At 50.0% G+C, this 121,896-nt stretch overlaps 2 protein-coding genes and 1 non-coding gene across 3 annotated transcripts; 2 read left to right on the top strand and 1 right to left on the bottom strand.

Annotated features, from left to right (window-relative positions):
• Window positions 1-43,422: 43,422 nt before the first annotated feature.
• On the top strand, window positions 43,423-70,703 carry TGM3 (transglutaminase 3; the record flags this gene model as incomplete). Its single annotated transcript, XM_040981263.1, has 12 exons — window positions 43,423-43,606; window positions 44,298-44,540; window positions 45,059-45,177; window positions 46,120-46,248; window positions 48,886-49,063; window positions 49,182-49,317; window positions 59,638-59,741; window positions 61,295-61,540; window positions 64,821-65,129; window positions 67,158-67,315; window positions 70,046-70,179; window positions 70,549-70,703. Coding segments are annotated over 12 exons (2,088 nt in total), but the record flags the coding sequence as incomplete, so codon positions are not given.
• A 636-nt stretch (window positions 70,704-71,339) lies between these two features.
• TGM6 (transglutaminase 6) lies at window positions 71,340-118,336 on the top strand. The gene is made up of 13 exons (XM_040981264.1): window positions 71,340-71,361; window positions 98,573-98,746; window positions 99,154-99,396; window positions 100,038-100,156; window positions 101,329-101,457; window positions 102,723-102,900; window positions 103,491-103,629; window positions 105,941-106,044; window positions 106,122-106,364; window positions 108,272-108,613; window positions 116,461-116,615; window positions 116,840-116,973; window positions 118,183-118,336. The coding sequence occupies exons 1-13, from the start codon at window positions 71,340-71,342 to the stop codon at window positions 118,334-118,336; spliced, it is 2,136 nt and encodes a 711-aa protein (XP_040837198.1).
• On the bottom strand, window positions 108,050-108,153 carry LOC121157530. The gene has a single exon (XR_005884052.1). It is a non-coding gene; the product is annotated as a U6 spliceosomal RNA (small nuclear RNA).
• Window positions 118,337-121,896: the final 3,560 nt, after the last annotated feature.

Raw genomic sequence — 121,896 nt, forward strand, 5'->3', positions numbered from 1 at the left:
AGCAAGGCAAGGTGGGCTTTTTACTTGGTAGGAGGAAGGCTTACACAGATTAGTTGCTCAGTAAGTATCTGAGTTGAATCTCATTCCCTCTCGAGAGAAAAAACCTCAGGAACTGTGTGTCCCAGGAAGCAAATGCCAGGTGTATTCATACTACTTTCACGGGTATATTTGTTTTGGAATAGTGGCGCCTGCCCTTCTGAGAGCAGGATCAGGGTCTCAGAGTGTTATAGATTGAGAAGGAAATCACAGGGATGAGTGTTTGAGAGAACGATCAGGCGCCCACATCCCACATCCATGGACCTAGGCGCTAGTCCTGATCTGCTCTCCACTGCCAGCTTCCTACTCATGCACACCCAGGGTAGCAGCAGGACCGAGTACCTGGGTCCCTGCCACCCATGTGGGAAACTCAGATTGGGTCCCCGGCTCCTGGCTGCGGCCTGGCTTGGTCCAGCTGTTGCAGACATTTGAGGAGTAAACTAGTGGATGGAAAAAACTTATGTCTCTCTGTCTCTTTCAAACAAATAGATATTTTTAAAAAGAAAAAAGGGAGGGAAAGAGGGAGGAGGAATGAAGGAAGGAAGGAAGCAAAAGAAAAGAAGGAAGGAAGGAGAGGAAGGAAAGAAGGAAGGAAGGAAAAAGAAAGAAAAAAGGAAAAAAAAAAAGACTCTGGAGGGAACTTTCCTTGGTAGGGTGCTCTGGAGCGCTGCAGCTGCTCAGCGGGCCTCAGCCGTGCCGCTCATGGCCACCTGCCCTGTTTCACATCTCTGTGTCACTGTGTGGTCTAGTACAGGCTCAAGGGCTGCGGTGAGGAGTAGGACTGCTGGTGATGTGAGCTTGGACCTGCTAATCTAAAATGACGGGTGAAGGTTGACCAGCAGACTAAGTTTGTCCAGGTATGGGGAAGCCAAAATCTTCCCCCAGCACTGCTTTTTCTTCCTGCTTGGTGCCTGAGGCCTCAGCTGCCGACAGCAGTGCATGGGTCACTGCAAGGGTGTACACATCTTTCTTTGGCTGTGCTCCCTCTCTGCTTCTCCACCCTGCTGACCTACAGGTGACTACCTTGTGGCAGACACGGGTGTGGGGGAAACTTGTTCTGTCATCACTCAGGCAGGGCCGAGGCTTGGAACAAGGAGGTACCTGGAGCTCCAGGGACTGCTGTGTGCCAAGATCAAGGCCTTGCCTGTGGCACTCCAATTAACAGAGAAAGAATTCCTTTGGACTTGAGGGTGAAGGTAGGACCTGCCACAGACTGAAAGGCCTGGGAGGAGATGCAGACTGTGTCCCTCCTAACCTGTGATTCTTAGAAAGGAGGGAGAAAGAGAAGAGCTCACAGACACAGACACCTCCCTTTTAATTTTTTTTTAAAGCTCATTAGTACCAACATTGCCAAATGAATGGAAAGACAATACAGGAACAAATAACTGATGAGATGCTAAACTTGAACTAGAACCCAGATAATGAGATATAAAAACCAGAAGCAAAAATAGGATGATGAGAAACAGATTATTGATCCCTGCCAGATGGCAGTCACTGGGCAGGGTTCGTGTGTGCTGCCCTCCTTCTCTCTGTGTAGCTATCTTATTTAAATCCATTTCACATCATTTTACAGGTTCAGTCCCTAGTTTTTTGGTGTGTTTTGTTTTGAACAAAGTGCCTACCATGTGGCCCAGTACAGTCCTTGGCCCTGGGAATCCAACAAAGATCAGGGTGGAGAAGGTAGCACTTGCCCTGTGACCTGTGGGACAGAGAAGACTCAGGTCCATGGGTGGTTTTATGCATTCTGTGGTTCTGATAGAAGAAGCTTAGATGGGAGGTCCGGGATGGGTTGGAGCTCTGATATGGGCAAGTCAGGGAGGATTACAGGATCTGGAGTGCCCAGAGCAGGTAATGTGAGAGTAGAGGTAGGTGGGCAGAAGCAAGGCCAATATGGGAGTGGAGGTGGGTACCTGGTGCCAGAAGGGCCTGCAAAGCCTTTGAATTTCACCCAAGGTAGAGATTTAGATTGGAGGTCATTGGAAGTGTCTGAGTGTGTGTGATAGTATCAGAAGTGTCGGTGTGGAGCATGCACTGGAAGGACAGTATTAGAAGCAGGGAGAGGAGCCAGGGAACTATGGCAGGAACCTAGAGCAACAAGGTTGCAGCCTGAGCTTGAATGGTGTCAGGCACATGCGGAGGGCTGGAGGAAGCCAGGAATTCAGCTTGGGGGTTAGAATAACTGGGATGTGACTGACAGCTATGAGGGATGGGGTTTAGAGGGACCAAGGGTAGCTCAGGCTGTGCCTGGACAGTGTCATTGTCAAAGTGCTGCATCTCATTTGTGTAGACAAGAGAGCTGACATGCACAGGAGTAACTCATCCAGGACCATAAACCTTCCTAATTCCTCTGACTTCAGGATTTTCCTGTTCATAATTGGACAACGGCCACAAACTACTTTGGCCAAAGAGCATGGCCATGCTCTCTGGAGCCGTGACCTTGCACAGCAATTGGTACAGATTAATTTTGAGCCTTAGCTATCCATTTGAAAGAGATACTAAGAACCCTCCCACCCAGTCCCCTGAAACCGAGGCCGGGGTGCTATCCCCAAGGGCAGCCTGGGCTCATGGACAAAGCACTCATAGGGTCAGGAAACTTGAGTTCAAGTTCTGATTCTGCCATGTCACCTTCTTGAGGCCCCAGTTTCCCAATCCATGAATGAAGAGGCAGAGCCAGATGGCCTCCAATGGTCATTGAAGCATCACTGTCTGAAGTTCTGTGTCTAAGAAGCAGGAAAAGGGCATGGACACAGGATGTTGCCCAACAGAGGCGTTCAAGGGGCTATTGGGTTCAGCATTTCTATTTACTTGTTTATTTCCATTTTATTTGAAAGGGAGGATAAGAGAGAGAAAAAAAAACAACAACACAGGGGAGAGATCAGGAGAGAAAGAGAGAGAGAGAATCTTCCATCCTCTAGTTTACTCCCCAACTGCCTTCAATAGGGCAGAACTGACTCCATCCTGGTCTCCCACTTAGGTGGCAGAGATCCAGCCCTTGAGCCATTGCCTGGTTGACACCTGACTTCTCCATTGACTCCCATATGTTTTAATAGCTAAGCAAACACTCAGCATCTTTAAGTGCTTTCTGAATTAAGATGGAGAACAGATGAATGAATAGGGTTCTCCTTGCCCACACACAGACTCAAGGGAGGGGTGGTTAGTCCCATGGCCCTCACCCACTCCCTGTTTAATCCCAGCTGCTGGCTATCACAACCCGGAAATGTTTGTGACAATCAGGTTGTTTCAGTCTGACCACACATAATTATAATCTTCACCGCTTAGCAAGCGTCCCCTGTGGCCACTCAGCTCTACCTTAGATGTCCCAGCAGACCACACGGTAGGGCCTCAGCACACGGTTCTCATGCCTTTTTCAGTTGGGTTTTAAACAGTGACCTACAGAGATGGTGGTGGGAACTTTACAAGAGCTCCCCAGGCTTGCCAGATAGTGCTAGAAGATTCTGACACAGTAGCTCCTAGGTCTTTAGTGTTCCCAGTGAATCAGACTAAAATGTGGAAATTTGTGAAGGAGGTAGCCTAATTCAGAATATTGCTCAGTAATTTGGCTTTTAGAAAAACTAAAAGTCCACTAAAACAGAGGTTGTTCCAATACAGTGAGAAAAATGACCTTTGTCCTTTCTCCCTTTTCAATTTATTTACTTATTTCGAAAGTTAAACTTGCAGAGAGAGAGAGAGAATCACCCATCTGCTGGTTCACTCCTCAAATGGATACAGTCAATGGTCAATGCCCAGCCTGCCCAAAGCTGGGAGCTCTGTCCAGAGGCTGAAGCATTTGAGCCATATTCTATTGCTTTCCCAGGGTATTAGCAAGGAGCTGGATCAGAAGTGGAGCAGTCAGAATGTAAACTGATGCCCATATGAGATGTTGGCTTAACATGTGGCAGCTTTACCCACTGTACCATGAAGTCAGTCCCATCGCCCATTTTAGATGGAAGAGAAAACCTCTGTTGGAATCTGGAGTCACAAGGATTTCCCAAGAACCTGTAGTCTTTCCAGTCTCTCAGCAGGTATTGTCTTTACTTTCCAGATCTGTCTTGTAAATTTGGTTCTTAGCAAATGGAGGCACACTGGGCTGTGTGTGCCCTTTCCACATTGATCCTACATTAAGCAGATTCAGGCCCTTCAGCAACCCATCAAAGCTGGGGGAGGCTGGCTCAGCCCTAGGCGACTGCACAGTGCAAGCCGCAGATGCAGAAGCTGCCAAGAAGGCCCAGGGAATCTCACAGAAAAGCCATCTTTTTTTTTGTTTGTTTGTTTTAAGATTTGTTTATTTTTATTGCAAAGTCAGATATGTACAGAGAAGAGGAGAGACAGAGAGGAAGGTCTTCCATTCGGTGATTAACTCCCCAAGTGACCGCAACAGCTGGTCCTGCACCGATCCAAGCCAGGAGGCAGGAACCTTCTCCAGGTCTCCCACATGGGTGCAGGGTCCCAAGGCTTTGGGCTGTACTTGACTGCTTTTCCAGGCCACAAGCAGAGAGCTGGATGGGAAGTGGAGCTGCCGGAATTAGAACTGGTGCCCATATGGGATCCTGGCACGTTCAAGACAAGGACTTTAGCCGCTAGGCCACAGCGCCAGGCCCGAAAAGCCGTCTTTGAACTTGGCTTTCAGCCACAGAAGAGGAAGAGAAGGTCAGCTGCCCTGTGAGGATATGGCTCTGCTTGGCTTTATAACCATCTTGCAACAAAATTAGAAACAGCAAAAATAGATCCTTTTAAAAATTATTTATTTGGAAGACAGAGAGAGTGTAAACACTCATCTCCTGATTCACTCTCCAAATGCCCACAGCATCTGGAGCGGGGCTGGAACAAAGCCAGGAACCAAGAGCTCAATGCAGGCTCCCTGTGTGGGCAGCAGGAATGCAGCCACCTGATCTGTCGCCTGCCACCTCCCATGGTCTGCCCTGACAGGAGTTTGGAATCAGAAGCCAGAGTGGGCAGCTGAACCCCACTGCTCAGATATGGAACAGGGGCATCTCAACTGCTAGGCTGAACATCCTCCCTGCATAAAAACACTTTAAAATGAACCACGGAAAAATCTCCTCAAGATATGTAGTTTGCAAAAGAAGTATAAAATGCCATTTGTAATAGATGTTGTTATTGTTTCTCTAAAAAATAGATATGTGATGTAAAATGTATAAAACAACTAAGAGGGTATTGTGAAAACTACTCACGGTGGTGATCTCTAGGGAGAGAAGCAAGATGCCTGGGTGCTGGGGTACGGGGGAGACTTTTATTTATCAACTCAAGTATAAATTATGTGGCACAATTTGCCTTCTTTAGTGTGCATTTCTGAAGGTTTTGACACGTGCATTCAGATCCCTCACCCCCCAAAATCTTCCCTCGTCGCTCTGTGTCCATTCCCTGTGGTACCCTCAGCCTCTGGCAGTCGCTGACTAGTCACTTACCAAATTCTCTATCCCCATGGCTTTTGCCTCTTCCGTTTAGTTTAGTTTCATGGAGTCCTACATGTGGCTTTTGAGTCTTTCACTATGTGATTTCTTTAGATGTCTTCAATTGTGTACCATATTTTTAGGAGAGAGCTTCAAAAAGTTTGTGGGAAAATGCAATGAAAAGAGTTGTGAATTTTCCATGATTTTATTTATTTATTTATTTTTATTGGAAAGGCAGATAGATCAGATTTACGAAGAGAAGGGGAAAGAGAAAGATCTTCTAAACCTCTGGCTCACTCCCCAAATGGTCACAGCAGCCGGAGCTGAGCCAATCCAAAACCAGGAGCCAAGAGCCTCTCCTGCATCTCCCATGTGAGTACAGGGTTCCAAGGTCTTGGACCATCCTCTACTGCTTTCCCAGGCCACAGCAGGGAGCCAAATGGGAAGTGGAGCAGTTGGGACACAAACCAGTGCCCATATGAGATTCCAGCACTTGCAAGGTCAAGATTTAGCCATTGGATCATCACATTGGGTCCTTCATAAACTTTTTAAAGCTCCCTTATATATTACCTATTTTAAAAATGATATAATTTTTAGAAAATTTAAAAAAGCATGCTTCTAAATGATCCTTGAGTTAGAGAGGACCCCAAGGAAATGATAATCCATTTAGAACTGGGCTATGATGAAGGCATCCATGAATTATCACTAGCAAAAGGAGTTTTTATGTTGTTATACACTGTCAAACTATCAAAAGCAGTGGATGCAACAAAAGTTATACTCCAAGGAAATGCATAGCTTTAAGGATGTTTGTTAGAAAGCAGAAAGCCCAGGGACAGTGCTGGCATTCCAGATGGGTGTCCATTTCGGTCCCAGCTACTCCACTTCCAATCCGCCTCCCTGATAACTGTCTAGTAAAGCAGCAAATGATGGTCTAAGTCCTTGGACTCCCACACCCTTGTAGGAAACCTGAAGGAAGCTCCTGGCTTTAAATTAGTTTAGTTCCAGCCACTGTGGCCGTGTGGGGAGTAGACCAGTGGATGGAACACCTCTCTGTGCATAACTCTGCCTTTCAGATAAATGAATAACTCTTTAGAAGCAAGCAAGCAGACAGCTCAGCCTCACAGTGCACTATAGGCCAGAGTTGGACTGTCCCCTTGGGCTGGGTGAGCTGACTGTCCCGTGTCAGTGTAGGATGTGGAGCCGTACCCTGTATTGTAGAGCAGGACGAGATCGAATCCAAAATCTGAAGGCTGCTGTTTACTGAGTGGGTGTTGCTTTCACCCCATGGCGCAGATCAAAACCTCCTGAGTCAGGGCTGTCTGCTGCCCCCATTTCTTTCTTGTTTATTGCTTTGTAATCTTTTCTTTTCCCCCATAGTTGATCTACACTACAGACAGATATTCTAAAAGGACAGCTTGGGTCACCAGGATCGGGCCAGGGAGAGCTCACATACTGGATTCTAGAATTTCCAGAAATCAAAACAAAGGCTTTCTTCTTATATATATAAAGAGAAAAGACCGTTTATTCAAAAGTAGCAATGGCAAAGAAAGAGAGAGAGAGAGAGAGAGAGAGAAATACCTTTCATTCATTGGGTCATTCTCCAAATACCTGCATCAGCTCGGAGCCTGAACTCTATCCAGATCTCTCCCACTGGGGTGCCAGGGATCCAAGCACCTAGACCATCCACAGCTGCTTTCCCAGGCGCATTAGCAGGAGGCTGGACAGGAAACAGAGCCACCAGAGCTGGGACCCACTCTGACAGGGGATACTGACATGGCCTACCTGCTGACCTTAGAGCAAATGCCTTTGTATTAGAAGACTAGGGTTTAAAACCAGATGTGCTACTTTCTGGCTGTGTGATCAGGAGCAAGGCTCTTAACCTCTGCGTTTAATGTCGTTTTGTGCCAAAGGGGAGTAGCACAATGCTCACATCACACTGCTGTTAGGAAAGGATTCTTATAAATGCAAAGAGATTTTTATAAATTACAAAGTGTCATTAAAATGTCAGTTATTATGGTAAATTATTCCCATTAAAACTTCATCACTGGAGATATGCTACAAAAATCCTCCTCCAGTATTACATACAGCTCTGGGCCTTGGCGGTTGGGGCTGAGGTGGTGGCGGTTTTGATGCGACATCTCCCTTCCTGCCATGGGTAACCATTCTCCCTCCACCAAATGCGCAGCATCTAAACAGATTCCCCAGCTTTTCAGGTGTGCGATCGAGGAGATAGCAAGTGAAACTCTAGAGGAACAATTGAGAGGGAGGAATAATTCTCCTTTGTTAAAAAAAGAAAAGAAAATGAGTTTTATTATTCTTACTTTTGTTTCCTATAATGTTGGATAGTCCCAAAAATAATTTTCTTAAAGATTTATTTATTTTTATTGGAAAGTCAGATATGCATAGAAGAGAGACAAAGAAGAAGATCTTCCATCCACTGAATCAGTCCCCAAGTGGCCACAATGGCTGGAGCTGGGCCGATCTGAAACCAGGAGCCTGGAACCTCCTCTGGGTCTCCCACATGGGTGGAGGGTCCTAGGATTTGGGCCATCCTCATTAGCTTTCCCAGGCCATAAACAGGGAACTGGATGAGAAGTGGGCTGCTGGGATTACAACTGGTGCCCATAAGGGATCTTGGCGGTTGCAAGGCCACTAGGTTACTGTACCAGTCCCCCCAAAGTAATTTTTTGTAAAAGATTAATGATCAATATGTAATTATTTTTCTAGAACTTCTATAGACTAGATTATCATGCTGTCCAATATCACAGCAAGCCACAAATGTAACTTGTTATTTGAATATAAAGGTTTCTGGCGGTCATATCACAAAAATAAGGAGAAACAAGTGTAATTAATCTTAGCAACACTTCATTTAGCCTGATATGTATAAATTACTACTATATCAACAGGTAATCAATGTAAAAATATATTTTCCCACAGGAAGCCTTCAGAATTTGAAACTGACATCATTCGTCTCAGTTTGGGTCTTACTTTTTTTTTAGACAATTCTTTTTTTTTCTTTTTTTCATTTGAAAGGCCGATCTTACAGAGAGAGGGATAGATATAGATAATCTTCCATCTGGTGATTCACTCCCCAAATGGCCACAACTGCCAGAGCTGAGCTGGCCTAAAGCTGGAAGCCAGGAGCTTCCTCTGGGTCTCCCATGTGGGTGCAGGGTCCCAAGGCCTTGGGCCATCCTCTGCTGCTTTTCCAGCTCATAAACAGGGAACTGGATCAGAAATGGAGCAGGTAGGACATGAACTAGTACTCATACAGGATGCCGATGCCACAGGGTAAAGGATTAGCCTACTATACCACAGCACCGCCCCATACCCCCAGACATATTTCAAGTGCTTCATAGACACACGTGGGTCATGATTGTCATATTGAACAGTTCAGGACTGGAACTCTGTAAGGCTTGAGGAAGTCAGCTCTTCTCTAGAGAGTAGAAAATGGGATAGGAATCTCAATAGCTTCTTGTCAAGGGAGATGGGAGGAGACAGCACCAGATTTGAGTTCATTCAGTCTCTCATTCATCAGTTAGTTACTGGACAACTACTGTGTGCCAAGCATTGCCACAGAGGCTCTGGCAGCGGCACACTCAGCAGCTCTGACCAAGTCCTTCCCTTCACAGGACTCAGACTCACTCCCGCTTCCAGCTTGCAGGGAAGTTGAGATACCAGTGGGAAGAGAAACTATGTTTGTACTAGTCAGGGGAAACCACCACTGGAAATCAGCAACTTACAGGTAGAGTCAGGCTGCTGGCCCCCATCACTTCCACTGAGTCCATGGCTGGAACACTCATAGTCTCTTTGTCACGAACATCAAAACCAGCTGTCCCTGTTGGACTTATTAGAGGAATTCATCACGCAAGCCTTTTCCATGGAAGTGGTTGTCAGACTGCTGGTATCACCCACAATCCACCCTTTTAGGGAGTGTCAAAGAAGACCTAATAAAACAAGTCACAAGTTCCAAATGTCTTCCGCGTACTAAGCAATCATCACCATCTGGGAACTGTCGCAAGGAGTGGTGCCCAGACCTAGCGCCGTCATCAGGCCAAGAAGCAAAGTCGCATTAATTTCCCAAGCTCTAGGCAATGGCCTAGGCTGACTTGTGTCGAAGCAAGTGTTGTACTGCTGGGAGAAAAGCAGCCAATAGCTGGCAGGCATCCTGGGCCTGGTTAATGCCAAATTTGTATTAACTATACTAGTGTGCCAGTATAGTGGCCTGTTTAATTTATTGATTTATTTGAAGATATGTGAGGAAGTCAGGGAATGCTAGGCCAGGACACACTATGCCAGCCCCTGGCAGAGGGGCTGTAGATTACCCAGGGGAGGCAGTCTGGGGACGTATTGGAGTAGAAATGGCTGAGGCCATGTTTGACATGGGCAGGGCCACTGCACTTGCAGGAAGGCTAAGACAGTGGTTTTGAGAGGGGAACCTGGAAGGCATGTCTGGGTTAGGTCAAGGCAACCACCTATGAGGGAGACCTCAGCTGGGCTCAGTAACACTGCCTGCTGCCTTTTGGCACATGCCAGAGCTGGGGATGGAGGGCATGCCTGGCTGAGTTAGACTGCAGTACCTGCCAGTTGCAGGTTGGAGTAGGGGGTGGGCCACATCAGGTTGGGCCACAGCCCACATTAGAAGGTAAGAGAACTGGATCTGGAGGCAGATTCTGTAGGGGACTGGTGGGCTAGCCTCTGTGGGACTGTAGCACCTGCTGGTTTATAGAGAGAGCTACCACAAAACTCATCTGACAGGAACCCACCTGACACTTGGTATCTTGGGCTGGGAAGAGGCCAGGAGGAGCCAGGCTGCAGCACCCACTGGCATATGCAAAGGCTGGGATTGAGGATGGACTGTGCCAAGCAAGGCCACTGTACCTGCCAGCATGCACGAGATCTGGGGTTAGGAGCAGACCTGGTAGCGGAATTTAGGGAATTACCCTACTATACCACAGCTCCCATTAGGGAGCTCAAGAGCCAGAGCTAAGGGTTGGCCTGGCCAGGCCAGGCAAGGCTGCTAAACTCATCAACATTTGTTTGGGCTAGGTCTGGAGACAGGTTGAGCTGGGCCATGCCACGTACCTGCTGACAGGTGTCAGGACTGGATATAAGTCATGTTAGGCTGGACTACAATACCCCCTGGCAAGAGCAAGGTCCAAAGCTAAGAACAGGCCTGAGAGGAGAGCTATGGGCATGCCCTTGCTGGGCTGTAGCTCCCGCTGGTGAGTAGGAGAGCCAGGGCTGTGGGGCAGGTTAGTGTTGGTCAAGGCAGCAGCATCTGTCTGCATACCTGTGGATCGTGTCTGAGGTGGGTTGGGCTGAACCAAGCTGCAGCACTCATGGGTATGCACAAGAGCTAGATGGAATACAAGATGAACCAGGCTAGACTGTAGCACCTGCCAGCACACGAAAAAACTGGGACTGGTGGTGGGCCTTGTGGAACTTACTAGAGGTTGCACAAACTAGACCACAGCACCCACTGGTGTGTATGAAGACTGGGCCTGTGGTAGGCTGGGCTGGACTATGACACAGCACCTGTCAGTTCCTATGAGAGATGGGACCAGGGGTGGAATTGAGCAGGTAGATGGCTGGTGCAGGTGACAGATCGAACCTGACCCTGCACTATCTGGCGGCCTCTGCAGTCCTCACCAGAACATTAAAGTGGCCCAATCCCTTTTGCATCTTAGTGCATCTTCTTGGAAGAGCAGATGTCTAAAGTGGAATGGAAGGTCCTGTGAGATGAAGAGAACTATAGTGCCAAAGACAAGCAGCCTCCTTCCCCTCGTCAGTGCACAGATCTCTCTCTGTGGTCAGGATAAGAAGGACAGGAAGGAGCTGGCATTAGGAAGTAATGTACCAAGCCTCCACCTGCCACACTGGCATCCTATTTGGGCATCACTGGTTGCTCTACTTCCTATCCAACTCCCTGCTTATTATGGCCTGGGAAAGCAGCAGAGGATGCCCAAGTCCTTGGGGTGCCTGAAGCCATATGGCAGACGCGAAGGAGCTCCTAACTCCTGACTTTGGATTGGCCCAGCTCCAGTGGTTGTGGCCATTTGGGGAATGAAGCAGTGAATGGAAAAATCTGTCTGTCTCTCTTTTTCTCAGTAACTCTGCCTTTCAGATAAAAATAAAATAAATATATAAAAAAGAAGGAAATGCATGTTCTTGTTTACTGTACGTATTTCCAGTGAGTGGGTTCTTGCCATTCACACAGAAGACCTGGATGAGTTTCTGGCTCCCAGCTTTGGTATAGCCTGACCATTTGGGGAATTGGGAAACTGAACCAGTAGATGAGAGAGCTTGCACTCTCTTCGTCTCTTCCTGCCTTTCAAGTAAATAAATTTTAAAAAGTTTCCACAGACATGGCTCAGTTCATGCCTTCAACAGCTCTCCATGGTGGAAAATAGTCTTGTAAAACTCTTGAACACAGGCATCCACATTTCCTAAGTTCAGTGTGGTCATGCTCCTATATAAATTTCCCTGGAGAGAGATCTGCTTTTTGAACCAGCATCATGAAATGTTACAGGAGAAGTAGTCATACTTCCCCTGCATAGGTTTCCATCAAATGAGGATTTAGGGGTATCTCAGGTCTCACCAATCATTCCTAATTACTTATACGGCTATAAATTAAATCATTATTCACTGTCTCTGGAAAAGTTGGAAAAATACCAAATTAGCATTCTGTTTTCCCAAATGGCTCGAGGCAGAGTGAAGACTGGCAATGAACAGTAGCCAAATATATAATTATCTCATCAAGAAATCAAAGCAGAAGGGTTAATCAGTGAACCACCCATCACAAGTCTTAAAACGATGCCAGCTTGGCAAAGAAAGTGAGAAATACACATGTATACTCCGAAGCCCCCTAGCAGCACCTGGGACTGCAATCCCTGGCTATGAGCCAACTGTCTCAGCAGAGAAAAGAGCTTATTCATCCTCCGGGGAATTCAAGATGGAAGAGAGACATCAAAATCTTAAGAAATGACTTCTGGGACTGGCATTATGGCATAGGAGGTAACATCACCAGCCTACAATGCCGGCATCCCACGTGGGTGCCAGTTTGAGTCCCGGATTCTCTCCTTCTGGTCCAACTCTCTACTAATGGCTTTGGAAAAGCAGCAGCAGATGTCCCAAGTATCTGGCCCATGCCATCCATGTGGGAGACCTAGAAGGGCCACTGGCTTTTGGCCCAGGTGAGTGTACCAGTAGATAGAAGAGTCTCCCTCGCTAACTCAACTTTCAAAATAAATACATAAATGAATTCTAATGACTCGTAAGGTGTTTGAAGGACTGAATGACAGTCAATGGTGAAGGGGATGGTGCTGTTTTGGTAACTGCAGAGCTGTTTGAAGATGTGGACCGAATATTTTCTCCCAGGATGGATGCAGCAAGCCCACTGAACAAACTGAAGGAAGAACAAGTTCCTCCCCCTACCTTGTAAAATATTTCTTTATTTATTTGAAGGGTGGAGTGACAAGAACGGGTAGGGAAGAGAGAAAGACAGACCTTTCACCCTCTGGTTTACTCCCCTCGCGGGCCAGGCTAAAGCAAAAAGCTAAGGCTCCATCCTGAATTCCCATGTGAATGGTAGAGACACAGGGACTTGGACAATCTGCTGCTGCTTCCCTGGGGGTGGTAGCAAGGAGCTGAATCAGAAGTGCAATAGCCAGAACTCAACCTAGCACTCCAATAAGGCTAGAGACGCTATAAGCAATGGCTTAATATCCCTGTGACACAATGCCTGCCTCACAAGCACCTTCTCATTATGAATTTTCCAGATGTCAAGTGTCCAAGTTGAAGGGGACCCTGACCTTGATCTCTCTGCAAACTATGTCCAAAACATTTCTGTCCTTGTCCTTGGGCCTCCCTATGTCCCTCAATGATAGAAAAACCCACCATCACCTTTATTCAAGTTCCAGAAAGCTTTGCCCTTGTGTGGAGTCCAAGACTGCCACCTAGAAACTCGTTGCTTGGAGCCTGCTCCAGCAAGTAGAGTCCTCTTTGTTGTGACAGTTCATCAGTCACTGGAGGCTACACTCATGGTGTACCTGCCTCTTACTCTTTCCAAAAAGCTCTGGGCTTGCAGACCCATCATTACTAGGACTGTCCTTGATCAAGTTTCAGGGAGGAAAATGGGACTCCAGGAAAAGCCCAAACTGCAGAGATCATTTACTGTAGGATGCTTACCTAACTCAGCAAAACACCCACTAAGTGTAAAGGGAGACAAAATCCCGAAGTAGGTTTGTCAGCTGGCGATGCCATTCCCATGCCCACTGGGTGCTGACTCTGGCCTCTCTGAACCCTTGGGCCCCGTAGAAAGCAAGAGAGCTAGATTCCCCAGAACAGCAGCTCCATCAGACCCACTTTTGCCTAAGGAGTTTGTTGTAATTTATTTATCATTTGCCATCAGCAAAGCCTGCCCAACGTGAGTTTTGAAACCCTTCAATGCAGCTTCTGTCCTCTCCGGAGAGTGCCTAGTCGGCGCCCAGGGACCTAGAGGATGGGATGGCAGAATGGGGGCACTGACAGACGTCAGGTGTTGGCAGAGCTTGTCCCTGGACTCCTCTTTCCCACCTGTGGAATAGTCACCAAACCTTAACATGAAAGGGAAACAGCTTGAGCCTAATTTCCTTCTTATGATAGAAGAGGCAACAGGCCCAGCAAGGGGGTAGCGACTTATGCAAAGCGCACAAGCAGGTGGAGGCAGGTCCTTGGATTTTCTAGGACCTACTGGGAAACTTCGACATCGGGAGTTCACGAATACAAGCATATGAACTGCTCCTCCTCCCATGGACGGGACATGGGCTCTCACACACCACGTGTTGATTTTCTATTGCAAATAGCTCAGGTGTTACACTGAGCATCGACCATGTTTTACAAGTAGAGCAGGCATACCACACAGGGCCTCCCTGACCATGAGACCAGCATCCCTTCCCCACTGCTAATGGGCTGCAGGATAGCTAGTCACCAAGATGCCCAGGCACTATAGGAATCTGGCCTGGGTCACAGGGGGATTTCATTTCCAATGTTAGCAGAGGTAAAAAGGAAAACTATGCCAGTTGCTTCTTGTATTGTTACAACAGAAAAAGGAGGATTTTAAAATAATTTTTAAAATTTATTCTTTAAAAAGATTAATCTATTTTTATTGGAAAGTCAGATATACAGAGAAGAGGAAAGATGGAGAGGAAGATCTTCTGTCAGATGATTCACTCCCCAAGTAACCACAACGGCCATAGCTGCACCAATCCGTAGCCAGGAACCTGGAGCTTCTGGGTCTTCCACACGGGTCCCAAGGCTTTGGGCCTTCCTCAACTGCTTTCTCAGGCCACAAGTAGGGAACTGGATGAGAAGTGGGGCCGCTGGGACATGAACAGCACCCATATGGGATCCCAGAATATGCAAGACAAGAACTTTAGCCGCTAGGCTACCGCATCGGGCCCTAAAATCTGTTTATTAAAGGGCGCAGACACAGAAAGAGATCCCATCTTCTGGCTCATGCCCCAAATGCCTGCAGTAAGCCCTGGCAGTGGCGGAAGCTAGGAACCTGAAATGCAATCCAGATCTCCCATGTGGGTGACCAAGGTACTGGAGACATTGCTCCCTCCATTGCTGCCCTCCAGTGTGTGCACTGGCCGAAAGCTGGAATTAGGAGTGAAGCCAGGCATCCAAACCAAGCACTCTGAGACGGGACATGGAATCTTAAGTGTGAGATCAAACACTTGACCCAAAACAAGCGTTTTGAAAATGAGACTGGAGGTGATATACTAAATGTCTCTATCATTTAGAACAAACCTCCAGGTTATGGAGTAGATTCACTCTTCCTCCCAGTTCTCAGGAAGCATGCTGGCACCTCCCAGGAGCTGGGGTTCCTTGTCTGTCTAACCCCCTCCTCCCCCAAACCTTCTTCCCTGGGCCAGGTGCAGTTCCATGTGGTGCCACAGTCTCAGCAGTGCCACCCTCACCCTGCTGGTTGCCTCTTCCATCTCTCAGGAAGACGTCTTGCTGACCTCCATGTCTGGCACATGGTAGTTATCTATCTCCTTCTTACTGACTGATGAAATGGGGACAGCAATGAGATTGTGACATGCTTGGAAATACCTTGCTTCAGCTTGTCACATTACTTATGCAAGTCTCCTGCCTCCCTTTTTTTTTTTTTATAATTAAAGTAAAGGAGTCTTACAGATGCATATTTTCCATGTTGCCTCCAAACACTGAAACCTTGGCTCTTTTGCAGGAAAATAAACAGACTCCCTGGGTAATTTGGGTGCTGCAACACACTACAGCTTCCTCTTGGAGATGTATATGCTCACTGGACTATCAAAGCTCTGACAAGTTCTACAGTAAAGACAGCTATTTGGCTTCATTTAAGCGAGCTCACTCGCAAATCTTTTGCCTCTCCTTTCTCACATCTGAGGAACCAGTGACTTGATACAGGCAGCCTGAGAACAACTGAACCAGGTGATTTCTAAATTTTCTTGCAATTGTATGTCCAGAGGAACAGGTGACCTGGTGCGAGATAAGAATATGTAGAATCTGGAATATTGAATCTGATGGAATCAGATTCAGATCTCAGCTCTGCCTGGCAGCAGCTGTGTAACCTTGAGCAATTTCTCTAACTTTCTAGACTTTGCTTCCCTCTTCTGTAATATGGGCCTTGAAATGCCTATCTGTTACGGTTGTTGGTTGTTGGTTGTTGTGTATTAAATGACGTATGAAGTATGTGGCACAGTGTTTGATATATAATAGACCCGTAAGTAGGTAAGATACACCTTCAAAAAAGCTCATGGAAAACGAAACAATGCAGACTCCTGGGAATATGCATTTGGCCTGGTAGTTAAGACGCAGTTTAGATATAGGCATCCCGTGTCAGAGTGCATGGTTTCAGTTCTCAGCTCTGACTTCTGACTCGAGTTCCTTGCCATTGTGCACGCTGGGAGAGAGCAAGTGACAGCTTGAGTAGTTGGGTTCCTACCACCCCCACCCTATGAGAGACATGGATTGAGTCACTGGGTGCTGGCTCTGGCTTTGACCCAGCCCAGCCCTGGTTATTGTGTTCATTTAGGAAGGATAGACAATCTGTCTGTCTCACAAATAAATTTTAGAACAAAGATATTGTCCATGAACTTTTGAAGCCTCCCCCTTCTCTTTTACTTCCTTTGCTTTTTCACTCATGTACTATTCTTCCATGCCTCACTCCTATTGCTCTGGACCCTGAGCCAACACAGCAGAAAAGCTGAGAGTAGATCCTCACATGACCCTAACCATGTTCTCCTAGCTTCATGAAAGGTGAACATGGCCCGAGCAGGCCCTGTGGGCAGGACCTGGGCCTGGGAAGTACTGGGTGCTAGGCCAAGTGTAAGTGGCAAAGAACCCTGTTCCCCTTTGCCAAGCCAGTGAATCCTCTCTATGCAAGGCAGTTGTGAAAGGAGACGAAAGAAAGCACCCTGGCTCCAGAAAGAACACCCAAAGTCGTAAATCCATTACCTAAACAGCAAACCCTCCCACACGTCAACTTGAGGACACAATCTTAGACTATCTGCCTGGGCAAGAAGGTATTACCAGAGCGGTATGTGAGGGGTGTCCAGTGAAAAGACGGCCTTAGAAATCTGAAAGGGCAGGGATTAGAAAGGCTCCTAGGAATCTTGGCAGGCTCTGTCCTCGGAACAAAAGCATCACTCAGCAAGTACAAGGAAAGCATTAGGTTTGTGACAAATGTGGTTTGATTGTGGTGGAAGAAGCAAGGAGTCTGCCAGAGAGAGGAATGGATGCTGAGGCTTGCCTCGAGGGAGGGACTGAACAAGCAGGTTGGATCAAGCTCCTCCGTTCTCTGTGGGTTGCTCTGCTTTCTGTGTTGCTCTTTTCATCTCCCCATCTCCACAGAAGGACAGTGTTAGAAAAAAGAGCGCAGACCTCAGAGGCAAAAGTAGTTTCAAGTCTCATTCTGTGCTTGGGCTGGTTTTGTGACCTTGACAAAGTGAATTTGTTTGAGCCTTAATCTGTGTGTGAGAGGTAAGGACAATATGGTTTATCTCCATTGGGGGCCAGATGAGTTGTTATTGGTGGATTCCAAAGTGTGGCCCATGTGACTTTGACGTGGAGATAAACATTTTACAAGTGTATTAGTTAAGCGTTTTTTTTTTTTATATTTTAAAAATAATTAACATGCCAAACACTTTTATGCATGCTATTAATTAGCACTAGGCTAAAGTAGTAGTGAAAGTTATGTTTTGTTTTGTTTTTGAAAGGAGCTGATTTCAGAAAAAATATTTAAAAGATAATGGTATAGGGCCTGGCGTAATAGCTCAATGGCTAAATCTCATCTTGCAAATGCTAGGATCCAATATGGATGCCAGTTCAAGACCCAACTGCTCCACTTCTCATTCCAGCTCCCTGCTTGGCTTGGGAAAGTAGTGGAGAGTTCTCAAAGCCTTGGAACTCAGCACCACATGGAAGACCAGGAAGAAACTCCAAGCTCCTGGCTTCCGATTAGCTCAGCTCTGGCTGTTGGGGCCATTTGGGGAGTGAACCAATAGATGGAAGACCTTTCTGTATGTCTCTCTTCTTCTCTCTGTAAATCTGATCTGCCTTTAAATAAAAATAAGTAAATCTTAAAAAAAAAAAAGGAATGGTATAGGTTGGTATACAGAGTAATACCCATAAAGGTGTAGGATAGGAAACCGAGTTTATATTCAACCAAGCATGGTGGGTGAATGTTGTGCAAGCATCACTGCTGGTAATTGCTCTTCTGCCCTTCCAACTCTCAGAAAAGGAAGGAGAAGAGGAAAGAGAAAGGCTATAAAGGAGGAAAAGCCTACTCATCTGCCTGCTTGGTCTCTAAGTCATCTGCAGTCTTACTCTTCTTGAACCATCTTCTTACCTCCACGTTATCCCAGTTGGAACACTTAGCTCTCCAAGCAGGACATTGTCCTTAGCCCAAGTCCTCTGGCATTAGCACTTCCCGAAATCCCCATCCCCAGAACTTCCCAGGGCATCTCCCAGACCTTTTGAGGACACATACATTCACTAGATAGACAGAAATGGAGACTAACAGGCTCTTTTGGAGGGAAGAGAAGAGAACTGAACTGGACAGGGGCGCGAGGTGTGCAGATGGTGGGGATAGCAAAATCAAATTTGGGGGACAGATCTGAGATGTCACCCTGTTTCTGAATTGGACTTTTCTGTTTTCCTCTCAAGGAAGTAGAAATCCAGCGAAGTTCAGGGACTCACATAGGGATCCCAGGTGGGTCCAAACTGAACTTTTAGGCCTGACCTCCTTCTTTGCTTTCTCTATAATTAAAGGGTTAAGGGGAGAGCCTTAGATTTACTAGTTTAGAAGAATCAAGCCAATTCTCTTTTAGAGCACACTCCAGGGTGGCTGTCTCACCCAGGGCAAGAAGCTGCCTGGCACACCTGTATCAAGTACATTGGCTTCAGTCCTGACAGTTCCTGATTCTACCTTTCCGTGAATGCACACCCTGGGAGACAGCAGATGATGGGTCAAGTACTTGGGTCCCTAACACTCATGTGGGTGACCCAGATGGAGTTCCAGTCTCATGCCTTTGGCCTGGTCCAACCCCAGCTATTGCAGACATTGAGGGAGAGAACCAGTAGATGGAAGCATTCTGTTCTCGCTCTTTCTGCCTCCCAGATGAATAAAATCAAGCAAAAATTTAAACAATCTCAACTGTTAAAAACAAACACATTTTAAAAATCCAAAGCCATAGAGCTAAATAACTAAAAACCAGACAGTGCCAAGTTGAGAGTCAGTCCTTCCCTGACACAGAGAAAAGGCGAGTTGCTTGCCCGCAGCACAGCCTTGGCCACACTGGGCTAAGGGAGAACAGGACAGGGAGGGGGACCCAAATGGCTTGGTTACAATAATCGAGTCTAATGACTGGTGTGGATGAGTATGTGTAGAACATGAGATCATGTGAAGGCTGAAAATGAGGTTAAGACAAAATTCCTCATTCCCCAAGGCCTCCAAGTGAGCTACTGACAGAGCCAGGCCTAGACTTTAGGTCCCTAGATAGCTTAACTTTACTTGCTGATTTCACCTGGATGTAGTTGTTAAGAGCAGAGTCTCTGATGTACAGGGAATCATCTCAGCCATTCTCCTGCAGGGCAGAAGGTCACAAGAGGCCAAGTGCTGGGCTCCTGGGAGGCAGATGGTGGCTAGAGAACTCTATTTGATCCCACATGGTAGTGGACTTGAATGAACAACTTCACATCCTTTCATGTGTCTCAAGTCCTGTAAATATTGCCACATCTCAAAGAGCAAAGCCTCATTAAGGACTTTCCAGACGTTTACATAATTGAGATGTGAGCAGAGTCATTTCCCAAGATATTCCCCTCACTTCCTTAAACCCAGACTCTTCCTTCAGAGTGACTTGTAGCATCATCTGTTAGTCACTCTGCCAATGTAAAGTTGCTAACTTCTTTGCTGAGAAGGCCCACATAGTGCCAGGGCAAGCCTTTACACTTGGAAATTGATAGCTCTTTCTCTAGACGTGTGAAACTAAGACTTCAGTGTGCTGTGTGAGAAACTCCTCTTTTGTTCTTACATGTTAATAAACCTTTGGTATTGTATCAAATTAGTGAAGACTCAAATTCCCAATCAAGTCCAACTAATAGTAAATAATTCCCAAACTGTGAACTGATGGACTAAAGTCCTATAAAACTGAATCTGTTTTTATTTACCATACTCAGGATGTACTAGGATCAAAAAGAGTGGTAAATGAATTCTTTGTGTTTGTTCATAGCTGCCTTATTTAGAAAGATAGTGAGGAATTTGGTGACTAGGCATAGTAGTAGGCATGCAGGTAGGTGTGATGGTGTGACAGTAGGTGTGATAGGTATGTTGGTAGGTATGACAGCAGGTTCAGTGGTTGGTAACAGGTGGTAGGTGAGACGATGGGAGTCACGACAAGGCATGATAGTAGATGGTGGATGTGGTGGCAGAGTAGCAGGTGTCATCAGTAGGTGTGGTGGTGAGAAGGTACAGTAGGTGACTACTTAGGAGGGTAGATTATGTGCTGTCACAGTCCCTCCAGATGTACTGTTCCATGAACACACTCACTTTTGGTTTTGTTTTTTAATTTTTTTTCTTTTATTGGAAAGGCAGATTTTATGGAGATAAGCAGAAAGTTCTTCTATTTGCTGGTTCACTCCTTAAATGGTTGTAACAGCTAGAGCCAAGCCAGTCCAAAGCCAGGAACCCGGAGCGTCTTCTGAGTCTCTCATGTTGGTACAGGGTCCCAAGGCTTTGGGCTGTCCTCTACTGCTTTCTCAGGCCACAAGCAGGGAAGTGGATGGGAAGTGAAGCAGCTGGGATACAAACTGGCACCCATATGGGATGCTGGGGCTTGAAGGTGAGGGATTAGCCAGTTAAATCATTGCACCAGACCCAACACATTAATCTTTGTTCCTTCCTGCTCTTTGATAATTTTCCTTACCCGCCTTTTGTCCATTTCCTCCCTGCCCCCATGTTGTTCTTATCTATTGTTTAAGCATGATCTGTGATGCCTCTTTTCATGGGCCTTTTCTCGATTCAGCAGGCAGCCTATCGAGCCTTTCAGCAAACCTTGCTACATGTACCCTACTCTCAGCTCATCTTTTCACTGTCAACTCTTTAAAGGAAGCACTTGATTTTATTAGGACATGTTAGAAGAAAAAACTTGCCTTTTTTCTTGTTACATAATTTATGAATATTCATTATAGGCACTAGAAAACGCAATAAAATAAAATCAGGAAATGTAAACCAGTTATATTTTTGTATGACATTCTAGGCTTTTTAAATCTCTATATTTGCTATTAAAACATAGAAAAGACTACATAAAGTTTTTAAGTCTATGCTTTATATACAATATATCATTAATATGTTTCTTTGTTAATCTGGTTATATTTTTAAATAGAAATAAATATGTAGTTTTTCTGATTATAAAATATGTACAAATCATAAAAACTGATAAGAAATATAGAATTGCATCAAGTATCAAACTTAAAATATGTCTTAATTGTATCACTGTTCATACTCCAGTATATAACTTCATAATTCTTTTCTGTAAGAAACTGTGTGGATGTATATCACAGTTTTATATGTATTTATAATTTTCTTTATTTTTTCTTGAAAGGCAGAGTTACAGAGAAAGAAAGACAGAAAGAGATCTTCCATTCTCTGGTTTACTCCCCAAATGGCTATAATGGCCAGAGCTAAGCTGCTCCAAAACCAGGAACCTATAGTTTCCTCTGGGTCTCCCACATGAGTAAAGGGACTTAAACACTTAGTCCATCCTCCAGTGCCTTCCCAAGCCTTTATCAGAGAGCTAGATCAGAAATGGGACCCACTAGGACTCGAACCTGCATCCACATAGGATACTGACACTACATAAGTAATTTCAATCTTTACTGAAACTATGGTGAACAGCTTTTAATGTCTAGTCATTAAAGTATATAATTCTTTTATTAGCTTTTAAGACTTATCTATTTATTTGGAAAGCAGAGTGACAGAGACAGAGGGAAAGAGAGAGAGAGAAATGGACCTTCAATGTGCTAGTTCATTCTCCAAATGACCACAACATCGAGGACTGGACCAGGCTGAAGCCAGGAGCCAAGAATGTTGTCCAGGTCTCCCATATGAGTACAGGGACCCATTAGCTGATGCGTCCCAGGGGCATTGGCAGGAAGGTGGATTGGAGGTGGAGGTGGGTCTCAATCCTAAGTGCTCCATTACAGGAAGTGTTCCAAGAGGCAATGCCACAATGCCCGCCCCTTCACCCTTTTTAATATCTATATAGACGATATGTGGGTCTGACATAAATTAATACAATTCCGATTACCAAGTGTGAACATTTTCCCAAATTATTGCTTTAATAAATGCCATGCCCTGTAACATGCCAGGGGTGCTATATACACTAAGAGCTGTGTAAGCATCAAGAGAGAATGGTGTGCATAAAAGCAAGTTTGAAGGGGAAGATACTTGAGCTAGCAGTGAAGCCATTTGTGTCCCACATTATGAAATGCCTGGATTCAACACCCACTTCCTAGTCCTGTCACCAATCTCCTGCCCATGCAGATCCCGGGAGGCCCTGCCGATGGCTTGGGTCAACTGTGTTCCTACCACATCCGTGACCACTGCAGATATTTGAAGAGTAAACCAAAGGATGAGATCTTGATCTCTGTTTCGCTCTCCCTCTCAAAGATTTTTAAAATAGGGAACAGGGCAATGGCTCAATTGATTAATCCTCCTCCTCCAAACCCTGGCATCCCATATGGGCACCAGTTTGTGTTCCAGCTGCTCCACTTCCCATCTAGTTCCCTGGCTGTAGCCTGGGAAAACAGTAAAAGATGGCCTTGGGACCCTGTACTCACGTGAGAGACGCAGAAGAAGCCCCTGGCTCATGGCTTCAAATCAGCTCAGCTCCGACCATTGTGGCTACTTGGGGAGTGAACCAGCAGATGGGAGATTTTTCTGTCTCTTCTTCTCTCTATAAAACTACCTTTCCAATAAAATAAATAAATCTTTTAAATTTTCTAAAAATAAATAAATCAAGGCAAGTTGTATGACTGCTGCCCTACATGCTTATCGGTGTTAATAATAGTGTGTGCTACTATTGATGATGCCGAGAAATACTTTCCTAAACCTCACACACCAGGCCTCCTAGGTGGAAGTTGTGTTTCTCAGTTGAAAGCCAGGAAGTGACAACAGCAGCATAACGGAAAGAAAGTGTTCAGGAAGTTTCAGGGTCTGCATTCTCGTTCCAGGTGATCTGTACAGTGGTGTTCTCAAAGTAAAAAGGAGTTGGACAACACGCCCTCAAGCCCTCTTTGAGCCTAGGCCTCTGGTTAGTTCATCTAGGACCTTGAGCAACCTGCCTTTCAGCAGACCCCCACCACTTGACCAGACAGGTGAAGTGGTTGAGCTGGGTGACTTCTGAGACACAGTTCCTGCCTGTGGTCATTGCCATCTTCTGGCTGCTCAAGTTAAGGTTTCCAAGCAACCCTACAGTTGCAGCCTGGAGGACTAGAGCATGGGCTGTGATTTCTTTTCTCCCCTTGCCTGACTTCCGGGCTGCATGTTCATGAGTGGCTAAGTGATAACTTGTCAAGGCAAATCCGTTCTTCTGCCCAAAGACTTGAGACGTGCTTGAATCCAGGCAATCTGTGGATGCACCTTCCCAGACACCAGGATGAGGTGTCTTCCTTGGAAACAAGACTGGCTGGCTGTCGGCCATCATCCTCAGATCAATTTACCTGCAGTCTTCTCCTGGGAGGGGCTGCACCCACTCTGTGGGTCTTTCCCTTTGGGGTTACATGAATGAATGCCTGCTCCTCAGTAAACATGCCAGACTTCTCCCATGGTCGGTTTCTCTCTTTCTGAATACTTCCTACAAGAGGCGCACATTTATTTTTAGTTGTTAGTAAGTTGTCTTTTTTTTTTTTTAATTTTATTTTTAATTGGAAAGGCGGATGTACAGAGAGGAGAGACAGAGAGGAAGATCTTCCATCCGATGATTCACTCCCCGAGTGAGCGCAACGGGTCGATGCTATGCCGATCCGAAGCCAGGAGCCTCTTCCGGGTCTCCCACGCGGGTGCAGGTTCCCAAAGCTTTGGGCCGTCCTTGACTGCTTCCCCAGGCCACAGGCAGGGAGCTGGAAGGGAAGCAGGGCTGCCGGGATTAGAACCGGCACCCATATGGGATCCCGGGCGTGCAAGGCGAGGACCTTTAACCACTTGCGCCACCGCGCCGGGCCCAGTAAGTTGTCTTTTAAAAACAGTTCCTAGAGACACTGATAAAAGGAGGAGGCTGATTTTTTATTCATTTCGATCGATGATTGAAAATACAAAAACAGTTGAAATTAAAAAATCTGTAGTTCATATTTGTAGCAGGAACATTACCTGGGGATGCGAAGCCAACTTTAATAGGTTGCTTGTCTGTTCACTCTTTAAAAAAAAATGTTGAAACTACACATCTGACTTCCAGGGCTTTGTCACTGTCACAGACCTGCAACACTAACCTGTAGAGCAAGCAAGCAAGTGAACCAAGCAGTTGGTTCACGTCGGGCCCAACGGAGCACCCTTCTAGATGACTGTGGCTAAGGCCCCCTCCTTTCTCAGTGCCCCATTTTCTAACCTTCACCCCAATCTTCCACGACCAGCTCTATGAAAAACCATGGACACCTTCCCAGGATTCTCATGGAAAGAAACAAGGAACTTCCAAGAGATTTTATTAATCTGGATGTCTTGTGGCAATCACACACTGAGCTCAAGTTAGGCCATCTGAGCCAACGCGAAGGCCCTTTCTAGCTGATATCTCATACTTTATGGATTCACTCTCTGGGTCTACCCCAGAAGGCAATTTGCCTGGGTTTCCCTTGGGGTACTCTGGTACTCTGTGGGTGCCAAAACACTGTCTATTGTTACTGGTGATCTATTGACTTATCTGGCTCCCCCTGCTCCCTGGATCATGATGAGAACTGTGTCAGGAAGGAGGGGAACCCTGTGGGGGATGATCTGGGCAATTCTGTGCCTAGATACCTGTTGCTTCGGCAACCCTCGATCCCTTAACTAGAGGGAGAAAAAGCCAGTGATCAATTAACTCCTCTTTTCCATCTTTCTACTCCCAACTGCTGGAGAGTAGTTACTCATTAAGTACTTGTTAATTGAGTGAGAACTACAAGATGACGTCTAGAATGTAGATGTTATGTATGTATATGACTGATTGAATAATGAACTCAACTAGTGAAAATGAAACTCCATTGCTTTTTATCTGTCTTGTCACTCCAGAAGTTCAAGTTGCCTGGACCTCATACAAGGAAGCATGCAGTGAATGAGTGAATGACATGAATTGTTAGGGACTTTGTGGTACCCTTTCTTGTTTCAAAGTTTGGTTTGGCTTTGCTTGTCTGGACAGGAGTGGAATATTTGTGCATCAGCACTAACAGCGGAGGTTTTGCTAGCAGTCCCCTGGGCCCTGCTGCCTGTTGGGCCCTGAGTTGTTCATCTCATTATTCCCAGACCAGCTGGGAGCTCACTGAAGTAGAGGGATGGTCAGACTGAGGCAGCACGTCAGCAGCCAAGCCCCTGCTGTCGGCCAGATCTGGGCTCAGCTCCCCATGTTGTCACCGGTTGACTATGTTACCTTGTCAAATAGCTTAGCCTCTTTAAGCCTCTGGCTTCTTCTCCACAGAGTGAAACGGTAACACCATCTCCCACGGAACTCTTAGCATCAAGAATGGCAGGCAACCACATAGACACATACTCCAAGGGTGTTCATAGAATACTGAGAGCAGGCCTTGTTAGGCAGCTGGTGAGTGGCACTGAGCATGTTCTCAAGGTTGCAGTTGGGGAAGTCACTACATTTTGTCACCTGCAAAGGGCTATGACATACGGGATCTCAGCGATTTCATATGACAGAAAGGTGGGTGATGCAGAAGTCAGCAGACCCGTTCCTCAGAGGAGAAAACCTGAGATCTGGAAACCACTGGTTTGCCTGAGGTGGTTCATACAGTCAGTGTGACTCTGAGACTTGAACCAGATGTGCTTTATTTCATTGCCGTTCTGGAAGGACTGGGAAGGGAAACCTGCTTGGGGCCTTGTGATAAATAAGGCCTGGATGCAGAAAGGGCAGGGTACATGTTCCAGGCAGATGCATTGTACAAACAGGGGTCCAAGCAGCGATAATACGGTTGGGTTCTAGGAAAGATGATTGCTGAACAGGGAAGTTCATGTCAGAGTAATGGAAAATAATGGAATTAAGACTGAACATATTCTGGAAGGCTCTGAGTGCCCAGGTAGGAAACTTGGGCTGCATCCAGTCATGGGTTGTCATGGAAGGTTTCAGAGGAAAGGAGTACCGTGATTCCCCAGGAGCAAGAAGATGATGACAAGCTTTGACGTTATGACTCATCAGGAATGAAAAAGCTGATGCTTATGCTAGAAAAAAAGAGGACTGTGGGGAGGGCGTCCACCAGGCTCGGGAAGGGGTGATTACTCTTGGATGAAGGAAGCACAGGTTCACTTTGTGTTTCCGAGAGGGATCTGGGGTGGGGGAAAGCAGTGGGGTCAATGGTTGAAGCTTCTACGGGGAGAAATTTTCAGTTCACAGGAGAGAAAACATTCTAGTCCTTGTAATGCACTTTAACCTCAAGTCACGGAGAGCCCACCACACTGCATGCCTGAGACACAGGGAAGGAACAACGACTGGGTATGGGCAAAGTTCCTAGTGTGCCAGAGCTCATAAGTGAAGGAGGAAGACAAGTCTCAAACAGAGCCACGCTGGAAATGATTGACCCTAAGGGCCTCTCCTCTAGTAGGAGGGCAGGCTGCCATGGGAGGGGTCAGGACCTCATCCCTGGAGCTGGGGAGCCATGTGTTAGAGTCCCCCTGCTGGGGGATGATCTGGACTGGATGACGCCTCATGTGAGTCCGTGCCTCAGCTCCTGTTGCCAAATCTTTAGCAACCTTAAATCCCTTAATTAGAGGGCGAATGAAAGTGAGTGATCAGTTGGCTTCTCTTTTTCAGAGCCTACCTGTGCGTGTTCTGTCTTCTCTGGAAGACAGAGGCACAGAGTGTGGCCAAGCAGGAATTTCATCCTGAGTGTGTAGCCAGTGACTCCACCTATGAATTGAAAATCATTTAGCTGAAATTGTGACACCGTCTGCACATTAGCATGTGCCTGCAGGTTGGGATCGTGGCCATGGCGTAACCCTCCAGCAGCTAATACTACATCGACTCGGGGCAGACTCCTGTTGGGGCCCTGCTGTGGTGCAGTTAACAGCAATCCCACAAGCTTGGCAGAAACAGCATTGGGGGCAGGGAAGCTGGCCCCGGTGTCTGTGCAACAGCAACCTGTCCACAGAGGAGCACCATGGCCATAATTTTACCACGACTTTGGGCCTCGCTCTGGCCCTGGGAGGTGGGTGTGTCAGATTGATGAAGAATAAAGATGTAGCCATGGTCACACAGTGGGCAAGCTATGGAGTCCAGCCTTGAACAGAGGTCCTCTGAATGTAGCTCAGGTCATTTTTCTACCTCACCACCCTGGGACCAGCATTGATGACCACGGACCCTTCCAACAGAAGGCAGTGGTCAGGTGCCTATGTCCACAAGAGTCCCCCATGCAGCTCACAGGACCATGGGTTCTTCAGGGATAGAGGTGACACTAATGACATCAATATTAACTTCTTTCCAACCTGGGCTGATGAAGCCCTTGCTCTTCATTCTCACAGCCTGTAGAGCAGAAAGCAGAGGGGCTGTGAGAGGTCGGCGGGGAGGCCTTGGCAAAGCCAGGAGCTAAGCAAAAGGCTGCAGAACCTCAAGTTCCTCTCTGGGGGTGGCGGGTAGCAGCTTGCCTATTACCACTGCAGGGTCGTTATCAGGTCATTAGAAGAAAACCCAGTATCCAAGTCGCTATGGCTCCCATGTCAACTACAACAATAATAGTAATAATAAGCCAAATCCTTCCTTTTCTGTGTGCCATGCTTGAGAGCACAGGGCGCACTCACACCCACCCATCCTGCTTGACTTGCACACAGTTCTCAAGACCAACCCGGCTCAGTAGCAGCCACTGCCACACAGCAGTCCAGCCCACCTTTGAACCTCCTTCCTGCGGCCCAGTGTTCTTTGACACTTACCACCCCACCTCTGCTGTCTTCCTGGTTACCTGCCAATGCCAACCGTGGGTCCCCGTCTGCCTGGCTCAGGTGCAGACTCACCTGTCTTTGCCTGAGCAAGACATGAGCTCACTCACTTGTCTGGGCAGCCTCAGAGATGGGTTACTAGGTAGGCTCTGGAATCCTGCACCTAAGTATGAGTCTCATTGTTAAGAAACCTGAGATCAATTTATTGGTAATAATGATAGTGCCAATGCTATAAGGTTGATATGAAGGTGGGAAAAGGTGATTTACAAAAGAGCCCTTCCAACAGTTATGGAAAATATGTATTATGAAAAAAATAATGTGTGAGCTCCCACATTTTCTTGCACCAAAATAAACTTACCTTCTAATTACATTTTTGCACAAACTTTTGGATGTAGCCTTAGGTGTGGAATGCTTAGCCAGTGCCTGCCCGCAAAAATCACAAAAGGCAGCAAGGATGCCTAACTTGACAGTGATGGATGGACTCATTGACTCAAAAATTTGAGTTCCAGGGACTTAATTTTTTTTAGTTCAGTGTTGTACCACAGTGTATTGAGCTAGTACCTACGATGCCGCCATCCCATATTGGAGCACCAGTTCAAGTCCTGGCTGCATCACTTCTCATCCAGCTCCCTGCTAACGTGCCTGAGAAAGCAGGAGGACGGGAACTAACATCCTTCAGCCCCTACCACCATGTGGGAGACATAGGTGGAGTTCCAGACTCCTAACTTCAGCCCATCTATCCCCTCGCTCTCTGTCACTCTGCTTTCAAAGTCTTTAAAAAAAAAAGAAAAGAAAGAGGTGTGGTTTCCTATCATGGGTCATGTCTTTCACTTGCTGCAAATCACAGATATGCAAAGCATGCAGTCTGTCCCTTCCAGGTACCCGGTCTGGGGCTGGGGATGCACCTAACCTGATGATTCCATGATGCATTTCCTAACCAAGGGCCTGAAATGCACAGGGGCCTACAGGAACCCAGAGGACAGAGAAAGGTTGTTTTCAGGCCACCCGATCTATTCTGTCTCCTCTTTCCCATCTCCTCCCTTCACCTCACCTGACCATGGCATCCTCACCGTGCCTCTGGGTCTTTGTTTCCCCACCACTCACCGGGGAAGAAATGTGAAGCTTCTGCTCTGCCTTGACTCCTGAACTATGTTACCTTCATCTTGTATCACAGCAAACCTTGTGACTTGTAGATAATGTCCACAGAGTGGGAGCTTTGAAAGAGACACATCCTTAAAAACAAGTCAGCGAGAAATACAGATGGCCAGCGGGCTCTCCCCTTTCTACTGTTTATGGTAACTCATATAGAAGCTGAGTCCACAGAGCAACAGTGACATCCAGCAGATGGACAGAGGGTACTCAGTAGAACCCTAAGCTTAGGGCTCCTCTTGCAACTTTAAAATGAACTGTTTGCTCCCTAATCTGAAACCAAACTGCTGTTTCTACACACACACACACACATTGCCAGGGCTTAATCAGCAATAACACACATGCATGTTGCATGTTACACTTGCACCCGGCCTTGCATTACTCCCACAACTTCCTGAGTGGGCAAGGATGGCTCTAGTTCTCCTTAGGTACATACTAGACTCCCAAGCATCCCTGTTGAGTGACAGCAAAACGACCCCCAAGCAGCGTTGGAACCCAGGGCTTCTAGTTTTGAACCCAAAGCTCCGGCTGCTAAAATGCCGTTCTGTGCAAACTGGGACACGTTTCGCACACCTTATGCAGGAGGGAAATGATAACATGTGTGTGACTCCCCAAAAAGTGTTGGAAGGATGGAAGCATGAGGCCTGTCCTTGGGTACAAAAGGCATTTGAATGAAACCCATGCGTAGGTTGTCCTAATACTTCATAAACTTTGGAAAACTGTTTGTATGCATGGACTTCAGAATTTTATTGCACCTCCATAAGCTCTTCTTTTAGTTCATTTTCTAAGAACTGTTAGACATCCCCTTACAGGTATAAGTTAAAAAAGGACTTCACCATTTTCTGCCTTGATTTCTGCTGACCTGTAGAGAACTTGCCAGTATTCAGTCCAGACAAAACACCTGGAAAGAGCTTGGCATTGTGTCCTAAACCTGGTGATGCAGGAAGTTATTTTAAGAGAAAATCCTGGACCTGGCGTGGTAGCCTAGCAGCTTAAGTCCTTGCCTTGAACACACCAGGATCCCACATGGGTGCTGGTTCTAATCCCAGCAGCCCCGCTTCCCTTCCAGCTCTCTGCTTGTGGCCTGGTAAAGCAGAAGAGGATGGCCAAAAGTCTTGGGACCCTGCACCTGTATGGGAGACCCGGAAGAGGCTCCTGGCTCCTGGCTTCAGATTGGCGCAGCTCCAGCTGTTGCGGCTGCTTGGAGAGTGAATCATCAGACAGAAGATCTTTCTCTCTGTCTCTCCTCCTCTCTGTATATCTGACTTTCTAATAAAAATAAATCTTAAAAAAAAAGAAAAGAAAATCCTGAAAGTGAACTATTGGAGTTTCTTCGTTATCTGCCTCCTCTCCCTAAGCTGGTCTTGCACAAACGTGATGACCTTCCATTGGGTGACAAAGATGTCGTAAGTGAAACGTTTACAGGCACTACAGGAATGACCTGTGCCTCGCCCACCTCATTAGAATTCTAATTGGGGTGTGGAGGAGCGGCTGCTATAAATGGTAGGGCAATCCCTGGCAGCCCGTCTCCCCACACCGTCCGTGCCATCCCCAGACGAGCCTGCGGACAGGCAGAGGAAGGTGAACCATGGCTGGTGAGTGTGTGTGTGGCATCTCCTCCGCGGGTCTCTCACTGGCAGCCCATGCTTCCCCCCTTCCCCGGTGCCAGCCACCTCCACTCCCCGCTGTCCCACTCCTGGGCTGGATGTCAGTGCTTTAAGGCTCTGTTCCCAGACAGCCTTTTCTCCATGGCTGCCACCAGCATGTTTCCAGGGGCCAGTCATGATGGGAATGTGTTCTGAGTGGTGGGCAGGTTGCTGCAGGTGACAGTCCCCTTAGAGATAGGATGGGCTCTGTCTCCTTGGTGCTTCCCTGACCCATCGGTAACCACCTTGGTAAAGTCAAGCCTGATGACACCAGCTCTGAGGCATAGCTTTACCTGCGGTCGGTGGCAGAGACAAAGACAGCCTAGCTAGGCGCCCTAAGGGGTGAGAAAGGTGGCCTGGAAGTGGGTTGGAAAGAAACCACCGGCATCCCTGGAATGCTGCTAAGTAAACTACACGGGAAAGTCCCGGCAGACTGAAAGTGATTTGATGAGCTGAAGCCCAGTAGCAGAAGGAGCAGGTGTGCCACGAGATCCTCTCCAAGGCCAAGAGCAGCATGGAGAAGTGGGGTGAAAAAGAACAGGAAGTGCAGGTTCCTTAGCCTCTGCGGTTACTGTCGAGGAGCTGAGCCCTTTGTTAATCAGCACTGGGGCGAAGCAGCGTGTTAATTATTGCCTGTCGGGGGTGCTAAGCCTGCTGGGTGGACAGGGACGCCAAACCCAAACAAGGCATGAGTCAAGGCTGTAAACATTTTGTCCATGACGGTTAGGAGCGCAGGGAGGGTTTGCCAAAAAAATCGCTGAGCCACATGCAGAGAGTGAAACGGCTGCCTTCTGGTGATCACCAAGACTGGGACAAGGGGCTTGCCACAATGGGTCCCTGGGAAGGGGCTGCTGGACTGAGACGCTAAGAACAGATCAGGCTCCAGCTCGCTCGGGGAGAGCTCAGCCAGGGACCTGGGGCTGGGAGGTTGGAACCCTGGAGCCCTCAGCAAGGTCAGAGGGGACTGGTAGCAGAGTTCAGCCTTGTCCCAGACACAGTGGGACCTTTGTGCTGCTGCCAGCGCTGAGCTCATTCAGAGAGGTGTGGGCCTTCGGGGGCCCAGGTAAAGCCATTGCACAGCAGGCTTTCTGGGAGCTCTGGGTTTTGTACCACCATCACAAAACCTCAGGGCTATAGAATGAACAGCTTGAAACCGATGGTTTCTGAGGCATCTTCTAGGGCTCTCTCTCTCTCTCTCTCTCTCTAAGGAAACCAAGGACAGGGAGCAAATGGGCCCCCCTATAATGGCCAGCTTCAAGCAGTGTGCCCAAACTCTGCAGCGCAGTCCCACAGATGGCCTGCCCCACTGAGTCAGATGTCCTAGACGCCCTATGTGCTGGGTACCTGGGACCCATGGAGTTGCTGCACTCACATAGATCAGAGATATCCTAGCATCACAACAGGATGAGGACAAAGGCTAGCTGGGAGAAAAATCAATCCTTGGAAAGCCAAGGAAGAGATAGGTGGGTGCACCCAGTCCGTTCAACTTGTCCCATGTGCAGCTTCTGGCTCAGTGCCTATCATGAGCCAGCGAGGGCTTAGCCAGTGCTTTCGGAAACATGAATGTACTAGGGAGATTATTATTTTTTTAAGATTTATTTATTTTTATTGGAAAGGCAAATTTACAGAGAGGAGAGTCACAGAGAAAAGTCTTCCAACCACCAGCTCGTTCAGAACCACAAGGTGACTACAATGGCCAAAGCTGAACCAATCCAAAGCCAGGAGCCAGGAGGAGCTTCTTCCAGATCTCCCAAGCAGGTGTAAGCTTCCAAGGCTTTGGGCCATCCTCTACTGCCTTCTCAGGCCACAAGCAGGGAGCTGGAAGGGAAGTGGAGCAGCAGAGACATGATCCAGCACCCATATGGGATACTGTACTTGGAGATGGAAGATCAGCCAGTTGAGCTATTATGCTGGCCCCTGGAGAGATTCTTAAAGGGAAGGGGCTGTGGGAGTTGCAGGGGGAGCCCGGAGACTAGTGAGGATCAGGTCTTGCCCTCAGTGAGCTGCAATCTCATGGTGCTGCGTAACGCCAGTTCACAGATAAATAGGCCGCAGAGTGGACTGTCCTCAGGCTACATGATGGTACAAGCCAAGGGCCGTAGCCCAAAGCGAGGAGATGCAAAATGGCTGGGACTGGGGATGGGGAACCCTGGCTCGAGATGGCAATGGATGGTAGACAGTGCACTGAACTTGTTGGGAAGTGGCTTTGTAGCCTAAGGAGTTCTCTGGAAACATAAACGTGAGTGTGTAGGTCAGCATGACCCAGGGGAACACAAGGACCTCACATGTGCTTGTTTGAAAGGAAATTGTTTGAGAGGACATTGTGCCCAGCTTCTACCTTAAGGTTCTTGTTGGAATCCGAGGCAGTTGGCTTGTTATGCTCTGTTGCTGGCCATGAATGGAACCATGGCAGGGAAGCCCTGGTGGAGTCTTGTACTAAGTGCCATCGGAGTGCACAAGAGTACAAACTGCAAACAAAGGAGTTGCTCATGCAGGGGTGAAGGGGGAGCAGCTTCTCACTTCTCCAAGGCCACTGTGAGGCCCTGGTGAAGGGTGGGCAGAGTCCTCAGGGCACCAACCTGAGCCACCAAAGACCCTGCCTTTGGGGGCTGTGTGCTGTGTGCCGCTGTGAGCTTGCCTTCCCTGGACAGCACATTGGCCTTAGTCGCAGGGACGCGCCATCTCTGGGCCTCACTTCCCGAGGCTGCACCGGTCTATCTCCCTAGCTTGGAGCTCAGACACCAGGGCCTCTTTCATACAGAGTGGTAACAGGACAAGCCCAGAGCACTGTCTGGATAGACTGTCAGTTCCATCCCTTCTAGATTAAGGGTCTCAGGAGGTTACTGAATCCGTGTGTCTTATCTGTAAAATGGAGATATGGCGTCCTCTGCCACTTGAGGCTTCTTAAGCCTTGGGAACTTCTTTCAAAAGCCTGTGTTCTCTTTGCTTGGGAACTTTAAGAAAAACTCCTAGACAATGACATCACTGCTGTAGCAAGGCTATGCAAGGTAAGCACCCAGGAGCCTCCCAAGCACAGATCCTGTCCTTCCTGTCGCCAGCCCCATCCCTGCCCATCCACCTCTGATGGATCGATGGATCCAGCATTTTTTCCATGCTGCCTCCACCCTGCAGGACTGCTACAAGCCCAGTCTCCTCCCCAGGGCCCACACGCCAGCTGGTGGTGTGCTGAGGTTAGTGAATTCTTCTCCTTATCACTTGGAAGGAATGAGTCCTCGAGGCCTTTGGCAGGGCCTGGGAGATGGGCTTGCAAGGAGTCACAGTCCCCCCTCTCTGTTTCATTGTATATGAGTTATTGTGTGGCTCAGGGAGACGGTTGATAAATAATAGTTTCATTAAGTATAAAATGATGCACAGTCCCCACTGTAAGTTAGCACAGTCGCGATTGCATGTTAGAATCACTGAGAGGTCCCAGTACAATAGCCTAGTGGCTAAATCCTTGCCTTGAATCTGCTGGGGTCCCATATTGGTCCTAATTCATTTTCCAGCTGCTCTACTTCCCATCCAGTTCCCTGCTTGTGGCATGGGACAACCCAAAGCCTTGGGAACCTACACCCTGCGTGGGAGACCTGAAAGATGCTCCTGGCTCCTAGCTTCAGATCAACTTAGCTCTGACCATTGTGGCCACTTAGGGAGTGAACCAGTGGATGGAAGATCTCTTTCCTCTGTCTTTCCTTCTCTCTGTGTACCTGTCTTTGCAATAAATAAATAATTAAATCTTAAAATAATAAATACATAAATAAAGTTACTAGGAGAGCTACCAAAAATATATATATCATTGCTAGTGCTGATATTGTGGTACAGTGAATTAAGCTGCCACCTGCCCAGCCAATCTCAGATGCTCTGTTTCTGATTTAACTCCTTGATAATGTGCTTAGAAAGGTGACAGAAAATGGCCCTAATACTTGGATCCCTGCCACCCATACATGAGTTCTAGATGGAGCTCCAGGCTCTTAGCTTAAGCTTGGCCTGGCCCTGATCATTGAGGCCATCTGGGGAGTGAACCAGCAGGTGGAAAATATGCTCTCTCCACCTCCCCCGTCTCTCTGTCTCCCTTTCAAGTAAATAAAGCAGATATTTTTGTAACAGAAGAAATACCACTGCTGTGACATCCCAGAGAGGCTGCTGTAATTGCTGGGGAGTGGGTGACATGCAGTCCTGGGCAGCTGCTCTGTGTGATGTACGCAGCAAGGACTGACGGGTGCTGGTCAGTATCCTAACTTGGAAAGGGAAGCATGCTGAGGAGTCTTCCCCTCTTCTTGCCCCCTGACTGTATGATATCTAGGCAGGGAGGGGACTGAGTGGTTCTTTTCCCCGAGGAAGCATCCAGGACTTGTATCCCACGTCACAGCAACCACAGCCCTCTGTCACTTGGGTCAAGCAAAGATGACTTCCACTCTGAGTTTGACTGCAGGCTATGTCTGAACATGTGACATTGTTCAAGTAACTTGGCCTGGCTGGACTCCCAAATCCCTATTCTATAAAATGGATAATCATCAGGCTTGAGGACAGTTAAAAGAAAAGGTGCAAATGAGATGCTCTACACAGTGTCTGACCCACAAGGGGCCTTAGGAGCAGCCCAGGAAGGACACAGCCTCCTTCACATCATGTCATTTGGCTATTAGATGTGGGATCCCCAGGCATTGACTTCCCTGCCTCCAGGGGGGTGCTAGGGATGAGTGCTCTTGGACCCCAACCACCTTCCTTCCAGGAAGGCTGTGCAGGCCTCATGGGTGAGAACCACGCAGCTCAGAGACTTTGAGAGGCTGGCCCTGGGTCTAGGCCCATCCAGGCCTGCAGGCCAGGGCTCACGCACTCTTGCCCCAGGGAACCTCTCTGGACTCCCAGTCTGTCTACCAGCAGAGCCCTGGGCTCCCAGGGCCTAGGTGTCAAGAACTTGTGCACCTGCGCTGCACAGGTGGAAGATATCTGAATGTGAGAGGAAGCCAAAGAGAAATGGCATGTGTTAGAAAGAAAGCAGAGGGGTTGGGAGTGAGTAGGGACACAGAAGGATCTTGCAACCAGAGATGAGTCTTGCCAAGTGTTGGATAAGTCTCTTTGCCCGGGAGTGAGGGTAAAGGTGTTGCTGGGACCAGCCCGTAGTCTCTTGGCAATTACTGAAACCCAGTCTTGGCATCTGGGCCAAGCTCTGCTCCAAAGCCACTTTGTGATCTCAGCAGGTCACGTCCCCATTGGAGGCCTCAGGTTTCTGATCTGTAATGTGGGAACATGGGATTACATCACTGGTTTTCAAGCTGCATGGTCACTCTGTAGCAGGTTGCACAATCAGCTTAGGGGGTTGTGATGTGGCAGATGCTGAAGAGCCAGTATCAGGGGGCAACACCAGGTATAGTAGGCACTTAAACTGCTGGGTGACATCTCTGCCATGTGTGAAAACATCATCACACATCTTTCTGAATGTGATCTCTATCCAAAAATCTCAAAAGTCACTTTGCTGGATGAGTTTTAATATTTCTAGCAGCCCTCTTTGAGGATGGGGGAGTAGAGTATGAGCAGTGGGATTGTCAGAGTCAGGCTGTGTGGCAGCACTGGTCAACTGCCAGACCATCTCGCCGCAGGTGAACCAGCCCATCAAGGACTGAAACAGTGAACCACTTTCCACAACCCAGCATCTTTCCTGGGCAGCTCATGTTAGCCAAAGGTGGCCAAGGGTTGCATGAACAGGTTTATGTTAGCTTTGACAGTGAGTGATGGTAAGCCCCATTACAACAAGGGCTTGGAAAAAACCAGAGCCTCGTTGTTTGTTCAGTCAAGAGGTCTGGAGGTAGACAGCTCTGGGCAAGTCAGGGACAGAGTCCTGGGTCATGGATAGCCCTGCCTGGTCCATGATGGGCACTTGAGCTCTGTCCATATCACACCCACACACTCCAGGATGGAAGCAGAGGGAGGAAAACAGGCAAAAGGCATTTCACAAGTGTGCCTTTTCAAAGGTTTCCTCCAAAGACTTCAAAACAGGTATTTAACACATATTTGGGGTGAACTTTGGCCTAATGTTGAAGACCCCTACAACCCCTACTGAAATATGGGGCTTAACCTCCTGGCTCCTGGGTCCAGCCTCACACTGGAGCATGCTCTAGGAGGCAGTAGCTGACAGCTCAAGCAGCTGACTGCTACTCTCGTGGGCCACTCAGATGGAGTTCCAGGCTCCTGGCTGCCATCTGGCCCGGCCATTGTATGTATTTGAAAGTATACCGGTGGATAGAAATACTCTGTGTGTCTCCACCTCTCTCTGCCTCTCAATAAGTTAAAAATAAAAATAAATTTTAATCTTAAAAATGAAGATGAGTACTCAGCATACGAATGTTTGTAGTATTACTGTTCACAACAGCCAAATGTTGGCCAGCTGATGACCGGCTGAGCACAACTCAGCTCTTCTCCTTGGGGGTTCTCCAGGAGGGTCATGGGAAAATAGGATTAAAAAATTAGACTTGTTTTGATGCCAAAAAAAAAATGTTGAAACTCACAACTAATTTTTCTCCAATATTCATTTTCTGTGAATGCCTTCTAAAACAGAATATGATTTAGCCATAGAAGAGAATGCACTCCTACTATATGTTGTAACGTGAATGAGCCTAGAAAACACTACACTGAGTAAAAGAAGTCAAATTCAAAGACCACAAGCTGTGGGATTCCATCCCTGTGACATACACAGAACCCACAAATCACAGTCATTCCTGCTCCCAGCTATCCCAGCCTGTGGTGGGGTCTCAGCAGCAATGACCAAGTCCTGGAGTAAGACAGTGGGGATGGGGCAACAACGCAGTGAAGGTACCAGGTGCCATGGAATGGTACTGCAAAATGTGGAAAAAGCCGATTTTTATGTTGTGTGCATCTTACCTCAATTTAAAAGAATAAAAATGCGGCTTCCTGGAAGTTAACACACAGACCATGTGCCTGCTGGTCGTTGGCCAGACCTTACTCATGTGACCAAACCACTACACCCAGTTGCCTGTTCACACAGTGGAGTTTATGACCAGGAAGGAAGGAGCAAGTGGACCGGGCTAGTCATTTAGCAGTCTCTGTCATCAGGACTGCTGGTGGCACTGTTAGTCTCAGAGATGGCCCCAGGAATAAGTTCCCTGGCAGGGAGCAGAAACAGCAGGGAAAGCTAGGAAGAAGGGGCCAGATGTCTCTAGCTGGGACCAATTACCTTCCAGCCTGTGGTCTTTGTGCCAGAAACAAGGCTTGAGAGTGTGTGACCTGTCTCTAGGTTTCTTTTCCCTCAGATTGTGGGTTGGTTTTTGTTTTGTTTTTGAGACCACCCAGGCCTGCTGAGGTCTTGGCCACACCTTCAGGTGGGAGGCACCAGCATTGCCCACCCATTTTCTAATTAATTAAGAGACCACCAATGGGGAACATCTTACCTGTAGGTTCCGGCTCAACAAGGAGGGGTCAGGGAATGCGTAAAATCCTAAGACCCTTCCTCAAACCTTTGGTGTCTCTCTCCCTCCCCCTTTCGAGAGACACCCCACCTCCTGGCTTTCCCCTTCCTTCTTCCTTCCCTGCTCACCTGGTTCCTTCGCAAATAAACTTTACTGTCTACAATAGATTCCCAGCTTTTCATTTCTATACTAAGCTGAGGAAAGAACCCACTAGGCCATTCTGGTAACAATTTTAAGATTTTTTTATTTTTATTGGAAAGGCAGAAACCCACTAAGCCATTCTGGTAACAATTTTAAGATTTTTAAAATTTTTATTGGAAAGGCAGATTTACAGACAGAAGGAGAGAGAGACAGAAAGATCTTGCATCTGCTGGTTCACTCCTCAAATGGCCATAACAGCTGGAGCTGAGCCAATCCAAAACCAGGAGCCAGGAGCTCCTTCCAGATCTCCCATGTGGGTACAGAGGTCCAAGGACGTGGGTCATCATTGTCTGCTGCTTTCCCAGGCCATTAACAGAGAACTGGATGGGAAGTGGAGCAGCTGGGACATAAACCAGTACTCATATGGGACGTTGGTGCTTGCAAGTAGAGGATTAGCCTATCAAGCCACTGTGCCAACCCCTGATTATTGTTGTTTATGATTTATTTATGTAACTGATGTTGTGGTGTGGTGGGTAAAGCCATTACCTATGTTCCAGCATCCCAAATGGGTGACTGGTTCACATTTAGGCTGCTCCATTTCTGAACCAGCTCCCTGCTAATGTGCCTGGGAAAGCGGTAGAAGTCAGCCCAAGTGCCTAGGCTCCTGCACTCACATAGGAGACCCGAAAGAAGCTGCTGGCTTCAGCCTGGCCCAGCCCCAACCATTGCAGGCATTTGAGGAGTGAGTCAGCAGATGGAAGCTCTGTCTCTCCCTCCACCTTGGTAACTCTGCCTTTCAAATAAATAAAATAAATGTTTTTAAAAGTTTATTATTGGGCCCGGCACGGTGGCGCAGTGGTTAAGGTCCTCGCCTTACACACCCCGGGATCCCATATGGGCGCCAGTTCTATTCCGGCAGCCCCACTTCCCTTCCAGCTCCCTGCCTGTGGCCCGGGAAAGCAGTTGAGCACGGCCCAAAGCTTTGGGAACCTGCACCCGCGTGGGAGACCTGGAAGAGGCTCCTGGCTTCGGATTGGCATAGTATCGGCCGTTGTGCTCACTTGGGGAGTGAATCATCGGATGGAAGATCTTCCTCTCTGTCTCTCCTCTCTGTATATCTGCCTTTCCAATAAAAAAAAAATAATAAAAAATTTTAAAAAGTTTATTATTTATTTATCTGTAAGTAGTCAGAGTTAGAGACAAAGAAAGAAGGGTCTTGCATCTGCTGGTTCACTCTCCAAATGGCTACAATGGCCAGGGTGGGCCCAAGCCAAAGCCAGGAGCTGTGAGCTTCCTCAGGGTTTCCCATGTGGGTACAGGAACCCATGCACCTGAGTCATCTAACACTGCTTTCCCAGGCGCATTAGCAGGGAGCTGGATTGAAAGTAGGGCAGTGATGACTCGAACTGGCACTAATGTGGGGTGCCATAAATGTAAGCAGTAGTTTGACATGTTATACCACTGCACTGGGCCCAAGACTACCTATATTTCAGACACCAATTCAAATCCAGGTTGTTAAGTCCACTTCTGACCAACACACCATAACTGGGGGACTTCTAGCACCACTCTCCAAGTTTAAGCATTTGTTAGAGCAGCTCTCCGAACTCAGGCCAGCAATCCAGTTCCCAGATGATCAGCTTACCATAAGAGGATACAAGGCAGAAGCAGACGGATGGAAGGGATGCATGTGGCAAGGTTTAGGGGCAGAGCGCCCAGTTTCTACTCCTTGTCTCCGCCCAGGGAAGCTCTCATAACCCTATTCTTTGGGGTTTTATGGAGGCCTCATTATGTAGGATGATTGATTGAATCATTGGTCTGATGATTAATTTGTTCTTAGGCCCTCTCCCCTCCCTGGAGGTCTGGGGAAGTGGCCGGGCAGCTCCGTGCCTGTGATCACTGGATCTTGACAAGTAGCACCCCCATACGTCCCACTCCATCACCTCCCCAAGCACCAGGTGTCTCATTAGCATATAAACAAAAACTCAAGATTCCAGGTTGGTTTATTTTTTGTTTTGTTTTGTTTTTTTAGAGCTGTGAGTCAGGGAAAAAATAAATATATATGTTTTTTCCATCATGCCTGAGGTATATGACCTCGTGGAAGACACACACACCTGCCTTTCCCCGCCTCACTCTGCAGTCACAGCGTCCCGCCTTAGCTTCCCACAGCTGACTGGGACACCTTCTGGAGCAGGGGGTACGCAGGAGACTGCCAGCACAGCTGAGCCCCCATCCCTCCCCTCTGGCTTACAGAACCCTTGAAGAGCTCACAGGCCCGGTGAAGGCCCTCGGGCCTCACGCTTAGTGCCAGGAGGGGCAGAGGTGATGCTTGGGCTCCCCTCGTGACTGCCTCTCCCGGGGCCCTACTCAGGGGCGGGGTGACCTGGCCTCTGCACGCCTCGGCTTGCTCACCTGTAAAACAGGGTGTTGCAAATGCGGCTCTACTCACAGGGTTAATGGGGGAGGGACCGAGTGTGGTGACAGCACATGGGATGCCCCGGAAACTTCCGCTGAAACTCTGGTGGTCATCACCACCACCGTCACCTAGGTCTGACCAGACTGGGCATCCACAGAGTCTCTTGCCTCCTTGTTACAGGCAGCCCTGGTGGAGGGACCTGGTCTCTGCAGCCTCACCCCTGGCCCTGGACAAGCACAGCACTTGCCAGAGTGCCTCAGGTCTGAGCTGTCTCCATTCAGTATTTTTGTATAGGAGATTTCATCGTTTTTTCCTCCCTCTTTGTTGCTCCTTCTCTCCCTACTCTCTTCTCCACCATTCACCAGATTTTTTGTTGATTGCATGACTATTTTCATTTACCTGAATTTGTGCAAAAACATGTTGACATGTGCTTTCAGGCAATATCTGTTGATTAAGTGAAGAAATGGTGTATGTGGGAATGAATTACTCTTTAGCATCCTCAGTTGGTATCAAGATCGCCTCCAGAGACCTGCTGTCCAGTAACGGCTTTTGGTTAGAGACCCTGTCCCTTGGCTCATGCCCTGTGCTGCTCTAGGGGAAGCCGGCTTGCTGGCCCAGCCCTGACCACTGCTGGCTCCAGGCTCACCTTGCTCTCTCCTCAGCGCGGGGGCCTCCACTCCAGCCAGAAAACACGCCAGGCTCCCCTGTGCCTCTGGACCTCCCTTCTGGTTAGCTAGAATATAGACCACTCCGCTGGAGCCCGCAAAACTCTCTCTCCTCTCCCAGCATTCTCAATGAAGCTTTTCCTGAGGACGATTCTCTCCTGCCTGCATCTGTCTGCCCCTTCTCCTTGTGGGACCCTGAGTTTTCAGTGTCCCACAACTGCTCGAGTTCCTGGCAAGAAGAAACCATAATGTACCCCCATTTCTGCCTATAGTGTACACAGGGTCCCACAAAGCACAGGTGCTCTGTGTGCTTGTAGAACAAGTGCCTAAATTTACCTTCCCTGATGCATTTTTGTCTGGGCTGCCATGGGAATGGTCATCTCATGCAACTGGTTTTGTCCTGATTGGTTCATTCAGGTATTCCTCTCTTCCTCTGTGGATCGAATTATCCTAACAGCATCAAGGAGTACATTAGGCATCAGATCAAAAAGGCAGGTTCTGATGGAGAGAGGCAGGCACATATAGAGTTTTCTGTTACCGAATGTGCCATCAGCCTTCCTATGGTGGCAGCCCCCCCCCCCCCCGCCAGTGATGACAGAGTTTGGGAAGGGAAGAAGAGGTTTCTCCTAAGGCTCCTATGGGCCAAACCCATCATGGATCCTGGTGCATCTTATAATTTCCTCTGCTCAGCCCTGGCACCTCTCATTCCAGGGAGAAGTACAGGAATAAGAGTTTTGAGGCAGTCTTTTTTGAGATCTTATCCAGGAATTTCCAAGCCTTTGACCGGCTCCCAGCCAGAGCGCATTAGCAAACCTTCCTGGGCAGGGGGACTCCCCAGCTCTCAGGGCCAGAAACACTGCTCAGAATCAGGGGTCTTCCATGTCACCAAGGCCCTTAGGTACTACAGAGCAGCTGAAAAACTTGAGAAGGAACACTTGCTGGGATGCTGGAGTGACAAAAGGTGTTTGTCATGTGGGGAGGTCCAAGAGGATGAGACAGAAGGCCAGACCAGGGTTTAAGAGAAGCATTCTCCCAGCAATGCAGCAAGTGCTTTTTAGATCGTTATATTCTTTTTAAAAAATTACTTATTTTTATTGGAAAGTCAGATCAAATACATGGAGAGAAGGGAAGACAGAGAGAAAGATCTATCCACTGGTTTACTCCCAAATGGTTGCAATGTTTAGAGCTGAGTTGATTCAAACCCAGGAATCAGGAGCATATTCCAGGTCTCTCAATGGGTGCAGGGTCCCAAGGCTTTGGGTCATCCTCCTCTGCTTTCCTAGGCCACAAGCAGGGAGCTGGATGGGAAGTAGAGCAGCCATATGGTGCTTATATGGGATGCTGGACGGGAAGTAGAGCACCATGTATATGGTGCTTAAATGGGATGGTGGGGCTTGGAGGTGGAAGAGTAGCCAGTTGTGCCACTGTGCTGACTCTGATTGCTGAACCGCCCAAGGATAGTAAGGGCTGCAAATGAAGAGAGGACTAAATGAACAAGCCAACAAAGACAAAAGCCAGCTGCCCTAACTGCAGAAGGAAGGGTGAAGAGGCCTGTGTGCAACAAGCTGGCCTGTAGCTCTGCTGCTTTGTAATACACTATATCAGGCACGGTGTTGGGAAGGGAAGGTGAACACCCGGCTGTTCCTTGATGGCTGGTTGGCCATTCATACATGGAGGGCACAGATGCTCTTGGCTCTGGGCAGACATTTTCTGGGATCCGGGATGATGTGGGTCTCTGAGTCTGGGACAATAGCATGGGTTAGTTGTGATGTTCTTCAGGACAAGGTCTTCAGAGTTGCAACGTGATTCTCCCCAGAAGTTGGGCCCTGCCCCCTTGACACCTGACATGGCTTTTGCCTCTCTTTCCCATATCCCACCCCCGGACTTCAACTTCCCTTTTCTGTATCACAGCTCTAGAACCCCAGAATATCAACTGGCAGATTGGCATCAACCGTCAGGCGCATCACACAGACAAGTTCTCCAGCCGGGATCTCATCCTCCGCAGAGGCCAACCCCTGGAAATCTCACTCTCCTTTAACCGCCGTCTGGGCTCTGGCGATAGTCTAGAGTTCACAGTGTCCACAGGTACCTGCTCACTACTCTCCCTACCCCATCACCACTCACAGACCCCACCCCCCAGGAGCCCCAGGGCTACATCTCCTAGCAGGGATGGTAACCACCCTGGATCGCTGGGCTGTGCTCCAGCCCAGCTCTGCCACTGGACACTGTGTGACCTGGGCAAGCAACTGCCCATCCCTGAGCCTGAGAAGCAATGGGGATCTGATCCATGCGGTGTCACCAGCACTGTCACTTGGCACTCCACTGGTGACATCCTACCTCACCTCCACCCCTGGACTCCTGCGGCTGTCTTAGAGCCTGGTCTCTCTCCATGGTCTGACTACCACTCCTTGGTTTTGCAAGGCCAAGCCAGGGTGGATGAGGGGCGGCCTAGGAGGAGGCTAAGAAGGGTGGCCGGTAAGACTTCACGGGGAAAAGGTTGCTCCCTCCTCAGCCAGTAGTGATGTATGGATTCACCAAGGTCGAAGAGAGCCTACAACACTCTAGCACTGTATAAGGCACATTCCTTTGTCCCCCACCACCCACCTTGACATCCCACTAATGAAAACAACCCTTCATGACTTCTCTGGCCCACTGTCTGCACCGGACCAGTGAACTAAAGCTTGTTTTAAGCTGAACTCTATTCTGTGTGGATTTCTGGTTTTGAACATGAACTTGAGCCTTACAGGTTGCCTTTGTCCTCTGCCTCCATCGACAGGGCCTTATCCGTCGGAGTCCACAGGAACGAAGGCCGTGTTTCCTCTTTCCAGTGAGACTAGTCGTGGTGGTTGGAATGCTGTGCTCAAGGGCAGCAACAACAACATTCTCACCATTACCATCTCCACTCCTGCCAGCGCCCCCATCGGCTTGTACACACTCAACACTCAGATCTCCTCCCAGGGCCGTGTCTCCACCGTGACACTCGGCACCTTCATACTGCTCTTTAACCCCTGGCTGCAAGGTAGGTCTCCAGCTGCGCACATAACTTGCCAGCTCTGGCCACGAAGGAGGAGACGAGAAACGGTCCCTATGGTCTCGGGTCAGATGAAGGCCAGTCTGTAGGCTGTGGGAAAAACACAGCAGCAGGTGGAAGTTGGGAGTTCTGGCACTCAGTTTGGGCAGTCACTCCAGTTCTCTGGGTCCTAGAGTCCTTACAAACAAATGCACGTCTTGCTGTTTCTTCCCAGGCTGGCACAGAATGCTGACCGACAGGGACAGTGAGCACAGCCTAATTCTGTGGAGACAGCTTCCAGGGGGTTCTCATCCTCAGGCCCATCCCAGCTTCTCTGTCCAGATCACTGTTCCCACAATAAGAACTGGAAACACTAGGTCCAGAATTGCACTCCCCAGTGGAGGTTGGGGGACAGAAAGCAGGACTCACTCTGGCCCAGTACCAGTCTCGGGAGTGAGGGAGGTACTGACAGCTTGGGTCCCCTGTAAACCTCTAAATCCCAGGTGTCTACTTTTCATATCCAACAGCGGACGATGTCTTTCTGAGTAACCACGCTGAGAGACAAGAGTATGTTGAGGAAGATTCTGGTGTCATCTATGTGGGAAGCACAAACCGAATTGGCATGGTTGGCTGGAACTTTGGACAGGTGAGGCTCAGGATAACATCTGTTCTACAAGAAGTGCTTGGCTGCCTGCTGCACCAAGTGGTGGAAGATCCCACATCAGTTCACCTACGTGCCCAACCCCATCCTGTTCATTTGTTCACAAGGTGTTGATTGACCACCTACTTTGTACCAGGCCCCAAGGTGCACACTGAAGATTTAGAACACAAAAAGTATCCCTTATCCTTGAGAATGTCACAATGTGGTGGGCAAGACAGACACATGTAACCCACCTGAAACAGTAAAGTGGTGCCATGCTATGTGATCAGAAGGCCCAGGAGAGCCACTGAAGACAGTACTGTGGCTTCTCTTATTTATTCCATGTAAAGATGCCACAGACTGCCCTCTGTGTCTCTGATGGCTTTGAAAGCCACACCCTCCACAGCTTTTATTACTTTGAGTGCCCACTGGGTCCACAGAGTTCCTGGGTTTGCTAAGGGTAGCTAACTTTCAGGGATGCCCACAAAATAAATAACAGCATCAGTGGGAAGGACCCTGGCAAGGTGCCTGAGTATCCAGGAGACAGGAAGCAGGTGCATGCTCTCGCCATCTCCAGGCCCCCACCTGTCATCAACCAGAGGGAACTCCTCTCTGTTTAGTGTGTCGGGCATCCCAAGCAGAAGGAAAAGCAAATGCAAAGACCCAAGGAAATAGGAGCTTGGCCTTCTTCACTTAAGAAGCCATGACTTGAAACAATACAGTAAATTTTATCTTTGAAACTGTTCCCTTCCTCCTCCCTCCCCAGCCCCAGGGAATCTAAATAACATGCTCAAGATCACAGTCAGAGCCGGAAGGAAACTTTGAAATGAGCTTGGCCTGGTCCCTCATTATACAGAGGGAAGAACTGAGGCTAGGCCAGCTAAACAGCTTGCTCCAGACACCGCTTGCCATTTCTCTCGTCGTAACACATGGTCTTGTTTTGAACAGTTTGAAGAGGATATACTGAACATCTGCCTCTCCATCATGGATCGGAGTCTGAATTTCCGTCGGGACCCTGCTACAGATGTGGCCCTCAGAAAGGACCCCAAATACGTCGGCCGTGTGTTGAGTGCCATGGTGAGTAACAGGCAAGTGGTAATAACTGGTTGTCACCACATATTGAAGACCAACTCCTGGCTGGGCCCCTGGGCTCCTGTAAACGCCATCTCGTGACAGCCTCACCAAACACAGGTGAGGACTGTGACTGTCCCCATGTTGCCAGTGTGGAACCAGCAGCTCCTTTGGATCTCAGGGCTTGCTTGGGACATGTGATGGGGGAGTGACAGAGGCAGACTGGTCCAGGTCTCTCTGGGTCCAAAGTCCTTCCCTCTGTCTCATGAGGCCTTTCTCAGACAAGAAAGGAGACTAGCCCTTTGTGGAGACCATCAGTGAGGGGTTGGGGCAAGGCCAAGCCTCTGCTTTGGGGTGGGGCCTCCTGGAGTCTGGGGGCAAGGGGTGGTACTCCCCCCTGGTGCCTCTGAGACCCTGAAGCGGTCTTGGCCTTTGCTTTACTTACCCTATTCGTGGTCTAGATAGGCTAACAAGTTCAAGTTAATGAAGTTAGCAGCTCAGCGCACAACATCCCATGAGTCAAACTGGGCCCACAGTACTTGTACATGGCATGCACACATATACACACATGCATGGCATGCAGACACACACGTGCACACACACACGCACACACACCACACAGCAGGGTGAGTGCTCACTTCTGAGAAAAGGCAGCCCTCAAAATCTGCAAACTCAAAAGGAACCTGCCCCAAATTTCCATGTTAAAAAGCTCAAAACCAGTTCTTTCTTTGTAATCCTCTTAAAACAAAATAATTACCTGGCTGTGTAAGCTTAAGGCTTTTGTTATTACTGTTCCTAGTTTAGGCATTTCTTGGCCTCTTTACTTTCGAGTTGGAAATTTTCCAAATTGACAAGTGAGCTCCTAGGTTAGAATTTGGAGCCATCTCTCAGTAGCAGATGATGCGTATCTGAGATTAAACAGGAAGCTTTTTAGAAGAAGGCTGAGTGTGAAACCAAGACTTGTGGGACAGGTGTGGGACAGGCCCAGAACACACAAGGGCCCTGAAGAACTTGGAGAGGCCCAGAGAAAGTGAGGAGACCATGAAAGCCAAGTGGCCTTGGAATGACAGTGGAGGCGGGACAGAGGTTAAGTGAAGCAGCTCCTGGCAACTTAGGAAGCCAAGCCTCCCCCGCTCAGGAGAGAGTGGGAGAGGCTGGCTCCTGCACCTGCTGACTCACTCAGCCAGGGGCCAAACCACTTTATCTTGGAGCCAGTTTCCTGGGCTGCGCCTCCCTGATGCTCGCTAGCCCCAGACCTCCCAGTTGGGCAGGGCCCTGAGCTAATTGTGGCCTGTGCAGGGCTTTGAACGGCTCAGCTTGCAGCCAGAGATGACCCGGGCCGATTACCACTTGGAGGCAGGAGCATTTGTGACTCAGGAGACAGGGAGAGGCTGTGCAATCTTCCATCTCGGAGGAGGAGACCTCATCTTGCCTGCTCCTGTCATTGCAAACTAGGCCCTTCTGAAAGGGGTGCCAAGCTCATTGCCAGTCTGATGGGCCAGGGAGGGACCAGCCAGTTTGCAGCCTGCCCCTCTTATGGGCTGAGCCACTCAGATGCTCCAGAGAAAGTGAGAGACAGAGACAGAGAGAGAGAACAGTTTCTGGAGCCCTGGGAGAGCCTGGTTCAGGTCCTCTCTGTGCAGCTGGGATAAATGACGCAGTTTCACAGCCTCTGGAAATGTGCCCACTGGAAGCCGCCCTTAAACTCACTTGTATCTCACTTTCCCCATGTTGGCAGGTAGAGCTACTATGGCCCACCAGACAGGTGAATGGACTTGACCATGACGACGAATGACAAGGCAGGGCAGGCGTGTAACCTGAGTTTCCCCTTGATTTCTTTTTTAACTTTGTATTATACAGAAGTTGAGACATCCAGAGTAGAAAAAGAAGTAAAATAAATGTGTAGGTAGCTGTCGTCTGCTTCAGCCATTCTCTGCCCAAGGCCAAGCTCCTCTCATCGCCCACCCATCATTTGATAAGTCTCATCCACTGCATTAGTTGATATCTTCCTCTCAAAAGCCTTTCAGGATGTATCTCCCCAAGACAATGGAAGTCAGATCTTGAGCACAGCCACTTTTTCTTCCCCTCTGCTCCCTCTCCATCTCTCGACCTGGAACTACAGAACAGCAGGGTTTATAAAGGCAAGCACCACAAACCTGGAGGGGTTCTGGGGCACTTAGCTAATACGCGGTGCTAATGCAGAACTATCTTAGGGATGAAAAATTACCCATCACTCACTTTGAAGCCTCTGCTGCTATACCAGATAAGTTTCATTTTTTTCCTAGTCATGCTTAGACAGCCCAGCTAGGTGTTCAAGCTTCCTTGCCAAGCAGGATGAAGCTTTCTTGGTCTGGTTAGTCTCACAAATGGGAGGGACATCTCACCTAAGATGGAGCCCATCTCAACATGGAGTCCCTCATCTCAAGCCTGTTACTTCACAATCAAGCACGGTGCCTCAGGAAAAGCACCTCTAAGGGATTATTGTTCAAATTGCCAGACCCGAGTCACCTACCAAGAAGTAGAGAAGTACCCGCCACTGTCCCTGGCTTCCCAGCTGCCCATGCTATTCTCTAAATTCTGCCTGGGAAAGGCATGGTACTGATTCACTTCTGGGGTGGGGTGTGTGTGTGGATTTCTGTGTAGATCAATAGCAATGATGACAACGGTGTGATTGCTGGAAACTGGAGCGGCAATTACCCAAATGGCCGGGACCCAAGGAACTGGAATGGCAGTGTGGAGATCCTCAAGGAATGGAAAAAGTCTGGCTTCAGGCCGGTCCAGTATGGCCAGTGCTGGGTCTTTGCTGGTGTCCTCAACACAGGTACCTTGGGCATGGTGTGCCTTTGCTGGGTGCGTGGGCAGTGCAAGGCAGGGGAGGGAAGACACCAGTGTCCCATGTCCATTGCGGCCCAAGTCCTCACACTGACCCTGATTTGCAGTGCTACGGTGTCTGGGGATTCCCTCCCGGGTGATCACCAACTTCAACTCAGCTCACGACACAAACCGCAATCTCAGCGTGGATGTGTACTATGACCCCATGGGCAACCCTCTGGACAGAGGGAGCGACAGCGTGTGGTAAGTGTCTCATCCTCACCTTGAACTCAGAGTAGCCGCTTGCTGTCACCATTTACCTGGGACCCTCACAGGAAGAGGAAGCCGAGATGTGGCTTAGAGTAGGAAGGCTGACCATGACATTGACACATCTGGCAACACCTGCTGGGTCAAGCCTTGGGGCAGTGGTGGGCTCACTGTCCCAGGGGATGGTCTTAGACTAGTTAAGGACATAGCTCACCAGCCTAAGGAGACCATCCTGAGTTCCTAAGATTCATTGGTCTTCATAGTGTTCTGTAAGGTGAAAGTCAAAACATCGATTTTTCAGTGAAGAGTACAGATTTATCTCATTCCAGGCTATCCATTTGACTTCAAGGCTTTTTGTTAAAGACAATAAGAAAAGCAATGTATGTTTCTCTTGGTGCATTCATAATTATCTGTACATAGGCTGACAGAATGGAAAGCTGTGGGTTTTTTCTGGATTCTAGAAGAAAGTAAGATGTATATGTGTGCGAGCATACCTGAAGTCACTTCAAAAAATCTATGAAAAAAAGGAAGTTAAAAGATAGTTTGTTGTTGTTGTTGTTGTTGTTGTCTTGGTGCAAAACACTTTTGGAATCCACGTCTAGTTTTTTGAGCATACACATTTTCTGTGAGTTGTTTTGAAGATCCCTTGTATATTTCTAACATGAAATATGTCTTCTGCTCATATACCTGTGCACACAACATATATAACTAACAACAGATGCCAACAAAAACAAGTTATGTAAAACTTATATACCTATAACCACACCCAGCAGTATGCATACTTCAGAATAGATAGCATTACACTATTTAACATTATACCATATGCCCAATGGAAACTGAAAATGATGTCCAAGACCATAGCTATGTAGGCATATCTGTGAGCCTACACATAGGAAGTGTTGCAAACATATGTTAATAATCCATTTGAATTCATTTCATAGATTACACACACAAAATAATTGCTGACGTGTGTGGGTGGCTAGGCAACTTACAACAGATAAGCATCGTATTTCCAGATGTTTGGCTTTAAGATGGTATCTATAAAATAGTCTTCCTTACTTGCAGAATAGGAGGATCCAACTTCCCTTTGCAATGTACTTAGTATAAGTGATGGAATAAATGAACGATGGAAGGAATTTGACAGAAAAGCCATCAGAGAACAACTCCATGCCAACAGCTAAGCTGAAGGAGGCCTTACATCATCTACACAGGGTTCCTGAAGGAAAGAAGGATTAGCTTAAGGCTTTCTTTATTTTTTAAGATTTATTTTATCTATATGAAAGGCACAGTTAACAGAGAAAGAAAGAGAGCCTGTCTCCAGATTCACTCCCTAAATGACTGCATCAGCTAGAGATAGGACAGCCCGAAGCCAGGAGGTCTGCCATGTGGTTCAGGGACCCAAGAGCTTGGGCTCTTTCCCCAGCATGTTAACAGGGAGTTGGATCAGAAGTGGAGTAGCCAGGACTGAAAATAGCACTCATCTGGGATGCTAGTATTACAGATGACAGTTTTATTCACAAAGCCAACCTCCTTTTTCTTTTCTTAGAAAAAAAATATTTTCATTTTATTTGTAAAGAAGAGAGATCTTCCGTCCATTGTTCACTCCCCAAATGGCCACAACAGCCAGGGCTGGGCCAGGAGGAAACCAGGAGCCTAGAATCCAAGTGCTTGAGCCACCCCAGGTTGCACATCAGTAAGAAGCTGGCTAGGGAGTGGATTACCCAGGATTCAAACCAGGTACTCTGGTATGGGATGTACTAGTCCCAAATGGTGCCTCAATCATTGAACTAAATGCTCACCACAGAATTTTCCTTCTTGATCTGCACACACATGACTTTCTTTAGAGACACTGCTGCATGTGGCAAGGTTTTGTTTTCTAGTTTCTCCTAGGGCATGCTTCTTTTGGTCCCTAGCCTTTGCTTTAGTTGTGGTGTCTGAAATCCATGGCAACCAGTTCTGACTGCTGGGGTGATGCTACCCTTTGTCTTAGTTTCCTTTGCTATGGGAAGTGACTGATTAAATAAGATGACTGGCCAGTCAGGGAGAGGTCCCCTTGACACAACCCTTCCATGATTAACCTTTCACACTTGGAACTGCAGGGAGCCCAGACAATTTAAGTCTCGGTCCCTCTACTGAAAGCATGATGCTCCTAGAGGGTAGGGAAGCCATTAGTGGATGCTGTTTTAGCCCAGAATCGCATCAGGGTCTCCCATCTGGGTGTCAGAGACCCTACTACCTGAGCCATCATCCACTGCCTCCCAGGGTACACATTAGCAGGAAGCTGGGCTGGAAGCAGAGGTGGAACTTGATCCCAGGCACTCTGATACAGAATGTGGGCATCCCAAGCAATGGTTTAACGCATTGCACCATCATGCCAACCCCAGGGGCTTTCAAGCTGAGTTCGGTGTCAAATCCCAAGTCTCCTAGTTACTGCTTCATGTTGCCACCCCACATCAGCTTAATCATTAATTAGGAATATGAATATTTTGGTGACAAGTATGAGCTGATGGAGATGCTCCCGAGAGGCTCCACGGATATTTCTGTGGGCCTCATTGGAGAGTGCCAGCTCTAGAAGCTCCAACTGTTCCCGAGGGTCCTTGCTCCCTGCTTGCCATTCTGATGCCTTCTCAGGAAGCAGCCAGATCTGAGAGGCACTCCCCTCCCCATTGTCCACCTGCTGCAGGTGGGGTGAGGACTGGGAGGCCTGGGCCCTTCATCTAGCCCTACCACCTTTCTCCTGCAGGACAGGGACACCCACCTCACCCTTCTGGTCCCAAGTTCACCACAAGTGCAGCATAGGGGTTGGCCAAGGACTCGGTGATCCCTCAGATTCCATAGCAGCTGGAATGTTCCTAACCCCTGCAGTTTCAGCCCACACCCCTCCTCCTCCTGGAATGCCCCTTGTACATTGACTCTACCTCACGGTCATACTCACCAGTATTGTAAGGACACTTTGGGTTGGAAATATGGTCTTTCCGTATTAGAAATGTTGGACACTTTATAGCATCATTCAGATTTGCTGAAAATCACAGAATGTGAGAAGCACATTAAGGTGAAGCATCAGAGAAAGCTTCATAACAGTAACAGCAGCTGATTGCTTGCTGAGCAACTGTTGTGTGTCAGGCGCCACTGGTTTTTTTTTTTTTTTAATTTATTTTTGGTGATGCTTATATAGTTGAGGATAGATGCCCATGTGGAACACTGATTAGGGTGGAAGGGGTCGAAGAATGGGGGAAAGTAAGACCATTGTTTCTGATTTTTTTTTTTCTTCCTGTATCTGGAGAAAGGGAGAAGAGAAGGGGAGAGGGCTGCTCCCAGCAGCCTAACCACATCAGTACCTAGGGATGTGGAATGGCCACTTGATATCATCCTAGGGTCCCCAATGTGGAGCATGTTCTGAGGTTACTGCTTAAGTGGTTTTCACAGTTGTGATTTCATTGCTCCAAGGTTAAGGAAATCCTTCCAAGGTCTGACACAGTCCCCCTTAGAGTCTGCACTCACCCAGATACTCGCTGTCAGAGCTTAGCTGGGAGAGCTATCCAACAGTCACTGTTCTAAGTGCTAATACTGATTCTCCACAAACAATGAAGGAGGCACTATTGCCACAATCTTCACTTTCGGGCTGGGGAAACTGAGACAAGGAGAGATGGAACAATTTCTCCAAGGAGCACACAACTAAAAGGTAGTGCCAATGGCACCTTGACTCAGGAGGCTTTGTCAAGTATAGAGCATGCGCAAGCTGCCAGGAGATGTTGTCACCATTCCCAAGTGAAGTTGGAGAGCTCTGACAGCTCTTGCTTTGAAATGTTCCGGCAGAGGTGGCTGGCACTGGCCAGGGTACTAGTTGGGTTCTCTGATGTGGGCTCTGTGAAGAGAAATGACTTGCTCAAAGTCACATAGAGGATTCATGTTCAAGTTCAAGCTAGGAGTGGAGAGCACAAGTGTCCCAGAACAAGAGTCTACCAAGCCAAAGAACACTGCTTCCTGGGACTGCAAAGGGAATCACTGTGCAGACAAACTAACTGGGCTCCCAAGGGCAGCACGGCAGGCCCTCCTCCTTCAGGTCCCTCATCCACAGTTTCAGCCAATGGCAGGTAGAAAGCGTGGTTAGGCTTTTGATGGTTACCTCTGTCCTGAACTTACACAGAATTCTTTTTCTTATCATTATTCCTTAGGCAACAGAATAGAGCAACAATTTGCATAATATTAGGAATTATAAGTACTCTAGAGATGATTTGAAGTACACAGGAGGATGGGCACAGATGATACGCAAATGCCATGACATTTTACCAAGGGGCTGGAGTGTTTGCCATCTGCAAGTCTCCCTGGAACCAGTCCCTGGCATCTAGGGACACTTGGGCATTCTAGCTAAGTGGGTGACATGACTTAAATCCCTTTTTTTTGTAGTTCAGCTGCCCATAAAGGGAATAGTTAGACTGGAAAACCTGGTAGTCTCTTCCAGATCTTTCTGTTAACCACATTTACAGCATCCAGGGGAGTAGGTTTTCTTCTAAGCCATTCTGTTTGTGCTGATCATTTGGCTCCAGAGTAATCACTTTCTTCAGAGGCACGGCACTTGGGGGACCCTGCTTAGAGTACTCCTTGACAACATCTCCCCTTGATGGGGGTCTCCAGAGTCTGTCACTAATGATTCAGAATGTTTAGAAAAAGGTCATCTTGACATTTCTGGCTGGGCTGGGTTTGTTCTCTTTCCTTTTCCTTTTATGATTTTTTAAAGATTTATTTATTTTTATATGAAAGGCAGATTTACAGAGAGAGGGAGAGACAGAGAGGGAAAGATCTTCTATCCGTTGGCTCACTTCCCAAACGGCCGTAATGGTTGAGGCTGAGCCAATCAAAAGCCACGAGCCAGGAGTGTCTTCTGGGTCTCCCACATGGGTGCAGAGTCCCAACACTTTAGGCCATCCTTAACTGCTTTCCCAGGTAATAACCAGGGAGCTGGACCAGAAGTGGAGCAGCCAGGAAAAGAATTGGTACCCATATGGGATGCAGCTGTTTGCAAGGGGAGAATTAGCGAATTGAGCCATTGCATCCCCTTTGTTTTTCCTTTTCTCTTTGAGAAGCAGTGAGACAGAGAGAGAACTCTCATTTGCTGATTCATTCCCCTAAATGCCAACAACAGCCAGACTGGGTCAGGCTGGAGCCAGGAGACCAAAGCAGGTCACACAAGGGTGAGCAGAATCCAAGTGCTTGAGTCCCATCACCTGTGGCCTCCAAGGTGTGCATTAGCAGGAAGCTGGAATTAGGGGAGCAGAGCCAAGACTCAAACCCAGACCCTGGGATGCAGGAGATGTGAGCCAGGAGCTGTGTTTTCACTGCTTCCCTTCACACTTAGCCCTGATGTTTTTCTAAATCCATGTGATTTGATCCCCCAACTTCTGGAATCATAAACCTGACTATAATAGACTCCATTGAGCTCTGAGGCAGAAAGCCCCAGAGAGATGGGGCTGGGCAATGCTCCCAGAAACAAGCCACCAGCTGTTGGCACCCACACCTCGGCTGAGCCCTGGCCCCTAATGCGATCTCTCCACCCGTGACCTCTACCTCTGAATTCCTGCCACTACTAATGCTTAGCCAGCTCCCAGTATGTCTAGATCCCCTCACTCAGACCCTCAGGGTTGGAAACCAAAGCCACAGGGTGGTCTTGGCCCCAGAACATTCAGTTGAACAAACCTGATGCGTTGCATCCTTGTACTGGATGTCAGGCACCAAGCCAGGTAAGCTGCAGCAACTGTGCTGTGGTTTAGAGCTGTGTGGAGGTCATGGAGGAGAAAGGCGAGGTTCAGAGATGACATGGTGGGGGCAGTGGGGTGTCGTGAGCACTCTCAGCGGAAAGGGCATCCCATCCCATCAGCATTGGAAAGGACAAGGAGTTGACCTACAGAAGGCGTAGGCAGAGTCTCCTGATCTTGAGACTTCACAAACAAGCCCAGCTGTAGCTTGCTTGCTGTCTCCAGAGCCAACAGTTTAGGAACTTCAAAGATGACTCCGGGGTTCATTTGGTGAGGCGGGTGGGCAGTGGAGGGAAGAAACGTTGAAATCTGCCTCTTTTAGCAAACACCTCAGATGGTCCTGAAGCCAAGAGCTATTCTTTCCCTGAGCTTCCTGCTCCAGGGCCCCTCAAGATAGGAGCAGAACCCGAGATTGGAGCTGGGGCAGGAGGCAGGGAGAGAGTGTGTGGCCACGACTGGAAGCTCAGCCCCAAGCTCCCATGATGCCTCTCATGGTGGTCTGAAGGGCTCAACCCAGCATTGATGGGCACAGTGGCTGGTTTCTGCAGGAGGGAGCAACCAGGATTACACTCTATCTGCTTGTCTTCAGTCCTGCCTTCCAGCCAGAGTGAAACACAGCCACTGGACTTTTTTTTTTTTTCCCCTCTGCGAGAAACAAAGTGTCTGTGAACTTTTTGGTTTTTTCACCAGTTCCTCATGCCTCCCTCGCCCCTCCCACCCAGCTAGGATCATCTTCCCACACTTGCCCTGCCTTCTGCCGGGTGAATTGTGTGGGTTTTTCGCTTTTATTTTTAACTGATCCATAAGAATCACACCATGTCCCCTCTCCATGTGTGCACACCTTGTGCTGTGTTTCATATAGGGTCAACAGAATGATATTTTTGTGGTAATAACATTCAAAATCATCTCTTCCGGCTCTTTGTATGTATAAGTGTGTGTGCATATATAGTGCATTATTGTTATCTAACAGATGGTGGATTTCTTTGTTCTACTCCTATGTGAGTTCTAATGGATCTCAAGGACCTATTCAAAAAGACACTTTGGGTTTTGCTATTTGGTATAGTGGTTAATCCACCTCTTAGGATGCTTGCATTCCCCGTTGAACTGCCCAGGTTCAAATCCCAGCTCTGCCCTTCATTCCAGCTTTCTGCTAACAGACGCCTTAGGAGACAGTGATGGCTCAAACAGTCGGAGCCCTGTCACACACACAGTTCCTGGCTGGCTTCTGGCTTCAGGTTGGCCAAACTATTGTAGACATTTGGAGAATGCGGCAGACCTCTCCCCCTCTCTCTGACACTGTGCCCCACCTCTTCCTCCCTCTCTCTCACCCCTGCTTCTCCTCTCTCTCCCTCCCCCTTACCATCTCCCTCTATGTCTGTCTCCTGCCTTTCAAATATGTTTAAGAATTTTTAAAATGACCTTGTGTCAGTCCTAGAGATAATTTTTTATGACTTTTGTTCACAATCATTTTTTAAAATGTTTAAAGAAGCAAGTCATCTGTACTTCTATTATACACATATTTTTTGACATTTGATGTTTTCTGTCCAATCTTCTATTAGTCGTTTATAGAATTAGAATTATATATTTTATACAAAGACTGAGCACAAGTCTGTGTATAATAGCCTACTTTTTTCTCACCACGGAAATCAACTATTTCACTGTCATGTGTTCTTGATTGAACATTATATTATGAACACTCCCCCCTTGTTATTAAATATTCTTTAAATATTCTTCTGAATAAAGCTATTGTAAGTGTATCCTCTTCCGTTGTGTGGCTGAAGCGTGCTTTCTCTCCCTTCTGCTACTTCAAGTCTCTTTGTTCTTTCTGCTCTCTTCTGCCTTTGATCTCACCCTGCCTAGTTAGTTGCTGTGAGACCTTAGACAGATTACTAAGTGTCTCTGTGCCTCCATTTGCAGAGGTGTAAGTGTGCCTCACAGATATTTTCCTCGCACACAGCACTGTAGGGATTAAATTACTTAATACATGCAAGGCAGAACCCTTAACTTCCTAGATTAACACTATTATCATTTATATTATATACATATTTTAAAATTGCATTTACTTGCTAATAGAAGTAATGAGTAATTCTCATGATAGGAAATGTAAACATTGCAAAAATGCTGTAAAACTTAGTTCTTATGCACAATCTGCATAATTTATACATCAAACTATGAATGGTGGCTATCTCAACCAATGGTTATTGAAGACTAATTTCATATCATTTTTAATGTGTAATTTTAAAAAATTAAATTCATCATAAGTATTCATATGCTATCTTGTAATTTATTTGTCTTTATGACAGTTTGATTTTTTTTTATTTACTTCTTTGTTATTTATTTAAAAGACAGAGTGGCAGGATGAGACAGAGAGAGCCACTGAGTCACTGTCCACATGGCTGTAAAAATCTCATTGGGGCCGGGCTGAAGGTAGAAGCCTGGAACTCCATCTTCATGTCCCACCTGGGTGACAGAGACTGGGCATGCAGGTCACCTTCTGCTGCCCTCCCATGAGCATCAACAGGGAGCTGGGTCAGAGACAAAACAGCCCGAACTTGAACAGGTGCTCCAGTGTGAGGTGCCAATCAGTGTTCTAACAAGACTCCTGCTATTTCACAGCCACATGTGAATTCCATTAGACAGCTTTGGACCAACCAGTCCCTTGTGGGTGAGCTTGTCTTACAAAATATCTATTATCACAGATAATGCTGCCAGGGCCAGCATGTAAGCCACCACCTGCATCCCAGACAAAGTTCCAAGCTCCTGGCTTCAGCTTGGCCCAGCCCTGTCCACTGTGGCCATCTGGGGAGTGAACCAGCAGATGGACCATCTCTCCCTTTCTTTCTTTGCCCCTCTCCCTCTCCCTCAGTCACTCTGCCTTTCCAAGAAACCAATACATCTTGTTAAAAACTGCTGCAGCACACCTCTTTGCATGTATACATGTGTGTGCTGACATGAGGTTTTCTGTAGGAGAAATGTCTAGATGTGGAAATACCGGCTAGGCGAGTATGTTGGTTTTTTTGAAAGTCATTTCAGCACATTGCCAAATCGCCCTCCACAAAGGTCATTACCAACTTGCACTCCCACCTGTGATGTGTGAGAAGGTTTGGTCTCTCACCAGCAAAAGAATCCAGCCATGACTCCTCCCGGGCTTTCATCTCTGTCCCTCTACTACGTGCAATCTATGATCTCTCTGCCACAGTCTCTCCTTTTCATTTGGATTTTATTTTTAATAGTAGCAAGGTTAAAGCTAGGGTACATGTTTGGTAATCACTTGTATTTCCTTATGAAAATTGCCCGCTCATTGCATTTTATTGGCTTGTTTTTCTTTTGTGCCTTTTTAATTGATTCATGGGTACTTTATAATATTAATATGATAAGATAAATCTGTCTACTGAATGTTACCCATTTCTCTCTATTTTTTTTTCTTGAAAAGATTTACTTTCATTTGAAAAGCAGAGTGAAAGAGAGGGAGAGTGAGAATTTTTCCATCTGATGCTTTACTCTCCAAATGGCCATGGTGGTTGTGACTGGGCCTTGCCAAAGCCAGGAGCGAGGAGCTTTCATCCCAGCTTCCCACATGGGTGACAGGGGCTCCAGTACTTGGGCCATCTTCCATTACTTTCCCAGACACACTAGTAGGGAACTGGATCAGAAGCAGAGCAAGTAGAACTCAAACTAGGGCTCGCATATCGGATGCCAGAATTGCAGCTTAAGCTACTGTGCCACAACGCCGGAAATAGAACTGCAGGTTATTTGTTTATATGTGAGTTTCATATTTTTATCTACTCACCTGTGTCAGTCTCTTCCTTTATGGCTTCTGAAGTAGGTAGTGCACTGAAAATTCTTCTTCGTGAATGTGAAAATCATTTGTGCTCTTGTTGACTTGCCCTTGGGTTGAACCCAGCACTATTGAAGTCAGCCTTGCTGTACTTGCAGTGGGAGTGAAGAGGGCATAGGGCAGACTCCCCTGCTGGGTGAGTAAGACTCTGCCTCATTGGCTGGCTCTGGCACAAGGTGAGCTGTGATGCAGACTGGGACACAAGTGATGCCCATGACCAAGATCACCATAGCACTGGTCACTTCAGCTCAACCCCCAGTCAAGAGGCTGTGTGGGGCCCTTGGCCAGCCAGCCTGTCACTGCTGCTGAGTCCCCACAGAATGTGGTTATGTCACCAACAGCACACCGAGAAGGCTGCGTGGGTGTGCCTGCTGTGTGGCTGGCAACAGCATGTTTGGTTCCACTCTTAAGAGAAGGCAGTGGACCACAGCAGGCAAGACTCTGGCTTTGGGCTCAGGTATCCCCTATGTCCCAACACTGACTTTGTCACCATTCACCACTTGACTTCTCCAAGCCTGTGTTTCTTTTTATGGAATGGGACCATTCCCCAATGAAGTGAGGATGGCAGCCAAATGCAGTTGCCCAAGGCTTCATGCTATCACCGACCTGCATTGGGCTTGCTCTATGCAGATGGGACATTGTACAGCTGGGTCAGAGATGGGGGTCCTGGCCCACACAGCCTGCATGGCTTCAGTAAAGCTCTACAGCCCCTGGTTCTGTCAACAGGAATTTCCACGTCTGGAATGAAGGCTGGTTCGTGCGGAATGACCTGGGTTCCTCATACAATGGCTGGCAGGTGTTAGACGCCACCCCACAGGAGAGGAGCCAGGGTAAGCCCCTGCCCAGCATCCTCTGCTGGGTTCACCTCCAAACCACTAACTTCTCCTTCATTTGCCACAAGGCTGCAGGGCAGGGAGCGGCCCTAGGGCCCTCTCCCTCTCCAGGATGGGAGCCAAACAAAAATGTTTTGAAAATACACTTGCCCTCCTGATTTTGTTTGGCCCCAAGTGATTGCTGCTGCAGAGGCCCCACGCCTGTTGCCAGGGTTTAAGGAATTGGTACCTTCCTCTGCCAATAATGATTTTCCCATGCCAGCTCCAACAACTGAGCCTTCCCAGTGCAAATCTTATGGGTGCCCATGGCCTCAGGGACTCAGTTCTCCCTACCCTCTCCAGGGTCACCTTCCCACATGTGCTAACAACAGGCCACTTCATTTCTGTCCCAAGCCTGTGCTCTTCCCCACCATCGAATTCAGAAACCACTTCCCTCTCTCCCCACTTCTATAGTATGTCCTGCCTGTTACCTTCACTTTGAGTCATTTCTTTCCAACATTAAAACGCGGATGTACAAAGTGAAATGCATACTTCTTTTAAAATTTTAAGTTATTCTGGAAGGACTCACAACAAAATCTGAGGATGTCCAGTCCCTAGCCCGCCTTCTAGAAACTCTGTGTGTTCCTGGGATAGGGGAGTCAAGAACCTTTCAGGTGCTTTCAGAGTTTTTCTTGCAATCAAAGCAATGATCAGATCAAACTAGCTGGCTGTGACTATCACTTGAAGAAGTGAGCTGAGTGGGATGCAATGGAAAGGGAAGAAAAAGGAAAAATAAATATCAGCATGCATTAGCCATAGCAAGACCAGGTTCTGTCCTGTGAAACTTGTGTCTCAGTGCCACATGTGTGTTAGAATGTCAACTCTAGCTCTTTCTAGAAGTCACAATAAAAAAAAAAAAAAAGAATTGAAAGTCACTGTCCCAAGCATATAAAAAAGGAAGTGTGTGTGTGTTTAATTTGTTTTCCACAAATGGAACAACACTCTTCTTTGTATTCTGCTTTATTTCAGCCGCCCACTTCCCAAGTGAAACTCTTTCTAGAGATCTGTCATCTCTCTTTCGATCAACCAATTGATCCATTGATGTAGTTGTTTCAAGGGCCCCCTATGCTGGAGGAAGGAGGTGACGGTCCAGCCCTGAGACCTCAGAGCAGGAGGCCGTGGGACCGAGTGCTCAGGGAGGTCTTCCAGGAAGAGGAAGGAGGGCAGTGACACTCTGGGGTAGGGAGATTTATATGTAGAGATGGGAACGGGTTGTGAGGAGGACTAACTCGAGCACAGGACAGCCCCACATAGGTCAGCAGGATGTCCCCAACTGAGGAAGCAGAGCAAGGGAAGTAGGAGTCTGCAGGACACAGGTTCCAGCCAATCCTAGATGCAGCTGGCCCTTGGGTAGGTGCCCTTGCAGAAAAAGGACAATGGCCTTAAACGCCACTGTGTGAAGCAGTTGAGGGTGATGGAGCTGGTGGTGGTGGAAGTGGGAGTCTCCAGAGGAGCAGGTGTGGATGGATCTGACACGGGCACATATCCAACTGCTGTGTCTTGGTATCCAGGGGTCTTCCAGTGCGGCCCCTCCTCGGTCCACGCCATCCGCAATGGGGATGTGGACCTGGATTTCGACATGCCCTTTGTGTTCGCGGAGGTGAATGCCGACCGCATCACCTGGATCTACGACAACTCCACTAGCAGCCAAAAGCAGAATTCCTTGGATACTCGCTCCGTTGGCAAGTACATCAGCACCAAGGCTGTGGGCAGCTACTCTCGTGTGGACGTCACGGACAAGTACAAGTACCCAGAAGGTAGGAGGGACATTGAGCAGGCTGAGCCACAGGGGGCTCTCTGCAGAGGGGGCCATCCTGAGGATGGAGAGAGTAGAGACCCCAGCCTCCCTGCCACCCTCCCCCCGCCATACATCCTCAGTCACTTCTGCTTGAGTAAGAGCGCTTCTCAGCAGCCTGGAATCTTCAGTGTCATCAGAGACTTTGCTGGCAGCTGTGGCACCCCTGGAAATATGCTACAGGACACAGGCAGTGCCCAGTCATGCCCCATTCTCCATTGCACAGCTAGGGCAACAGCACTGTGACTGCACATCCCAGGGCAAACCCCAGCCCCTCTGGGAGACAGCCAGGGGCTTGAGAGGAGATTTCTATATGAGTTCACTCCCCAGAGCCGGAGACATGTCAATAACAAACACCCTTGAAAACAAAGATGAGTATGGAGACTCAGAGATGGAGTTGGGGACCAACACCGCATACACTCCAAGGCCCCCCAAGAGGCTAGAGAAAGTGTGAAAACAAGTAAAGCAAGCTGCAGTCCCCTGTAGCCACTGCTCAGGGCCATTGCCATGAGGCTGTCTTCACTCCAACTACCTTTACTACTCAGAAGCAGCTTTGAAACCAGCAGCTTATTTTTTTTTTTAGATTTATTTATTATTATTGGAAAGTCAGATATACAGAAAGGAAGAGCAACAGAGTGAAATCTACTCTGTCCGATGATTCACTCTCTAAGTGACCGTAACAGCCAGAGCTGTGCCAATCTGAAGCCAAGAGCTCTTCCAGGTCTCTGACACAGGTGCAGGGTCCCAAGGCCTTGGACCATTCCTGACTGCTTTCCCAGGCTACAAGCAGGGAGCTGGATGGGAAGCAGGGCTGCCAGGATTAGAACCAGTGCCCCTATGGGATCCCGGCACGTTCAAGGCAAGGCCCCTAGCCACTAGGCCACTACACCAGGCCCTCTAGCAGCTTATTGTTGGTGCTCAAGGGCCACCAAAGTCCTGCATTCCAAGGTGAAATTCATTTTTCAGGTGTGGCCAAATGTCAGTGTACATTTGCTGTAGCAGGCTGTAGTCATTTGCTCCTTCATGGGGTCCACATTCTGCTCTCTCACAGGCTTTGAGGGGATCAGTCCGGGGTCAGTCCTCACTGTAACTTCCCAGGGGCCAGGGGCCCACAGGTCCACTCAGAACGAAGCCTTAAATCTCAAAGAAGTGCTGGCTGTGGATCCTGTCAAGAGCTAACCAACCATGGACCCCGGGGTCTGACTGCAAAGCCACACCCCTGACTTATCTGGGCACTGGGTATGGGTAGATATTTGACAGTAACATTCCAGAATACTCAAAGTGGTGGCCTTGGTTTGGTCCCAGTCTGTCTCTGCAGGCCATTCCCAGATGGGCCTCTTCTCTGTCAGTCAACCTGGGGGCACCCCTGCTGAGCACCTGCTCCAGGCTGGGCCCTGGGATGCAACAGACGAGGTGGCCAAAACCCAGGGTTCTGGGTGGGCAGAGGCCAATCTGAGATGAACGTGGTCAGTGGCATTGAGGCGTAAAATCAGGCAGAGAAGAAATCACCCAAGGCCAAGGGCAGACTCCAGACCTGCCAAGGTGTCACTATGCCACCCCAAGCAGGTCCCTGCTGTTCACTGGGTTTGGCTGTAAATGGATACCAAGTGCCAAGCACAGGACATGGAGAATCATAGTGCTCTCAGCATCAGTAGTCCCGCCTGAACAGTGACCCCCCCCCCAAGATGACCATTTCACAGTCACTGCCATCCTAGACTCATGACCTCGTGGACTTCCTTAGTGCTTCTGTACCATGAACCTGCACTTGCTGAGTCCTAAGCCAGCCCTCCTATGCAATGTTCATCTCAGATTGGCCTCTGCCCACCAAGATCCTAGGGCACAGGGGGTCCCTGCTGGACTATTGGCAATGCCCCAGCCCCTGCATGCCAGGAGGGCAGGTCACACTGCCTGAAGTCGCCCAGTTCTCCTTACTTAATGACACCAGCTCATCTCCAAGGGATGAAAAGCTCATAAAAATGGGTTGCTAAGCATTTATGCAACAGCAACGCCACAGGGAGAAAACAACAGCAGGAAGCCTGCTCTTGAGTAAGCCTGGCAGGTGACCTATATAGGCACTGGGACTCTCGGCTTCGTTGTGCAAACACACCTGCTCGAGGTCCCAGACGCAGACGGCGGCTCAGGGCCCCACGCAGCTATCAGCCCTGGGTGTGGACTGGCAGCTCTGCTAAGGAATGGAAAGGCACCCAAGGGAACCCAGCGTGCCAGAAGCGAACAGCTTGGGTAATCTGGTTGCCCCTTTTTGAGCAGGGTGTGTGGGAGGAAGCAAGGAACAGAGCCCTCCTCTGCCTTGGGTCCCCAAAGCAGTTCAGACTCTCGGCTTCTGCTTGTGATGAACTCAGGCATGGTGGCATCTGAAGTTTACTGATTGTGGGAAGGGGATTGCTGATTGTTTTTTCTTTTTGCTGTTTTTTTTAAAAAATTATTTGTTTTTATTGGAAAGGTGGATTGACAGGAGAAATAGAAAGATCTTCCATATGCTGGTTTACTCCTCAATGACCATAATGACCAGAGCTGAGCCGATCAGATCCGAAGGCAGGAGCCAGGAGCTTTGAACTTCTTCTGGGTCTCCCACATGGGTGCAGGGTCCCAAGGCTTTGGGCCGTCCTTTACTGCTTTCCCAGGTCACAAACAGGGAGCTGGATGGGAAGCGGAGCAGCTGGCAAACGAACTGGCACAGAGAGTGACATCTGACATCTCTGGGCAGTTTTATCATAGCTGGGAGCCAGGCTGTTCCTGCTGCCAGGCAGACACGAATGTCCCTCCTGGGCTCCTGGAGTTCCTGTGGGCTGTGAGGAAGTGTTCTGAGAGCTGAACTGCAGCAGTTCAGGGTCTTGACCTTATTTTCTGCTTGCAGCTCTGTTTTTGTGATTTTGCTTGAAATGATCTATTTTCATTAAGTCCCATTAAAGACAGTTTATAAAAAAATCATAAAGGAATCACTGGGAACTTAACTAACAGAGGCTGTGTGTCAAGCTGTGGGGTCCTCGTGGGCGGATACCTTAGGAGCTTCTGGGAAATGCCGAGCTCATCAGAGAAGCGCAAGGTGGACCCTGGCCTTGTCTGGGAGCCCCAACCCCCCACCGTAGGAGAATGCATGGAGTCCTGGAAAAAGAATACCCATTTGGGATGGTGACTGACCAGGAATTAGTTCCAGGCCAGCTCCCAGCAGGGCACACACAAAGCACCCCTCTGCAGAACTTCTGTCTTTTCTCAACATGCAGGTTCCAGTGAGGAAAGAAGTGTCTTCCAGAAAGCTCTAGGCAAGCTCAAACCCCGGGCAACATTCAACCCCACGTCTGCAGGGGATGTGGTGGAAGAGGAGCGTGTGGTTAGCATCTCTGGCAGGTTCAAGATCACTGGCGTCCTGGCAGTGGGCAAGGAAGTCAGCTTGGCCCTGCTACTCAAGAACCGGAGCAGCGAGAAGAAGACAGTGAGCGTGAACATGACGGCTTGGACCATAGTCTACAACGGCACGCTGGTGCACGAGGTGTGGAAGGACTCCTTCACCGTGACCCTGGACCCCGAAGAAGGTGACTCACCCTGGAGTTGGGTCTGCGGGGCTAGGATTTGGGTGGTTCCACCTGCCTAAGGATTGGGCATGTGGCAGAGGTGCCGCCTGTGGCTAGACCTTGATGCTCTGTGGTGAGTGGCTTTCCCTGTGAACAGCGCAAGTCAGGGTGGTGCCAAGCAGGCTCCTCATCTGCCCCGAGGGAGAAGGGAGGGAGGCCTGGGTAGGACGCAGCTCAAGCGCAATCTCTCTGGCTTACAGATGTCTGCCGCCTCTCAGCTGTACGGCAGCACATTCTGACCTGCAACCTCACTTGACCTCCCCAGAAGAGAGGGGGGAAAAGTAGGTGTCAGAGTCCGTGGGACAGAGGCTGAGGCCTGGAGGGGTGTGCAACTGGCTGCAGAGATAGTCAGAAAATGGCGTAGGGTGCTGACAGCAGCGCCACCTCCTGCTGTGGCTGCGCTGTGTGGCTGCCTCCTCTCTGCGCCATGCCATCCCTCCGCCCTCAACGCTACCTTGCCGTAAGCCATCCTGCATGGGCTGTCATCAGCCTCAGGGACTGAACCCTAACCCAGGGTCTCCCCTGTATTCCTGCCTTGTCCCACACCACCCTAACTGCCATGGGATGGGTGGATTCCTGGAGGACAGAGCATTTGGTAAGAGGGAGGAGGGAGACTCCTTGGCCCTGGGAAGCGTTGTAGGGCCAGGCACAGGTGGAGCAGAGGAGGGCTGGGCCAGGTGGAAGGATTAGCAAGCCAGAGGGTGTTTTCCCCATGGGCAGCATCCTTCACACTGTGATAGAAAGTCAGGATTCACAAAGCAGATTAGTGAGGGTGGCAGCAGCAGCGAGCAGGTCTGCCTCCCTGCTTCCCATCCATACGGCTTCATTCTGCAGCCCGTCTTGAAGGAATTCTGTCTGCAGAAGAACAGAGATGGAGTCCACCTGTCGGGAGGCAGCATCCCCTGGCAATCTGTGTTCTCACAGAATTTGGGCAGAAGCAGCTTCAAGATCAGAGGCACCTGCTGGAGGCACCTTCCCGCCTCCAAGGCAGAGCTGTTTGTGGAAACACAATAATCCATGAGAGGCAAATGGATTTGAACACTCCTTCAGCCAGAGACAGCAGAGTGGCGTGAGGGGTGTGGAGGGGGAAGCAGGTGAGGTGGGTCTGGGGTCCTGACGCTATTGCCTGCCTGCAAGAGGACCCTGGTTAAGTCGGCCTCCCTCTCAGAGCCCAGGGGTTACTAACCACAGGCTCAGTCTATCTGTCCATGTTCAGGGGTCAGATTTTCCAGTGCAGAAAACAGAGAGAGCTCCCTCCTCACTGCCTTAACCTCCCAGAGCCAGGCACCTGAGGGTGCTAGCAGATGGGGCTGCAAGTGGAACCAAGCAGGTCAGTGTCTGTAGAACCAAACAGGGGTGGGAGTCTGTGAAGAGGCAGGAAGGGCAGTGACACAATCAAGCCTGGCGTGACTCGTGCAGTGAGTGGCTTAGGACAGTAGAGGCCCACGGAGGGAGGGTGGCCTGGGAAGTCACGGCAAGTCAGCTACCGGGTCTGAGCCGGCTGGGGAGGATCAGGAGACAACGGCCCGCTTCCCTGCCGAGTTATTCACATGTTGCCATGGTTATCACTGTCTTGTTGCTGGGCAATCTGCCATCATTTGTGTCCCTGGTCCCGCCCTTTGGAAGGAAACGTGTCCCCCCAACACTTTCCAGAATGGGGAGGAAGCGGCTGATCCCCCAGTCTCTGTGAGCCAATGCTATCCCTTTGGGGGGATCTACCCACCCAACCAGGGTCCTGGTCTCTCCCTGGCCCCTGCTGTAGAGCCCACCCAGATGCGGAGTGGGAGGGATGCCTTGGGCAGGGCTGGGTGGGGACCTAGATCCCACACAGACACTCCCTTGCACTCCCACAGGCCTGGCCTGGACACTCCCTCCCACTCCCACGGGCGTGGCCTGGACACTCCCACCGGCCTGGCCTGGTGTCTCTGAGACTTTGTAGCAGCCATCCTCATACCCTCATCTTCCATTCCCCCTCACTTTCCCTTCCAGAAACTCAGCATCCCGTGACCATCTCATACGCTCAGTATGACAGGTACCTGAAGTCAGACAACATGATCCGGGCAACCGCCATCTGCAAGGTCCCCGAGGAGGCCGAGGTGGTGGTGGCACGTGATGTCATCCTGGATAACCCCACCCTCACCTTGGAGGTAAAGCGGGGAGGGCACCCCCTGCAGCCAGCCCCTGCTGACTGACAGATCCTAGGGGAAAGGGGCCGGTCAAGGACAGGCTGGCAAAGGGCACAGGGGGCACAGAACATGGGCTCTTCCCTTGGGCTCCGTCTGACGGCCGCACAGGCCAGGTGCCGCAGCTGTCTGCCCCATAAACACCTTGGCCCAGCCTATTGCAATGACACCCGCTTCCTGAGACCATCACTGCCAGAGGAGCCAGAGAAAGTTTGTAGCTGCCCTGGCCTCAGCACTACCCCACGGGCACTGCAGCTGTAGTGGTCCCTGCCCTCGGGATGCCCACTCCTGTGTGAGAACCTATTTACAGTCCAGCAACCAAGCAGGCACAGTGCCTGTAGGCAGAGGACTGAAGGTTTCTCAGGGAGTATAACCAGGGACCAGTGATCTGGAGGGGCGTCAGAAATGACAGAGGAAACTTGTGGATGGATAGCCAAGGAAATGTCCTAAGTATCCCTGTGATGGAGTTGGAGCAACACAGGCAGATAAGGCACCTGCTGAGAGGCACGGCTGAAGAAGGGTGGAGCCCAGATATAAGGTGGGGCACCAGGGAGGAGGAGTAAAGAGGGCAGGTTCAGAACCACTCGTCCTCACTGCTGCCCTCATGTGGCCGCCCAGGCACTGGCTCCCTGGTCCCAGAGCAGGACCAGCTGCTTGGCTATGGCAGAAGCGCAGCAGCCTTGGACCAGGGCAGCACAGAGCTGAAGACCTGCCCAGACCATAGCAGGGTGCCCAAGGGCTCTAGAGCCCCAGAATGGCACTACCTTCATTTATGCCATCATTTGGATGCGGCCTACTTCCCGAGGACATGTCCACCCGCATTCAGGACTCATTGCTGGCTCCCAGGGACAGGGTTATTTTAGGAGCTAATCCATGTTTGTAAAAACAGACACAGTGACCCCTACGGGTCAGAGTAGGAACAGCACCATCAGTTCTGGGTTTGCACTCTTCCCAGCCAAGCTGCCTCAACCAACCAAACAAAAACACTCTCATTTCTACAGACACCAGGGGCCAACGGCTTCCCATCCCAGCTCCTGAGACTGGGGAGCAGCCAGTTCAGCTGCGAAAACATTCTGCTTTGTATTGGAAGGAACCCAGTTACTTCCCATTACATTCTCTGGCTTGCCTATCTTCTGCCTGCCTGCTCTGTCTTCTGGGGTTCCATGTCAAGCCTGCCCATCTTCCACATAACAGCTGTCAACAGGCAATCAGGACGCAACAGGCAGGAAGTACAGAACTTTCTCTCCAATCCTCTTCCCAAGGCACCAACCTTCACTTCTGGACACACCTTCCCCTCTGCTTGCACCCCCAGACAACCATGGCCCTCTGGTCTCCATGGGGTTCCCTCGGAGTACAGGCACCAGTCCTGAGCTCTGTGGAAGGATAATGCCCGGGGCATTGGTACTGATGGGCAGATGGGAATCAGAGCATTGGTCAGTTCCAACAGGTGAAGTCCTTCCCATTGCTGACCCATGCCCTGTGGCCACCAGAACCCCGTCCCTGCTGGCCCATGTTTTCTGCTGTTGACACAGAATTGGTCAGCAAGGGGAGCTGTTGACAGCAGTGACGAAAGAAACAGTAAAGCCAATGGGAATCTGCCATTCAGCATCTCGTGGGTAGCTTGGTATGTCCAAGCAGCCAAGTGTGTTTTCACTCTGAATTATGCCTTGCACTTGGGTGGGTTCCAAGGGGGTAAATGATGATGTGCCAAGGGCTCTCAAGGGTCTCAGTATTCTCAAATTACTGGTAGGTATTGCGGGGCTGCTGAGGGACAGCAAGGCTGCGGAGCCAACTGGGTCCTGCCACTTCCCACACATGACATTCCCAAGTCATTGAGCCTCATCCTTGTCACTGTGAAATGGCGGCTCTGGAGATTCACAAGACACAGAAAAACCGAAGCAGCAAGCCCAGCCACCTCCAGTGGTCCTTATAAGGAGGGAGGAGATGCACCAGCCGCGCAGCTGCACTCTTTGCCCCCTCTATGGTCTTCCCTGGAGGGGAGAGGAATCATCCCCCCTTTGTCTGCTGGGGTGGGGGGAGAATTGAGGTCCAGAAGGACTGCTTATCTGTCTGGAGTCAGGACTGGATCCTGGTGGAAGTGCAGCAGCCTTGGCCCAGTGCAGAGCTGGAGGTCTGCCCAGACCACAGCAGGGCGCTCAGGAACCCTGGAGGCCCCAGAAGGATGTTACCAGCAGCAGGTGTTGATGGGGAGTGGTGTGGCCAGGATGCTCGGAGCAAGGGGGACACAGACCTGTTCTGTGATAGAACAGGAAGGGGCTGCTGCAGCTGTGAGCCAGGGTCTGAGCAGCCCTGGGTGGGTTCTGGTCATGGCCATCACATCCAAGGGGCCTGCTTAGGAGGCAGGTTCCAGGAAGGCGAAATTCACTTCACCAGGAAGCATCCTCCAGCCTCCAGGAGGCTATGGCCAACCTGGGCTGTCCTGGGGAACAGAGGTTGTCCTTCAGGGTTCAGGGAAGCCCTGGGGTCCTTCTCTAAGTTCCTTTCCACGGTGTGGGGCCAAGGGTGATGCCCCAGGAGCCCCTAGTAGGGATGCTGGGAAGCCATCTAGCATTCAGGAGGGCTCAGCCAACCACCCTCCCCTCCAGTGTGCCCAGCTTGTCCTGCCCAGCCATCATCTAGGACTGGCCAGGCGCTGAGCATCTGGATCCTAACCCCCTCTTCCCCTCCCCGCAGGTGCTGGACCAGGCGCAGGTGCGGAAGCCCGTGAACGTACAGATGCTCTTCTCTAACCCCCTGGATGAGCCCGTGAAGGACTGCGTGCTTATGGTGGAGGGCAGCGGCCTACTGCTGGGCAACCTCAAGATCGAGTGAGTCTCTGGCCTGTGGGCATGGCGGAGGGGACTGAAGGCAGGGAAGGCGGGGCTCCCTCGCCCTTGGCTCCTTTATTCTCTGGGGAGATTTGGAACTGGAGAATCTATCGCTTTCGCATTTGGTTTGGGAAGCCCCAGCTCACTGGAGCCCAGGGCTGACCTGCAGAGCCTTAGTAAGACCTGACTGGGGGAATCAGGAGAGCCACACTCTCCTCCCTCCCCGATGGAACATCCCAGGCTGGAGGGGATGGTGACCCAAAGAGGCTGCTGGGGAAACTGGAGAAGGGAGCTTCCCCCAAAAGCCCGTGCTGCCCCGGGTGTACGTCTCGTCCCACGTCTCCTCTGATCCATGCCCTTCCGCAACAGGGTCCCTACCTTGCGCCCCAAGGAGCGATCCCGGGTCCGTTTCGAGATCCTGCCCACCCGGAGTGGCACCAAGCAGCTACTGGCTGACTTCTCCTGCAACAAGTTCCCAGCCATCAAGGCCATGCTGTCCATCGACGTGGCCGAGTGAAGCGGGGTCCCTGGCAGCCCTCCCCCACACCGACTCACGGACGCGGACAGCAGGAACAGCGTGCACCTGCTCCTGTGGTCCGTTCAGCCTCAGAAACCCACTCCATCCCCTACACCTGCTGGGCGGGAACCTCCAGTCTCCAGTAAACAGAAGGGCTGGATCCACCCTGGCCTGTGACTTGACCACTTTTGCACATAACCCTGGCACGCACCCTCCTGGCGGCCTGCTCAGTGAGCCCCGTGGCCCAGCTCAGACCTCAGGTGCCCACCCATGCTGCAGGACCCAAGGGCACCTGCTCCAGAGACTCTCCATGTGGGTGTGGGGGAAAGCAGTCTGGACTGTCTGCTGAGCCCCAGCCCACACCGGGACCTTGCTACTCTGCCCTCAGGCCACCATGGGGGGGCAGGGGTGGTCCATCAATCAGCTGCTGTGGCATTCACATCTTCACATTCAAAATAAACATTGTCCAGTTGTCCAGCGTTGTCACAGAGCCCAGCCTGTTTCCACTGTGGAGGTGGAGGAGAGGGGTCGGGGGGGGGGGGGGTGCATGGCTGAGACCATGTGTTCTGAGTTTGTGGGAGCAGGCCGTGTCTGCAGTTCCAGGTGCAAAGGAGAGCGAGGTTTCAGGATTTCTGAATACGAGATGGGGGAGAACTTCCTCACCTGTACGCACTCATCCTAGGCATGGCCAGGCAAAGCCACTTATGGCCTGTCTCCAAGCCTCTGAGCGATGGGGCTGCAGAGTGCTGCTGGAGCTTGTTTACCGGTCCCTAAGAGGCTTGGCCTTTCCCCCCCACCCCATGCCATGTACACTTTGCTTTTTTAAATATGTATTTGAAAAGCACTGTTACAGAAAGAAAGAGTAAAATCTTCCATTTGCTGGTTTCACTGCCCAAAAGCTGAAGCTGAGCCAGGCCAGAGCCAGGAGCTTCTTCTGGGTCTCCTACATGGGTGGCAGGGGCATCGTCTGTTCCTTTCCTGGGTGCATTAGCAAGGAGCTGGATTGGAAGCAGAACAGCTGGGATTCAAACCAGCACCTACATGGGATGCTGCTACTGCAGGAAGGGATTTACCCACTACATAGCAGTGCTGGCCCCACATGCCTCCCTTTAAAAATAAAAAGACCTATTTATTTTTATTGCAAAGTCAGATATACAGAGAGGAGACACAGAGAAAAAGATCTTCCGTCCACTGATTCACTCCCCAAGTGGCCGCAATAGCTGGAGCTGAGCCAACCCAAAGCCAAGATCCAGAGCCTCTTCCGAGTCTCCCACATGGGTGCAGGGTTCCAAGGCCTTGGGCCAAACTCTACTGCTTTCCCAGGCCACAAGCAGGGAGCTGTATGGGAAGCAGGGCTGCTGAGATATGAACCAGTGCCCATATAGGATACCGATGTATTCAAGGCGAGGACTTTAGCTGCTAGGCTACCACACCAGGTCCCTCCACATGCCTTCCTTTAAGACAGGAGATCGGGTGCCACCCCTGCCAGCCACCGCTTGCTCTGCCTTCAATCGTGGACTTCAACCATATATCTCGAAACAGGGCCCCTGGCTTTCCTGTCACATGCACGGACTCCTGATGTTTGCACACTTGGCATCTGGTATGCATGAGACATTCACAGATACCCAGGACCCAGTCACGTCAGTGAATGAATGAAGTGGCCCATTGAGACAGCTGAGCTCCCCCTAATCCCCTGAGGGTGTGCCAGTCTCTGCTCCAAGCCCTCCCTGGGTTTGTTCAGTCCTGCCAATCTGCCTAGAGTTGGGGAGGAGGAAGACTTGGATACCTGCTTGACAGATGGAGGAGTTGAGACCCAAAGGGTTGCCGAGATCATGGGGAAGGCAGTAAGTGGCAGGACTGGGTTCCAGACGGGCAGCCTGGCCCTTGTACCTGCTCACGTGTTAGGCAGCCAATGTGTCCCATGATAAATGCCATCGGGTATGTAAAGAGGCAGGAGGTCAGTGAGGCAGGAACTCGGGAGTGTGGCTCTGCCGTAGCACTGGCCCTGGCAGGGCCTCTCTGGTGCTTCCTCCTGGCTCTGCCTGCGCGTGCTTAGAAACTGACTCTCATTCCAAGGCCAGCAAGGGTCATTAATGAGGCCTCCAGTGTCCCTGGTCCCAGGAACAGCCTCTTTCTTCTCTGATTGAGCTCTGGGCTCCAGGCCAGTCCCTCTCCCACATGCCTTGGAAAGCCAGGTCGGGACAGCTGCATCCAACCTGGAGCCTGCCCAGAGCTGCGTGGTGGCTCCATCATCATGTCATCTCTCCTCCCAGTCACCCTTGAAGGTGAATGCCACCATGCGCAGGTCCCCACCATTCCTCGCTCTCATACCAGCCACCCTCCCACCCCTAACTGATCACCCACAGCTCTCAATGCCATTGTCTGCTTACACATCACAGCTGCCAGGCCACAGGGCAGATGTCCACAAACAGGATTGATGCACCGTGGTAGGTTCTGCGCCGTGACATGCTCAGTTCACTGCCACGTGTGTGGAGCCCAAGGGTAACGAGCACCGTATCAACTACAATGACGTGGAATGTCCGTGCAACAACCCCGTCACCCTCCCACGAGGCCTCCTTTGCCTGGGACTGCAACAGCAGGTACCTGGGCCTTCAGCACAGTCGCGGGGCGGGGAGGACCACCGGGAACAGAATAAAGCACGGCTTCCTCCTGAGGCCGAGATCACTCAGTCTGGCCTGTTTCCTTTCATACTGCTTCTTGTGGCTTGAGTGTCTGAGGACTCAGCCTCACAGCTACCCAGTGGTAAATGAGCTTTCTCTCCAATAAAAATGTAAAATAAAGATATACGGACACAGGACATGTGTGCAGGCAGAGTGCGTGACCTAGCCATGAAGACGCTGGTCACCAAGCCTGCGTGACCATGCCGGGGTCCCTGGGCTCAACCCCACCCGCCAGCCTCCTGGTATTGCAGCCCCGTTGGAGGCAGGTTCAGGGTCAGCTGGCTGAGTTCCTGCTGCTCCCGTGGCGGACCTGGATGGAGCTCTTGACTCCAGGTTTTTGGCCTGGTTCTGCTACAGGCACTTAGCGAGTGAGCTGGCAGATGGGATGGTGGTGGATGGGAGGGTAGAGTTATATATTTCTCTCTCTCTCTCTCTCTCTCTCTCTTTCTCTCTCTCTCTGTCAGCCTCTGAAATAATTGGCATATATTTATATATACATTTTATATAATATGCTTTGCACACATTAATCAAAATATGTCATTCTGTAAACAGCCAAGCGTATTAGAGAATTGAAAGGGGACTGGTGCTGGGGTATAGCATGTGAAGCCACTGCTTTGCAACACCAACATTGCCTGTGGGCGCCTGTTCAAGTCCCTGATGAGCTGCTTCCGCTCCAGCTGCTCCATGTGGACCTTGCACTCCCAGCTTCTTCCTCTGACCTGGCCCAGCCCTGGTCATTGCAACCATTTTGAGAAATGAACCAATGAGTAAAACTTTCTCTAACTCTGCTTTCAGATACATAAAATAAATCTTTAAAGAGCAAGAGAGTTTAAAAAAAAATCCTTCTGCCTGTTGTCATGTTGTGTTACGCCTTCCCCAGTGTTTGTGAGTTCTTTAGGGAGCCCTTCCATCTGGGCCACAGGGGAGATTTATGACATCATCAAATGCTCCCCCCCATCCACCCTGGTTTAACCAGGAGATATCTTTGCAGTTGGGATCACAATCCTGCAGAAAGATTTGCATATTTGTATTTGACCAGAACCATCCAGGGCACCTGATCCCAGAAGTTGTGACCCTTCTTCCCAGGTCACAGGGTTATTAAACCCTGTGAGCAAGAATTCTCCAATTCACCAGCGGTGATGCACGATTCCCTGTGGTGACCCGGCTGTGGGACTTCATCAGAAAGAAGCTGTGGGGATGGGAGGAGACAGTACTGAGTGAAGGTAGGAGGAGGCGGAGGGAGGTACAGGACACAGGGTAATCCAAGAAACCCACTCTGCGAATCCCTGTGACAGCCAAGACACTGTGAAGTGCAAGGCTGGAGCAGGGGTGGGGGAGCCGCTGGGCATGGCAGGCACCAGTGGCAGGTGGAAGTCTAACCCGAGCCATGAGGGGCAAGCAGGTGGAGCGCTGCTGGAGCAAGTAGGGAGGATGTGCAGTGAGGACCACCAGTGGCCAGGACAGAGAGGTGGCAGGGTCCAGCAGGCCCCCACTGGGCCATTCTGAGTGAGGCGGACCCAGGCAGGCTTCTGAGCCAGGATGCAAGGCTCTGCCTTGGGTTTTAGAGAAACTCCAGCTGCCACAGGGAGGCCACAAGAGGCTTCCTGCGGCTTCCAGGTGACAGCCAGTGACTGTGGTGTGGACCAGGAGGCTATGAGCCCAGCTGGGCTCTGCCTGAGATCCTGGCCCAGGACAATGGGGAGCATCTGTCATCGCTAATTCTAGGGGCGGTTTGTCATACAACAGCAAAACTGTGAGCCCCAGTGCATTTCAGCCTGGTGACTAATTCCCCGTGTCATCAACGGTTGCCCTGTGACCTTCAAGGTCATCAAAGTTTAATGGCCAATTACCACCTTTATTCCACACATTAGTTTATTATTGTTCTCTGTTACGCTTGGCTGAGGCCTGTTTTCTGGGGAACCTGATGATTCTGTTTAACTGCAGAGCTGTCAGGGCCCAGTGCAATTGCTAAAAGGCTAAATCCTCACCTTACAAGAGTCAGGATTCCATATGAGTTTTGGTTCATGTCCCAACTGCTTCACTTCCCATCCAGTTCCCTGTTTTTGGCCTGGGAAAGCAGTTGAGGACAGCCCAAAGTCTTGGGATCCTACACCCTTGTGGGAGACCTGGAGGAAGCTCCTGGCTCCTGGTTTCAGATCAGCTCGGCTCTGGCTATTGCAGCCACTTGGGGAGTGAACCAGCTGGTAGAAGATCTTTCTCTCTTTCTCTCCTTCTCTTTGTAATTGCCTTGCCAATAAAAATAAATAAATCTTAAAAGGGGGGGTGAGGGTTTCTAGGGCCAATCTTGTGGTATGTCAGGTTAAGCCTCCATCTACAGGAGGAGTCTACAGGAGTTAGCACTGATTGGAGTCCTGTCTGCTCCACTTCCAATCGAACTGCCCGCTAATGCGCCTGGGAAAGCAGCGGACGATGGCTTGAGTCCTTGAGCCTCTGCACCCAGGTGGGAGATACAGAGGAGTTCCAGGTTCCTGCCTGGTTCAGTCTTGGCTTGTATTGCCATTTGTGGCATAAACTAGTAAATAGAGCTCTCTTTCTTCCTCTCTCTCTAACTCTGCCTTTCAGGTAAATAAAAATAATCCAAACCCCCCCATTAAAGTCTTTCCCTTATTTTCAAAAATGGAGTTTTCTTTTCCTGGTGCCCTCTCCAATGGATTTCCATAACAAGGAATGTTAAACCACCGAATACACGTAACCCTTGGGGATCCCTACCACAGGCCAGGAATTATGCCACGCATGCAGAAACACAGCGGTCCCCGGAGGTGTAGCCCAGCAGGGAGTGAGAGAAGGAAGTGCGCAAATGGATAAAATCTAGGCAGGCTGTGATCATGGGCGCCAAGCAACAGGTACAGGCCTGGTCCTGGGCCGTGGTAGGACACATTCCCCAGGATCGGGCAGCGGTGGGGGGGACCTTCCAAGGAATATTGGAGTCATACCGGGTAGACCCACCTGCAGGACCAAGGAGAGGAGGAAGTCCTGAGTGGGTCTCAGAGAACTCGCACACCAGCAGGACAAGTGAGAGAACAGACTGCGAAAACGGGCATGAGCAAGAGTGATCGGTCACAGAGCCTCAACCACATCACCCAACCAGCATGAGGAGACTGAAGAATCCCGTGGCATGGGGCTCCACCTCGGCCAGCAGCCCCATCACTGCTGTCCCCCAAATGGGAGTTTCTATTCACCTCCCCGTACATCAAGTTGAAAATTCCTAATGAGAACAGCTGCTTGGCGGAGCCTGGCTCATGTGATTGACTGTCTCACTGCCTCAAACTCTGGGAAAGTAACCACTGGACAAGATGCCTGGATCCACAGAAGCCATCTTGCGACAAGGAGGCAGTGAGCACATGGAACAGCCAGCAGTGTCTGAGAGGGTGGCTAAGGGGCTGCAGGAACAAAGCCCTCTGTGGCAGCACTGGGCTGCCACAACTGCCCCGAGACTGTCCCCTTTTAGACACAGCCGGGAAGAAGTCCTGAAGATCCTTGTGGCCAGAAGCCGTAGTTGCCAAAGGAAGTCATTTCAGAGAGAAAGGGAGTGAGGGCTGCAGGGATGACCATGGGGTGTGCTGAAACGAAGTAGGGGAGGTGGGAGGGAGGGTGCAGGTCAGGGCAGTGAGCTTCCCCAAACTTTTGTAGGGCCCACAGCAGGGATCTCAGCCCAGTCCTGCCAAACTGGCCCAGAACCACAATGAGGGATGCTTTCACAGCACCCACTCGGCAGCCAGCTGTCCCAGGAGCAGACTTGGTCCATGAACTCTATCTTACTCTATCCTTTGTCCAGGAGCACAAGGACAAGAGCCCCATATTGCCTCCCCACCTTGGACCCCTCGCTGAGTTCTGACTTTTCCATTCAAAAAACCCAGAGTTGCCCTGTGCTCACAGTCGCAGAGTACAGCAGCACTGCAAACAATAATGATGTTCATGGCAGGGCCGGCCCGACATGCAGAACGTGACTGCAGCTTCTCGTGCCTCAGTTTCCTCGCGCGCACAATACAGGGACAATAGTGTCACAAGGAGGGGCTTCCCAGAAAAGATCTTCCGCAGTATCCCAGGAGAGTTGAGCCTTGCGTAACCAGGATGGGGAATCCAAGGATGAGGTTTGGGGGCAGCCTGCAGCAATCTTACCAAAAACCAGCAGAGGGCGATCTAAACTGGAACCTGCCAATGGCGGGACTGAAACCCGCAGCTTCAATGTGCAGTCCCAAGTGAGAGCCAACGCCCTAGCAGGTGCATTAAGTCCCCTGAGAAGCTTGTTAAAAATGCATGTCCCAACTCAGCGGGAGCGGAGGGGAAGGAAGGCGGTTGGCGAGAAGATAGACGTATCAAACACGCCAGTTCTCTCGGTCTCTTCTGTCACTCAAGCCTGGAATTGTCACTGGTCGCGGACAGCGTCTCTCCTTCCACCTGCACTTCGGAACTCTTGTTCCCCCGCCCGGGACGCTAAGGGTCCATCCACTCTCGCAACCTGAAGTGCGGAGCAGTGAGTGCCCTGTCTGATGAGGCTTTGCCCAAAGGTAGGGTGCCACTCTTCTCACCCACATGCGCGCTCAGGCCGTGCGGCTTCTCCAGAGCCATCAGTTAGGTTAGCAGGTGGCTGCCTCCGTGTTGCCTCTCAACTCCCCAGCGAAACCCTCCTTATTCAAGTATCCCCAAGCCCGTGATAGGGGCTGAGATCAAAATGAGCAAACACATCCATGTGTGAACAGTGCTGACCCTGGCTGGATGGGTCTATCGGACTTGATCAACCTAGTCTCTTGATTTCTCTCTGTGGTTGAAATACTCCATAATAACAAAACACAAATACACATATTAAAACAGTGTGTCTTAGAAGTGGGGCTTTAGGAATGAAACTCCATAAAACTAATGAAAACACACACAAAGTGGGGCCCAGCGCCATAGCCTAGTGACTGAAGTCCCTGTTTTGCAATATGCCGAGATCCCATATGGGTGCCAATTCCTGTCCCAGCTGCTCCACTTCCCTTCCAGCTCCATGCTCACAGCCTGGGGAAACAGTAAAGGACAGTCTAAAGCCTTGGGACCCTGTACCTGCATGGAAGACCCAGAAGAAGTTCCTGACTCCTGGCTTCGGCTCAGGGCAGCTCTGGCCATCACAGCCATTTGGGGAGTGAACCAGCAGATGGAAGTTCTTCCTCTCTGCCTTTTCTTCTCTCTAGATTTACAAATCTGACTTCCCAATAAAAATAAATAAATATTTTTTTAAGTGGCAAAAATCAACTTCTACAGAATTAAGAAAACTCACCAAACTTACAACAATCAAGGGGCATTCAGTTTTTTGGTTTCTGGTGTTTTTTTTTGGGGGGGGGGTAAGATTTATTTTCTTTTATTGCTGGATAAAATGAATGGGAAATAGAGCAGCCAGGGCATGAACTAGTACCCTTGGGATGCTGAGGTGGAGTTTTGGCTAATTGAGCCATCACACTGGCATTCCCCTCCATTTTAAAGATTTATTATTACTATTATTATTATTCATTGGAAACACACATTTACAGAGAGAGAGAAAGAGGGGCATTCAGTTTTTTCAATGGCTGAGTTGCAATAAGAACTCAAGGTGGGCACTCATACAACCTGACCCATTTCCCTCCTTGGTCCTCCTTGGGGTCTCCTGGATAGCTGGAGGCCCTAGGATCACCTTTGTTCTCTGAGCCAGCAGCCTGGGGGGCCCCCAGAGGCCCCAGCAGTAAAGCTCCACCTCCCAGGGCACTATCCTTATCTGCTGCCCCTAGGGCTGCGGAGCCCCAGCCCCTAGTCATTTGTCCGCCAGCCGGAGACAGTGCTGCCAGGTGGGCCAAACGCAGGCAGGTCTGGGGAGTCACAGCAGCACAAGGCCAAGATGCACCACATTCCCGAAGATCTTGGAGGCTGTGTCACACTGGCGCTCTGTACAGCGTCAAGAGCCCCAAGATCTGACCTTGGGCTGACCTTCAGAACCTAGGCAAGTAGGAAGTGAACGCAAGGGCTGAGTTGTAAAAGTGCCTGATCCCTGAGGTGTCCCCCCCTCCACACACACACACACACACAGCCTTTTGGCAAAGGGGAAAAGAATGTAAGAAAGTGTAAGGAAAAAAAAAATATTTAAAAAAAAGATAAATAAATAAATAATAATTAAAGAAAGTGGGAGGCAATTTCCAACCCATCTTTAACCATCACTAAGCCAACAGCAAAAGTGATGGCAACAGAAAGAAAAATAACCAGACAGCTGAACACGGGGGAGACCTCTTGTTGCTGGAGTTGATTTGCTCTATGACCTGAAATGCCCTGCTTTCGGCAAAAAGAGAGAGAGACAGACAGACACACATAAAAGGCAAATATACCCCATCCAAGCATTTAATAAAAATGGTCCCCAAGGAGATCAGAAATTGGACCAAATAAAATATTTGAACTCAGATAGTGCACATATTTTCAAAGAACTAAAGGAAACACATCTGAAAACCAAATCAAAAGAAAGCAAGTGGATGATAGTCTCACCAAATAAAGAGTTATCAATCACAGGGAGGAAAGATATGAACAAAACCCAAGCAGAAATTCCGGAGTTAAAAAGTGTAAGGACTTCTCAGTCCCACTGGTGTTGAAACATGCAGTTACTTCTCATGTCAGTGAAGTGAAAATTTTGCTAGAGGGGCTGCTCGGCCGGAGGCTTCAGAAGGCAGAAGAGCGAGTCCCAGTCTGTGAATTTGATGCGAAGCCAGCTGAGGGGATCCAGTTGGTGGAACAAGAAGATAAAAACAGTAGGAAATATGAACCTGTAAAGAGAGTTGGAGAAGGCGACGAGAGAGGAAGAGCAACAGGAAGACTGAAGAAATAAGGAAGGAAAACTGCCAATTAGGTGGAAAGTGTTCACCTGTAAGCCCAAGACACTCGCAGAGGCACCTGCAGCAGAAGCACACAGAAGCATGTCAGAGCCAAACCACGGGAAAACGGAGACTTGAAATGGACAGAAAAGTCATTGTTCACAGGCCAGGGATTGTTGGTGAGATTAGAAGGTGGCTTCAACAGTAGGCGTGAAGCCAGCCATCAGTAAGGTGACCTATTCGAAACCCTGAAAGAGAGAGCCTGCCATTCAAGAACCCTCCATCCCCCAACACCACCCTTCACAGCGGAAGAGACAGACATTCCAAAGGACACCCAAACAGAGTCATCCTCCGGCCAGCTGGCCCTGAGAGAGGCACCAGGCAGTTCTTCACTGGAATGAAAGGACAAGCAGACAGCAGTCCACTGAGGGAACACAGTGGTAAGGTTAGCCACGCTGCTACATGTAAGGCAGTAAGATACATTGTTAAGCCTCTTTCCTTTTCCTGCTGAGTTGTTTGAATTTACTGCAAAACAACAGCAGTCAAAACAGGGTGCCTTAAGGAGCAACAGCCAGACCAATGGAAGAGCAGGCAGTGTCCACAAATAAACCCTCACTGGTCTGCGTCTGATCTGTTTAATAGCCAGAATATTTACATATCTAAATGTCTCCTTCCTCACTCTCCACTCGTCAGAGTTACAGAACACCACAGCACACAGAAGACCATAATGTAGGAAAGCTTAAAAACTACTGGGGAGGGCCTGCTGCAATGGCTGCATCCTCACCTTGCATGCACCAGGATCGCATCTGGGTCCTGGTTCATGTCCCGGCTGCTCCACTTATCCAGCTCCCTACTTGTGGTCTGGCAAAGCAGTCGAGGAGAGCCCAAAGTCTTGGGACCCTGCACCCGCGTGGGAGACCCAGAAGAGGCTTCTGGCTCCTGGCTTTGGATCGGCTCAGCCTTGGCCACTACAGCCACTTGGGGAGTGGACCAGCAGATGGAAGATCTGTCTCTCCTCTCTGTAAATCTGTGTTTCCAATAAACAAAACAGAACAAAACAAAAAATTACTGATGAGACAGGGATCACCAAAGAACCTGATTTCATCACAAATGGATGATATAAAATCACTGTAAGGCGTGAGGAGCAGCGTTACCCTACAGCTGGGCAAAAAAAATCTAAAGTTTTGAATTGCATTTCAGAGACAGAGTTTGGTATGTGAATTTTTTTGTTTTAATTTTATTATTTTAATTTTATTTGTTTTACTTATTTCAAAAGCAACTAATTATCATGCCCTTTGCTTCATTATTAAAGTTGTTTTTTTTTTTTTAAGGGAGTGTACAACTCCAATTTTTATGAGCGCTAAAGTGAAGAAATGAATGGGCTGGTCTCAGTGATTCGCCTTGCGGTTGGTTTTTGGTCAGGTTCATGAACTGCGGTGCACACTAACCCACGGTGATTCTGTGCAATCAGATGACATCATCTCATGTTTATTGAGGTGAAATTCACAGAACGTAACATTAGCCAAGTCAAAGCAAAGGATTCCCGGCCATTGAGCACCTGTGGGGTTGAGCAAGCCCCACACTCATCACCACCACCTGCTCCCCACCCCCAGCTCCCCACAGCCACCACACGCTGTCCCCACGGTTCACGGACTGAATGTCTCACACCTTACACAGCCTTGGGTCGGACTTCTTTCACTTCAGTGTCCTCCAGATTTATCGACGCTGCTGCCTGAATCAATGCTTTATTCTGACTTAGGGCCAGAGAACACCTCCTTTTGTGAACAACCCCCACTTTGGCTATTCATCCATCCAGTGATGGACACATGGACAGCTTCTGCCTGCCGGCTGCTGGACACAGTGCTGCCACGGACATGCGGGGACATGCACTTGGCTGAGTCCCTATTTTCATTATTATGAATGTGTACCTGAAGCGAAACTCCTAAGTCAGATGGTGACTCATGGGCTTAACTTAGGAGACACCACCACTGTTTTTCACAGATGTTGTTTTAAGCCACTAAATGAACAGGAATTTGTTAGGCAAAGTTACTAGATGGATACTACAGTTCTCAATTATTTCAGTGGTCTCTAAATGACATACATTAAGGCAAGTCATGGTTGTTTCTTGACATGAAGCAGTGTCTTCCAGCGAGGGTTTTGTGACACGAGGGTTTACTCTCTCTGCAGCCCCTTGGGCCCCATGCACAGGTACAGCGCCCCCCCCCCCCATCTCACTCTTCTGTCTTCACTTGGCTCCGAGCACTATGGCGCAATCCCTCGCCCCCGGTCCACCAGCTGAGCTGTGTTGAACTTTCCATCCTGCACATTTTGTATCGGCTGCAACTCCAGGTTACCACCTGCTCAGTTTTCTACACACCACTCCTGTCTCGGCACCAATTGTTTCACCGTCCCTGGAAGGGCCTCTGAAAACTGAATCCCACCAGGGCTTGCACCTGTTAGCCCCCAGAGGAACTTTTTTTTTACCATCTTTCCTCCTGCTATGCCTGGGCTGGTTACACTTTCTTCAAAATTTCCATTGGAATTATTCTCGAATTCATATTTCTTCTGAGCTGGAACTCCTGTTGCTTACCTCTTTGTACCTGTCTTTCTCCTTTTTCCATGTTGTGACATATCTTCCAATAATAAATCTTTTATAGAATAGATAAATAAATAACGAAGGGCCAACACCTTGGTGTAGCAAGCTAAGCTTCTGCATGTGGTGCCAGTGTCCCACATGGGTCCTGGTTTGTGTTCCAGCTGCTCCACTTCCCATCCAGCTCCCTGCTTGTAGTCTGGGAAAGCAGTCAAGGATGGCTCAGGTCCTTGGGACCCTGCACCCATGTGGGAGACCTGGAAGAAACTCTTGGTTCCTGGTCTCAGACTGAGGCCATTTGAAATGGGGAGTGTAATCAGTGACAGATGATTCTCTCTCCTCTCAATGACTCCATCTTTCCAATAAAAATAAATCTTTAGAATAGTTAATTAGAGGAGAGGAGAGGAGAGGAGAGGAGAGGAGAGGAGAGGAGAGGAGAGGAGAGGAGAGGAGACCTTCCATCCACTGGTTCACTCCCCAAATGACCGCAATGGCCAGAGCTGGAGCAGACTGAAGCTTCTTCAGGAACTTTTTCCAGGTCTCCCGAGCGGTGCAGGATCCCAAGGACTTGAACCTTCCCCTGCTGCTTCCCCAGGCCATAAATAGGGAGCTGGATCAGAAATGGAACAGACAGAACACATGCTGGTGCCCATACAGGATGCCAGCTCCACAGGCAGAAGAAGCACGGCCACGGTGGCAGCCCCATCCTACATTTGTTTCATTTTTTTTTCCCTTCCTTTTTCATTCCTTTAAAGGTCTAAAGAATGCTCAGGGGCAGGAAAAATTGGTATACAGATTGTTGGAGTGTTCCCCCACCCCATGAATTCCATTTGTGGTTAATGAGAAGATGCTTCAAATTCACAGGAAGAACATCAGCTTGCAGGCCGAATGGAATCATTCATATCCTATTTCACAGGAAGCGTTCGCTGGCCTCTCCTCTCCCCGCTCTGGGGTTGAAGCATTTCTTAGGATTTCTCTGCCCCCATGTGTTCGTGTCATTATTTTACACATTTGTTTTCCTTCTTGTGGACCACAAGTTCCTTGAAGGTTAAGGGTAGTGCCCCCTTGTCATCTCGCCAGGGGCAGGAGTTAATAAACAGCTTTAAAATCCAAGGCAGAGTTTCTTGATAACGTGCATTTTCCACGAACCTTCTGATGCTTCTTTGCATGTTTTTAAATGTTTTGGTACCAAGAGTAAGCTTAGTATTTTAGTTTATTTTTTCCTCAAACACTTTTTAAAATTTATTATTTGTAGAGACAGATTTCTCACCCACCGATTCACTCCACTAATGCTCACAAGAGCCAAGGATGGGCCAAGACCAAAGTCAGGTCTCTCAGGTTGGGTGTCAGGGACCCAAGGAGCCTTTACCACTGGCTCTCAGGGGCTGCGTTCATCAGGAGGCTGGAGTCGGAAGCAGAGCTGAGATTGGAACCCAGAGCCTCAAGTATAGGAGGCAGACATCTTAACTGCTGGGCTAAAAGCCTGCCTTCCGTGAACGTCTGGAAGCACCACAGATAAGTTCGGTGATTGGAAGGATGAACGCAGAACTTGAGCCAAGAAATAACTGCTCCAGCACAGCAGACTCCACACCTCCTGGCTGTGCCAACAGCAGCAGCAGAAGACACGGGGCCACTTGAAAAGGAGGTTAATGATGCTGTACAGTTAGGCTGCCACCACATGCCTGTAGGGCTACATCCAGGATGAGCTCAAGTTTTGACTCCAGGTTGACTTTTGAGGCGTGAGGGCTGCCTGTGCCCTTTCTGGGCCTCAGCCCTGGTGCCCGATCGTTATGTGAAGAGCCAATGGGTGTAGCACGTGACCCAAAGCAAGCGCACAGTGAATGGTAAGCACAGCACTATCTCAAAAGGGTAAAGAAGTAGAACCTGAATGTTTCCTTCATTTCTTTTGTAAGCACCAACCTAATCTTTATGAGGCTTGACCCTACTTGCTCCCAGTAGCAACACCACTGCTCAGATCATTCCAGTCTGGGTAGTCTCAACCAGTGACGGTCCAGTTCTGGGTGAATGAATGAATGAGAGGGTCCTGACACCTGAGCATTCACAACAAAACCAAGGTCAGCTCTGAGCTTCTTGGCAGCTTTCCCAACAGTTGGGGGAGGGGTCCCCAGGATGTTGGACAGATGGACGATGAGCAGGGCTAACTACACTGGACACTGGGATGGAAGGAGACTGCCCCCTCTCCTTCAGCTCACCCCACAGCTTCCAGCCTGCACATAGCAGGTCAGAACAAGGTCAGCTGACTGTGGACCAAGAGCCCTCATCTTCAGGTTGGGCCAGTGCCTCCTTCCCGGGGTGGGGGAAGTGGGGGAAGTGGGGGTGAACTCTAGAGGCCTCACTCATCCACCAAGATCATTACTGTGAAGGCTGAATGATGCCCAGATGAGCTGGAGCTTGTCAGTCTTTTATTAGCTGTCTGATGACTTTGCCCAGGAGGGAGCCGTTTCACCTTCCATTTTCCAGCTGGGCGAACAGAGGCCCAGAGGGCACAGGGGGCCTGCGGGCAGCCTCCCACCTGGCCCAGCCAGGGTCCTTCTGACTCACTGTCCCGTGAGGGTGAGTTCCTGAGGTGATGGAGGAGGATGCCCGCGTTGGCACCCATGCCTCTGGGGCCAGCCTACCCCTAACATGCTCAATCTGCCTGCAGGCCTGTGAGTGCTGGAGCCCTGGGGCCCTGGAAATGGGGTTTTCCTGCCAAGCAGAGCTCAGCTGCTCCGGATTTCCCGCCTACTACCTCTGGCCGCTCCCCTGTCATTTGGGTCTATCTATGAGACTCCTAGGAAAAGGGAAGTAAATTCTAGACCATGTCTGATCTTGGGACCCCTTTATACCCTAAAAAAAATCCCTATGAAGCCCCAATAGCATTTTTGTCTGTGAGCCTCACCCATGATGTGGAAATTAACGCTGGGAAACTCACCAAATATTCGATCATTCATTTCTCTACAAACAAATCAACCCATTGTACCTTAACACAATTAGCATATACTCAGGATAAAGCAAGATCACAGGGTTAGAAATGATGGCATTGTTTCACAATTTTCTTCATTTTATTGCCTTGGTTGGTTGTTTTTCTGTAATTTTTTTTTTTAACTAAACAGACTTAATGAGAGCAGCTGAGACTTTTGCAGTTTGTGTTTTGAATGCCATATTCCATAGAGTCTGGAACATTCCACCTTGTACTCTCAAGAGAATGAGAGGAAAAAAAAAAAACCTTGAAAGTTGTTCTAAAAATTCTCTCCAAAGGGTGAGCAGGTGGGAGGAACCTGGCTCTCCGCTGAAGCGCCCCTACTGGAGACAGAGCACCCTGTGCCCACAACACCTGAGGACTGTGAAGGGGCAGGTTCTGGGAAGAAGAGTCCGGAGAGGGCTCAAGAGTCTGGGCCCAGTCCCCACAGGTGATGCTGAGGCCCTGCCCAAGGATCCATCCTCAGCCCTGGATCTCCAGCCCTGCCTCCCACAAGCCTAGGTCCCCAGAGCTGGAGCTACCTGCCCCTTCCTCTCCCTTAAAGGGCTGCCCAGGACTTCCCTGCCTGGGTGAACTCACTGATCAAGACATGAAGCTTTCATGGGCCCAACACAGTGGTCCAGTGGCTAAAGTCCTCACCTTGCACGCACTGGGATCTCATATGGGCACCAGTTCATGTCCGGGCTGCTCCATTTTCCTTCCAGCTCTCTGTTTGTGGCCTGGAAAGCAGTCCAGGACAGCCCAAGGCCTTGGGACCCTGCACCCGTGTGGGAGACCTAGAAGAAGCTCCTGGTTCCTGGCTTTGGATCAGTTCAGCTCTGGCCATTTCAGCCACTTGGGGAGTGAATCATCGAATGGAAGATCTTCCTCTCTGTCTCTCCTCCTTTCTGTATATCTGCCTTTCCAATAAAAATAAATAAATCTTAAAAAAAAAAAGACATGGAATTTTTACTCTTCATTGTTACAACTTATGGTGCAGTAAAGAATATATACAGCTGTGAACACGTGTGTGCCCATGTAGCAAATTCCATGTATGCCTCGAAGAGCAGGTGTACATACTTCAACAATCTTACGTCTCAGAGACCTTTCCATCAGAAAAGCTCACATAAACGCACAGGGGCAGGCATTGTTCCACAGCAAGGTGACTCGTCAATGGGGATACTCACATCCCATATGGACTTGCTGGTTTGAGTCTCAGCAGCTCCGCTTCCAAGCCAGCTTCTCACTAATGTGCCTGGGAGGCAGCAGACGGTGGCCAAGTCCTTGGGCCCCTGTCACCTATGTGAGAGACACAGATGGAGTTCCTGGCTCCTGGCTTCAGCTTGGGTCAGCTCTGGCCATTGTACCAGATGAAACCAATAGATGAAAGACTCACTCTCCTCTCTCTCAAATAAATTAGCCTTTTATATATATATATATTATGTATTATGTATAATATATATGTATTTGGCATATATGTAATGGCAGAACTCCAGAAACAACATAAACTCCTACCCATTTTGAAATGGTTAGCCAACACTACACAGTAGTACAAGAGTCAGCCCTAGTCACAAGGTACATCTAATCGCGTATTTCTGTGATTGAAAAGGAAGCCCAGTATGTGACTGAGTGAAAGAGTAGCTGACAGCATGGGGTCCTGCCCCTTTTATTCAAGTGTGTGTCCATGGGTTTGCAGCAACAGGTGCTGCGCTTTCTGCTTTTTCAGTACTGCTTGGGTTTCCTGTGCAATGATATATTATCTTTATGGCCCACAGAGCCATTAAACTGCTCTGAAAGTATCTGATCCTTCCACAAACACACACTTTCATTTGTGAGGCATTCCACCTGCCAGGTATTGATGCTGGTGCCTCCACGGGGGAGATTCTGAGCAGTGTTCCCATCTCGGACTGCTACCTGCTAATTCTGGCCTGGGGATTTAGAAAGCTGGCTCACACTTTTTTTTTTTTTTAAACAGTGAGGGTACTGAGGGGCCCAGAGAAGGTAAGTGATGTCCCCAGGGTCACACAGTCACCTAGCTCAGCGACCCCAGTGCCCAGGGCTCCATCGCCAGCCGAGTTGCTACCACAAGTCTCAGGATGAGCCTGGTTGGGGCTGGGAAGTGCTGTGATTCTGACAGCCCCAGCTTCTGGGAGCCCAAAGATGAGAGATCAAAGGGCTCTGCTGGACACTGTCATTAGTAGGGCGGAGCCTGGCAGCTCCGGAGGGTGTGTGTGTGTGGGGGGGTGATGGCTGCAGGGCTTCTGGGCAGAGGCTCCCTGGGGCCGGTGCCAGACTTCGGTAATTCAGTAATTACAAGGCTGTGCGGGCCTGCCAAGCGCCCATTAGATGTGTTTGCCTTGCATCAGAGCTGCAGAACTTGGCCACCTCTCCACTTTCCAGGGGAAGCCCAGCCATAGCAAGCACTCCAGGGTTTGTGTGCCCTTTCCTGGATGCCCGGACGAGCCCAGGGAGCGATGCCATCCCGTGGAATGGGCACACACCCTCCTGTCCCGTCCCCACCCTCTACTCCTTCCTCCTTCCCCTTTCTCTGCCACCCAACCCACATCCAGCCTGTCATAGCAGAGCCCCCCAGAGCTCCAGCAAAGTGACACTTCCCACCAGCTGCCATGGAAACAAAGTTACCATGAGTTCACTGGCCCAGAAGACTTCAGAGGTTGCCAGTTCAAGGGTCTTGGAGCCCAGAACCTGAGACTTTCAGTTAAACTGGCTATGGGCCCACCACAGTATCCTAGTGGTTGGGGTCCTTGCCTTGAACGCACTGGGATCCCATATGGCTACCAGTTCATACCCTGGTGGCCCCGCTTCCCATACAGTTCCCTGCTTGTGGCCTGGGAAAGCAGTGGAGGATGGCCCAAAGCCTTGGGACCCTGCACCCACATAGGAGACCTGAAGAAAACTCCTGGCTCTTGGCTTCGGATCAACTCAACCTCTGCCATTGTGGCCACTTGGGGAGTGAATCATTGTATGGTAGATCTTCCTTTCTGTCTCTCCCCCTCTCTGTATATCCGACTTTCCAATTAAAGAAAAAAAAAAAAAAAGAATGGCCATGGAGACTGATTTAATCCAGTCCCTCCTATTTGCATATAGGGACTCCCAAATTCCAGGAGAGAAAAGAGACCATGTACCCAGGGTTGCAGGGTGCCCCTAAGGTGCCCCTGGCTGCCAGGTCTCTAAGCTGGAGCCAGCTAGAGCCAGCTCGCAAAGTCGGGGCCCACTCACCTTGCCTTTGAAACAGAGACCTGGCTCCCCTCTTTCTTCTTTACATGTCTGCAGGAGTATAGGTCAATGTCATCGTAGCAGTTCGGTTGTGATTAGCAAGGCCCTCAGATGCCCAAAGGTTAGAGGGCAGCATGGGAAGCAAGAGGAGGGTCTCTTCCAGTTCATGGAGGAGCGGCCCCCCACGCCAGGCAGAGGCACAGCAGCCCACCACCTGCATCCCCCCACAATGCACAGGAGTCCCACGGCGGCACTTGCAAGCATGGGCCAACTGCAAACCAGGAGAGATGGCGGCAAGAGTGAGCACTGACCCTTAAGGGAGGGACAGCAGAGTCACGCTGCCTCCATTTTCGAGCTGTGTCCCCGAGGTGACTACACACCCCCTGAGCAGTCCCACCCAGGGAGGATCTCCATCTTCCTGTGACCGAGATGCAAGGAGACCTGCAGACATACGGGGGTGTTGAAGAGAGAACGGGGGTCAGTGGGGCAGGAGTATCTGGTCTTCAAACTCGGGCCTGGGGAGAGGGGACGCCAATGTTTCTCTGAAAGTTTCTCTGAAAGTTTTTCTGAAGTCCAGGACCCAGTCAAAGGTGATTCTTTAGGTGCCTGTATGTGGGGCAGCAGTAGCGGTTATGCCATGGGGAGGGAGGGCATGTCCCCATGAGAGGGCAGGGCCCCGTATCTCAGTGGCTGTCTGCATGACAGAGAGGACCATGGTCTAGCTTTTCTGTTTTACCCAGGGGGGAAAGAGGCAGCACCAGACCACACTACATGCAGCATTGCCAGCTCTAGTGCCACCTGCAGGAGCTGGCAATGGGGCCTTCCCTCCCTCCTCAGGGATGCCAGGGCTGCGTATAACCCAAGCTCTCCTCTCACCTCCACCAACCCCATCCAACCAGCTCTCCACTCTGTACTCCCAAAGCCCCTGGGCTAGCACGCCCACACTGGACATCTTTAAGGTGCAACCCAAGACAATTACGGGGCAATTCTGCACCTCACAGGTGTCCCCGCTGGGCTGGGGAGGGCCACGCCTCCTTGGCTGAGTTCCGGTTCCCTTACCTGGGAGTGTCTGAGGTTTTCCTTAATATTGTCAGGCTGGCTGGCTGCCCTGACACTTCAAACTTCACCGTGTGGTGCGGAGGAAGCGAGACGGCCCAGGGGCTGGTGCATGGCGGGTAAGTGGGCAGAGCTGTTGGGGCAGGAGTGGGGGGCACTATAGGGTAGGGAGAGGGTTGTGACAGGGTGTTCAGGAAACAGGGTGCCTCTGAGTTAGCCCGTGAATGACTCCCTGGAGCTCACAAGGAAACAGAGACCTGCGCCCCCCGCCCCCCAGCAAGGCTGCCAGCCTCCTGCCTTGTTCCGTGATGCACCAGAGGAGGCAGGGGCATACTGGCAGGGACAAAACTCAAATCTTTCCCACTCACCGTATGCCTCTGAGGGGAATACAGAGCTATTTCCGGGCACAACTGGGGATCGCGGGCTGTGCTCCGACGGCTGCCTCCTCTCCCAATCCCCATCATTGGCTCTTGAGGGCAAGTGCAGCTAGGCCCCCGGTAACACGAGCTCCACGACCTTGAGCTGGAGGATTTGCCCTTGGTGCCTCTGTTTTCTCATCTGTGAAATGGGGGTTGGAATATACATGCCCTTGCAGGCCTGCTGCAAGCTGACAGAGGCCTCCCCTCAGGCGGGGCCTCCCAGATTGGCGGCTCTGAAAACGCGTCCCCGTGGCCTCTGCCTCTTAGAGGCAGGGCGGGGTGGGGGGCAGAACCAGGGCTCCCACACTCACTGCTCTGCCAGGGATGTTTCTCATTGGACACCTGCTCTCCTCCAGGGCTCAGCGCCACGTGACAGTTGCATGAATCAACTGTGTTGTTGGCTTTCAAAGGCAGGTGTTTCTATTTCCTTGTGGAGTCTCAGCCTCCCGTCACAGTCCCTCCTCGGGCACTCCTGGGAGGGGGCTGTCCCCTGAGGATGGCCCTGACCACCAGCTTGCCACACTGGGGCAGTTTTCACGACTGTGTCATGTAGGGGCTTCCTCCAGGACCTGCTTCTCAGGGCTCATGGGGTGCTCCTTCGTCCCTGGGCACTTGGGGGATGATGACAGTGCTAGGCAAGGCTCGGGACGGTATGGGGGTCCCGCTGCCAGGCCTGTGACTGACAGGGTGATAGCCCCTCCCCCTGCCCCTGTGAGAGGGTAAGGAGGGGCAGGTGGAGGAGGCGCTCAGCACACCTATGGATCATGGAATTGAATTCAACCTCCCCAGCTCTGTTGAGTCCTCTTGGTAAGTATTTTCTTTAAACTTTTAGCTTTCATTTTTAAAAAAAGATTTATTTGTTTATATTGAAAAGTCAGACAGATAGAAGGAGAGACAGAGAGGAAGATCTTTCATCTGCTGATTCACTCCCCAAGTGGCTGCATTGGCCAAAGCTGAGCCATTCCGAAGCCAGGAGCCAGGCAGGGGCTTCTTTCAGGTTTCCCACATGTGGGTGCAGGGTCCCAAAGCTTTAGGCCGTCCTTGACAGCTTTCCCAGGCCACAAGCAGGGAGCTGGATGGGAAGTAGGGCCTCCGGGATACAAACCAGCACCGATATGGGATCCCGGAGTGTGCAAGAGGAGGATTTAGCCACTAGGCTGTGGCACTGGGCCCAGGTTTCATTTTTTTTATCTGAAAAATAAAACAATAGAGAGATGGAGCTATTCCGTCTGTTGGTTCACTCCCCAAATACCCACAACAAATGACCAGAGCTGGGCCAGGCTGAAGCCAGGAGCACAGAACTTTATTTCCCACACGTGTGGCAGGAACCCAAATAACTGAGCCATCCATCACCTGCTGCCTTTAAGGGTGTGCACTAGCAGCCGACCGAAACCAGGAGTGAAGCCAGGATTCAAACTCAGCATCCCAAGCGATGTCACCACTGCTGTGCCACACACCTGCTCCCTCCTGGCTTATTGGGCTCCCCAGAGCAGGTGTTCGTGCCTACCGCACACTCTGTGTATGAACCAATTAGATGGCAGTTTGCTGGTGGAAAGAGAACCGGGCAGCGGCACCAGGAAGGCCCCAAGGTTGATCACTTTGTTCTGGCAGTCAGGTGCCTGTGATACATACCAAGGAGAAGGTCTTAATGGGCCCCATTAAAAAACAATTACAACGAGTCCAACAGCGGGAGATGCTGCTGGCCTCAGCAACGCTGGCTGGGCTGGGCTGAGCCCCACACCCCACGAGGTACCGGGCTCCAGGCCAGGAAGGGAATCTGAACGCCAGAGACCCATTGAGTGATTCACAATAGGTGGTTCTGGCAGGCACTCCCTGGCAGGACCTCGGGAGGGCAGCCAAGAAGTCCCAAGTAGACACAGGTGGTGACAAAACGCAGTCAAGAACACATCCTTTGGGCACCCAGGTCCTGGCTCAAGTGCCTCCTAGTGAACAAACGGGCTCAGGGAGCCCTCATGGTGCAGGGGAGTAGGGCCGATTCTGCCTTGTCCACAGCAGGGTGCTGGGCTTCAGAGTTGACCCACTGGTCCAGAGCACATAGCCATGCAGGGGGCAGAACCTGTCCAAGCACTATCTCCATCTGAAGTCAAGCTCCTTCTTGGTCACTGTGCAGGAAGGGAGGAAAGGAAAAGGGGAGAGGGCAGTGGAGCTGGAGAGGTGAGGGTGGAGGGTGCTGGGGGTGGAAGCTCCTTCCCTGTCCTGCTCTCCCTGGGCCTGTTGGGTGCCATCTTGGGCCTAGAATCCACCATAGGGCCTGGACGCATGGCTGGCAATCTGCTCTGGATATCCCCAAGGTCAGGGGAAGGCCCAGGGGTCCCTCCTCATGTCAGCATGCCCGGGTGGGGGAGGGGCTGGGGCAGTTCAGGGCACATACTGAGCAGAGCACAGATGGTCCAGATTGGGGAGCTCTTCCTGGGCCATTTTATAGCAAGGAAGGTGGAGGTTGAGGAAGCCGTTTTCCTGTGCCCAGGAAGCCTTAGTGGGAGGAGGGAAATCAGAAGAGATTGATTGATTGATTGATTGATTGATTGATTGATTGTGAGGTGGATGAGCTTGGGATGCCGGTGAGTAAGAACACCTGGGAGGTGGATTCCTTCATCCAGTTGGTCTTCACTGAGTGTCCGCTGTGCTCTGAGTCCTGCGCCAGGCCCCAGCAGGCCGTGCAGGACACACCCATGGCCTGCCTTCTGGGAGTACACAGTCCAGAGCCAGCAGGGCGCAGGACAAGTGGATGAGCAGCCAGAACCCAGCATCCCTGCTCCCATTTGGGGTGGGAGAGGGGGTGGGGCTGGTGCAGAGGCCACCGTTTCACAGAGCAGAATTGGAGAGACACGTGTGTATGCAGGTGGCACTGATCCGCCCGATTGCGAGGCTACAAACCCTCCTGCGCATGTGTGCGGCCTCTCCCCCTCCCCCGCGCCCCTCAGCCTCCCTGTAGTGAGGGCCAAGTTGACCTGACACCTGCAGAATGGCAATGTATTTCCCCCTCTTAGAGTCCTGACTCCTCCGCAGCGGTCAGGACAGGAGGCTGCGCTGCTGGTGAGGGTGGGGTCCCTCACAGCACCCAAGCCACCGCGTCCGGGCCGAATCACGTGGACACCGGGTGGGGTGGTATGGGGGGCTCCTGGGCCATAGGTCCAGCGTGGAGTTGTAAGACTGGAGGCAGTGGGTAGGTGTGTCCTCGGTCCCTCTCTGCATGAGAGGTGGTGTGTTATGTGGGGGTGAGAGAGAGACCAGAGAGAGGAAGATAAGCAGAGGCCAGACCCCATGACCCGTGCAGGACAAGCTGCCTCTCAGAGGTGTGTAACCAGGGGGCCATGAAGACGCACCCCCCTCAAGAATTCAGCCAGGAAATTGACCCTGGGCAGAGAGAGAGGTGATCTCTGTGGTTAGGATGATGATAGCTCTGATTCAGCCCTCCCTCTCCTGCTCACCTGTGATAACAATGTTGATGCCCCCAGAGGGGATGACAGCTGGTTTGGGGTGTCACTTTGAGTCCTCAGGGCTTGAACCACTGACCCAGGCTCTAGGAGCCCTCATCAAATCTCAAACCCCACTTTGTACCCAGCCCTGGGAAACAGCAAGGCTGGGGTAATTACCACCCTGTAACCCTGAATCCTGTCCCTGATTCATCCCCTAAAAACAGAAGCAGCCTGAGCCGGCATGTCCCTGGGCAGGCTGCCCTTAGGAAGCAGCAGTGTGGGCCTGCAGGGCCGCAGATCCAAATGAAGCCCCTTCCATCTCTTCTGTGCCCACAAAAAGGGGACCTGGGCTACCAATGACTTATCCGACGTTAGACTTGACAATGCTGTGTATAAGGCCCAGGGTAGTTACTGCCTGTTCTACACAGAGGTCCCCCCGAGCTCACAGTTCTGGGGTTTCATTTTTTTGTGGCTGCCAAGAACTACCAGGACCAAGAGGTTAAGGCATGGATTTTGCTTTCCTGGGTGAGAAATTGGAGACTGTGACGCATCATTCCAGCACCTACCACATGGGATCGCTGTTGTTCACCGGTCTTACACAGTTCTGCTCATCACAGCAATGACCTGGCGAGCTCCCTCCCATGCAAGGCACATACGTGTCAACTGTGCGAGTTCCTATCTACAAGTTCAGCCACTGTCCCTAAATGACGGTGCCAAGCCAGAGCCACCTGAAAACATGTTTTCCATGAAGCTCAGGCCTGGGGGTTGAGAACCTGACACCAGATCGGTGGAGATGGATTAGGAAGTTGACATGCTTCCCCACCACCACCATCACCATCCCTTGCTTCGCTTATCTATTACTGTGTGACAAATTGTCCCAATGCCTAGACACTTAAGCCAGCAGGAATCACTCTCGTGCTTAAGAATAACAGCCAGGGCAGAGCTGGGCAGGCATGGCTTTTCTGCACTGCACTTGATATCAGCTGGGCCAGCTGGGCTGGGGACTGGAGGGCCCTCCTGCAAGAAGAGTCACCCCTTCACCCTGGGTGCCAGGCAGGTGCTGGCTGTCAGCCGGGAGCTCAGCAGGCTGTGGCAAAGGGCCTTGGTTCCTCTGCATGTAGGACCGTTCAGGCCTCTTCGTGATTGAGTGCCTGGTGTCCACAGATCAGCAACTCAGGACAACCAGGAGGCAGCAGGGTCAACTTGGATGATTTAGTCTTGCAAGGCATCGAGTGTTTTAATCCTGTAATCTTCCAGATTTGGAAGCTGGGGACCTATATCTCATTTTTCAATGAGTGAGTATCAATGTTGTATTGTAAGAAGAGTATGTGAGAAGGGGTGACAAGGTGTTCAGAACCTGGGAGAAGCTGGGCTCAGATCAGTAGCTCTCAGCTGCATGTTGGGAACACATGGGAATGTTTAAAGTCTCCGATGTCCAGGTAGTTCCTTGGGATGATTAAGCCAGGACCACTGAGGGCAGTGGACCTGTGCGGGCTTCCCAGGATGCTCTCACAGGTGGCTGGCCTCTGTGGGTCCTTAGGACAGCACCCAGCATGTGTTCTCAAGCAGCAGCAGTTGCCACCAGTGTGTCATTAAGTTGAGCAGGTGGTGAGTCTGAGAGCTGGACCTGCCCTCAGGAGCCAGGTGTCTGTGCTGCCAGAAGCCAGCACAGTGTTATGCTATTGAACATAAACCATTGCATAGGACGCCGGCTCCTTCTTTGGCCTGACCCAGCCCTAGTCATTGTGAGCATTTGGGGAGTGAACCAGAGAATGGAAGCCCTTTTTGTCCAATTGTCACTGTCTCTCTGTCTCAGACAGAAAACGGGAGGAGAGTGGTCAGGGTATCACTCCTGCAAGATTGTTGGGAAGAGGACACAGGAACATCTGAAGGTGTGCACTGCTTCTATTTGTGTTATTTGCATTATCAGAACATAATAGCTGGTTGATCAAAGGAGAGATGAACACAGGCAGTAGGGTGAAGGCAAGGACATCTCAGAGAATGACCCAAGGCACTCTGATCAGAAGGGACCTTGGAAAGGCCCAAGGCAAGGATATGATGGATAGGGGCATGTGAGCAGGTGCAATATGGCCCAGAAAAGATTGAATACGTAGTGAAGGGAGAGAGGGCGCTGGGGGAATGGAGAGCAGGGGAGTCTTGCCAGGTCGCTTGTTCCAGATGGAGGAATTGGTGAGATGCAACAAGGCATCAGCAGATGTGTGGGAGCAGGTGTACGCCAAAGTGAAGAAGCAAAGAGTGTCCCTCTGTTTCCAGAAGCTCTTACCGAATGTTACCGATGGATCCCTGCCCACAGCTAGGGCAAACTCCCCCATGGGCAACCTGACCACATGGTGTCGAGCTCAAGACACCATGCCACCACCTGAGGGCATAGAGCAGACTCCTTATCCACTGCCGCACCCCCAGGTCTGCCCTGCAGACCCTCCAAACTCAGTGCCTTTAGCTTTTTCTCAGCTTCTAGAAGTAGCCATTCTCCTGTCACTGTAGCCCAGAGGCCATGGCACCTTACCTAGAAGCCATGACTGGCCATGCCCTGCGTTTTGTGCTGGTAGGGCACCCCAGCCTTCCCAGGCCCCCTCCCCCTCACAGCTCACTTAGACATCTGGGAGCTCTCTGCTCAACTCTCTACTCCTGAGTCACGGGCTGTGGCTTCTGCAGAAGCCAGAACAACACCTGACGTCCCAGTGAATGAACCTGGAGGAAGTGAAGGGAAAAGATGCTACGTTTGTCCCCTGGAGATGTCATTTCTTATCCAAGACTCAGCCTCAAGGCCACCTTCTCAGGAGAGCTATGCTTGCAGGCCAGACCAGGCCTCCCTGTCCCATCTCGGTTTAGCTCCAACACTTCTCCTCGGCTTGAATGCAAACAATTAGTCACGTGTGGCCCCACCCATTTGGAAGTCACCCTTGCACATCCCATACTTACTCAGCAACATTTATGGGCCTCTGAGGGTGCTAGATGACAGGCAAGTCACTGTCCCCACAATGACACCATGAGATGTCATGAGTCCCCGGGTGCAAGGGGGAAACTGAGGCATTGGAGAGATTGAGGAGAAGCTTCTGGGCTGGTCGAGGGCCAAGCTAGCTGATTTCGGAGGCTCTGCTATTGACCCTGGAGCCACCCAGCTTCCTTCAGCTGCCCACAGAGAGCAAGATGCCAACCTGACACAAGGAAACACACAAAGTCTGCAAGAGTTCATGGAAATGGAATTGAAAGAGTTTTATTCTTGTGCAGAAGGACATTGAAATCCATGCACTGTCTTCATATAATAAACATCTCCTGAGAACTTTTTTTTTTTTAAAGATTTATCTTATTTTTATTGGAAAGGCGGATATACAGAGAGGATAGACAGAAGATCTTTTGGAGCTGAGCCAATCTAAAGCCAGGAGCCAGGAGCTTCTTCCAAATCTCCCACATGGGTGCAGGGTCCTAAGGCTTTGGGCCATCCTCCACTGCTTTCCCAGCTCACAGGCAAGGAGCTGGAAAGGAAATGGATCAGTCGAGACACAAACTGATGCCCATGTGAGATCCTGGCGCATGCAAGGCAAGGATTTAGCCCCTAGGCTACTGCAACAAGCCTTTAGACTTTCTAAACCCCTTTCCCTGCCAGGCATGAGTTCCAAAAATTTTCTGTGCCAAAATAAATTTACCTTTTAATTCCATCTTCATGGACTTTTGAAAATTTAGGTAATTGTTTGAAAGTGAAACAAAGAGATATGGTCAGAAATCTTCCCCTGGCTCCAAATTCCACCCCCCGCCCCCAAGTATCAAGGCCAGGCCACACTGGAGCTGGAGCTCGATCCAGGTCCCCGTGGGGGTGGCAGGGACCCCATTCTTGAGCCATCACCTGCTGCCTCCCAGGCTGGGCCTTCACAGGGAGCAGGAGCTGGGAGCATAGCTGGGCTGCAAACCCAGGGACAGCGGCGTGTGGGATGCCAGTGTGTCACGCTCTGTCAAACTTCTGCCCTGAACATCACATGTCCATGTGGGTCTGCCACGTTGGTGGATTCTGCACATGCAATAATTGTTGCACATGTTAAAATTTCCTTTTAACTTCAAAACCAATGCCCTGGGCACCCTCTGGTTATTTTCAAGCATGCACAGAATGGCAAAAAGCCAAATCTCCAACACTGGTTCCCACAGCAAAAGTTAAACGGGTGGCATGCTGTCTTCTTTCTTCGTGTCTCATGCTGTGAGCTGGTGTCCCTTCTGGGTCCAGTTCAAACTGCCTTGTGACATCTGGGGGCTTTGGGTAGGTGATGTCCCTGCGTAAAATGGCCAGAAGATCTTAGGAAAAGGGTGTTAGCTAAGCCTCCTTTGGGCATGGCTGACAGTGCTGCCCACCCTGGGGGTCCCATGTGAATAGATGGACAAGAAACATTAGATAGGACATTTTTAATCAGTAGGCATAAAGCAGGGTTTTGTATCCAGGGCTGGTGAGTAAGAGGCTGCCAGGAAAGGAAGCGTGTATTCTCACTGAGGGCCATGGTTGAAGACTCACTAACCCAGGGTTTGCAGCCTCTTGCCTGGTCAATAGCAGGGTTCAGCGGTGTGGGGTTGTGACTGACAGGATAGGCTGACCCCTTGAAAGGGGCAAGTGCAAATGGAATGCACGCCAAGGGCTTGACCTCCCGTCTCTTGCCCAGGGGTCAGAGTCACCAAGGTAGACTGGCAGCGATCGAAGAATGGCGCTGCCCACCACACCGAGGATTACCCCTGCTCTGAGCTGGTGGTTCGCAGGGGCCAGATGTTTGACCTGACGCTGGAGGTGAGCGGAGTCCTGGACAGCGAGGAGGACTTCATCTTCACAGTGGAGACAGGTGCGTATGCTCGCCGGCGCCTCCTAGCGGTAGGCAGATGGAGACACTTAGGACCAGTCCCACCAGCTGGCAGGGTGGACAGGTGGAGTGGCAGCGTCCTAGGTGTGGCTGGAAAATGCTGGGACAGATGGAATGACATTTTAGGCATCGTGTGCGAAGCAAGGGAGCCGGGGCTCTGGAGGGGAATGGAAAGTAGCCAAGCCTTTTTGGAACCAAGCGCTTAGAACCAAGCAGTGGCTGGTAATCAGGAACACAGAGGTGGACCCTGCTCTGGCTCAGGACTCCTGCTGTTAACTTTAGTCCTTTACCTGCAGTTCAGGGCTGGTCCTCAGGCCTGGAGCTTGTCCAGGTCTCTAGAGCTGGCCCTGCAGCAACAGAGTCTCCCATCCCCTTTTCCCTGCCACCAGGGCCCCGGGCTTCTGAGGCCTTCCACACCAAAGCCGAGTTCCAGACATCAGAGGTGCAGGTGAGTGATGCCTGGGCTGCCGTGAAGGAGGAGCAGACAGAGAGCACCGTGGCCATTAGCCTCACCAGCCCACCGGATGCCGTCATCGGCCGCTACCTGCTGAGTGCCAGGGCCTGCTCCCGCCGCAGGCACAGCGACCGGAAGCTGGGCGAGTTCATTCTCCTTTTCAACCCTTGGTGCCCAGGTAGGAGTAGCCAAAGCCCTAGGGCAGAGGTTCTACCTGAAGCTGTCCTCAGGGGTGCACCCATCCTTGGGAGGACCCTCGGCTCCAGTTAAAGAACAGGGATGTGCATGCCCAGAGCTGGCAAGAGCTGGGCCTGGGCAGAGGTGGGCATCAGGCACAGGAAACTGGTGGCAGGTGCTTGTGGGGGAGAGGCAGTGGGTGGTTGCCAGAGTTGGAGGGGCCTTGCACCCAGAGCCCAGGAGAGGCCCCTGGGGCTACAATCAGACAAGTTTGCTTCATTGCCAGCTCTATTAAGTTGTTTCCCTCAGAAAGTCTGTTTTCTCACCTGTTAAGTGGGAGGGACTAAGAACACGCCTGCCTGTTAGAGCCAGGTGAGCCCACATGGAGCTAGCTGCTTGAGCAGCACAGGGTTCACTGTGGGGTCAGGGGTGTTGCCAGGACAAATGCTTCACCTTCAAGAGGCACGAGGCTGCCAAGGGCATCAAGCAGGGTAACCCCAAGGTGCCAGGACCCCAGAATCCTTCCGTCTAAGGCTGGGCTAGGGCTTGGCCCAGGCCCTCTCCTGCTACCACCCCTTGCCCTGTCCAGCCACTTCCCCAGAGTCCCCAGCCCACACACTTGGCCTGTCACCTGTCTTTCAGAGGATGATGTGTTCCTGGACTCAGAGGAGGAGAGACAGGAGTACGTGCTCAACGACAGTGGCGTCATCTTCCGCGGCGTGGAGAAGCACATCCGGGCACAGGGCTGGAACTTCGGGCAGGTCTCCAGGGGCCTAGCTGCATGGGGTTGGAGCTGGGGCATGGGGAGAGCCAGCCCGCGGCTCCCAGCTCTCTGCTCTCAGCATCTAGCACCGCCTCTTAGAGCAAACCCACATATGTGCGTGTGTAGTGTGTGCCCTCTCAGGGCCTGCACTGGCGGCTTGGGTGGGGGGTGATTGTGGAGACACAAAACATCCAAAGATGGGATTCAGGTGCAGATGGAAAAGCCCCAGGACCTCTCAGAGCATTCCTGCACAGACATACATCTGGGGTACCACTCCCAGCACTGTGGCTGTGGCTGTGGGAGCCAGCCCAGGGTGGGGCCTGGGAATCTGTGTTTCTCTCCGACTCCTGCAAGATGCAGGAGAGAAAGGGGTCTAGTGCCAGATGCCACAGAGTGGGCGAGTCAGAGTGGCTGAGACTGGTGCAAGGGAATGCAGGAAGCAGGGTATGGAAGTCCCCAGGGGCCTGGGGGATCGCTGGGCAAGGTCTGGTGATGTTCGGGCTGGGTCCCCAAGGGTGGGATCTAAACACAGGCAGGGTGGCATGGAGGTGGCTGGTAAGGAAGTCCCCGAGTCTGCCAGAATAGCTCTGTCTCCTTGGGGCCCAATGCCTGCCAGGGTGGGGGTGAGCAAGCACTTGACTGTGCTGTGCTAAGGAGCCCGGGCAGGGGCCCAGGGCAGTGCACTGGCAAGCTTAGACCTGTCCACCTCTCATTGCCATGAAGAGCAGGGAGCCCCTGGGTCCCAGACCGTCCGCATTTTCAGAGGCCAAAACTCCGTACTAGGTATGTCAAAATCCCTCAGCATTCCAATCTCATTCACTAATTTGAATATATTCAAAAAATATCTTGCAGCCCACAGGAAGAATGTCAGTAGGAGCCACCAAGAGCCACCCGTTTTTGTGGCATTGCTGAGGGCAGTAGGGAGCCACAGGAGGGTGTTGAGTGGAAGAGGAGCATGGCTGAGGCTGAGTTTTGGGGTTCTCCGGGTGATGCCTTAAGCAAGGCTTTCTGGGGCTCGAGCATACATTGTGAAGTCCATGAGCCATCAGGATGGGGTAAGGTCCCCTGCTCATCACAAGTCTCAAGCCGGGGTGGGGATAGGGGGCAGTGTGCGGGAGGGCCTGGCATCAGGTGACCCCAGCCTCTGAGCACAGCCTCTCCGGGATGCAGTTCGAGGAGGACATCTTGACTATCTGCCTCACCATCCTGGACCGCAGCCCCTGCCACCAGGCCTACCCAGCTACTGACGTGTCGCGCCGCTATGACCCCGTCTATGTCACCAGGGTCATCAGCGCCATGGTGAGACGCCCACAGTTGCCCCTGCACACCCTGGGACTCCATCCAGGTGCCCTTTGCTGGGTACCACTGGACACTGCCAGGCTCAGAGGTGGGCAACCTCTGCGGAGCTCATGGTCTGGCAGAAGAGGAATGTGGGTAGCAGCCGAGACTAGCTTGTCTGTTCCAGGCTGCGTCAGCCAGGGCTGTCTGCACAGACACCCAGGACGGGGCGATGGATCCCAGACCTGGAGGTTTTGTTTCCCAGGCTCCTGCTCTTGTTATGGAGCTGGAATGTCCAAGACGGAGACCTTACTGTCACACCAGGCCTCTGACCTGGAACAGCGGGGACTGCTAGGACCAGCCTAGTCATCCCACTTCCTCTCCATGCAGCCACTCCACATAGTCAGCATGGGCTTGCTCACGGCGTGGCCAGCTCACCCATGGCAGCTGACATACCATGCAATCACTGTTATAATAAGGAGGGTGTGGGGAGCCCTGTCCTTAAGTCCTATGTCTGGGTGCTGGCCCAGCATCACTTCCTCTTTTGTCAGTGGGCAATGCTATCTCTGCCCAAGTGGACCTGAGTGGAAGGGGCACAGAGCTGGGTCCTTTTCAAAAGGTAGCCAGCTGCAGGACCACCTGGCTCTGTTCCCTGCTTGTGGTTGGTAAGGTCAGAGTGGAAGTGTAAACTCCCAAACTGGACAAAGCTGTATCTCTCACTGTTGTGCTCTCCATCCCTGGAGCACTCAGAGCGATGCGGGAGCATGGGGATATGAGCGTGGGGAGACCACATCCCCTCCACCCTGTGGACAGAAGCCCAGGCTCCAAGACAAAGGCCTTTGCAAACCCCCCTCCCCCCCTTGGCGGGTTGGATGGGTCTCTTGACCTTTCTAAATCTCAGCTTTCCAGTCTAGGAAAAATAAAAGACGAGGAGAGTAAAAGCAGCTCTAAGCTACTGTGGTAGGCATGAAGTGCCTGGCACACAGTAAGTATTTAATAAGCATCAGCAGTCTGTCTAATTATTACACCAGCAGTCCCCCAAAACCGATCATTAGGAACAGGAATTATTTTCATCTTTAGAATATCCAAATGGAAGAAAATTTCAAATGATAAGTGGGACCATGAAGTTGGTGTTTTAAGATAGCAGTTCGCCCTCCCCCTAATTTTTAGTTGATTGAAAAGTAAGGGGTGACCCCTACTGACTCGGTGGCCCAGGGTCAGAAATGACTGTGGGACAGCAAGGTAGGGACGCTGCAAGTGGCTGGACCTGTGCCCCCTATGTCCAGGTGAACAGCAACAACGACCGGGGCGTGGTGCAAGGCCAATGGCAGGGCAAATACGGTGGTGGCACCAGCCCACTGCACTGGAGCGGCAGCGTGGCCATCCTGCAGAAGTGGTTCAAGGGCAGGTTCAAACCAGTTAAATATGGCCAGTGCTGGGTCTTCGCTGGAGTCATGTGCACAGGTACCTGAGGAAAGACCCCTTCCCCTAGCATGATCCCTCATTTGCATCATTAACATATATTTGGATACACAATTGCCTGTGTGCATGGATGGTAGGGAAATAGAAATTTGGTTAATGGGTGAGCATTTTGGGCATCTGGATTGAGTTCCAAGTTCCTGGCTACAACCCAGCCCAGTGCTGGCTATTGAGAGAGCATTTGGGAAGTGAATCATTGAACAGGAACTTTCTCCTCCCTCTCAAATAAATAACAATTAGGAGCCTTTGTTAAGGAGGAGTGGGAGCTAGCAGGTTGTTTACTTGACCTTTGATCTTTGGTTTAGCAGATTGTGTCCCCCGCTTCCTCTGCCTCTAGCTCACTCAGTGCCTCGGGTAAGCCCTGGGGCCCCCAGGCCAGCCTGAGGAGCTATTCACTGGGCAGTGACAGTGGAACCCCAGAACTACCCAGGAGGCAGTGGTATTTCTAAGAGAGCAGAGACGGGCATCTCTGCCCTGCCCCCTGCCGAAGCAGAGAAGGGAGGAGCAGACAGGAGGCAGGGGACTCTCCTCAGGGTCCCACCTGTCCCTGAAGCCTCCCGGCCTCTGCCCTGCAGTCCTCAGGTGCTTGGGGATCGCCACCCGCATCGTGTCTAACTTCAACTCGGCCCACGACACGGACAAGAACCTGAGTGTGGACAAATATGTGGACTCCTTTGGGAGGACCCTGGAAGACCTGACAGAAGACAGCATGTGGTGAGTCCTGGGCCACAAGGTCCCAAGGGCAAGCGCAGAGGTTGCCCTCCCCCAGCCTAACCCCAGGGTCTCCCCGAAGCCCAACAGGTACAGCCTGCACCTGCCACACAGTCAAGGAGTGGCAGATCCAGAGCCCAGCACCTCCCTACTCCCCTACTCCAAGTCAGAGCCAGTTCTGGAAGGAGAGAGAGGTGCCATGAGATTGGGGAGCCCCTTTTCTAGAATGTGGGTGGGGCTCTAGACACGTGCCTCAGGGGCCAGCAGGGAGCTCACAAGTGGCTGCATTGAAATGCAATTCTGCGTGTGGACGTGGAGCCCTGGCTGGGTCCCTGTGGCTTCCTGGGGTGTGTGTGCCTATCTGAGACGCTTCCTTGCACATCTTCATCTCTGCGTCATGCTGTGACTTCTGAAACCACCACCTGCTCCCCCTGCTGTGTATATCAGGTAGAAAGCCACTTCATTCCTCAGCTGAAACGCTTCCGCAAAGCTTGAAGATTCGTGTGAACAGAATCTTTAGAACAGGAAACACTTCATGGGATTTAAATATTTAAAAGGGCCAAATGGGTTGTGGGAATGAGTCTCCCTCCCTCCTGGCCTCCTGCTGGAGGGAGCACTGGCCAAGTCCACAGTGAGGCTTGGCAGGCCCTGGAGCATGCGCAGAGCAGCCTCTCTGCCACCAGGCTAGCTGCATCTCCCAGCACCGTTCCTGTGTGTGTGTGTTTCACAGTGCCTGTATGCGTACACAGTTTTCTTATCTTCTGGAACACTGAAAATATTAGCAGTGATGCCACGCTCCTGAGGAAGTGGTCTGTGCCTGGCGCAGTTGTAAGCAGTGCTTATAGCATAACTCATGGGCTTCGCTCAGCAACCATGTGAGGTGGTCAGTGCAATGCACTGAGGGAGGCATACAAAAAGTTCCCTTGTCCCAGGCCACCCAGCCAAGGTGTGGGAGAGCAGCGAAAATGATCCTAAGGATCCCTTCTGGGTGCTCATTTTCAAGGCTCCCAGGTGCTGACTTTCACGGACAAGGCTCCAACGAGTGACCCTGACTGGGTGTCTGCCACATGCTCAGGGTCAGAGCAGACAGTGCTGAGAGCACCACCCAGAACCCCACAGCCAGCATCTGCCTGCTCCCCTCCGCCAGTGGTATTCCTGGGACCGCCTTCCCATCTGCTTCCAGCCCTGCACCCTCTCTCTGCCTCTCTTTCCTTCTCTTTTCCATTCTCATTATCTCTTCTTCCAGAAGTACTTAATCAAGGTCATGTTCATCTCTTTTCCTTGTGCAGGAATGACACGCATTTCTTTCTGATGTTAGGGCCTCCATACCCAAATGCTTCTCGGGATACTTTCCCAAGCCAAGGCAGTAGGTTCAGTAAGAGGGATTTTGAGGTCAGCTGAGATGCCACATGGGTTGAGCCAGGAATTGAGACCATCTCCACAGTCACCTTCCGTGTGACCCTGTGCAAGTGATGGCGAAAGCCAAGACTCCCTACTGCAGCCCACCAAGCCCCACATGGTCTACACCCTACCTGCTACCTACGCGTGGCACACCCCACAGATTCCATCTGTTCCTTGGACACACAGTCTATTCTGAGTATGCTATTCTTTCTGCTTGCAAGGCTATTTCCTTCACTCTTCCTTTGGCGAATTTTCATGCAAGTCTCTCCTGAGACGTCCACAGAGTCTCCAGCAGGTCTTCCCAGGCCCCAACCCCTCTGTCTTCACGGCCTGGCTTGTCACTCACTTACATTAGTTTTATTTGCTAACATAAGCCTGCCCATCTTCACCATCGGTCTCCTTTGTTAGGATGTAAACGGCGTGAGGCCAGGGATCTTCCGTTTCATTGCTTCTTGTCTTTTTGGGACCTACAACAGCAAGTTTTAAGAAACATGTACACATACATCTATGGACACACATACAAGGGCCTCTCAAGGAGCTGCTAGAAAACAGAATAAAAACATGTATGTATTTCAATGACAAAAAGATTATAGATCCATGTATAAAGAAGGATCTTCAAAAAGCTCATGAAAAATGTGCAGTATGTGAAAACTGTGCTTGCATTTCAAAACTGGTTTTGCATTAAAATAAATGTGTCCTTTAATTCCATTTTCCCACAAATGTTTTGAAATATATTCATTCACACGAACACACCTGTCAGTAATGTTGGATGACAGATTCATGAGAGGCATCCATGTTACTGGGCCGGGGGTGAGCTAGGGTGGGGGATCCACCCCCAGGCTTCCAGGAGTGTCCCCTCTCATGGGCCTCTGTGTTCACCCAAGGCTGCCATGCCCTCTCTCTATGTATGCAGGAATTTCCACGTCTGGAATGAGAGCTGGTTTGCCCGGCAGGACCTGGGCCCCTCTTACAATGGCTGGCAGGTTCTGGATGCTACCCCCCAGGAGGAGAGTGAAGGTAGAGTTCAAGGGGGTGGGACCCAGATGCCCTGCTGCTCTGCACACGTGCTGCTCACACCTGGACCTCCTGTGCAGGTGTGTTCCAGTGTGGCCCAGCCTCTGTCACTGCCATCCGTGAGGGTGACGTGCACCTGGCCCACGACAGCCCCTTCGTGTTTGCGGAGGTCAACGCCGACTACATCACCTGGCTGTGGCACGAGGACGAGAGCCGCGAGCGTGTGTACTCAGACACCAAGAGGATCGGGCGCTGCATCAGCACCAAGGCGGTAGGCAGCGACTCCCGCGTGGACATCACAGGTCTCTACAAGTACCCAGAAGGTGAGGGCCACATGGAGACTTCTGTTGGTGTCCTCAGGTTGGGCTGCAGGTGGCCTGGGGCCAAGCCCCTGTGTTACCACGGTAATGGCAGTGCATGCAGTGTTATCAGTGCTTTGGGCCAAGTGCCTTTATTTAGGGTCAATTAATGACTTCCTCTGTTGGCTGGGCACCCCTTCTGTGCCAGAAGAATCCCCGCCTATTATAACAGTAACAAGCTTCCTTTAACACTTGCCATATGACAGATACTGCATTAGCCATATTCATGTAGAAAATAAGACTATGGTTACCACAAGCGATACTAATGATGATAGTCACTGTTAGTGACTGGCTATTAGTCACTGAACACCCAAGGCACATGGTGCAAAGCACCATTCAGATGATAATGCCAGGACTGGCATTGTGGTGCAGTGGGTTAAGCCTCTGCCTGTGACACCGACATTCCATATGGGCGCCTGTTCAAGACCAGGCTACTCCATTTCTGATCCAGTCCTTTGCTAATGCTCCTGGGAAAACAGTGGAAGATGTCCCAAACGCTTGGCCTTTGCTACCACCCGTGTGAGAGACTCAGATGAAGCTCGGGGCAAATGACAGCATTTGCCACTCCAGTCAATCATCTGCCAGGCCTGTGCCATGGTCACTAAATTATGTTCATTGGTTTATTGAACAGCCTGAACTTGACAAGGTACAAAAGCAAACTAGTCTTTTTTTTTTTTTAAGCAGTCTCCGTTCCTCACTCAGGAATAGGCCCCTGAGCCATGATGTGATCTGGTTCATATATTTTTTAGCCATTTCTGTTCATTAAAACAATAATACTGAGTAATGAAGACTTCAAATTCAAGTGGAAATCAGGGCTTGTCTCTGCCCTTCCCTCTTAGCATAGACTAAAGTAGTGAGCCTGGCTGGTGGCTGTTGAGAGAGAGGTCTTCTCTGGACACCACTGGAAAGCCCTGTCTCTTTTCTTCTCTCTGACACTGAGGTATGCAGCCCTTGATGCACACTGGAATCCCCTGAACGGCTCTTGCAGTCAGAGCAGGGTTCTCCAAGTCAGCCATTTTGGCTGTGGTCTGCTGGGATGGTTCATCTGCCCCCTAGGATTTCCCATGATCGGGCTCTTTGTGGGACTGCTGGGGTAACAGGGCTGCTTTCACCACTTGGCTTGTCCCTGGCTTGTCCACCTGATGTTAGCTTCCCCAGAAGGTGAGAATGCAAGCTACAGATGGAGGATTGGCATACTAAGCCACTGCACTGGCCACTCAAATAGAAAACGCTTTAAAAAGCAAATATCATCTGCCCCATTCTGTAGGCACCCCCAGTCTATATCAGCCAGCCCCTGCTTCTACAAGCACCTCCAAATTTCAGTGTTGATTCTTTTGAACGTTTCTAAATCCCCCAAATACACATACTTACAGTTATTTACTGGCCATTAACAGTCTCCTCCCATTTACTCTCCCTCTTACAGTCTTCAGGTGGGCAATGGGCCCAGGGGAGGACACCCCCTCTTCTGAACTGGCACCTCTCGGGTGCACCCTACAAGGTTGAGTGTTGGGAGCTTCAGAAATTTAGTGTGTGGGTATCTTTGGTCCAAAGATTTTAGCCTTGCCCCGGAAGAAATACACATCCCTGTGCCACGACGGCCACCAAGAGCTCTGACCCAGGTGAGACAAAAGTCAGAAATCTGCATTTTTATCTGAAATTTCCTGATCTGATTCCCATGTGTCATCCTTGCTCAGGGGCCATGCTAATCTCAGTATTGTTCCAATTTTAGTATATGTGCTGCCGAAGCGAGCACTATCGGATTCCCATGTGTGACCCAGGTTCACGGCCGTGTTGTATTGGCGGACTTCGCCGAGAAGGGATGTGGAGGAGGCAGAATTGGCGTGTGCTGATGCTGTGTGTTGTGCCTGCAGGGTCGCGGAAGGAGCGACAGGTGTACCGCAAGGCCGTGCGCAAGCTGTTCAGCACCGAAGCCCGCGGCAGGCGGGGGCGGGGGCGCCGGAGCAGCGGGCGTGGTCTCTGGCGCGACGCCCTCCTGGAGCCCCCCAGACAGCCCAGCGTCGCCGGCAAGTTCAAGTTGCTGGAGCCCCCTGTGCTGGGCCACGACCTGAAGCTGGCCCTGTGTCTGGCTAACCTCACTCCGCAGCCCCAACGCGTCCGAGTCAATATAAGCGCCGCCACCATCCTCTACACCCGAAGGCCTGTGGCTGAGATACTGCAGGAATCTCACGCAGTGAGGCTGGGCCCTCAGGAAGGTAAGCACATCTGGTGGTCCCTCATCCCCACCCCAGGAAGGCTGGTACCAGCAGGTGGGACTTCTCTGGTTCCACTGCCCTCTCAGGAAGGAGACAGACCTGAACTTTATACTTAGGGCCTTGGATCTCATCTCAGCCATAGAAAAGATAAAATTGAGGCCCCGAGGTCAAAGTCATAATAGGGGAGGCTGCAAATTCAAGTCCCGGCTATTCCAATGCCCTTCTGGCTTCCTATTGAAGCACCCTGGGAAGTTCCAGATGATGGCTCAAGTGGTTGCTGCCATCCAATGTCACAGATCTGGATGGAGTTCTGGGCTCCTGGGTATTTGAGACAGGAACCAGTGGATAGAAGATTCTCTCTCCCATGAAAATAAATAAACAAACATAATAAGAAAGAGCACCTGGTAGCGATTTATAGTCTCCCAAATGGCACGAGTATTTAACAAGCATTTTCTAGCATACACAGTTTGCCTCCTATTTCCTTTTTAACACCCACAAGAATTCCGGAGCCCATTGGGATGCAGCCTGGATGTGCATTGATGAAATGCTTCCCTGAGCCGGGCGCTGCCCCAAGGGTTCCACGTGATCGGACACAAACACGATCGCCTGTGGACCACACCTGTGGTAGCTCCGACTGTCGGGGAAGGAAATAGATTCAGAAAGAACAAGTCTCAAGTTTAGAGTGACACTGTCCTCATCGTGGCAGGACCCAGGCCCGTGTCATCATGGCCTGGAGATGCACCACTGGCCCAGGCCAGGAAAGGAACGTTGGAGCCCAGCACACACTCCCAGCCGCTGTCCCTGTTGAGCTGCAGGCTGTGGCGGCATCAGCCACACCAGCGATGCCTAACGTGCCCAGGGGTGGTACACTTGCCTACAGTTCACCCTTCTGTTCTCACAGCAAAAGAGAATGGCTTCAGGTTTGTCAATGTTCACATCATTTTAATTAATCTTATTTCATTAGCTTTCTTTCTTTCTTTCCTTCCTTCCTTCCTTCTTCCTTTCTTTATTTATTTTTAGATTTAGTTATTTTATTGGAAAAGCAGAGTTACACAGAGAAGGAAAGACAGAAAGATCTTCGACCTGCTGATTCATTCCCCAAATGGTTGCTTCAGCCAGAGCTGAATCAATGTGAAGCCAGAAGCCAGGAGCTTCTTCTGGGTCTCCCATGTGGGTGCAGGGTCCCAAGGCTTTGGGCCGTCCTCTACTGCCTTCCCAGGCCACAAGCAGGGAGCTGGATGGGAAGTGGAGCAATGGGAACACAAACTGGTGCTCGCATGGGATGCTGATGCTTAAAAGTGGAGGATAAGCCTGTTGAGTCATGACAAAAGCCTTAATTCCATTTGCTTCTTCAAAAATTTTCCTGAGCCTTGGTCCCGACGCAGTAGCAAAATGGCTAAGTCCTTGTCTTGCATGCTCTGGGATCCCATATGTGTACTGATTCATATCCCAGTTGCCCCATCTCCCATCCAGCTTCCTGCTTGTGGCCTGGGAAAGCAGTCGAGCATGACCCAAAGCCTTGGGACCCTGCACCTGCATGGGCGACCCTGAAGAGACTCCTGGTTCCTGTCTTCGGATCGGTTCAGCTCCAACCATTGTGGCCACTTGTAGAATGAATCAGTAGACGGAGGATCTTCCTGTCTATCTCTCCTCCTCTCTGTAAATCTGACTTTCTAATAAAAATAAATAAAACTTGAAAAATATTTTTTTCCTGAGCTTCAATCTGATAGATCTTGTGGAGTTCCTCCTGCTTGCTTTCCCTAGCTTGTCTTTTCCTACTTCACTTCTGTCTCTTCATCTCTTGGTCTTTCACTCTCTGCCTTTCTCTGCCACTGTCTGTCTCTCCCTCCCTCTCTCCCCTTTTCCCTTCCACATTCCATTAAACAAAGACATGCATCACCCGTGCCAGCTCCCGTTAGGGAAAGCTTGTGGGTTTTGACAGGGCGCAAACACATACGAAGGAGGTGTCACACAGTTTTTAGCTTTTTTCTCATTTGTTTTTCACAAAATCTAAATCACAAATAACGCTTCATAATGAAATATTAATTAACATACTCTTTTCCCCCAGCTTTTTGCAATTAGAAGTAATACATATTCATTAAAGATTTCAAAAGCGAAAGGGAAAACTCACCTACGATTCTGCCACCCACCCACAAACTGTGAACGTGTTTTCCTTGCAAAGTTTTCATGCCTATTTGCTTTTGGAAAAGTGTAGTTCTAATTAAATATTGCAAGTACTCTCTGGAGCCCTGCTCTTTTCATATTACACTGTAATTTAAATATTGTAAGCTCTTTATAAACATCATTTTAATAGCTGTGTAATCTTCAGATAAATAAATGGCTGTTTATCTTTTCTTCTTTTGAGTAGTTATCAACTTGTTGCTATTAAAAGAACAGCAAAATAAATACCTTGATGCAAGAAAAAAATCTTACTATTTTTTTCTAGATTTTGCTCCATTTTGTTAGGATAATTTCACAAAAAAATGGAATTCTTGAGCCAAATGATGCAAATACTCAAACATTTGAGTATTTTTATTTTTTAAACTAACTTAAAAAGATTTATTTATTCTTATCGGAAAGTCAGATATACAGAGAGGAGGAGAGGCAGAAAGGAAGATCTTCCATCCAATGGTTCACTCCCCAAATGACCACAATGGCCAGTGCTGCGCCGATCCGAAGGCAGGAGCCAGGAGCTTCCTCCAGGTCTCCCACACAGGTGCAGGGTCTCAAAGGCTTTGGGCCATCCTGGACGGCTTTCCTACACCACAAGCAGGGAGCTGGAAGGGAAGCGGGACTGCCAGGATTAAAGCCAGCACCCATATGGGATCCCAGCACATGCAAGGCCGATACGATAGTATCGGCCTGTTGCGCTCACTTGGGGAGTGAATCATCGGACGGAAGATCTTCCTCTCTGTCTCTTCTCTCTGTATATCCGCCTTTCCAATGAAAAAATAATAAAAATAAATCTTTAAAACCTGAGGTGGAGCGCACAGGGCTTCCTGCACGATGTACCATACTCCTCTTTCCTCTTACAAACAGCGTACGTTGAGGGGCACATTGGTTACCCCGATTAGTCAATACTGATGCATTATCAGTAACTGAAGTGGATCGTTTATGTGAACACTCACTCATGTTGTGCATTCTGCTGCGGCTTGGCATAATATCCACCCGGAACCATCCAGAACTATTTCACTGCCCTGAGCATTCCCTGGGCTCTGCCTTTTCCTCCCTCCTTTCCCATGAACCTCCAGCAACCTGTGGTTCTCTTACCGACTACATGTCTTGCTCTGCCTGGAATATCTTACGGTTGGTCCCTGACAGTAAGTACAACTGCCTTGTTTCACATAGCGATATATATTTAAGCTTCCTCTGGATCTTCTGGATCTTGGTAGCTGCTTTTTGTTTATCACTGACATTATCATTATGTGAGTGAACGGAGTCTATTCTTTCACCTGCCTAAAAGCTACTTGGTTGCCTCCAAATTTTGGCAGTTGGGAACAGAGCCAAGGCTGTTGTGTGGCCTGAAGTTTTCTGTTCTCTTGAATAGGCATCAAGTTCGGTAGCTGGGTTACAGGGTAAGAGCATGTCTAGTTAAATGCGATATTGTTGTCTTCCAAAGTGGCTGCTGCCTTTTTCTTTGCCACCAGCACCTGTTATTCTGCATCCTATCCAGGGTGTGGTGTGGTATATTTTGGACTATTGCCATTCCAATACGTATATGATTGTATCTCATTATTTAATTTGCAACTTCCTGATGACATATGAGGCTGAGTCTCTTGTGTATGTCTGTTTAGCATTGGTATATATTTTTTGGAGAGATGTCCAGATCTTTTGCCTATTTTTAAAATTGGGTTGTTGGTTTTCTCGTTGTTGGATTGTAAGAGGTCTTAGTGTATTAGTGGAAGAGGTCTTAGTGTTTCTAGGTATGTCTTTTACCCGTATCCTCTGCCAGTCTGTGGTTTGTCTTCTCATTCTCTTCACAGTGTCTTTTTTTTTAGAGCAGAGTTTTTAACTTTAGTCAATTCCAGCTTAATTACGTTCCTTGTGTAGATTGTACCTTTGATGTTGGATTTAGAAAGTCATTAACAAACCCAAGGTAATCTAGACTTTTTCTCCCTGTGTTGCCTTTAAGAGTTTTGCTTTATTAAAAAAAAAAAAAAATGAGGCAGCATGTGACGCAGTAGGTCAAATTGCCACTTTGGAAGCACACTAGCATCTCATATGAGCAGTTATTTATGTTTGTTTGTTTGTTTTACAGTTTCTTTATTTTTACTTGAAAAGCAGAACTACAGACAGAGAAGCAGAGAGAGAGATCTTCCATTTGCTGGTTCATTCTCCAAAATGGCCACAAAAGCCGGAGCTGAGCCGGTCTAAAACCAATGCCCAGAGCTTCTTCTGGGTCTCCCATGTGGGTGCAGGAGGCCAAGGACTTGGGTCATCCTCTATTGCTTTCCTATGGCATTCTCAGGGAACTGGATTGGAAGTAGAGCAGTAGAGAGTTAAACCAGCGCCTATTTGGGATGCCAGTGCCACAGACGGAGGTTTAATGTGCTGCACTATGGAGCTGGCCGCAGAGTTTTGCATTTTATGTTTAGGTATAGAGTCAATTTTGAGTGGATTTTGTGATGATCTAAGGTCTATGTCTAAGTTCTCTTTTTTTCTTTTGAGTTGGAAGTATCCAGTTGTTCCAGTACTGCTTTCTTTGTTGCATTACCTTGTCTAAGATTATTTGACTCGGATGTTTGACCCAGTAGTTCAGACACCAGGAAGACCTGGGTTTCTTCCTGGTCCCAGCTCCTGCTCCAGCTTCCCGCCAGTGCAGGTCCTGGGAGGCAGCACTGGGCTCTGCCACCTCACCTGGGAGCGGCATGAATTTCATTCCTGGATCCTGGTTCTTGGTGCATCCCTCACTGTTATGGGCATTCAAGGAAGGAATTAGTGAATGAGAACACTTCCTTTCCTTCTCCCTGTTCATCTCCTTCTCCCTCTAATAATTCAGATTCCCAAAAAAGAGCAGTTGAATATTTGTGTTGGTTTATTTCTAGACCCAGCTATGTTCTACTGATCATAACTTATTAGCTTATTGTCTTGCGTTGTTTTTCCCTTGGATGTCCGCTTGGTTTTGGCAGTAGGGTAATGCTGGCCTTAAAAACGAGTGAGAAAATGTTCCTCTAATTCCATATCTTGGAAGAGATGGTAAAAGAATTCAGATAATTTCTCTTTAAAATGCTTAATAGCATTGTTCAGTGAATTTTCTGTTTGGGGAGGCTATTGATTACTCATTAAACTTCTTTAATAGACAAAGGCCTGTTTCGCTGGTCTGTTAGCTCTTGTGTGAGTTCTGGCAGGTCGTGCCTTGCAAGGAATTAGTCCCTTTCATCCAGATCGTCAAATGTGAGGTATAGGCCATCTATAATATGTCTTTCCTATCTTTTTGATGCTCATGGAACCTGTAATGATGAGTAATTTATTCCTCTTTTTTCTCAGCTTTGTAGAAACCTATTGGTTTTTTGTTTTTGTTTTATTTTTTTTACAAAGAATCAGCTTTTGCTTTTGTTTTTCTATTTTTGCTCTGGATTTTCAATTTCATTGATCTCTGCCATTATTTTTGTTATTTCTTTTCTTGTGCCTATGTTTAATTTGCTCCCCTTTTTATAGTTTTCTAAAACGAAAGCTTAGATTATTGATTTTCCATCTTGTTTTCTATTGTCTACATTGAATGCTATAAATTTCCCTCTAAGCACTTACACAGCATAGCATACCTTCTGACAACTTTTATTTTCACTTTTTCTAAAATTTTGAACATTTCTCTTCAAATTTCTTCTGTGGCACATGTGTTCTTTTAAGGGTGTGTTATTTAAAGCTACAGGTATTGGAAGTTTTTGTAGTCATTTTTCTGTTATTTATCTCTGGCTTAATTCCAGTGTGACCTAAGAGCATTCCTTGTATCATTTCTGTTTTTTCTGGTTGGTATGTGACCTGTGGCTCAGCATGGGGTGTATCTTGGTGAATGTTCCCCATGAACCTGAGAAGACAGTAGACTCTGCTGCTGAAATCCTCCGTAACTGTTGGTTAGATCCTGCTAATGGATAGCCTTGTTGGGAACCTCTATCAGGGAAAGGGGTCAGGTTTACTATACACTGAGTGGAGCCCATCACCAAAAGAGGCAAAAAGCCCTAATCCAAACATTAGACAGGGTTGCCTTTCTCCTCCTTCTCCCATAGTCTGAACTCAAGCTACTCCCAACATGGCAGGACCAAGCACCTGGAGGAACCACACCTGTGAGCCATCCCACGTCCCCAGCCATCCAGGAATTCCCTGGTCCTGGCTGAGTCAGGGGATGGGAAGTTGGCTATCTCACTCACCTGCATGCCCACATCACTCTTGCTTCCTCTTGGAAGTGGAAGCTGGCACCAACAGCTGTTGGTGATACCCTCCCCCAAGGTCTAGAGGGGTCCACAGAGAATAGGGTGGGCCCCTCTATGATAGAGCCCAGGCTCTACCAAGTGAATGGCTGGTGGCACGTGTGATTTGCCATGCTGGAGCCCAAGATCTTCATTACCACGAGTTCCCAGGTGACATGGATCCTGCTGGTCTCAGGGCCACACGGCAAACAACACGGTCTGTCACAGCTCCGAGCATAAACAGTCTCACACACCAAAACATTTGCCATCATTCCTGCCACCCACTGAACATTTAATTTTTTGGTGGTGATTGGCAGTGTTTATAAGATGAGGATACTTCAATCATTTAAGCTCAATGTTGGTGATTAAACAAATTAATCCATGGAGATGCTTTCAAATGTCCAGTACACTTCACTCCCTGAGTTAATTATCAATGTTAATTTTTGTAATTATGAACTTTGTTGTTGTTGGGTTCTGTCAGTAATGACTTCCTGCGGTAAGGGAGCCCACAAGGCAAGGTGATGCTTTAACATGCAGATTCACCTTCCAGCATCCACAAGTTAATGGGAGAGCTGAGAGTGTGGGCCAAGTGCAAGTCCTTTCAGGACCTTGCTACAAGTGGAACACTCAGAGGTCTTCAGGGTCAAGAAGCAAATGGAAATAAAAGAGGCAGAGGCGGTACAGTTGAGGAAGGTTGGGCCTGGGGCAACCCAGACAGGACATGATGCAACTGAAAGCAAATTGCTATGCTGTGCAGAAGAAACCACCAACTTGAGTGAAGGTCAACAATGGCTGGTGCTGACCACAAGGACAGAACACAAAGGCAGGCTGTTGGCAGCTGGTGAGCAGGAGCAAGACACACCAGGACTGTCAGAGCTCTGGGAACTGGAGCCCTGGGAGAGCAAATCAGACATCCCATGGCTGGTAGGGCTGACAAGGACCGGATCTTCATGCTGGGGGTGGTTTGGAGGAGTTGGCAAGGAAGTTGATGTTGCTGGATTGGAAGGTTGGGGCAGGTCTTTGGCCTCCCTGTTTGCACCTAGCATATGGTAGGTGCTCAATAAAACAGGGAGTGAATTCCTGATGGGTTTAGTGCCCGACAGAATACTTGATGGCTGGCTGAATGAGTAGAAAACATTTAGATGCATCTCTGGGAGCTCTTGGAAACACATCCTGTTGTCGCCATAGCCTCCTGGCCTGAATTAATATCCTTCTTCATCCTGGCTCTTGGATCTACCTGCCATGTACCTGTGGCCTGCAACTTACCTTCTCTGACCTGTGGGCTTCTTCATTTGTGACTTGTGGAGTAATAATGCCTGGCTTAGGATGGCTGCCAGGACCAAGAGCAAATGCAGCTATGGGGTGGGTGTCCTCTTTCCCTTTCCAGGTACTGTGGAGGAAGGCCCTGCACTCCCTAACTCCCACCTCTGCTTTCCCTTCCAGAGAAGAAGATCGCCATCGTGATCACTTACTCCCAGTACAAAGAGGACCTGACAGAAGACAAGAAGATCCTGTTGGCTGCCATGTGCCTTGTCACCAAAGGAGAAAAGCTCCTGGTGGAGAAAGATGTTACCCTGGAGGACTTCATCACCATCAAGGTCACTGTAGTCCATGGCCCTGTTCTCTGTGGGCCCCTCTAGACCTTGGGGGAGGGTATCACCAACAGCTGTTGGTGCCAGCTTCCACTCCCAAGGGGAAGCAAGAGTGATGTGGGCATGCAGGTGAGTGTGATAGCCAACTTCCCATCCCCTGACTCAGCCAGGACCAGGGAATTCCTGGATGGCTGGGGACGTGGGATGGCTCATAGGTGTGGTTCCTCCAGGTGCTTGGTCCTGCCATGGTGGGAGTGGCAGTTACAGTGGAGGTGATGGTGGTGAATCCCCTGTGGGAGACAGTGAAGGACTGTGTGCTCATGGTGGAGGGGAGTGGTCTTCTCCGAGGACAACTCAGCATCGAGTAAGTGATGGCCAAGGATAGGGGCTACCTTCCCTGGGGGTGGGGCAGGGAGGAGCTGCCTTCCCTGTTAGGTGGCCAGGGAGGGACTTCCAGGATGACAGGGTGGTGCATCAGAAGTTCTGGACCCCAGAAACAAGCCCTTTGCCTACACCCATCAGCCTCCATTCACCTGTTCATTCCCATAGCCATTAATGTACCCACACACACTCATCCACCTGCTCATTCGCTCATCTCAGCACTCATTTATCTACTTCCTTCTTCACTCACTGCCCTCACTTCACTCGTTTGCCCTCTTTCACTCATCCATTCATCCATTCTTTTATTCATTTTACTCAACTTTTCCTTCTTCCCTCATCTGCTTGACCCAGTCTTGATTGTGTTTATTTATCTATCCTTTCATTTGCTCCCACCGTCATTCATTTTTCAGCCATTCACTTATTTATTCCTTTGTGTAGTCACTTACTCAAACCTGTTGCATTAACTCACAGGCTTATTTAGTCACTGCCTCATTGTCAGCAATTCACTCTTCACTTTTCCGTTCTTTCACTCATTCTTCGTCTGTCCTTAATCATACTGACCTGCCTGCTAAGCTACATGTCCACACCCAGAATTGAGAAACTCTAGGATGAATATGTTCTGCTTTGAGAAGACCCCACAGAGGAAAATTGCTGGCTCCTGAGGACAGTGTGGTTTGTACGAAGAGAAGGACAGAGTCCCAGGATCCAGAAGTTCCTAGGCTTTTCTCAAGTAAAAGTAGGATGGGGCCAGGGATAAGTCCCCGGGGATGGGGGGGCAAGGCTGGATGGAGCTGAGCATGACATGACCCAATGAGGAGCTTGTGTAAGTCTCAAGAGGATAAGGAAGTCTTCCGGGACAGAGGCCTCCATGGCTAGTGCAGTCAGGGAAGAGAAACTTGAGCTGGGCGTTGGATGGGTCTGGAATGGGCAGGACATTGTGGGTGTGAGAAACAGTGCAGACAAAGCGCAGAGGGTGTGTAAGGTGTGCTTGGGACACGAGAAGGGACACAAGTTGGGCAGGTGGGAAGGATATGAACGATACAGGAGGAAGCCAGAAACGTGTGGCTGAGGTTGGATGTCAGGCCACAAGGTGAACTTGACTGTGAGGGCTCCAAAGAGCCTAAAGTGCAGGCTCACCTCAGACAGGAGAGAAGAGTGACTGCCTGCCTGCCTCCCTCCCATCTTCTTCCAGCGTGCCCAGCCTGGAACCCCAAGAGAAGGCCTCAGTCCAGTTCAGCATCACCCCTTCCAAGAGTGGCCCAAGACAGCTGCAAGTGGACCTCGTCAGCTCCCACTTCCCGGATGTCAAGGGCTTTGTGGTTATCCACGTGGCCACAGCCAAGTGAGGGATCCTCCAGCATCTGAGAGGGACGGGTGTGGCCGCCAGTTTCCCTCCTGTCTACCTCTCTGTGTCCCTCCTGGGGGGAAGCCAGGAGGGCCAGGTCAGCCCCGCTTCAACCTCTGTCCTACTTTGTAAACTCAGGCGAGTCTTTTTGCTTCATGGACCTCAGTTTCCCTTTCTGTAAAACGAGGTATTAGAGACAAGATGGGTGATGGAAGAACCTTTACCACCTTCATCTTCTCATCATGCTGTTATCTGGAAGCTGGCCCTGCTGGTCCATCTTGGCCTACACTTGGATTCACCCTGCTTTTCTCCCAGCTCTCTGAATGCCCTGGTCACATGCAGGCCCAAGAATCCTGCCTCAGGCCCGATAGAAAACCTAGATGTGTGAGAGTTTGTACCGAAACAGGTGCCTGAAAAGCAATCCAGTTCTTGCCATTAGAGACTTCCCTCTATGGAGACACTAGCTCAGGATCTGAGAGTCTGACGCTGCTCGTTGTGGCTGGAGAAGATAAGGGAGAGGCCTTCTCAGAGCATCTCCTCCCCATAAAATCTGCAGCCTTGAATCTGGTCTGGCTGTGGCCACCCAGGAGCCCCCAGCCCAGTGACATCCAGTGTTTGATTCTGATCTTGGAATGAAGTGCAGCGGTGCCTGGGCAGGACATTCCCAGTGGCTCACCTGTGCTGTACAGCTCATGTGCATTGACCTGAAACATTCCCCGGCCCCAGGCCGAGAGCCAGTGTGGACATCAGCAGGCCCTGAGGCTGACTGTGCTGTCTGAGGAGCTCCTGTCTGCAGTCCTTCTGGAGTGGCACAGGACTTCAAAGCCATCATGGCAGTTAAGCACTCTGCAGAACAACAGCACAGGCTCATCTGCAGAGAGACACCGCCTGGATACAAATCCGAGTGAAAATCAATTATGCAGTGGGTTTTGGCTCAGCGCAGGTCGGGAAACACAAGAGCCGCGGCCACCGTTGCTCCCATGCACAACATTGAGATGGGATTCAGGGAACTGGATGAGTAGAGGCACCTAACGGGTCAGGGCTGCCCGGCCCCAGGACAGCCCCTTTCCAAACCTAGGTTGTTGGTGCTAATTCTGATCAGGAAGCAATTAGACAGACATAACAGTCGTTTCCTGCAGTTTTGGTCAGAACGAGGCATGGGGCAAGTGAGGAGAGAGCTGACATCAACAGGAAGTCACATATCACTCTGAGCAAAAGGGGAGATTCCATCTAGCAAGGAGTCCCCCACCTGGCAGCCCCTGTGGGTCGCCAGATGCAACTGCCCTACTCTTGCAGGTCCTGTCCCCACCCTGGGGGAAGCTGGTTTTGAGGTGGAGTTTAGGGCATGGAATGTTGAGGAATGATTGAGGCCTGGATGGCAGAAAGGAATAGGCAGTGGGAGAATTCGAGCAACCATACAAACTCAGGGCAGCCTCTGTCAAGGGCGTGGACAGCTCCAGTGCAGAAGGGACTCCCAGGCTGTGTGTGTATGTGTCAGGGAGAAGGAAGCAGGTAAACGTGATGAGAGCCACCTGCCAGGGAACTCTGCTTCCAGTTCAACTCGCTTGCCCTTGGAGCCTCTCAGCAGCACCAAGACAGCGCTTCCAACTGGCCCTACAGCATCTGCTGAAACAGCCCATGGGAGAACTCTAGCAGGGTGTGGAGCAGGTGAGGGAACTGAGAGAAGACAGCTCAGAGGCCTCAAGGGGCAAGGTGAATGGGCACTTGGTTTTGGAAACTAGGTCAGGATTAGCTGTCATTTGGAGGGCACCACCTTGACAAATGCAGAACAGGTAGTTCAAGGTCAAGGAAAGCTTTGGGTTGGCAGGTCACAGGTGACCCAGAAGGATGCCAGCAGCAGGGTGTGGCCAAGGCCCAGGTCATGTGCTTCCATTGGGTCCCTTTTAGTCCCTTAGACACCATCTGCACCTGGCGGGAGGAGGCTGAGGACCCTGAGCTGGGTTAAGGATCTGGAAAATCCCTCACTAGAGGGCACCCCCAAGCCTTTAGATAAAACAGACGTTAGCTGTCCGGGACTAATTAGTGCCAACATCAGGCTTGGCAGGCCCTGAGATTCCTGCTGCATGGACAGGGCACACACCAGTGACTCCAAATGTATCACACTAAAACTTGACTCGTCTTTGGCCAATCCCACTATAGAACAATATGTTGATTAAAGCATCCGCTCCAGAATTGAATGCCAACCCCACACTGCACCCTACCCCAGGATCAAGCCCAAAGTTGGGCCAAGGTCAAGCTCTGAGCAGATCCCAAACTGAAAAGATAAGGTTCTTGCTTGTGACGCCAAATAGAACCCTCCAAGCTTGACTGGGACATGGATGTGATGCTACCATGAGTCCTAACCCTAGCCTCTTTTTGGCCCCCATCGCAGCTGGCTCCCGACTTGACTCTGGTCTTAAACCAAGCTCTTACTCCCCATGGAATCCTGATTCAGCCCCCATACAGTCGTAATACTAGACAGAGTCCTCATCTCAAACCAGACTAAGTCCTCAGTCCAGACTGACCTTCCGGTCCTGACTACTGACCTCTCAGGCCCCAGTGTCTCCTGTGAGGAGGCTGCACAGGGGATCTTGAGGGATGAGCTGGTTCCTAGGCCTTCTCAGCTCTGTCATGCTCTGAGAACTCACACTCTCATCCCATTCCTCTGGGCCCTCTCCCCACATGCTGCATGTTCAGTCTCCTTGCACACAATTGCTCTAAGGGCCAGGAGCCCCCCTGAGCACCTGGTCCAGAACAGGAGGACACCTTCCACACTCCCAGGGAAAGGGACACTTCTTCAGGCAAAGACACCCCATGTGTCCACCAAGAGAGGCCTCACCGTGTGGCTGCAGATACCTTGTTCTTCCAGAGAAGGCCAACTTCCTGGCTTGCTCCAGCCCACCACTCCCAGGTTGCGTTTGCCGGATGCTGGTTCAGGGATGGAGTTGAGGGAGCAGGATGTTGATTAAGGAGTGGCCTGAGAATCAATAGACTTGGCAAGGAGGGGAGGGGTAGGCAGGAGGAGCAGGTTTCTCCCCAGGTCCTCATTGCCTGCGTTCTGCTCCAGCACCAAGAACAGCACAGTGGTGTGGTCAGCTCACCACACCCATGCCAGCTAGTGGAGATGGGTGGTCAGTCCCAACATTCAAAAAGGTATAAAGAGTAAAATGAGGAACAAGAGTACAGGAATTCTTGAACAAACCCTATATCAAAGTGAGTTGGAATTGCCTAAAAGAAAAAATAATGGTGAGGGCTACCTCTTTTGTGGAGTTAGGGTAGCCCTCGGCTGGATTAGGGATCTGAGGAAGTGATGTTTGCAATGTCATTGTAACAATAAAGGCAATGATTATGATCTAACCCCTAGTGTGCTTGCTGCAGGCCAGGAACTATCCCAAGGGCTCTGTGTGTACGATTGTTCAGTCTTTATAACAGCTCAGTTACATAGGTGCTGTTATGCTCTCCTCTTTCCAAAGGAGGGCACTAAGGCACAGAGAGGCTCAGCCACCAGCAAACATTGCACAGCACTGGAACAGTGCAGCTGGTATGTGCCCCGAGCCTGCC

The sequence above is a fragment of the Ochotona curzoniae genome, unplaced genomic scaffold (genome assembly GCF_017591425.1).
Source record: "Ochotona curzoniae isolate NIBS_2020 unplaced genomic scaffold, NIBS_Ocur_1.0 contig_3520, whole genome shotgun sequence".
NCBI lineage: Eukaryota > Metazoa > Chordata > Mammalia > Lagomorpha > Ochotonidae > Ochotona > Ochotona curzoniae.

Bases quoted from the DNA above. Each gene is read 5' to 3' on its own strand.
- TGM6 (XM_040981264.1), top strand. From the start codon at position 71,340: ATGGGGGAGAACTTCCTCACCT. The intron at 102,901-103,490 runs GTACCTGAGGAA...TCTGCCCTGCAG, and splicing joins CGCTGGAGTCATGTGCACAG to TCCTCAGGTGCTTGGGGATC. The intron at 116,616-116,839 runs GTCACTGTAGTC...TGGTTCCTCCAG, and splicing joins AGGACTTCATCACCATCAAG to GTGCTTGGTCCTGCCATGGT.